Source organism: Otolemur garnettii, unplaced genomic scaffold (genome assembly GCF_000181295.1).
Source record: "Otolemur garnettii isolate 467f Iridium unplaced genomic scaffold, OtoGar3 scaffold00004, whole genome shotgun sequence".
Taxonomy (NCBI): Eukaryota; Metazoa; Chordata; class Mammalia; order Primates; family Galagidae; genus Otolemur; species Otolemur garnettii.
Genome location: NW_003852399.1, coordinates 6,655,483 through 6,799,661, shown reverse-complemented (window position 1 = coordinate 6,799,661; position 144,179 = coordinate 6,655,483). Strand labels below are relative to the sequence as shown.

General features: G+C 44.8%; 2 protein-coding genes across 3 annotated transcripts; both read right to left on the bottom strand.

The window, feature by feature from the left end:
- Positions 1 to 47,964: 47,964 nt before the first annotated feature.
- Positions 47,965 to 55,540, bottom strand: KLHL38 (kelch like family member 38). Its single transcript, XM_003782361.1, has 3 exons — positions 54,173 to 55,540; positions 49,199 to 49,304; positions 47,965 to 48,311 (listed from the first exon to the last, which is right to left on the bottom strand). Exons 1-3 carry the CDS (start codon positions 55,520 to 55,522, stop codon positions 48,022 to 48,024), a joined length of 1,746 nt encoding a protein of 581 aa, XP_003782409.1. The 5' UTR covers positions 55,523 to 55,540; the 3' UTR covers positions 47,965 to 48,021.
- A 20,876-nt stretch (positions 55,541 to 76,416) lies between these two features.
- Positions 76,417 to 128,439, bottom strand: ANXA13 (annexin A13). Of its 2 annotated transcripts, XM_003782359.3 has the most exons (12): positions 128,337 to 128,439; positions 127,067 to 127,189; positions 106,863 to 106,938; positions 97,630 to 97,724; positions 93,795 to 93,965; positions 91,351 to 91,384; positions 91,169 to 91,248; positions 89,570 to 89,638; positions 89,071 to 89,172; positions 84,405 to 84,480; positions 80,062 to 80,174; positions 76,417 to 77,006 (listed from the first exon to the last, which is right to left on the bottom strand). In XM_003782359.3, exons 1-12 carry the CDS (start codon positions 128,349 to 128,351, stop codon positions 76,887 to 76,889), a joined length of 1,074 nt encoding a protein of 357 aa, XP_003782407.1. In that variant the 5' UTR covers positions 128,352 to 128,439; the 3' UTR covers positions 76,417 to 76,886. The 2 variants fall into 2 exon arrangements, with proteins under 2 accessions (XP_003782407.1, XP_003782408.1); XM_003782360.2 differs by lacking the exon at positions 127,067 to 127,189.
- Between the last annotated feature and the right edge of the window lie 15,740 nt (positions 128,440 to 144,179).

Genomic DNA, 144,179 nt, shown 5'->3' with positions numbered 1-144,179 from the left:
AATTATGTTACATGATGATCATGATCATAATGAGGTTTCTCTTTTTACTGAGAAACCGCCAGGCGCCAGCCACCATGCCAAGCATTTTCTGTGCCTTTACTCACACGTTCAGATCCCTCCTTTGCTTCATGGGCAGTGGTGAAACCTGGTTCTCAGTCAGGGTAAGTGTTCCCACTGAAGCAAAGCAGAATAGCCAGGACACACCTACAGTGACGTTAACACAACATGTGAGGCATATCGGCTATGGGGCTGACTAAGAAGGCAAACATGGGGTCGTACTGGAAAATTTCTGAGAAATATTTTGTGAGTCATTGGGGCTGAGGGTCCCTCATTCGCTGATTCTTCTGGGATTATTTGTACAGGAGGACTTTATGGAAAATAATAGAGAGGCTGACTTCACTGTGTATGCTCTAGCTAAAGTGATGCCCTTTGCAAGCCCCTTTTAGTTTTCAGAGATGTGGTTCACTGCTTTAAGTCATGGAAAGAGCAGTGATGGGAGCTTGGAGTGAATGATAACAATAGATGATACCATCAAATCAGTTGGTCAGAAAATATGATTAATATGGGTGGTACCCGTGGCTCAAAGGAGCGGGGTGCCAGCTCCATATACCAGAGTTGGTGGGTTCAAACCCAGCCCCGGCCAAAAACTGCCAAAAAAAAAAATATGATTAATAATATGATTAATAGGGGCTTATATACTCAAGTATTTATTATCTCACGTAAGAACTCTTAGGTAGGCCCTCTGAGGTTGGTTTATCAGCTCTAGAGTCCCATCAAGTATCCAGAGTCATTCTGCATTTTTGTTTCTCTCTCCGTAGTTTTTGAATATTGCCTCCATGGTTATTGCTTCATGGTCACAAGATGGCTACCATAGCTCCAGGCATTGTGTGATTGTGTGTATAGGAGGATGGGGAGGGGGGAGGGGCACTTATGTGTATTATCTCATGCCTGTCCTTTTTATCGGTAAGCAAAAAAATTTCCCTGAAGCCTCTCACCTCTCATTGGCCAGAATAAGGTCGAATGGACATTCCTAGACATAAGGGAGGCTGGGAAAGAGTATCTTGGTGGAGAGAAATATGATTCTCACAATCATATATCAATTTCAATTCATAGTCTGGGGGCAGGTACAGTGCTTTCCTGAACAAAATTGAAGTTCTGTTAACAGGAAAGAAGGATGTCTATGTGTAGGTATCTTCTTTAATAATAGCTAGCATCAGCTTGGTGCCTGTAGCTCAGCCCCTAGGACGCTAGCCACATACACCAGAGCTGGAGGGTTCAAACCTAGCCTGGGCCTGCCAAACAGACAATGACAACTACAACTGAAAAATAGCAGGATGTTGTGGTGGGTGCCTATAGTCCCAGCTACTTGGGAGCCTAAGGCAAGAGAATTGCTTAAGCCCAAGAGCTGAGGCTGCTGTGAGCTGTGACGCCATAGCACTCTACCCAGGGCGACATAGTGAGACTCTGTCTCAAAAATAAAAAGTATACCTAATATCATTTCACTTAATCCTTACAATAATCTTTGCATTGGCGGTTACACCTATTACTATCTGCATTTCACACTGAGAAATCTGAGCGTTAAGATGGTGAAGTGATTTGTCTGATGTCCCCATGGTTATTGGGATGTTTTTATGGGTGTCTTTATGCCCTTAAAGACCAGGCCTCATACTTCTTTTGCATTCCCCTGGATGCCTATGTAGCTTGGAGAAGACTAAAAACTTGCTGGTTGAATGAAAAAATGGTGGTCCATCCTTTTAAGGCAGAGAGAGGGTCATGTATCAGAATCCTATACTGGGAATATAGGATCCACAGACCCTGGCACTGGGTAGAGAAGTTGCTTCCCAGGGCTTTATGGAAGTAACGTTAGATAAAAGATTTCTCTTGGGAAGGGGCTTCTGGCAGAAGTAGAGGCTCCGAGAGGAGGTCATTAATCCTGGGGCCATGTTGTGTTTGCTGCTGACTTTCCCAATGTCCTAGCCAGGTGAGGGGATGGTCTCCTGCGGTGATCAACAATTCCAGAGAGTTTACTGCTTGATTTGGAGGAGAACTGTCACATAGAAGAGATGACTTCCTCTGGGTCTTTCCTGAGAACAAAACTAGAATAAATGATCACATTTATCAGGAAGAAGTATGTTTCACTGGACAAAATGCACAGACTCTGACAGAAGAAAGATCTGGCTGTGACTCCTGCTGTTGTGAAGATTAAGTGAAATGACATGTTAGGTGCTCAGAGTAGCGCTGAGAACATAAATGCTTCCTGTCCCAAAGGAGATAAAGGTTGTCCAGCTATAGAATAGAATGCCAGTGAGATAGAGGCTTCGTTATCATTTAGGTGTTCAAGCATTGAACTCCTTATTAAGGGTTAAATAACTCAACAGCAACAGAACTACCACTAACACTCTCCCCCTACAAAAGTACTTACCCAAATGGACTGTAATTATTTTTTATTGAATATTTATTATGTGTCTGGTACCCTGGAAAGCATTTTATGTGAATTTTCTCATTTAATTCTGATGGCCATTCTAGGAGGTAGATGCTGTGGTTATCCCCACTGTACATATGGTAAGACTAAGATTAAAAGAGGCTGAGAACCATGGCCAAAGTCAGCTGGTGATAGAGGTGGGGTTAGAGACCAGATGTGGACTTTGGTTGCATTCATATCTCCAGTTCCACTGATCCCCCTACAGTCTAGACTAACTACTCAGTACCCCAACTAGGAAGTCTGAAAACCTTGCCAGATCCCAAGTGGAACTCCTGATACTACCCCACCCCTCTCTCCCACACTCCTGTGTTTCCTATTTTGGTAATGGCATTACTATTCAGGCTGAAAACACAAGATTTGTTCTTGTCATTGCTCTTTCTCTTACACTCAACATTAACCCCATAAACAAATCCTATTGAGTTTAAATTCAACATATTAAATATATATCCAGAATTCAGCCATGCTCACCACTCCCACTGCCACCATGGTCCAAGCCACTACCACTGCTTACCTGTAGGGGCCTCCCACCTGGTTTCCTGGCTTGTACTCTTGCCCTCCTGCCATCTATTTCCACAGCAGGCCCAGCGATCTTTTAAAAGCAGAAGTCCATTTATGTTACATCACACTCAAAACCCTCTAACAACTTCCTATTTTGCTCAGGATAAAATCTGAGGTCTTTGCATGGCCTTCCAGGTCTTGCCTCATCTGGCCCTCTGTTATGTCTCTGATTTTGTCTCCTACAGCTGTCTTCCTACATCAAAGTACCACCTGTGTAACTTCCCTTGAGCACCCTGTTTGTGAACATGTCAACCTCAGGCCCTTTGAACTGGCTGTTCCTTTACCTGGAATGCTTCCCCAGAGACATCTGTATGGCTCATTCTTTTCATTCATGTCTCTGATCAAATGCTACCTTCTCAGAGATTCTTTCCTGACCACCCCAGCTAATAGGACCTCTTGCACATCTCTTGCTTCACAGCATAACCTGAAATGATTTTTTTTATTGTCTGCCTCTTGTGCAGGAAGTTGGGGTCTTTGTCCAATTTCTTCATCATTATCTCTGCAAGGCCTAGCCTGACATCTGGCACACATAGACATTTAACAAGTATGTGTTGACTGAATGGATAAATAAATGAACTACTTGTAAATTACATAAAATACATTTCAAGAATAATGCTAGTGTAACAGACTAGGGGTTGGAAGCTTGATTCTGGAGGCAGATAGACCTAGGTTTGAATCTGTCTTTCTGCTTTCTTAACTGTTACACAAATTATTTAACTTCTGGCACTTGAGGTGGTTGTACTACATTAGATACATGTCTGCAGAGTGTAGCTTGGTGTCTGGCTTATACTAAACACATAATCAATAACCTTGATTGAGCATGCTATCAGGTTAGGTTGGCAGGTGTGATGCGGGTAGACTTGGGGGGTGAGGAAGAGTAAAATCTTGTGCTGGAAACCTGCTTAGACCACAGAAGTGAGGCCCTCGGGAAAAATGGTACACTGTGGAGTTAGGGAGGTCAGGCTCCTAATTTTGACTCCATCGCTCCAGAATGACTTGTAAAAAAATCTTGATTAATATAAGGGTACACATGATTAGGTTACATTGTTTGCATTTGTTAGGTAAAGTCCAAGTTGTAGTTGAGCCCTTCACCAGGTAGGTGTGCCATACACCCCTGCATTGGATCTGTTAGGTCTGCTCCCCACTCCAGGGTTGGCTTTGAACAAATTATTTCAAATTTGTGAGCTTCCTTTTCCTCATTTGTAGGGTAATGAGATCTGCCTCATAGAGTTATTTTAACCAAGAGAAATAATTGCATTTTATTTGATTGCAAAACAGTGCAATTTCTAAAGCGTCAAATAAAAGGAAATTTGCCTTTTTTTTTTTTTTTGAGACAGAATCTTACTCTGTTACCCCAGGCTAGAGTCTGGTGGCATCAACCTTGCTCACAGCAGCCTCAAACTTGGACACAATGCCCAGCTGCTTTTTCTTTTTCTGTTTTTTTTTTTTTTTTGTCCATTGTTGGGCATTTATTAAGGGTACAAAGAACCAGGTTACACTAATTGCATTTGTTAGGTAAAGTCCCTGTTATAATGATGACCCATCCCCAAGAGGTATGTCACTCCCTGTGACCCCCCCCACCCCCTCCCTCCTTCCCTCTCCCTGCATCCCCCTTCCCCCGCTCCCCACCGTGTACTGGGTCATTAATTGTCCTCATATCAGAATTGAGTATATAGGATTCTTGCTTCTCCATTCTTGTGATGCTTTACTAAGAATAATGTGTTCCACTTCCATCCAGTTTAATACAGAAGATATAAAGTCTCCATCTTTTTAGTGGCTGAATAGTATTCCATGGTGTACATATACCACAGCTTGTCTATCTGTTCCTGGGTTGGTGGGCATTTAGGCTGTTTCCACATTTTGGTGATTGTAAATTGAGCTGTGATAAACAGTCTAGTGCAAATGTTCTTATGATAAAAGGCTTTTTTTTCTTCTGGTTAGTTGCCCAGTGATGGGATTGCAGGATCAAATGGGAGGTCTAGTTTGAGTTCTTTGAGGGTTCTCCATACTTCCTTCCAAAAGGTTGTATTAGTTTGCAGTCCCACCAGCAATGTGGACGTGTTCCCTTCTTTCCACATCCACGTCAGCATCTGCAGCTTTGAGAATGCAGGGACATTCTCACTGGAGTTAGGTGATATGTTAGAGTGGGTTTGATTTGCATTTCTCTAATAATTAGGGACAAGAGCATTTTTTCATATGTTTGTTAGCCATTCCTCTATCTTCTTTAGAGAAGGTTCTATTCATTTCTCTTGGCTATCGATATAAGAGATTGTTGGCTCTTTTTATGTTGATCAGTTTGAATTCTTTGTAGATCCTACTTATCAAGCTTTTGTCTGATTCATAATATGCAAATATCCTTTCCCATTGTGTAGATGTCTATTTGCTTTGGTTGTTGTCTCCTTAGCTGTACAGAAGCTATTGAGTTTAAGTCCCATTTGTTTGTTTTTGTTGTTGCAATTGCCAAGGAAGCCTTCTTTATGAAGTCTTTCCCTAGGCCAATACCTTCAAGTGCTTTCCCCACACTTTGAAAAATTTTATTGTTTCATGCCTTAGATTTAGATCTTTTGTCCAACTTGAATCAGTTTTTGTGAGTGGAGAAAGGTGCGGGTCCAGTTTCAGTCTTTTACATGTGGATATCCAGTTCTCCCAGCACCATTTACTGAACAGAGATTCTTTCCCCCAGTGTATGTTCTTGTTTGGTTTATCAAAGATTAGGTGGTTGTAAGATGTTAGTTTCATTTCCTGGTTTTCTATTGGGTTCCAGATGTCTGTGTCTCTATCTTTGTGCCAGTACCATGCTGTTTTGACCACTATGGCCTTGTAGTATAGTCTGAAGTCTATAGGTTGATGCCCCCACTTTGTTTTTATTGCTAAGAATTACCTTAGCTATATGGGTTTTTTTCTGGCTCGTATTTTTAGTAGAGACAGGGTATTACTGTTTCTCAGGCTGATCTCAAGCTCCTGAGCTCAAGCAATCCACCCACCTTGGCACCCCAGAGTGATAGGATTACGGGTGTGAGCCACTGCACCCAGCCAATAAAAGGAGATTTGTATAAAGGTAGTGCTAAGGAGCTTCCGGGTACTGTGTGAACTGCTTTCCCCCTGCTTTAGCCCAGGGCAGCTGAAGAGAAATGTGCTCTTACCATCTCCATTCTACAGAGAAGGAAACTAAAACTCAGAGACCAGAGCCAGGGTTTGAATCCAAGTGGTTTGACTCCAAAATCTGTGGAATGTTACCTGTTACAATTTGCTTCCTTTCTAATTCTGTGGAAATGTCATCTATTAGTACTGAGCAGACCAAAGGGAAAGAAAATAGCCAGGAGATGGGTGGAATGATCCACCCTGAGGAACAAAGCATATTTCCCCAAGACTGCACAGAGGATAACACGGAGACATTTTAAAAGCACACATACTGAGTGTATGTGAGTCCTCCCAGGAGGGTACTGGTAGGGCCTTGAGGAGACAATTGCAGTGTCTGAGAGAGTGATTTTTACAGCACATGCTATGCTTAGGTGGGGACTACTTAGGGATCGACTTAGGAAACCCTTGGCCTTTCTCAAATCGCACCCTTGGTTGTGGTTGTGGTGGGGTGGCCTCCTGTACCTTTCATTTGGTTAAGTCTGGGAGAGCCAGAGTAAGGGAATGGCCTATTTTATTTCAAAAAGAACTGGCTTTAAAAGTCTACAGTAAGGGCAGTGCCTGTGGCTCAGTGGGTAGGGTGCTGGCCCCATATACCGAGGGTGGCAGGTTCAAACCCAGCCCCGGCCAAAAGTCCACATTTACATATGTTTTATCTCCCTTAATCATCTATGGATGGTGGTGATGTCTGATTAGAATGTGCTTCCTGGTGACTCATTCCTGGAGGGGGTGGAGGTACGTTTGCTGCAGACAAGGTCACATCCAGCCAAATAAGATGTGTTTGTTTCTTTCTAAACTCACAAAGGGAAACAAAGAGCTAAGCATAATTATTTTGGGAGATTCAGTCTCTGAACTCTAGAAGAGAAAGTTTTTTTTTTTTTTTTAATTAAGGAATGGATGGTTCCCAGGTATTTTCCACATTTTTGAAGCTTCCTGAATAATTTCTCTGCCACTTACAGCCACCCTGTCATTTCAGCTTTCACCCCTACACTTGATAGATTCAGAACTGATCTCCCGTAGGAGAGCTTTTTTCCTTGCTCTCTAATTAGTGGCATCTGTTTACAATTCATCCCTGTGGACCCCAGATCACCTGCACTCTGGGACTCTGTCCTGCCTAGGCAGGAAATTTGACAGGGTCTCAGATCAAGTCCTATCTTCACTTTGTCCATGTTGTTCCTTGCCTGGAATGCCTTTGCCCTTCTGATTGGGGGTGTTGCCCTTCATGGGTACCTCAAGGCACTTGGGCAGAGGGTGAGCAGAACCTGAAGTCCAGCCTGTGTATCTGCTCAGGGGAAGGAGCATTTTTCTAATTTTTCCAAATGCATCTCTAGCCAGGGGTGTCCAATCTGCAGCCCATGGGCCACATGCAGATTGCTTGAGGACTGTTTGGCTTATCTCTGGTGTTGGATGGATATTTGTGAACAGTATGCACAGATCTGTTCTCTTTTGTTCATCAGTTTTCATTAGTGTTTGTGTATTTAACGTGTAGTCCGAAACAACTCTTATTCTCCCACTGCATAGCAGAAGAGGAAAAAAGGTTGGACACCCCTGCTAAACTGAGACCCTGTATCTTCACCTCCAGTGTGGTCAGTTCCCTGAGACTTCCTGGACCCTCTTGGGGGTGGGTGTATCCTTCACTCTGGGCTTGAGTTTGCTCACTCTTCCACCTGAGCCTCGGCAAGCTGCATGCCTGGTCTGTCTGACTGGGCCCACCTTCTTCATCTCTGCACATCCAGCTCCTAACATGTGGTCTGGGCACTAAATGTCTGTTCAGTGTTTGAAGACAATTGGCCACCATCACTAATCACTGGTGCTGCTGGGACTCTCAAATGGTGACTCCCCAAATTCCTGTCTTGTTCACCTTGGCCTTAGTCTGGGTCCCCACCTTCTCCTCAGCCCTGTGGTCTGTTTCAGTTCCAGGGAGACTGCCTGTGTGAACTCATGTCAGCCTGAGGACTTGCGTTCATTCAGACCAGCTCCCTAGCTAAGACACTTGGGTTGTAGGATGGGTGTGAGCTGGGAATCATAATGCAGATAAATGATGCCAGAGGCTTTCCCTGACTTCCCTTGCCGTTCCCCGAATCTGGATCAGACGTTCTTCTGGGCTCCACAGCCCCTGTGCTTGTCCTATCATGATATTTTACCATTATTATGTGTATATATTGTAATATTCAAGTCACATTTGACTTCTGCAGTTATAAGAGATACAATATACAGGATACCATGTTTCCCGGAAAATAAGACTACCCCCCAAAATAAGCCCTAGCAGGATTTCTATGCATTTGTTAAATATAAACCCTACCCTGATAATAAGACCTAGTGATGGGCGTGGCTATGCAGCCTATCTGCATGGCCACGCCATGCATTTTGGTGTGGAGAGGAAGGCATCCCCTGAAAAATAAGCCCTAGTGTGTCTTCTTGAGAAAAATAACTATACGACAGTGCCTTATTTTGGGGGAAACACGGTAACAAATATTATTTGTATATATTGAAAATTACAATATTAATACAGTTTTTTCCTTTTTAAAAAATGTGTATACATTTTTTGGCACCCTGTGTTTGTGTATATATGCAGAGAGGGAAGAAAGATCGTTGGCCTTTCTGTCCCCTAAGGGGTCACTTGAGTATTCTTGTATTTATGTAAGGCTAGTGGACACCAGTGGTCCAAAGATCAGAGTGTAGTGGGGGATCTTCAGCAAAAACACCCTTCTCCTCAGCACACACTGCTCTGGGAGAAGTGGCGGAGAAAATCCGAGAGAAATGAGCCAGGGCCTGTAGGGAGGGTCGGGGCTGCTACCCTAACTCTGCAGTCGTGGAACTGGAAGTCAGGAAGCTCTTTCAGGCTCGTGGCAGGAAGGAGGCAACAGGGTCCATAAGGTAGGGTTGTCTCAGGAAATGGGAGTCCAGAGTGTAGGCCAGGCCTTGGGCTTCACCTAAGGGTCTGAGAGTTGGTGGGAGAGGGAGAGGCCAGTGCTAAATGTGGTTGATGCTACAAGTTTCTCTAGTTCAAGGAAGCTGGGTGCAGGACTTGGGCTTTGGAGCACTCTGACCTAGCACAGGGGTGGAAACCACAAAGACACCTGCTCAGAGGGCAGAACTGGACTGTGTACACAGGCTGCAGCAGGAGATAAGCCCTACCAGTTTGGCTGTGCCAGCCTTGTGGGCCATAGCAACACCAGAGGGACAGGAGTGGGGAGGGATGATTGGGTTCATCTCTCTGCTTGTGGACAGACCCTGCCAATGAGCCCTGCCCCATCCCACCTCTCTGGACTAAGTTGCTGGGTTTCTGGCCTGAGGAAGGCAGAGGTGCCCCAAAGGAGGAGATATGAGTCTTTCTGCCAACACTGGTCAAATGAGTGCATTTGACCCTAAGTTGATGAAGCAGGTTATACTGAATATAGGTACATGTTTATAATTATCTCCTTTTTTCCACCAGACTGAGGGATTTGGAAGGCTGGTATCCTGCCATTTACACTGCAGAACCCTCAGTGCCCAGTGTAGTGCCTGCTCCTTAATGGGCACTCAGCTGATGTTTGTAGGCCCAAAATGAATTCACAAGTGAGTAGTTTGATTCTTACAGATTCAAAGTCAGGGCATATCCAGGCTTGGGATGATAATGTTGGAGCATACCAGCTATGTCCGGGTGTATGTGTGGAGAATACAAAGCTCTGCTTCTTGTCCTGAAGGAGCTGATGGTCCATGGAGCAAAAAGCCACAGACTATCCCGACTGGACCATGATAAGATCTATGTCAAATGTCAAGTTAAACATTGTAAAATGCAGAAGGAGCCATTCATTTCAATGTGGCACTTAAGGAAGGCTTTGGAGTTATTTTGAGCAGAGTTAAAAAAAATGAAACTAGCTACATTAGTTAGTAGTTTATTAGTATGTTGAAGGATGTTTCAGGCTGAGGAAATGGGCAAAGATATGAAGATATTATTCAGAGCATGGAAAGATAAAGAAGAGTGAAAAGCAGGGGGCAGAAGGCTACCATGGGTTCATTGATACACCGGTTGGGAGGAAGACTAGAATACCTGTCAAGAAAAGAGGATGTATCCATCGAGGTAGGCTAAGTTCTGCTGCAGTAACAAACAGCCCCAAGACACAGGGCTGTCCAACCTGTTTTTCTCTGCTGCAATTTGAATAAGAAGAATTGTCTTGGGCTACACATTAAATAAACAAACACTAACAGAAGCCAATTAGTGCCAAAAAAAAGATTCATGCATACTTTCCATGGTATCCAGCATCACAGAGGAGCAAAAAATGTCCTCACAAAATCAGCATGTGGCCTGCAGGCTGCAGATTGGACACCCCTGTCTTAGAGGTTTATAATTACAAAGGCTTATGTCTCACCTATGTCACACATTTTTTGTGGGTCTTCTGAATGCTCGGCTCCATGTATCCTCTCTCTAAAACTCAGGGTGACAGTGCAGCCACCAATTTGAATGTAAGTAATCACAGAGGCCTCAGAGGTAAGGTAAACTCTGGAAGCCTCATCTTGGAATTGAATGCCGTGCTGAAACTTCTGGTCACAACGGGTCAGGCAGAACTGCTCCCATGACCCTACTGCCCACAAGGGGCCCAGGAATTACATTCCTACCATATAATGGGTGTCTATATGGGCAAGATTGAGCCCACTTGAGAGGGATAGGCAGGGCCATGGTCCTGCAATTAATTCCTGGTAGTGGTGGTAGAGGTGTGTGTAGGGAGGCTGTGTGCAGTGTACAACTGGGGAAGAGGGGCCTGCCTCCTATTTTATTCATAAAGGTGTTATAGTTCTTTATTATGTAATATTTTTTTCTGGCAATAGTACCCGATATCCCTGAGTAGGCATGGTCTTTCCTCATCTGAACCCCACAGAAAGATGATGTGTTTCCTTTCCCCTTCTTTTCCTCCTCCCCTCTTTCCCTTCCTTCTTTCCTTGTTTCTCTTTCTTTCTCAAATAAATTTTCTATTTTGAAATAATTTTAGGTTTATAGCAAAGGTACAGAGGTGGCTTAGAGAATTCCTATATATCCCTCACCTGGTTTCAGTTTCCTCTCGTTATCGCCTCGTGTTTCTGTGGCCCTTCTTTTGTTTGTTTGTTTGGTTTTTTTTTGCAGTTTTTGGCCAGGGCTGGGTTTGAACCCACCACCTCTGGCATATGGGGCCGGCACCTTACTCCTTTGAGCCACAGGTGCCGCCCCTCCTTTGGGTTTTAGTTAGTAAACCCTGTGAGGGCTGCGTCCTCTTGAACGTTCTCTACTTCCCTGGTATTCTCAGAGAACCATGAGTGGTAGTGGTCCAAGCTCAAAGGCTTAAAATCTATGTTTTCTATTGGTTATGGATGTGTCCGGGCTTGTCCAGAGGCCAGTAAGGCCAGCCTTCTAGGGACTGTGAGCAGGAGGGACAGAGGGGCCCTTAGCAGAGTGAGAGAGGGTAGAGAGGGAAGAGCCCAGACAGCTGGTACAGAGGGCACGGGCTGGTGCTGGAAGGAAGGAGATTTGAGTCCAGCAGGAAGTGTGTGACTTAGGAATGCACGTGAGTTTTCTCCCACTCTCCCTTTTTCTCTGTCCTCTGACCTGGGAGGAAGAGGGTGGTTACGTGTCAGAGTGAGCATTAAACTCTGTGAAGGACATTGAGCACAAAGGCTGTCATCCTCTGTGATGCAGCAGTCAGTGGAGAGCAGGCTAAGTAGTGGGGACATTATGCATCTGAGGTGCAGCTGGCCGAGAACACTGGCCTGAGCTAGGGGCCAGACCAACCAGTTTCTGGCTGGAATAGGAGGCCCAGGGCTGTTGCTATGGCAAGAGACAGACTCCATACAAGAGCCTGGAAGACATTCTCCAGCACACACCAGCATCTTTTGGGGAACCCTCCAAGAAAGAGCGGGGTGGAAGGGGAAGTGTTTGTTTGGAGACGTAGAGATGGGAAGGTGTGATACTTTCCTCACCCATCATAAGGGTCACACAGGCACTCTATAATAAAAGCCAGGTGAACAAGAGGACAGCAAATAACAAACTTATTTGATCAAAGGTTCCACGTGACCCAGGCACCTTCAGAAACAAAAGTTCAAACAACAGAGAATATATTATCTGCTTTTCTGTTTAGGGTTGATAAAGAATGGATAGCTGTGTAGAAATGCGATCGAGCAAAGGGCTATGATTAATGGTAATGGACTGAGGGGGAAACCCAGCCAGGCCCGTCTGTGCAGATTCTCTGTGGCCTCTCTGTGACGCTTTCCTTCTTCCTGGCAGGGGGCAGGGCCCTCTGGAACAAGGTTCCAGAAAGAAGGGAGAGAGTGGCTTTCCTAGGTTTCATGGCTTGCTTTGGGGGAAAGGGGTTTTAACTTTCTGTGACCTGCCTTGGGGAAGAGAATTCTCATTTCTGTATTACTCACTTAAGGGGAGGAAAGGAGGTAGGAGAATGCTAAAGAGACCTTGGTTCAAAAGCCCTCCCCATGCACTCTTTTTTTTTTTTTTTGAGACAGAGTCTCACTATGTCACCCTAGGTAGAGTGCCGTGGTGTCTCAGCTCACAGCAACCTCAAACTCCTGGGCCCAAGAGATTCTCTTGCCTCAGCCTCCCAAGTAGCTGGGACCACAGGTGCTCACCACAACGCCCAGCTACTTCTTGGTTGTAGTTGTCATTGTTGTTTGGCAGGCCCGGGATGGATTCGAACTCACCAGCTCCAGTGCATGTGGCCAGCACCCTAGCCGCTGAGCTACAGGCGCCGAGCCCTTCCCATGCACTTTTGTTCAAAGTGCTCAGCATGCCCAAGTGCCATACATAGTTGGGTCATGTTCTCAGCCCCAACAGAAGTCACAAGTTCTCCCCAAATTCTGTGTCATTTCTGTCTTTGGGACTCTATTGTACCCTCACGGCAAAGATGGCTGGGCAAATGTGAGTGACCGAAGTTGGGCTCTGGACTGTTGTTGGTAAACATAATTGACTGACTGCCTGCCACCCTCCCTCCCAAATGTAGGAAAGTTCCCGGGGGACAGGGCCCAATGAGATGAGTGTTCCTTTGGCCTGGGCTCCCAAAGATGCAAGTAACCCACTGGAGACCACCACGCTCCTGAGGGGCCCTTAGCAGACACCACAGGTCTGACCCCAAGGCTCTCTGGTGAGAAGTGGGGACTCATGCAGGGAGGGGACTGTAAGTCCCTTCTGAAGAAGGCGCTCTGGAGGTGGCGAGGTTTGGTGAGCACCCCTTTCAGGAATGAAAACAGAGACAAGAGCTTAAAGGGCCCTGCAGGGACTTCCCCAGAGAGGAGCCAGCCTCAGGAGCACAAGGACTTTGTGGCATTCCGCATATTTTGGAAGACTGTGTTGTCACCTATTGCTGAGTACTCTTGTGGGTTTATCTTTGGTGCTAGCAAAGGATTGGGACACCACACCATTCTCAGGAGAAGGAGAACCTGTAAGATTAGCCATGAGGCAGCAGCATGAAAGAAAGGGAGTCGGCCGGCCTGGGAGGGAAATGCTTGTTCAGGCAGAGAACTTGCCCTAGGGATTCTCTTCCCTGGTAGGTAAAAGAGCTGTGTTGGTCAGCAGCAAGTCTGTTAGGCTCGAAGCTCCTACATCTGCTCTCAGCCTACTCATTCCAGTTTTTTTTTGCCATCTTGGCCATGGCATCACCATCTCTTGGTATCCCAGGCTAGAAAGCCAAGTCACTTTTGTGATGTGCCCTTCAGTCCATAATGATAAAGTTGTACGGAAGGCCAATACACTCTGCACTGTATCGGCTGCTCTCCAGATAGTTTACAGATATTTTTGTATTTAATCCTCATAATAATGTTGTGAGATGGGTTACTCTTGTTTTATAAATGATGGTGCTAATGCTGAGATGAAATAACTGATCGAAACTTTTTTTTTTTTACAGGATGTACATCTTTATTTTATTTTGAGACAGAGTCTCATTATGTTGCCCTCCGTAGAGTGCTGTGGCATCATAGTTCACAGCAACCTCAAACTCTTGGGCTTAAGCAATTCTCTTGCCCCAGCCTCCCAAGTAGTTGGAACTACAGGCACCCACCACAACATCTGGCGATTTTTTTGCTGTTGTTACAGTTGTCATTGTTGTTTAGCTGGCCCAGGCAGGGTTTGAACCTGCCGCCTTCGGTGTATGTGACTGGCGCCGTAACCACTGTGTTACAGGCACCAAGCCATACATCTTTATTTTGTTATTATTTTTTACTTATTTTGGACAATAAGAAGGTACATATGATTAGGTCATATGGTTTGTATCTGTTAAGTAAAGTCAGAGTTTCAGTTGTGACCTTCACCCAGGAAGTGTGGCATTTACCTGTACATCATACCTGTTAGGTGGGAACTTACCCCCCTTGCATGTAACTGGGTTTTTCTCTCATATGTGTACATTATTGTTAATCTACAAATTTCAACTTAGTGCTGCTGCTTGATTTTCCATTCTTGTGATACTTAGGAGAGTATTCTGCAAATCCAACCAAGTTGTGACAAAAGATATGAAATCCCCATCCTTTTTATGGCTGAACAGTATTCCATGGAATACACATATCGCAATTTATTAATCCATTCATGTGTGGAAGGGTTGAAGGGCATTTGGGTTGTTTCCATATCTTTGTGATTGTAAATTGCACTACTATAAACATTCTAGGGCAAATGTCCTTATGGTAAAATGACTTTTTTTTTTTTCTTTTGAGGAGATATCTAGTAATGGGACTACAGGATCAAATGGAAGGTCTACTTTTAGTTCTTTGAGGACTCTCCATACTTCTTTCTATAATGGCCCTACTCATTAGCAGTGTCACCAACAGTATAGAAGTGTTCCCTTCTCTTGGCCCCTGAACCAAGCTTATGTCTGATGTCAGTATCCACATTCTTTTCACAATCCCAGGCTGCTTCTTAGAGTTGTCTGTGTTAATCACCCTATAAGGTCAATGTCTCCCCAGGAATTATACCATAGGTAAGTGAATTGAAATCTCCTGGACTGTTCCTTAGGAAGAATCAAGAACTGATTCCAGATCCACAGAATCAGAGTCTCTGGTGGGTGAGCCCACCTTTGCCTTTGTGGTAAGCTCTACAGGTGATCCTGGTGTCGTTCATACTCAGGACTCTCTTGTGTGATCAATGGACATCTCTAAGACTTTGGAGAATACAAAGTCTCCAGAGACTAGAGATTTGGTTTGATTTGTAGAATTGATCTCAATATTCTCGGCTTCCTTCTCTGCATCCTGTTGTAAGGGAAGATGAAACAAACTGAGCCACGATTCGTGACTAACTCCTTTAAAGTGAAAATAATCTGAATTGAATGAAGGGTCACCCAGACAGGATACTGGAACCCCAGCAGAAGAGCACAGAATGGGGCTTTGTACCAGCTGGAGACTATTTTCATTAACCATTGTCATTGTTTAGAAAAGGTGATATATGTGCTCAAGTTGAACTTTGGGGGTCAATTCAGAGCAAGCTTTGATCTTGAAAACAGCTGCCCTTTTGATAATGTTTATTATCCATCAGGCACTTTGAAGTTGCAAAGTATTTTGCATGTATTTTCTCACAACTTTGTGAGTTGAATATTAATATTTCCATTTGGTTGATACAGAAACTGAGGCTTAGAGAAAAAGTTTTGAATCATTTACTTAAAGTCTCATAGCTCATAGGTGTTGGAGGCAGGATTTGAATCCAGCCCATGGTACTTGATATTCAGTATCTGTCTGAGTCCACCCTAGCTAGGAGGGCAAGTCTTGGGCTTAGCATGTCTGTTTTTTGAAAGTTTTGCCTGAATAGATGAACCAACTCTTTAGCCAATTAGCACTTATATTTCATTGAGCCATAGGCTCTGCTAGATTTTTCTAGAGTCTCCACAGACTAAGAGGCAATACCTGTTCCCCAAATGAATAGACAGAAAATGACTGATAAGCAAGAAACTGTAATGACACAAATGGGCTTGTTGGAAATTTTGCTCTGTGGGTCTGTGTGTGCATATGTGTGAGTGTGTGTGTGTGTGTGTGTGTGTGTGTGTGTAAAGGGGAAAGTATGTGAGAAAAGAAGGAGCTAAAGGGATGGGGTAGGGAAGTGATGTGGCTACAGACCTGGCTCGCAAGGCTAGGGAGCTGAGTGTCCTGCCTGGCTGGTGAGATAAGTCAAGCTGGCAACACATTAGACTGTCTGGAGAGCTTTAAAAAATACCAATACCCAGCCCCTACCTAAAGATACTAATTTAATTGGGCCACACTGGGGATTGGAAATAGACAAGTAGTTTTCAGAAGGCCCCTGTGTGATCCTAATGAATGCTCAGACTGAGAACATGGCAAATGAATGCTTTTTCAGTGTCTCCATAGCCTTCCTGTTTTGAATCCTAGCCACAGATCTTTCAACAGACTCCTTGGTGCTGGGTCTCCTTGTTCTCTCTTTCGTGTGACCGAAAGGCCAGATGACCACATATATGCCTGAGAGGAGAGGCCACCACCTGTTGCTGTAAATCTGGTGCAATTTCATCATCTCCTTGCCCCATGTATTTTCAGTATCTTATAACTACATCTGGATGACCTGTTGTTTTTTGCTTTGTAGCAACTTGTGCAGTCACAAGGGGATGTGTGCAGTGATGCAACGGGGTTTTTGCCCTGTAAATATAGACTGGGTGAGTTTATTTGTTGCAAGGATTACCTTTGATTGTTTTTAGACCAGAGACAGCTTTCTCATGGCTCATCTTTCTTTAATTTGTTGTTGAAAAAGAATTTCAAATAAATCACTTGGTTAAGACCAAGTGAATCTTAACCACTTCAGGGAAATTGCCTCTGTGTGGGGGCTTCAGTGAGGTTAAACCTGGAGGAAGTGATCAGGAATTTCTCTAAAGTGATCAGAGTAACATATGCTTTATCACTCCCTCCCTTTACCTCTCTCTCTTTGTTGTTGTACAAAGTCTGACAATTAAGTTTGCAAACTTGCTGCTGTGAGCTTATGTTGGCAGCACTATACAAACAACTGGGTAAGATTTCATAACCTTGGTATATCAGTGTTTCACAGCTGTGCTTGTGTGGACATGTGGCCTTGTCTTACTGAGGGGCATTCATTACTGCATATTTTTGTGTGCCATATGAGAACAGCTCCGATGGTTATTCCAGGAAAAAAGGTATTGGTGCATAGCTTCCCTAGGGGAGTACTTTGAAAGCGATGGTGGTGATATTCAGCCATGAGGTATGTAGCACCTCCTCTAGGATGAGTTTGTTAACCTAATTGTTAGTCCCTTTGTATTTTTCCTGAACCATTTGAAGTTTTCAGGCAGACATTCTGCCCCTTTATCCCTAAATACTTTAGAGTGTAATTTCTACAAACTATGTGCAGAGACTGTACTTCGAATCTTGGTTGCACACATTAGAATCAAATTCCCCATAAGAATCTTCTGAGGAGCTTCAAAACAAAAGCTTTTAAAACAAACCAAATCCCAGGCTGTGCTTTGGAACAATTGAATAAGAGTGTTTGGGGCACTGGACCCAGTATCAGTATTTTTTAAAGCTTCTCAGATGATTCCAATGTGCATCCAAGGTTAAGAACCACTGCGTTAAGGGATAAGAATGGCTTAAAAAAGAAGAGGCTGCCCTAATATGTTATAAGGAAGAAAGAAGAGTCAGAAGGCAAGGTTAGGGAATAGTTATATACAACAGCTTTGGAATGTAATAGTTAAGTCCAGCTAGTTCCAAGAACTCAGCTTAGCCTTAAGAAACTGATGGCCAATCTCCAAACATCCTCGCAATCCACAGTTCATGAGCCATTCACATCACGCGGCCCAGGGTACATGTGAGAGCTGATGATGAGAGCAGCACCCTGATTCTGTGCTCTTTGGGCTAGAGAGAAAGGAAGACGGGACTTCAAGATCACCTTGATTCTTGGTGCAGTCAATGATCCAAATGGATAACTGCCAAGGAGTTAGGAAAGCTGTGAGGGTGGGGAGGGCACAATCGTTTTTCAGGGGACTGGCTGAGAGAGCCTGTCGTCTTGCCTTGGTGGTTCTGCAAAGGGGAACAGATAAAGTGAAGTAGACAAGACTCAAATCCATCATCCAATGCCCTAGGTGAGCATGTGTGGGCTGCTTGGTCAGGATGTAAGCAATCAGCTCGAGATGCTTTAAGAAACTTTTTATTTTGAAGTAACTTCAAACTTTGGAAAGAATTGCAAGAATAGCATAAAGAATTCTCATGTCTTTTACCCAGAGTCACTGTTAACTGGTTATTGCATTTGCTTTTATGACTCCTTTCCTCCCCCCGCCCCCGCCCCATACATATACACACACATACATACATAGAGGGTGCCAAGAAAATGTATATACATTTTAAGAAGGGAAAACACTCTATTAAAATTATAATACTCAATATATACTGATAATAAAAGATGAATACAAGTCCCATTTGAGCACCCCTGGTAATTGCAGAGGTCAAATGTCACTCTGAGTATTACAATTTTAAGTCAGTTTTTTCCTTTCTTAAAATGTGTATACATGTTTTTCATACCCTTTGCATGTACATTTCAGAAGAATTTGAGGACTAAGGGCAGGCCCTTTCCCACTAAACATGTCAGCGTATGTTCCTGTGAACAAGGGCATTCTCCTCTATAGCCACAGTGCTGTGGAAATAAATAAGACCAAACACATGAGAAAAGCAAATGCTATTTACTCAGAGCTGCCACGGCAAGGGGCCAGCCACCAGCACTTGACTTTTTGCAGGGATAAAGCAGGCAGAGGAGACACAGGAGTGGGAAAGCTTACAGAATGGGGGAAAAAAGGGAAAGCTTCAGGTGTGGCCTGGCTGGAGGCTGTTGGCGTGGGGAAGTGGGAGGTGTCCAATACAACTGGGGTGTCCTGTGTGATTGGTCAGGGGCACACGGTTGGCATTCTCTAGATGGTCGTAAATTGGAAGTGGAAACAAAAATTAGGGCAGCTGTCAATTACTAATGAAGTCCTGGTCATTTGGGGCTGATTGTTATAGAAGTGAATGTTTAAATTCTTCAATTGTCGCAAGAGATAGCCACCTGGCTTCCTGTGAATCTGGTATGTAGTAGGCTTCCTGAGCAGGTTGACACCGGTTTTGGGTTAGAGTTCTACTTTTATAGATCTGGCCACTGACCATTTGTATATTCAGTCTTTCAGTACAATGATCAAGTTCAGATTTAATTTTGGTATAATGCTGTTATCAAATACATATATCTAGACTCAAAATTTGCAATTATCCCACTCATGTATTTTATGGCAATTTCTTCCCCATCTCCAGCCCAAAATGGGATCAAGAATCATGCTTCAATTTGGTGGTCATGTCTCTTTAATCTCCCTTCACCTGGGACAGATCCTCAGCCATTGCCTGTCTTCCATGACGCTGACATTTTTGAAGCATACAGGCCTTTTGCTTATGGTGGGGACACCTTTGCAGACACACACACATGTCTGAGCTGTCTGTGAAAACGCATCCCCAAAGAGTACCCCTGTAGGCCTTGCTCCTTAAATCTTGGCCTGGAGACTCTGGGAATTGTTTGGGTTTATGCAGCCCAGGTAACCAGATAATCAGCCCTTCATTGAGGACACAGAAAGTCACGTCTGCATGTAGGGCAGAAGGGAAGTTTGTAAACAGAGTGGTACCCACGGTCAAGTCTGTTAGCAGCTAATCCTTCTCAAGGCCAAGAGAGTTTGTGAAATATGTTTTGGTTCCAATTTTGGAACTATGTTCTTTCATTAGCTCAGCCTCCGCCTGCATTTCACATAAGAGGACATTGGGTTTTTCCCTTCCTTTCCTCTCCTCCCTGCTCTGGTTTCCCATCTCTGCAGAGATGTAAGAGACATTTTCTAGAGGGTCAGGGTGTGACTCCTTTGAGATGGAATACAACAGCAGCCACATGACCCAGGATGATTGAAGTTGGCCTGTGTATTTTAAGAGCATCAGGATTCAGAGAAAGTTTTGTTTTGAGACTGAATGTCTTTGGGGCAGGCCTGTCTGTCACTCTGAAAACATTCACCTCTTAATAACTCTAAGCTGCTGTCAAAGGCTGCTTTCTGAGTCTGTCAACAGCCTGGATCATAGTTAAAATCTCTTATATTTTGATCCCTCTTAAGACTGAGCAATCTTTATTTATGAAAGATTGAACTAAAATAAGTTTGCCATGTGCAGTGGCTATCAGATAGTCTGGCTTAAGTCTTTGCTATCCAACCATGTGTCTCTATGCAAATTGCTTCATCTCAGGTTCCTCAGCAGTGAAATAAGGACAATACTAGCTGTTTTGTAGGGTCAGAGGAGAGATTAGATGTCATGATAAATGATGGCATTTAGCACAGTGGTTGGTAAATAATAAGCTCTCATTGAATGTTAATCAACTCATTTGCTAAAATTCTTTATTTAGTGGCCATCATGGAAAGGATATGAGTTTTGTGTTACCAAGATGCAGATTTAAGTCCTAACTGTGCTTGTCACTGGCTGGGTGACATTGGGTAGATAAACTTCTTCTGGGCAATGTCCCCATCTGTAGAATGGGGATGGTGATATCTTGCAAATTTGTCAAGAAAATCCAAGAAGAGAATCCATATAGTGCACCCAGCACAGTATCTGGGGCAGAGTGAATGGTGAACACCAAATAAAGGCACCTGCTAGTGATTTTCTTCTTTTCTTTCTCAACTGACTGCTCTTGGCCCCATATCAGTGAGTCTCGTCTTTTTAAACAGGAAAGAGAGTACTGTTTTGAGTTGGGTTGGGCCAGTCAAAGGACCAGGATTCTTTAGGATCATTACTGCTGTAGTCATTTACCAATTAGTAAGTATCCGTGAAGGCCTAAAAGCCTAAGACAGGCTTATTGCAATTTTTCTTTAGGCTCGGCCAAGGAAAAAGGGTGCAATGAGAAGACTTAGTTCATTCTCCCTGCTTTTTTTTTTTTTTTTTTTTTGATGCTTCCAAAATGGAGGTCCAGAACAGGGTCCCCCACCAGATCTCTGTCCTCCCTTCAAAGACCCCATCTTCTAGATATTTCCCCTCTCAGCACCCTATTTAAAGGTCTGGTCTTTTCTTATGGAGAGATGGGCAGGGTAAGCTGGAGGTTCATTTGAGCCAAAGAGTAATGCGTAATAGTCAATTCGTATGTCAGTCCTTTCAGGGAATTTGTATTTTAAACAGAGATCTTCCCTCTTAGAATCCTAGCTTTTTTAGGGTGAAGAGAATTTCCAAGGTTTGCATTCCTCATTTTCCTGTTAGGGGTTAGATGCCCTAGTTAGCAGCAGATCCTGGATTAAAAGTTGGGTTTTCAGACTTTCAGTTCAGATTTCCTGCAGTCTCAGGTAAGCTGGGAAAACAGCTTTGGTCAGATGGACTCATTTAGTGCTGCTTTCTCCTCTACCCTGAGCCAGGGCCAAGGGCTAGGATCCGCCTTGAGTGTAAACTACCTTCCCAAATGTGCCAGTAACAGCTTATGGGGATCAGTTTCAGGTTTCCATTTATTTATTTATTTTTGAGACATCATCTCACTTAGGCTGAGATATCATCTCACTCACCCAGGCTGGAGTGCCATGGTGTCATCATAGCTCACAGCAACTTCAAAACTCTTGGGCTCAAATGATCCTCCTGTCTTAGCCTCCTGAGTGGCTGGACTGTAGGTGCACACCACCATGCCTGGCAATTTTTCTGTTTTTTGTAGAGACAGAGATGGAGTCTTGATCTTGCGCAGGCTGGTCTTGAACTCCTAAGCTTACATGATCCTCCTGCCTCAGCTTTCCAGAGTGCTAGGATTACAGGTGTGAGCCGCTAGCCTCAGGTTTCCATTTTTTTCATTGGATTTTTGGGATGATTCTATTTTCTAGATTACAAAAGGAAGCTTTATTAATTTACACAGGGAAGAATAAAGAGATACTAAGTTATAGGAAAGGCCATTTTAATTCCCAAATCGAGATATATTCAATTACAGCCATGTTGAGAATCAACTCTCCTTTGCTTAGTACCTAAGTTCTTTCCATGTACCCAAGATAGCACCTGCAACTCCTCTGAGCCTCTCTGCCTGCCTGGTAGAAAGAGGAGGGTGTGAGTGGCTTTCACCTTTCCTTTTCACTGCCAGCATGAATGAGTTACCCTGAGGGATTACTTCCATGAGGCCCCTATTAAATTACAAAAATGAAACCTGAAGGATAATAATAAAATTATCACTTACCTATTATCACGTAGGTATTATCACTTACCTATTCTGTGGAAAGAGTGAGTCACCAGAAGTCCAGAGGGAATAGAAAGGTATGTTTTGATCCAAGGGTGGTTGATTAAAGGAGATTGAGGAAAGAGGAGAAAATACTCCTGAGCCTAATTTTCTTCCTGAGTAAGCCACTTCTACGTGGGGAACCTTAATTTGGAGAACAACTGGGGAACAGAAGGGCAATATGATGCTAAAGAGTAAAGTAAGAGGAGAAACATTGCTAAAAATAGAGCTGGGAGAAGGTTGCTGAAGTCCATTTCACCTCCTTGCCTTGACTCTGTACTTGAACTCCAGGTTTGTCACTAGGAGACCAATCAAATGCCCACTGAAATAGCATTGGCCTCTTTGGATTGACTGTGGAAAGGGGTGACTAGTCCACCAGTTAACTCTCAGAAACCTTTTTTTTTCTTTTTCTTGTTCCCAAATAAACCTTTAAAGCAGGAAAGAACACACAGACCTTGACCCAGTTCACATCTAACTAAGAGCAGGACTGTGGGAGTCCAGGGCCTGTAAATCAAGTTTCTTATCTGAACTCCTCAAAGAAAATTTTCCTCTAAGTTGATCAGCCTTAGCCAGAGTTCACACACACTGATCAGCCCTTTGAAATTCTACAGATAAGGGCAGTCACAGGTGGCCTGTCTTACTAGAGAATCCTGTTTGTCTGTGATAAAACCCAGGAGGGTGCCCAAGGTGTCTGATGAGATTTGCCTTTTGGAGGAAAACATATAACAAAGATTATAACATGTTCCATGTTGTATTTTAAACAGACACATTTAATTGTGCAATCCTAGAAACTTTAGGATTCTAAAATTAAGAAGATAATTAAGTGTTCAAGTTCAATTTAGATTGAACTCCTGGTTAATGGGGATTAAAGCACCACTATCTCCTCTGCTGATTTTTTTTAAATTTACATGGACTTTTCTTAACCTTGTGGTCCACCCAGACTTGAGGTTGCAAATAGCCAGCACTGGATTGTCAAGGAGAGGCTCACATCAAAGCCAGTTTGGGATACAGAGTGAGGAAAGTCTGAGTGTATGTGAGTTGGTTCTCCAAGTTGAATGCTCAAATCATAGTTTTAGCGCATGATATCAGAATCATATGGGATGCTTGTTTAAAATGTTTGCTTAAAATATTCCTGGACTCTATCCCAATCCTACTAGATCAGAGATTGGGTAGGGGGTGGCCTAGAGATTTGCATTGTACATTTTCTCTGTGTGGCTTTAATCTACTCCAAGGGTTGCTTTTAATAAGGCTCAGGTCCTAAAATCTCTAATATTTGTTTATCTCCATCCCACATTTCAAATTCTTGAGAGAGAAAGACTGATTTGCTTCATGTTCCTGGTATCTCCTTCTTGGTAACAAATTACCCCCAAACTCAGTGTTTTAAAACAACAATTTGATTTTATTTTATGATTTATAGATCAGACGTTCGGGCAGGGCTTGGGTGGGTGGCTCATCCTTGCTCCATGAAGCATCGGCTGGGGCTGCTGAACTGGGGCTGAGGATCCACTTCCAAGGTGGCACATTCACATCACTAGCAGGTCAGTACTGACGGTCAGCTGGGGGGGGGAGGGTTGAACTGGACCACTAGTGGGGAAACTTCATTTCCTCAGCATCTCAGTCTCGCTATGGGGTGGCTAGGGTTTCTTTACACACAGCATCTAGGTTCCAAGAACAGATGTTCTGAGAGCCTAAAATGGAAGCTTCAAAGCCTCTGACCTTGCCTCAGAAGTCAGACAGCATTACTTCTGCTGCAGGAAAAAGACCAGCTCACCTTCAAGCATAGGCACAGTGGAACTCTTGATATAAGTAGCAGATGCACAGAAGGGGTGAAGGAATTGATGGTGGTCATCTTGTAGACGTCATACTGTATCCTACTTGGGTAAGTTGTTGACCCCTGAGTCCATCAGTCATGGAAAGGTAGATGGAAATATAGATGTAGCCACTGGGGACTTAACCTGGCATGATGAGGAGGGCACTCATGGGAGGGGGAATTGTTACAAATCTTGAAGAATACCCCAAGAGATGTTCAATGAGTTCAGAATTTTATAGATCTTCTAGATAGAGCTCTTGCTCCAATTCAGACCTACCCTTGGGAATTGATCATTCATTCTTTGCTGAAGCTCTTCTGACATTTTCATGAGGCAGCCGATTCCATTTTGAGATAGTTACTGCCATTCAAATCCGATTCTGGTTCTCTGTAACACCTACCTATCACCCACTAGATTAACACTCAACTCCAGATTGTTTTTCTAGATTCTAAGTTTTGCCACCAGTTTTAAACTCTTTAAGGCATGGGCCTGTGTATTTTGTGTATGGAGATTTAGTCACTGGCACACAGTAGGTGCTCAGCACATGTATGTTGAGTGTTCTTGGGTGAAAAGCGCATTTACCCTTCTCTGTCTACATGGACAGAGAAAATGACTTAGATATGGATATTGATTCCCTATCAAATGGTTCATTATTGTCATATTTTCTCCAAGCCAAAAGCAGCTGCTGTTGTTTATGGTTAAAATGAAAGTGCTAAGTGAATACTGAATACTGTCCTAAATATTGGCAACTGAGGGGAAATTCTTAAAAATCGTGTGAGAAATTTCACCATTTGGAGCCAGGATTGAAATAACCACAAATTAAAGCATTATGTATTGGGTTGTTGTTTGCTTTAGAGTAGAAGGTGGTAAACTCTGGCCACCAGGTCAAATCTTGCCTGTCACCTAATTTTTTTTTTTGTTCTTTCCCACTATTTTATTTTTTACAACTTACAAACACTTTTTTTTTCTTTCTTTCTTTCTTTCTTTTTTTTGCAGTTTTGGTCAGGCTGGGTTCGAACCCGCCACCCCCAGTATATGGGGCCGACGCCCTATTCCTTGAGTCACAGGCGCCACCCTGTCATCTGATTTTTAAGTAAAGTCTTGTTGGAATATAGTAATCCCCATTTGTTTCTTATCATCTAACTATGGCTTCTTTGGTGCTACAACAGCAGAGTTGAGTAGTTGAGGCAGAGACTGTATTACCCTGAAAACCCTAAAATATTTACTATTTGTCTCTTTATAGAAAAAGTTTGCCAACCCCTGGTCAAAGGCTTTCCTTGATCCCTTTGTTCTTATTTATTGAATTTGGGAAAATTAAAGGGATCTTATCTCCATATTTCAACATTTCTGGACTGTTCTCACAACCAAAGAGGCTCTTCCTCAGCTTATCCATGGTGGAGACTCCAATGATGCTGAACTTCCTGATAAAAACTAGGTCTTTTATTTGACCTACTAATAGGAATAGACAAAGAAACAGCATAATGAGCCGAGAACTTTTAACTCAATGAAAGAGCATGGATTTGGGAATCCTCAGAAATTAAACCCTGTAGCAGACATTTATTGTTCTTTAGCTGTCTGGGATCCAGTCCTCCTTAGTAATGGTAATTTATATACTTCTCCCCCAGCTAGTGCTATCTTGGTTGAATCAAAGCACCTTGCCTTGTCCTGCTATATCCAAGGTTAGACCTGTGGCCTAAGCTAAGGCTCTTGACCTGAAGATGCTTATAATGTTAAATGGATTCATCCCAGTGATGGTGACATGTAAGAGCATCACACATTCCCTCCTGTTTCCTAGAGCCATGGCCCCTTTTCACATCAGGTTTTTCCAACCTTCACTTTAATTCCCTGAGCTACATGGTATTTTTTTTTTTTAATTTTGAAGGTAAGGGAGTAAAATCTTTTTAAACTTCAGGTTAATGTGGTACAAACACTCAGGTCACAATATTTGTATTTGTTATGTAGAGTCCATCTTGTAGTTATATCCTGCACTGAAAAGGTATGTCATACACCCTTATATTATGCCAATTAAGTAGGAACACACAAATGCTCTCCTTCTCTCCTTTTTCTGCTTTCTTCATTCCTTCTCCCCCCAACTTAAATTAAATTGAGTTTTCTCCTATGTGGGTGTGTATTAGATCACCTACTAGATTTATATTAGTATTGAATACATCAGACACTTGCTTTTCCATTCTTGTGAAACTTTACTAAGAAGAATATGTTTCAGCTCCATTCAAGTTAATACAAAAGATGTGAAGTCACCATCTTTTTATGGTTTAGTAGTATTCCATGGTATACATATACCACAGAGTATTCTTTTAATATTTCCTTTTCTAATTAAAACTAGCCAACTAAATTCTACTATTTATGACCAAAGACCCTGAATGATGCAGATAAATACTAATAAGCAAATGAAGAAATGTTCTAAGACATACAAATCAAAACAAATGTTTTTAGTGTACAAAACTAAGAGAGATTTAAATTATGATGACATTCAATTGTGTTAAAGATGCCGTGAGGCAGAACATTCACTGAGGCTGTTGGTGTTTCCTTTCTGGAAATTATTTTTTGCAGTATATGTCAAGAACATTAAAAATATTCATACCTTTTGAAGGAGGAAGGAAGATGGCTGACTAGAGGCAGCTTTCGCCAGAGGCTCCTGTCCAGGGGGAGAGATACTGGATAGAAGTGGACTCAGTGAAGCCAAATGTGGGAAGCTGAGCTAAAAAAGGAGATAGACAAGTGCACATCATCTCTGCTGAGTCAAGCTGCAACTCCAAGAAAGAGGATCTGAGAAAACAAATTCCAGGTACAAAGCCCTTTGCCAAGAGGATGAGAGACCCCTCCCCAAGGAGGAGGTTTGCTGTGGGCTCTCTGCAATGAGTGGGGAATAAAAGACCTCTCATTGTACCCCATGAGAGAGAGCCACTGCTAAATACTGGGCCTCCTTCTCCAGGAAGGTCCCACTTGTGAGCCTAGGCAAAATCCTGCCTGGAAAAAAAATTGAACAGATATTTTCCCCACAGTTCTAAATTCCCAGTCTACTCTTCCCCCCTCGCCTGGTGGTCTGAAAGTCTGCCCCCTTCAGAGCTCAAAGTGCTTGGCAATTCCCTGAGGGGCCTGGGCATTGTGTGGGTCACTGGACAGCAACGCAGAAACAGTGACTGGAGTGGAAGCGGGGGTGGAGTGGGCACACAGGAGAAAGAGATGAGCTGCAACGGTGTGCAATGGGTGATCTTTTCTTACTTGGTGGGTCACCAGAGGGGTCCGGGTTCCATTTCCTTGGGTTTGCAGTAAGGAACTGCCTGTGGATTTGTACTATTGGGCCACTAGAGATCTTTTGAACTCTCCCTGTTGAGTAGTGATTGTATAGCCTGGGACAGTCTGATTAGAACTCTCGACCTTGGCTGTCCACCCGGGGACTATCTGAGTTTGAATGGTAGTTTTTTTTGTAGCAGAAAAGGACTGAGGGTCTTCTTTTAGCTGTTGCTGCTGGGGGGCAGGGCACTGCAGTTGCTTGTATCTTCCCTCAGCTGAGATTTCAGCCTAATACTATGACTTGTTTGGATTGGGTAGAGGCTGGCTGACTTTAAGACAGAGCCAGCTTATGCTATCTTACTAAGTAGGTCCTCAGAGTCTCTGGCTGCAGCTCTGAAAGGGACCTTTGTAAGGCTATAGGGGAAAAGCCACAATCACAAGCCCCAGTTTATTGGTAGAAGGGTGGTTAACTCCACTTGCTGAGGCCTTTAATCCAATCTCACCCTACCAATTTTAATTGTCAAACTGCAGAAAATACTCAAGGGGTAGAAAGTGGAAGAACTCTGGCAACATGAATAATCAGAGTAGATCAATTCTCACAAGGAATGACAAAGGAGAGACAACAGAAGATGCCATTCATAGACAAATGGCTGAATTGTCAGAAATAGAATTCAGAATATGGATGGCAAATAAGATGAATAGAATGGAGGAAAACATGGAAATAGAAATCCAAAGAGTAGTTCAAAAGTTGTCTCAAGAACTTAATGAATTCAAAGACAAAGTCACCAAGGATATGGACATAATGAGAAAAGATATAGCAGAGCTCAAGGAAGTGAAAAAATTATTGGAGGATCTTTGAAATACAGTTGAATTCCTCAGTAATAGAGTTGGGCAGGCAGAAGAAAGGAAATTTAAGACAAGGCTTTTGAACAATCCTAAGCATTCAAAGAGGTAGAATAATAGAAAACAAGAACAGAAAATTCCCTGAGTTGTGAGATTATTTTAAAAGATCAAACATCTGACTTATAGGAAATCCTGAAGGAGAAGAGAATGGTCCTAAAGCACAGATGTTCTACTTCAAGATATTATGGAGGAGAATTTCCCAACCATTGCAAGAGATACAGAAATTCATATAGTAGATAGTTTCAGAACCCCCAAAAGACTCAATCCAATAAAGTATCTCTTAGACACATTATAAATAACTTTGCCAAAGTTAATATGAAGGATAAAAATCCTGCAAGCAGCCAGACATAAGAAAGCATTACCTACAAAGAGAGAAATATTAGAATGACTGCAGATCTTTCAGCTAAAACTTTTCATGCCAGGAGAGGATGACCATCAACCTTCAATCTTCTAAAACAAAACAACTTTCAGCCCAGGGTCCTGTATCCAGCTAAACAAAGTTTCATTTGTAATGGAGAAATCAAATACATTATGGACATACACACGTTGAGGAAATTTGCCATAACTAAACCAGCTCTTCAGGAAATACTCAGATACATTTTTGTAATGAACAGCACAATGGTCCACCACCAAAGTAGGCTCACCTAGAATTTATAGAACAAAACTTAACTTCCACAGTGGTGAAAGGATTATAAATATGTACTGGACCTCTGAAAAATATGATGGCCAAAACATAACCATATCTAACAATTCTCTGAATTAATGTGAATGGCTTAAATTGTCCTCTAAAGAAGCACAGGTTGGCTGACTGTACACAAAAACTCAGGCCAGGTATCTGTTGCTTACAAGAGACTCATCTTAAAGGATTAAAAAAAGACTAATGGTGAAGGGATGGGCATCCATAATACAGGCAGATGTAAATCAGAAAAAAGCAGGGGTTGCAATTTTATTTGCAGATACAATAGTATTTAAACAAACAAAGATAAAGAAAGTCAAGGATGGACCACTACATAGTTGTCAAGGGAAACATTCATCAAGAAGAGATTTCAATAATTAATAATTTATGTGCCCTACCTGAATGTTCCTCAATTTATAAAGCAAACCCTATTGGATATGAACAACTTGATATCTTTGGGCACTATAATAGTTGGAGATTTTAACACCCATTTGTCAGTTCTGGATAGATCCTCCAAGAAGAAACTAAACAAAGAAATAATGGACTTAACCTTGACCCTATAAAAAATGGACTTAACTGACATCTACAGAAGATTTCATCCTAATAAAACTGAATACACATTCTTCTCATCAGCCCTTGGATCGTCCTCCAAAATTGATCATAACTTATGAAACAAGTCTAACCTCAACAAATTTAAAAGAATAGAAGTTATTCCTTATATTTTCTCAGATCATCGTGGAATAAAAGTTGAACTCAATAGCAATAGGAATCTTCATACTCAAAATCATGGAAACTAAATAACCTTAGGCTGAATGATAGCTGGGTCAAAGACAAGATTAAAAAGGAAATCATCAAATTTTTGGAACAAAACAATAATGAAAACACAAATGATCAAAACCTATGGGATACTGCAAAGATAGTACAAAGAGGGAAATTTATAGCACCAGAAGCCTACATCAAGGAACTAGAAAGAGAGAAAGTCAACAATCTAATGGGTCATTTCAAGCAACTGGAAAAGGAAAAGTAATTTAACCTCAAATTCAGCAGAAGAAAAGAAATAACCAAAATTAGAGCAGAATTAAATGAAATTGAAAACAGAATAATCATTCAGAAGATCAATGGAACAAAAAGTTGGTTCTTTGAAAATATTAATAAAATTATAAACCTTTGATTAGCCTAACCAGAAAACTAAAATCTCCAATAATGTCAATCAGAAATGATAAAGGATTACAAAATAACAACAGATACCACAGAAATTCAAAAAAATCCTCAATGATTACTACAAAAATTCTATTCTCAGAAATTTGAAAATCTGAAGAAAACGGACCAATACCTAGAAGCATGCCACCTTCCTAGACTCAACCAGAAAGAATTAGAAATTTTGAATAGGACTGAAATAGTATCAACTATACAAAATCTCCCAAAAAAGAAAAGTTCAGGACTAGATTGCTTCACATCAGAATTCTACCAAACCTTCAAAGAGGAATTAGTACCTATATTACATAACCTTTTCCAAAACATAGAAAAAGAAGGAATTTTCCCCAACTTCTTCTATCAAGTAAATATCCCCAAACCAAGAAAGGTCCCAACAAAGAAGGAAAACTATAGACCAATATTATTAATGAATATCGAAGCAAAAGTATTCAATATGATCCCAACAAACAGAATTCAATGACACATCAAAAAAATTATACACCATGATCAAGTTGATTTTATCCCAGGGTTACAAGGTTAGTTCAACATACCTAAAACTATATAGTATACCACATAAATAAAATAAAAAACATAGACCATATGATTCTATCAATTGATGCAGAAAAAGCTTTTGATAATATCTAGTATCCTTTCATTATTAGAACATGTAGAACACTAAGCCTAAGAAAATAGGCTTACATAGGACATTTCTTTCTCTCTTTTTAAGAGACAGAGTCTCACTTTATCACCCTCAGTAGAGTACTGTGGTGTCACAGTTCACAGCAACCTCTAGCTCCTGGGCTTAGGTGATTCTCTCGCCTCAGCCTCCCAAGTAGCTGGAACTATAGGCACCTGCCACAATGCCTAGCTATTTTTTTGTTGCAGTTTGGCTAGGGCTGGGTTTGAACCCACCACCCTTGGTGTATGGGGCTGGTGCCCTACTCACTGAGCCATAGGCACCACCCAGATGGGACATTTCTTAACTTGATAGAGGCCACTTACAGCAAACCCATAGCCAATATCATATTGAATGGAATAAAATTGAAAACATTTCCACTTAGATCTGGAACTAGACAAGGGTGCCCTTTGTCACCACTGCCATTCAACATAGTAATGGAAGTCCTATCCATCACAATCAGACAAAAGAAGGGGATCAAGGGTATTCGAATGGCATCAGAGGAGGTCAAACTATCACTGTTTGTGGATGATATGATTTAATACCTAGAACCCCCCAGGGACTCAAGTACAAAGCTCTTAGAAGTGATCAATGAGTATAGCAGTGTCCAGGATACAAAATCAATACTTACAAATCAGTAGCTTTTATATATACCAACAATAGTCAAGCTGAATATATAGTCAAGGGCTCTTGACTTTTACAGTTGTGCCAAAGAAGATGAAATACCTGGAAATTTATCTAACAAAGGACATGAAAGGTATCTATAATGAGAATTATGAAACACTGAGGAAAGAAATAGCTGAAGATGTTAACAAATGGAAAAACATGTCATGCCTATGGCTGGGAAGAATCAACATTGTTAAAATGTCCATACTACTCAAAGCAATCTACAGGTTTAATGCAATCTCTATCAAAGAATCAATGTCATACTTTAAAGAACTTTAAAAAATAGTGCTTCATTTTATATAGAATCAGAGAAAACCTCAAATAGCTAATACATTACTTAGAAATAAAAACAATTCAGGAGGCATCAGGTTAACAGACTTCAGGTTATACTGCAAATCTATAGTGATCAAAACAGCATGGTACTGGTATAAAAATAGAGATTTAGAGATATGGAACAGAATAGAGAATCTAGAGATGAACCCAGACACATACTGTCATTTGATCTTTAATAAGCCTAACAAAAACATACATTGGGGAAAAGATTCCCTGTTTAACAAATGGTGCTGGGAGAACTGGCTAGTGACTTGTAGAAAACTGAAACTGTACCCTCACCTTTCACCGCTAAAAAAAATTGATTCTCACTGGATAAAAGATTTAAACTTAAGACATGAAACTATAAAAATACTAGAAGAGAGAACAGGAAAAACACTTGAAGATATTGGCCTGGGAAAATATTTTATGAGCAGGACCTCCCTGGCAATTGAAGCAATACCAAAAATATATTATTGGGATCTGATCAAGCTAAAAAGCTTCTGCACAGCCAAGGGTACTGCAAGTAAAGCAAACAGACAACCTTCAGAATGGGAGAAGATTTTTTCAGGTTATGATTCCGACAAAGGTCTGATAACTAGAATCTACAGAGAACTCAATAAGAAAAGAACAAATAATCCTACTTCTTTGTGGGCAAGAGATTTGAACAGAAACTTCTCTGAAGATGACAGGCGAATGGCCTATAAGCACATGAAAAAATGCTTATCTTTAATCATCAGAGAAATGCAAATCAAAACCACTTTGAGATATCATCTAACCCCAGTAAGATTAGCTCACGTCACAAAATCCCCAAACTGCAGATGTTGGCGTGGATGTGGAGAGAAGGGAACACTTCTACACTGCTGGCGGGATTGCAAACTAATACAGCCTTTTTGGAAAGAAGTAGGGAGAATTCTCAAGGAACTAAAGGTTGATCCACCATTTGATCCTGTAATTCCATTACTAGGTATTTACCCAGATGAACAAAAATCATTTTACAACAAAGACATTTGCACCAGAATGTTTATTGCAGCCCAATTCATAATTGGCAAGTCACGGAAGTAGCCCAAATGCCCATCAACTCATGAATGGATTAACAAATTGTGGTATATGTATAATCATGGAATACTATGCAGCCATAAAAAGATGGAGACTTTACATCTTTTATGTTATCCTACTAAATGTTCATGTTGTAAGTCTTCCTTCCAATTAAGAATGAATTTGGTTTTAAACAATGAGTTTTATAAACAGAGATTCACATGTAGTTTCTTACAAAAATTTTTCTTCTTTACAGATGGAATGGTGCCACTCTTCCATTTTCCCTTCTTCTTGCTGCCTTGAATAAGGATATGATAGCTAGATTTGTTGAAGCTATATTGTGATCACATGAAAAAAGTAATATATTTCAGAATCCTTGGCCATGACAGTGTACAACTGCTGAACCCATGCTAGCAATTGCCTTCCTCTATGACTTATGATAAACTCAGAAAAGATCTTTCTACTTGTTTCAACTATCCTGTCAAGTTTTTGTTATAATCAGTCAATTCTAACTAGTTTAATTGTAAATAAATGTGAAGGGCTCATTTGCAGAAAAGAAAATATTCATGCCTTTTGACTTAGCAATTCTGTTTCAAGGCATTTTCCCTAAGGACATAACAGGAGATGGAGACATAGATTTATGAAGGAAGTGTTCACTACTGTATTATTTATAATAGGAAGAAATTGGAATTTACTTAAATATTTAACCTTAGTAGAATGATCAAGCCAATTAAGAAGGTGGTGTTATGTTATAGTTAAAAGTACAGGCCCTGAAGTTGGTCAGCCTAGCCAATCAGCTGTGTAGTTTTGGGCCAATTATTCAGACTTTTCATCTGTAAAATGCAAACAAACTGTTATTAACCAACTATGGTAGCCAGCCTTCATAGATGGCCCTCCGGGATACTCACTTTCTGATTTTCAAGTCCTTATGTGTTCCAATCCATATGGGAGAGGCTGACTTGTGTAGCCCCTAGGATGTTGTTAAAATGATGGAATCTAACTTCTGATCCTGGTTATAAAAGACGTTGTGGCTTCCATTTTGCTCTCTTTTGGATTACTTGTTCTGAAGGACTCCAGCTGGGATGTTGGGAAGATACTCAAGTAGCCTGTGCAATGGTTCATGTTGTGAGGATCTGAGGCTCCTTGCCTTGTGAGAGAGCCTTCTTGGAAGTAGATCCTCCAGCCTCAGCCAAGCCTTCAGATAAAACACACTGGATGACTCTTGGCTGCAGCCTCATAGGAAACCTGGTACCAGAACCATTCCGCTAGGCCCCTCTCAGAACCCTGGCCTATAGAGACTGTGCAAAGGGATCAATGTCTATTATTTTAAGCCACTAAATTTTGAAATAATTTGTTATGCAGCACTGGATAACTAATACATCAACTTATAAGTTGGTCATAAGGATTTGATAATGTAACACAGAATGCTTTGCAAATGTCTCTTCAGTAATAGGTACTTTATATGTTAACTGTTATTATTAACATTATTTCATAAACCCACATGATGAAATATGATAGAAGCAATAAAATGTAAAGAAGTAAACCAGCATGTTAAGCGTCCATATCTCTGGGATTTTTTTTACTGCATTGTTTGATAATTTCCAAATTCTCAACAATAACTATTTTGCTCTATATTTATTGAATAATTATGTATACTCTCAAAATAGTTTCAAAATCAGCCACTCCAAACACTAGTTATGCTTCACCTAGGTTTGTAGACTGTGGACTGAGAGTCTACAAGATTGCTTTCAAGTGGGAGGGAGATGCACAAACTTTGGGTATCCCAAGAACACAGACCCCTAAACTGATGCAGATTTTAGTCAGCTTTGGTGTTAAAATCCATGGCCAGCTGGGCAGTGCCTGTGGCTCAAGGAGTAGGGTGCCGGCCCCATATATCAGAGGTGGGGGGTTCAAACCTGGTCCTGGCCAAAAACCTGTCAAAAAAAATCCATGGCCAGCCACGTTTTTAGGTCTCAGCATTGTTTCTAGGGCCAAGAAGTGCCCACGCATAAATGCATACAGATATGAGGATAAGCTACCAGCCTTCACATCTGAGTGGAAGGTCAACTTGAATGTGAAAAAGCAATTGGGAAAAAGACAGTAATTTGCTGTATGGGGTTGGGGAGACGGTGTATAGAGAGGAACAGAGGGAGGTAGGAGGCTATTAGTTGGGAATATGAATGATTAGGTGCTGGGCACTTTGCATAATTTATCTTTAATGTATATAGTAACTCTGAAATGTATGATTATTTTAGGTAACCATATCCCATTGTAAACACTATACATATGCATATATTTCATATCTGTCTAATCTATCTAATGCACATATGTGTGTGTGTGTAATAATCCTTTCCCCCACTGGATAGAAGAAAGAGTAGAGGCCTAGGATCCAGAGGCCTAGTATCTCAGTCAGGAATCTTTGAAAGCAAAAGAAACCACTTCTGATCAGCGCATATAAAAAAGGACTTTGTTAGAAGGTCCTGGGCTTACCTTAGACTTTAAGGGCAAACTGTGGAGTCAGGCCTTGGAAAGCCCAGGGTGGCATCACCACCAGCTTCTTCAGGGACCATTGAACTCTAACTCTCATTGGTTCTTGAATAACTCCTCTGTGGATCCAGTCTGGAAGGAGAGTGAGCATCTGCTTGGCTTAGTTTGGGGTATGTGCCCTTCCCTTGCTAGGAGGAAGTGGGACACACCAAGCTTGCAGGCAATAGGTCAGTGGTTAGTAGTTTTTAGAGTAAAGCTGAGGTGCTGCTACACAAAGACAGGAGTATGGAAGGCCAGCAGGAAAATGATGGATGTTTATAAGGCCAGCAGGAGAACAATTGATGTCCATTCTAACTGGGTCCTAGTTCCAGACAAACATGGCTTCCTTTACTCTTGGGAAACCCATAGAGTGATCCTTTGAAGTAGTGGAAAAGCCAGAGTTCCAATTAGAGGATCTCTCCCCTCAGAATATAGTTCTCATTTTTGGATCAGCACCTGATAGTCATGACCCCAGAGGAGACCAGTGAATCATCCAGTCATGAGGTTTGGAGATGATTCAGCAAGTTGGAAGTGGTGTCAGGAGTGCTTTTGGCTGAAGTTCTCCAAGGTACTGATTACACATCTAATTATGCAACTGGCCCCAAGGCCCGCATTGTGGTACAACCTGATTCTCACCCAAACTAAGCATGTGAGACAGGGCCCTCACCTGGTACAGCATGATCTCCTGGTAGGTCTCAGGCCTTTGGAGCCCAGGGAAACTGTTCCTGCCAAGATGGTTCTCTTTCTTCATAGGATGGGAGATGGACTTAGGAGTCACCTCTGTCCACATTTCCCTCCCAACATTGTCCTTTTCCTCTGAACCAACGTCAGGGATGATTTGGGGGACACAAAAATGATTCCCATCTCATACTCTCTTGATGTGTTTTCAGGCTTTATGGCATAAGGGGGGAATTTTCCAAACTGAACCAATTCCTAATGCCCAACATTCAATAATTAGAGACTCATTTATGTGGAATAAGACTTTGTCTCGTGTTCTTTTAAGCAGCATAGTGTACCAAGACTGAGATCATGAGCTTGGGTTCAAACCCCATTTCTACTTCTGACCACGAACTTGGCCAGATAAATCTACCTTTCTGAGCTTCATTTTTAACAACTGAGTGGGGGGAAGGTGGAGAGAGGGGGTTCCACTAGCTTTAGTATTTCACAATTATTTTTACTTTCCTTTTACTCTCCACTTACTCAACAAGTATTTCCTGAGTATTTAACTGTGTTCACTGGTTTAGCCCTTGAAGATACACAGTCTCTGCTCTTAGCTTACATTCCAGTGTGATATGACAGAAAACAAATCTTAAGAGGAAAGGGGAAGTGCTAGTAGATGTTACAAGGGGCCATGACTACAGTAGGTGGCAGTCAGGGAAGGATCCTTGGAGAGAGGTGACATGTGAGAAGACCACATATTTGCAAAGGAAACAGCAAATGTAAAGATCCCAAACTGGGAATGACCTTGGCATATTTGCACAGCATAAAGAAGGCAGCGGGGGTGAAGCACAGGGAGAAGGCAGTGCTTGGAGAGAAAGTCAGAGGTGCCCAGGGCCTTGTTAAGGAGTTGGATTTTATTCTGAGTGTGAGGGGAAACCAATGGCAGAGTTACAAAGTCTGATTTACACCTTAACAACATCACTCTGCAATGTGGTATCACTTCCTACCCACCAAAATGGCTGAAATCAAAAAGGCAGACAATGCCAAGCGTTGTTGAGGATGTGGCGCAACTGGAACAGTCACATGCTGCTGGTGGGAGCAGGGGTCAGTACAACAAGTTTGGGAAATACCCGACTGGCTGTATCTGTAAAGCTGAATATAGGTACGTGCATCCTATGACTCAGCAACGTCATCCTGGGTATATACTCAACAATACACACACACATATATATGTTCACCAAAAAATGTGCACAAGAATGTTTATAATAACCTCAAATTGGGAACTACACAAATGCTCATTGAATCAGACATGCACGTGATTTATGACGTAGTCATATAGTTCAATACTATATGGAACAATGAACAAATAAGTACACTTCACAACATGGGTGAGTTTTACAAACTTGATGTTAAGCAGAAGAATTCAGTCTGAAGAGTTCAAACTATCTAGTTCCATTATATGAAGTTCAAAAACCAGGCAGAGTTAGAGCTGGACACTGTGGCTCATGCCTGTAATCCTAGCACTATGGGAGGCTGAGGCAGGTGGATTGCCTAAGTTCACAGGTTTGAGACCAGCCTGAGGCAGAGCGAGACCCTTCTCTAAAAATAGCTGGGCCTTATGGCAGCTGCCTATAGTCTCAGTTACTTGGGAGGCTGAGGCAATCACTTGAGCCCAAGAGTTTGAGGTTGCTGTGAGCTATAATGCCATGGCACCCTACTGAGGGTGACAAAGTGAGACTCTGTCTCAAAACAACAATAACAGCAATAAAAACAGGCACAGTTAACTCAAGGTGTTAGATGCCAAGCTAGTGGTTACCTTTGCAAAGTCTAATGATGGGGGGAGGGGCGCGAAGGAGCTGTCTGGGATTCTTTAATGTCCTGTGTGTTGATCTGGATGCTGGTGATGTGAGCATGTTCAGGGCTCTCTCTCATCAACCCTCTATTCCTGTTTCCCCAGGCCAAATGGGCCTGGAGCCTGGAAAGACAGAGTGAAGAACGTGAAAGAATATTAACAGTTGGCCATTGTAGACAGCCGACTGCCTTCACATGGACAAGCACACAGTTTTTCCTCAAGAGTTTTAGGCAGGTGAGATCCATCTATTTTATAGGTGAGGATATCTTAACTTAGTGACCTGCCGGAGGTCCCATGCTTTGTACAGGGAGAGTTGGACCACAAGCCCAGGTCCCTGGGTGATCCTTATAAGGGCTGCTGGTGTTTCTGTCTTCACGTTCCTCTTCTGACTGGACCGACTGATCTCCAGGCCTCCATTTAGCTCCATGACTCGGAAATACCCCATTTGCATTAGAGAGTTTGAATCTTGAAATAATCCAAGAAGCCCCAATGTTTTCTCCTTTCTCTTGGTTTATACAGCTTGATCTCCAATTACTTTTCTTTTTTTAAGCAATGTTTTTGGTGGAGGTGGTAAAAATATTTGTAAGTTAAAAACTGCGCCGGTTGAAGACCCATTAAACTCTGGGGAGCAAAAGGTGGTTTTTGTCGTCAAGTTTCCTCAGCTCCTTTGGCGTATGGAATTGTGTGACACATTTTTGCTCTAACCACAGAATTTCATGAATTTTCAGCTGCTGAATGATGAAATAAATCATAAATAATCACTGCAGGCAATAAGAAGGGGGCAATTTTGAGGGTAAAAGTATTTCCTTGAAAACTTATTGAGGAACTAAGGCCTTGGCCACTTTCACAGGGACTGGGGCATTTTGGGATAAATGTCTTGTGCCTTATCCTTGGAGGAGAAGGTCACTGTGTCCCCGCAGGATGAGGAGAAGGTGGCCAAAAACCCAAGATCTACTTAGTCTGTTTCTCTATGTCTATAGCTCTAGGGAGTAGCGGGGTGTAGTTTGTTAGGAGGCCAATCTCAGAGTTCCCTTTTTGGCCTGTTAAAGAGCACAGGAGTGTGAGGGCACAAGAAAAACTGCCTTCCCATGGAGCGCCTGTTGGGGGGCCCTCCGCCTTCATTTGTTTGTTATCTAATCAAGTGGAGGCTGTTTCTTCTTCTACACATAAAGGAACTCACAGATTTGGCAGTAGAGTCAGAATTCCTTAAGGTGGGAAACCACTGAAGGGATTTAAGCAAGGTTGGGATCTGGCCCGGTTTATCTTTTAGAAAGATAAGTGGGTTTATCCCTTCCTGACCCCTGTGGGGATTGCCCCTTCAATCTCTATTCCCAATGGCGGAGGGAGAGTGAGGAGAAGAGGAGAGGACAGAGCCGGGGAGGGCAGTTGGGGGGTGTTGTATAGTTGAGGTAAGAGGTCAGTGCGGCTCCATCCAACATAGCCATGAAGCATTGCCACCTCCTCCTGCCCCTCCTTTCTGCTTTCGTCGTCATACTTTTTACTGCTATATATGTCATTGCTAATATCTTCTGTAGTTACTGTTTTTGCTCTAAACATTTATGTGGTTGTTGTAAGTACTTCCTCTTCCTCAAGACTTAAGAAGGAGAATATTACAATTCCTAAAAGGTAATTTGGGTAGCCATGTCCTTGTGGGGTTGAATGACTTGCCTGGAGTCAAGTTTTCTGTCAGGTGGGAAGCCCTGGGGAGGGACTGCCCAGGATTAGGTGGTCATGTCCTCTCGTGCCGTGCACTCACTCACTCGTGCATCCACGCATTCAGCATGCACGTGCTGATCGCCTGCTCTGTGTCAGGACCAAGGAAGCAGATGTGGACAAGGAGCAAGGCATGGAGAGGGACATCAGCTATATAAATGCAGGAAAGTAAATAAAGAGCAAGTAATGATGGAAAAGTTATAAAGGAAAGAACAGGGATGGGGTAGGGGCTGCTTTAGATAGGGTGGGCAAGGAAGGGGGTTGGAAGTTTCTCGTGATGACTGAGTGAGGCAAGGTAGGAAAGAAAGCCCTTAGCAGTGAGAATGGGCCATAAATGGCAGCCATCCTCGCTCACTGGTTCCTTCTTCAGCAAATGTTTTTTGAGGGCTAACTGTTGCGCTCATGTGTGTAAATATCAGTGATCTCAGTCCCAGGTGGAGAATGATCTGATCTGGGCTCCCTCAAACCCATTAGCATTCTTAGTTTTGCCCTTCAGATAAGTAAGCAAAATAAAGTGATATCCAAAGTGGGAATAAATTCTGTTTTCTTCTCCAACATTCCATGGAAGATAACCGTCTCAGAGGCCCCGCTAATGAATTCCACTGCTTCTCCCCTCAGTCTTATCTTTGGCATAGATGTCACCGCTGCGCTTCTCTGACACCCCCTTTCAGAAGGTTTTGATTTGCAGTTGTCCTGAGGTGGCTCTCTTGTCTCTGAATGTGGGTAGGGTTGACAGGGCACTGGGGGAGACCTCACAGAAAGCCTCCAGTTTTGAACAGGTGCCCGCGTCTTCCTAACTTACAAATGCCTCAAGTCCTTGAATCCCTGTCTGTCTTCAAAGCACCATTTTCTGGACCACTGGCTTATTATGGGAGGGTTACTGGGGCATTCTGGATCACAGGCCCTGGCATTCTAATTAAGTCAAATAAATGAAATGAAGAGAAAAAGACTCATGGATATCTTTAGGAAAAACAAAAACCAAATTCTTCACATGAAGAGAATGACGTGGTATTTGAACAGGAGCCTAGAATTCCTATAAGATTGCGTGAGAGCTGACATTTCAGAAACCACCTCCCTGCCCCCCAGCATCCTCTGTTTTGGATTCTGCTTTAATAAGCAGCCTCTCTCTACAAAACCCAAAGGCGTATGTGGGCAGGACTGAGAACAGGACATTGCGAGTGACACTGAGCTAACAAGATTAGTTTCCTTAGATAATTGCTTATGTCTAGCCATGGGCTTCTCCTCCTGGACTCTAATTCCGTCTTGATTGGTATTTGGTGAATGTTGCTCCTCTTGGACTTTTGGGAAGCTGCTCAGAATCTATGTCTTGTATACATTAGCCCTAGTCTTTGGAGTCCATTAAAAAATTGCTAGTCCCTGTGAAATGGTTCAGTTTAGTTCAATAGGCATTTACCTAGTATTGCCTCAGTGCCAGGCCCCATGCTAGGAGTGGGGGATACAGGGATGAAAGACAGAGTCCCCACCCTCAAGACGCCTCTGATGAAAGGGACGAGATGGGGTTGAGTCTTTGTCATGGTGGCTCAGGCTGGGGCCGAGCATTGGGAGCAGGTTGAATTCTTCCAAACTCACGTCTACTTGGAACCTCAGAAGGTGACATTATTTATGGAGCCTTTCCAGATGTACTAAAGAATCGAGGTGAGACCCTATTAGACTAGGGTGGGCCTTAAGTCTGATAAGGATGTCTTCACAGAGCAAATGACGCATACAGAGAAGGCTGTGTGAGGACTGAGGCAGAGACAGAGGGGATGGAGGTGCAAATTAAGGGACGCCAAGGGTTGCTAGGGACCACCGGAGACTAGGAAGAGGCAAGAATGGCTCCTTCCCTGGAGACGTCAGAGGCAGCACTTCCCTGCTGATGCCTTGAATTTGAACCTCTAGACTCTAGAGCCATGAGAGGATAAATCGCCATTGTTTTAAGCCACCCGGTTTGTGATACTTGATAAAAGGAGCTCCAGGGAAAGAGTCCAGTATCTCAGCATCTGAGACTGCCCTGAAGGACAGCTGCTGGTCTTGCCATTGCTTTCCTGTGCCGTTTCTGTTGACGCACATCAAGCTGGGAGACCTCAGTAGCTCTGTGAGTACCATGACCACAGGAGTCTCATTCTCTTCCTGTTTACTCCACGACCCCCACATTTAGTGCCATGCCTGGCACATAGGTGTTTCTGGTCAGTATTTGTTGAGTGAATGAATAACTGTGTCTGAATGAATGAACAGAGGAGCAGTGCTGTCAGGGGAAGACCAGCCAGTAAACTGCAGGAAGTGGGTCCTCTGGTGGGAAAAGGCACAGCAGCCGGAGTGGAAGGGACCGTCCTGAATTGCTGATCCTTGGTAAAGTGCATATTTAGGGAAGTTTTCCTTGGGGACATGCAGTCCAGCCTGTAAAAAGGACAGAGAGAAGGGTCAAACAGGAAGGAGAAGAGAACTGAGCTGTGTCTACTGCCCACTCCATGGTAGACACAGTACCAAGCCCATTAATGCCCACTGTCTTTCTTGTCATCCTTGAAACAGTTTGTTGGGGAGGTGAGAATTCCCTCATCCTCCAGATGTGGGAGCAGAGGCAGAGAGGCAAAGTGACTGTCAGAGCCTTTACTGCCCGCAAGGGGTGGGACTCAGATCTCTTACCCACGTTTGTGTTCTCTGCAGTATAAGCTGCTCCCGTCACTAAACAGTTGCTGGGAAGGGAAGGTAGCTGGAGTCCCTGAGGCTGAAGAAGGCTTTAACACCTTCAAGGCCAGGTGACTGGAGCAAAGGATTCCTTGAGAAATGCAGAAGATGGCACATGGACAGAGTTCCGGGGCCGCAGAGCCCCTGAGGCCACCCGCAGCTGCTCCTGGGGAAAAGTCCGTGTCATTTTCTTTCCTACCACATTTCATAGTATTCTAGGCTGCATTTTTCATTGTCCTTAGACACATCTGCAATGTTTTTTGGTTGTTGCAGTTGTCATCATTGTTTAGCTGGCCCGGGCCGGGTTTGAACCAGTCAGGCTTGGTGTGGCACCATAACCACTGTGCTATGGGTACCAAGCCATGCAATAATTTTTATAGGTTAGACACCATCTGGGTTCCTACCAGATTAAACCCCAGTCTATCTAATAATTAAGCCCTTATTTTCACCTAGAGCAGACTAGACACTCCAAAGGCATTTGGAGCCCATTTGCTCAGGTGTCCAATCATTCAGTCCACAAGCACATGAGCATTGTCTGGTTGACAAGTACTGATTGAGCCTGGCCTGGGAGTTTAACAAGACTCTGTCCTTGACCCCTTGAAGAGCTCCCATCCCAGATTGAATCAGCACATCCCTGTGCTGCTACAGTGGGATGGGTGCTGGGATCAGGGAAGGAGGCTAGGTAGAAGAGTTGGAGAAGGCTCCACAGAAGAGATGAGGGTTGAATAAGAGTTCACTGAGTAGGGCAGGGAAAGGCATGATGGCAGAGGGACTAGCATGTGCAAAGGCACAGAGGCATGACATACATGGCATGTTGAGGTTGGGGGAAGGATAATGTGTTTGAGTAAAACCAGTTACAGTGTTTGTCCTCCGGGACATTACAGATTTTTTTTTTTAATAGATAGAGAAGTTAAATTCAGCCTATGTTGGGACTTTGTACATGTCCATGTTGTTCACCAAGGACAGCAGATGCTGAAGAGGATGAGGCAGGAGGGGACCATCCCGAGGGAGAGTGGATTTCCCAGCCAGGAAGGTTCACCCTCAGAACCAGGTTCAGGAAGGGTCTGAACAGGGAGGGAGGGTGCGGACTTCCACCAACTCTGTCCTGCTGGTGACATGTCACTCTGCCAGGGCTCGCTGCCTCATGCAGTATCTGGCTGGCCATATTCTGCCAGTGAATGGTCCAATGGTGGCCTCAGGACCCCCAGGCCTTCTTTCAAGATTCTCGAGATCAGCCACCTTCTCTGGGCTCTGGCCCCACCCCATCTCCCTGCGGGCTCCTTCTGCCACTGTTTGACTCTGGGGCAGGGTATTTGATCTTTTTCTTAGTGTTTTCTTGCTTAGCTCTTGTTCCACTTCCAACTTGCTCTTTTCCCACCTTCCCTGCTGAGATGATTAGTTAGTCCATTTGACTTCTTTTTTTTTTTTTTTTTTTTTTTTTACTTAAAGTGTTTCAGTTTAACTGCTGCCAGCTGAATATGTTTTTTTTTTAAAATTTATTATTTATTTATTTTTTGGCCGGGGCTGGGTTTGAACCCCCACCTCTGGTATATGGGGCTGGCGCCCTACTCCTTTGAGCTACTGGCACTGCCCCAGCTGAATGTGTTTTGACCTCCGTATGGAGTATGATCCTGTACTCAGCCAAAGAGGCCAAGGAAGCTTTGTGCCAAAACCAGTTCTCTCTTTCTTTTTGGGCTGAGGTTGTCCTCAGCAGACTAGAAAGAATTCCTCCTATTCTGAGGGTTGTTTTGCAAAATCCCTTTCACGTAGTGAGTTTGGCTGGTGGGAGGCCCAAGTGTGTGGACCTGTCTGCCACCAGGCATCTTCTCTGACACACAGAGCTGGCAATGTGTTTGGCCCCAATGCCATCTTTCTTTATGAATCCTGCGAGGCAATTTACATAGTTCTTTTGTATCTCAGGGAGACTTGGACAAGCTTTGAGCAGTCCCAGACTCTGGCAGCTTACTAAATATTGGACTGAGAGGAAAGGAAGAGAAAGTCAAGGCATTAGCAAGTCTCTGACAAGGATTTCTGGAGGTCACAGAAGGTGTTTATGGATGGGAAGACTCCCACTTCCAGGCAGATTGGTCATGCTAGAGAAAGCCCTCCACCCTCAGGCTTACCCAGGTGAGCTGGGCCGCTTCATACCCCATGCAGATTTGCCAGACTCTGTTCAAGATGGGGGAGGGGGAGGAAAGGGCAAAGGACAGAATGACCCCTCACTTCACACATTTACCTCCGAGTATAAGCTGGAGCTCCCAGAGATGATGTACATTCAGCCTCCTCATTCACTTTCTCTTCTTTAATTCATTCATCATGTATTTGCTGAGGATCTGTAATGTTTGTGGCATACACACTGAGGCCAGCGCTGGGAATGCAGAGGAGAACAGGACAGATGCAGGCATCTAGAGGGGAAGACAGTGATCAGAAAATTATAAATAGAATGAGAGTCTCAAAGGGGGAAGATTGGGGGCCATGAGTTATTTATTAAGAGAGCTGACCCAAGCTGGGTTGAGGGTACACAGAAGGCCTCCTTGATGCAGTGACTTTTAATCTGGTGTATAAGATGTAAGTTGAAACCCTGTCAGGTGAAGTGGTCAGAACATCAGGTTGGGCAACTGCATGTGCAAAGGCCCTGAGGCAGGAGAAAGGAGGATGTAGCATAACAAAGCATGGCTGGAGCAGAGAAGGATGAGGCAGAGAGTCACGTAGGCGCTGGTCATAGACAGCCCTAGGGGCTACCTTAAAGATGAAGGGCTTGGTGCAGAGGCCTCTGGGAAGCCACGGATCATCTTAAGTGGGGAGTAACATAATCAGGTCTGTGTTTTAATAAGGTTACTCTGATAGTTGTTCTAGGAGGGATCATGGGGCAGGAGTGGAAGCCAGCAGCCCCTGGAGACTGGCCAGGGCGCAAGGACGGCTCTGGCTTATGGAAGTGGCAGTGGAGACAGAGGGCTGGAGGGTATGTCAGACAGGACCTGTGGGTGGACCAGGTGGAAGGTAGTCAGGGAAGGCGTCTTCCTGGGGTAGGGGGAGAAGGAAGAGGGTGCGATGTGTAGGCCAGCTATTTTCAGGTGGCATGGAAACAGAAAGCAGGGCTTGCTCAGAACGTGGGAGCCAGGAGGGTCGCACAGCTGCTGCTGAGTGAGCGGGATGTGGTAAGGGACATTAGAGATGAGAGCAGAGAGGCCGCAGGGGGGCAGGGCATCTCGCAGGCTCCCAGGCTCAGCTGAGAGAGCTGGGAAGGCTTTGGTAGGTTTTAAACAGGGAAATAGCCTATTTGACTTATGTTTTTAAAAGATCATATGGCCTGCTGGTTTGAGAAGAGATTCAGAAGGCCAAGGTAAAAGCCAAAAGCCCAGTGATGACACCATCATAACAGCTCAGATGAGAAAAGGTGGTGGCCGGACTTGAGTCAGTGCCGGGGATGGCAGGATGTGGTTGGGCTCTGATGTGTGTGGAGCAGACAGAGTGGAGTGTGGGGGAGAGAGGAATCAGGAGCAGCCTGCAGCTTTGGGCTGAGAAACTGAAGGAAAGGTGTTGTCCCCTCCCTGGGTGGGGAAGCCTTGGGAGGAGTGGGTTTGGTGAGGTAAGAGTGGTCTGGAACATGCTGAGTTTGAAGCATCTATTTAATATCACAGCAAGGGATGGAGTAAGCAGTGAAGTCTGGAATTAGAGAAAACTGAACTCTGGTGTGTGTCTACATTTATTTGTCTGAAAAATGAGGAGAAAAGAATAAATCCTGGCTGGGGGTGGTCCAAGGGGAAGCAGGAGCAAGTAATGTCCCAGAGGGGGGTGAGGAAGGGGTTTCAGGAAGGAAGGTCAGCACTGTCCTTTGCTACTGACCAGTCAAGTAGGGAAGGAAAATGGGCTCCCACTTTGGGCTGCCAATGGTCACTGGTTGTCTTTCCAAGGTCACCTTCAGGGAAAGCAGGACTAGAGACTGAATAGAGGTGTTCAAAGAGAAGAGGTTGGAGTACAATGACAGCCCGTAGCTCAGAGGACAGTGTCCAGGCTGAGCAGCAGGGCTGACAACCCAGGCAGGATGTCTGGACCACAGCCAAGTGGTCTGGGAAGCAGGCTGGACCTTCAGACCCCAGCAGGAGGACGTAAAGTGCCAAATATACGAACTAGGAAGGAAGGAAGGAAAAGTCCAGAACATGGACCCAGAGAGCAGGTGGGGAGGAAGGCTACAGCTTGGGTGGGGATACTCAGGCTCAGGGCAGCAAGACTCATTTCAGATGCTTCCATTGATGGGCAGAGAACTTGGCCTATGTGGCTTGGCTTGGGCGGGCTGGTCGGGACAGGATGGGAATGGAGCCAGCCATAATCTTTGGTGCCCACAGCTAAGCGGAACAGTGGTTCTCAACCCCGTCTGCACATTACAACCATCTGGGAAACTTTCCAAAAAATACAGAGTTCTGGGCCCCACCTTTAAGAATCTCTCTGTCCATCTTGAATGGGGCTCAGTCCAGTTTTAAAAATCTTCCTGAGTGATTGTAAAGTACAGGTGGCTCTAAGAACCACTGCTCTGCCTTTAGGCTTATCCCTGAGCCGGGGCTGAGCTGGCATGGGGGTGCCCTGAGATGAAGGCTGTGTAGGGGCCGTGAGCCCTGGCACCCACGGGTGGCGATGCCTGTGAGCTCTGAAGGAATTTGCTGGCTTTCCCCAGAAGAGCAATTCTCATAACATTTACCAAAATGAAAATCCCGATTAATTCTGCAGTTTTATAGCTCCTCGGAGGCTGGAGAAAAACATCACTTGGCACCAGAAACAAACTTTATTCTGGCGGTGCAGGATAATTTTACAAACACCAGATACTGGATTGCACATACTTCCCTGGAATTTCAATGTTCGGCATCCACAAATGCAGAGAAACCCAGTCATGGCAAATTTCTCACGCTGCCACCTGGGCCATGTGCTTCCAGGGACCCTGCTGGATCCCTCAGGCCTCCCATTCCAGATTTCAGTGGTGTCCCAGGCACATATGGTTTGTGTTTTTAGCCCTGAATTTCTTTTTTTGGGGAACTGCTGCTATCTGGTTACCTGAGCCATAGGTCAGAATAGTTAACCCCACCTCTGCTCATGCGGACATGATCCAGGACGAGCCAGCGATAGCAGCACAGTCTCTGGCAACAGTGACCAGCTAGAGAGGGAGGGATGAAGTTCCAAAAGGGCCGTCAGCATTGCTTTTCAATTTAACATAGAGATAAAGTTCTCTCCTGAGATTCAAAGCTAGAGAATGTGAGCCTGAATTTATTGGTTGTCATTGTCCTCACGCTGTGAGGATGAAGAAGCTTGTTTGTAGAATGAAGCTTAAGAGAAATGAGGTAGAGAGGGAGAAATATGGAGAGAAGGAGGGGGGAGGAGAGCTGGGGGTAGAGGATAAAGAGGGAAAGAAAGAGCAGGTAGAGAGATGGGGGAAGAGAGAGGAGGAGATGGGGGCAGAGAGAGAGAAAAGAAGAGAGAGTGATGGAGAGAGAAGAGAGATGAGTTTAGGGGAGGGAGAAGAGAGAGACAGAGAATAGACAGAGAGATGGTGGCGGTGGGGAGAGAGAGAGTTAGTTCTGGGAATACTACACCTGGTTCCAGGCCTTCAGGCTCTGGTACCCCCGTCCTGTGAGCACTCCCTGTGAAGAGCTCAGGGTTAAGCTCTTTGCAGTTGGGTTTCCAGCCCTTGCAGCAGAAGGCGTCCTGACAGAAGGTTTCTTGCAACCTCATGGAAGGGTGGACACATGGGGGATACACTGGAGCGTGAGGCAGGCATGGTCGAAAAGTGTGTGAGGCAGCTGTCCCTGAGATGTCCAGGTGTCTGTCTCAGGGTCGTAGCAATCAAAGGAGGCTGAGTCCTCGATGTTACAGTCCGTGGTTAGCCGCCGCCCTCCCGTCACATACAGCTTGTTCCCCATCACCGTGGCCCCGTGGTGCATCCTCCGGTCCTTCATGTCCGCACATTTGACAAATTTGTTGGACTGAGGGTCATAGGCGAGAATCCTCCTCGTGTAACCTGAGAACCAAATGACATGTGGGCAAGCTACTCAGTGCCGGTCATCTGAGACAGGAGGTCAACAGTCCTGGGCGGCCTCTGATCCCTGCCACGCCTAGTGTGGAGGCTGGGGCTCTGGGCTAGAGGGTGCAGTGTTGCGGTAACCTGCCAAGGCCTGGCATGTGGTGGAGAGGGTATTGGCACCCAGCTCTGTCTGACTGTGGTCTGGAATCCTTTACCCTGAGTTGAGGCAGCATATAAGCCATTGTTAGATTGGGAGCAGCCTGCAGTCCCAGTAACTTTTTCCATCTGTTGGCATTTTCCTCTCCCATGTACCCATCCAAGAGCTATGACAATCCCAAGAGAGAGCCTTTGGAAACTCAGAAACGAGTCCTCACAACAACCCTATCTGGTAAGTACTTTTAGGATCCCCATTTTACTAATGGGTACACTGAGGCACAGAAAGATTCTATACCTTGCTTAGGAGCACAGGTATATAGCCGGTTAATGGCAGCATCAGGATTTGAATGCAGGTCTAACCCCCAAACTAGTGTTCTTACCATGACACCATAGCCATTATCAATATGAATTATTATCAATAATAACGAACCATTACTATTAACACTAGGAAGCACTTTTTTTTAAATTACCAGGTGTCTGGGATAGTATAAAGTACTTTAGATACTAGAGCACATTTATTACCACAACAGCTCTGTGAATTACATATTATTTCATCTCTTGTTTACAGACAAAGACAGAGACAAACTTCTGGATGAGGAAAGAGTATTGTCAGATGGTCCCTGCTTCCCTGGTGGGGTGGATGCTTGAAGGACTATCTTAGAGAATGACATCTGGCTGGCTGTGCCTTTTGTTGCCATGGGAGGTGCCGCATTTCTGTTCAAACTCACCTCCTACAATGACAATCCGCTCCCCAAGCACCACCGCAGGGGCACACACATTCTTGATCATTCTCGTTTCCATTTTGAACCATGTGTTTCTGGAAATGTGATAAACCTGAGGGAGAAATAGAATCATGCCATTGCATCTTAAATATTCCTTTTAAGACAGAAGTAGTAATAATTAACAAGATGAGCGAGGAGTGAGATATTTTTTCTTTCTACTTTTCTCCAGTTTAAAAACATACCCACATTACTATTAATAAACAAAATATTAAACACCAGATAAAAGAATATTATTAACAATTGGGCTTGTTGTAACCCCATGAGATCAGCAGCGGGATGTCTGTACAGTGGACTGTGAGTGCTGCATCGTAGTGTATGTTTCATTTACCTTGCTTGAAATGTTTTTTTTTTTTCTTTTAATGAGGAAGGGAGCAATTCAGGTATTTGGAAAACCGACTTTTTAAAATCATTTTTCTTTCTAGCCCGTGTTTACATTTCCAAATGTTCTAAATGTATCTAAGAGGGTCATAGAGCAGAGAATCAATTTGGAGCTAAGTGAGGAAAGCTTTTGAACAGTTCATGCCTGAAAGTCATTAGAATCTTAGAAAAAATGAAGCATGAAGGAGGGACAAAAAGACCAGACAGGAGAGGGCGGGCTCTGAAGCAGTGGGTCAAATCATCATTCCCCAAATGTGTTCTCTGATTAATGTCCCCAGTTTGAAACCCAAATAGCTAATGTGAATTAGTTCATTATGAGCAAAATTTAGTACAAGAGATATAAGATGGGCTTTACATAAGAAAAGAAGGAACACAAGCGTTTATTTACAGAGGAAAATGGTACAGCAGTCTTTGCTGGAAATTCTTTACATACAAAATATGTGTTAACATTATGAAGGACTTTATTTTTGTTAGTTTATCAGATTTTACCTTTAGAACCATCTTATGAGGCACGTACTACATGGATTACGTCCCCCCTCCACCCCCTAGCTTCTAGATTAGACCATTGTCCAGCGAGGTTAAGTGACATGCTAAGGTCATACAGCTACAGTGTATGGGAGAACTGGTTTGGCTGGAGCCTAGACTTCAGGCTGTTAACCTCCATGCCTCTAGCTCTGCCTGGGGCTATAAAAATATAGCCTTTCTGATAAAGGCTTTTGAGACTGGGGACCTCTTTAGGTCTCTGCCAGTCAGTGAGGTCTGGAAGTGGCCACGTGCTAGTGACAGGGGTAGTCATAATGGCTATGAAACCTGATTTCATCTGAAAATATGCAGGCGACAATCCCTCTGGAAAGTGGGATCTTTGGAAGAAAAGCAAACACTGGTTGCATTTCAGTGGAGTGAGTAATTGCCTCCTGACCTTCTGTTCTCTATCAGCTTTCGGTATGGTTTCAAAAATAGATTAAAACATTTGCTCCTAATCTTCATAATTCCCCAGAGAGGCTGGGGCAAGGATAACAAAGGATGATCCTTGACCAGTGGAGGAAGTGATACTTTGTTATGGTAAAGAACTTGCCTAATGGCATCCAGAGACAGGTAGAAAGGAGGGCAGGTGGAAAGGTCCATGCCCACGTGTAATTTGCAGAGTAACCCTATTGTAGTGTAGTTCTTAAAAGAACACGTGTGGCTGATGAGCCATGCTGTGAACAAAACTCCCAATTAGTGCCTGAAAATCCAACCTGCTCTGTCAAGCAACTCCAAGCATTTCTTTTAAACAATATTTGAATAAGATTTACATTTCTAAGATAGTGCTAAGTAGATAAGAAAAGCACCAAAATTAATACTTGGCCCTTCTCTCTTCCCATAGCTGCAGTGTAAAAGGCTCACTGGTTGCATTTTACTCTTAGGAAGTGGGTGATAATTTTGCAATGTGAAATCTAGCATAGTTGTTGACTCTATTTTGAAAAATAGTCAAAAAAGAGAGAGGGGCTCTAGTTTTACGTGGAAGCACTTTGCTATATTTGTGTTACATGGTGAGAGCTTGGACGGGATATCAATCCTAGCTCAAGCAAAGGAGTAGGGTTTGGAACAGTAATTCTGGAAAGACTAAGAATCTACTTTCATGGTCAGGGAAGAGCTGAAAATACGGGTTGGAAAAGTGAAGGCAAGAAAAAAGTCTCCACTTGCACCAACCAAGTGTCACCATCCTTGCCTGGAACTCTAGAAGAGACTCTCAGTTCTCCTCTTTTCCTCCTTTGTACCACCCTCCAATCCCTTTTCTACAGATTGTCCAGGGGGAACTCCTAAAACTACAGATTTGTTTGCATCACCCACCCTACCTGAAGCCCTCTGATGATATCCACGTACTCTCAGGCTAATCCCAATTCCTTGACAAGGCCCAGAAGCACTGCCACATCAGCCACATCTCCACAAATACCCATCCCTCAAGAATGTTCCAGAATTTTTATAGGAGGGATTCAGGGGTGACAGTCTGGTAGCTTGGGAAGGGGCTGACATGAGGACTAATATCCCCAACCCAGCTACCCCTTGGCACACTGCCGCTTCTTGCTCTGGGCTGTTACAGACTGTCATGCTTTCTGTCCCTCCAGGCAGGGGTCCGTGCCTTTCTGTGCCTCAGGGCCTTTAGACAGGCCCTTACCCAGGACCACTCCCTGTCCTCATTCAATAGACAACTCGGATTCCTGCTTCAGGTGAAGCAGGAAGAAGCTTCCTTACCTCTGCCCATGTGGGAACTCTGCCACCTGCTTTGTTAGCCCCTACCCCACCTTCTTCCTCCTCTTTTGTCTTCATCCTCACCTGCTCTCTCTCCTCTGCTGCCTCTCAGCTCAAATCAGCTTCAGCCACCTCACGGGCCCCCTCCAGTGTAGTGGGTGATAATTTTGTAATGTGAAATCCAGCATAGTTGTTGACTCTAATTTTGAAAAATAGTCAAAAAAATGCTCTCTCTGATTCCCTATAGAGCGGTTTAGAGCCCCCCATCCTCTTAGAGCACCCTTCTTTTCTGTATCTGAATTGCAGTTATCTCATCAGCTCCTTGAGCTTTAAGTGTAACTGGCTGTTCCCTCCCTGTCCCCAGGGCCTTCACAGTGGTTGGTGCTCAGCTTAACTCTTTTTGTTGTTGTTGGGGATTCATTGAGGGTGTAAGAAACCAGATTACACTGATTGCATTTCTTAGGTAAAGTCCCTCTTACAATCATAAGGTGTGGCATACACCAAGGTGTGGCATACACCAAGGCCCCACCCCTCTCAGCTTAACTTTTACGAATGAACAAAGCACATCTCCTGGGGTCTTCTCCACGATCCGTAATGATAAGCTCATTACTCCAGATTTTCATATCATTAGATGAACTGCAGAGATTACTAGAAACTTGCATAGAGTTAACATTGTGAAATGTGGCCCTTAATTGCATGTCTCAGAGAACTTGTTAGTGAAATTAATATCTATCTATCATTTAAGGGAGGGGCTCCCCATTTGGGATGCACCTTAGAATCTCCTGGAGACTTTTGTAAAGGATAAATTTTAGGATCCCGCACAGGAGATTTTGAGTCAGTGGACCTAAGGTCAGATTCGGGGCATTTGGTCACAGAGGTGTGGACCAAGATTTGGAATATTTGGAAATCTTTTATGGATTTAGGTTATAAACATATGCCATAGGCTGGGTGCGGTGGCTCACACCTATAATCCTAGCACACTGGGAGGCCAAGTGGGGAAGCTTGCCTGAGCTCACGGGTTTGAGAGAAGCCTGAGCTAGAGAGAGACCACCTGCTTTGTGGTGAGTGCCTGTAGTCCCAGCTACTCTGGAGGCTGAGGTAAGAGAGTCACTTGAGCCTAAGAGTTTGAGGTTACTGTGAGCTATAATGCCATGGTACTCTACCAAGGGTGACAAAGAATTTGAGGTTGCTGTGAGCTATGGCGCCATAGCGCTCTACCAGAAGCTGAGGCAAGAGAATAACTGGAGCCCGAGAGTTTGAGGTTGCTGTGAGCTATGACGCCCATTGCACTTTACTGGGAGCTGAGGCAAGAGAATCACTTGATCCCAATAGTTTGAGCTTGATGTGAGCTATGACGCCACAGCACTCTACTGAGTGTGACAAAGTGAGACTCTGTCTCAAAAAAAAAAAAAAAAAGAGCCAGGTTCCTAGAGGACTATCTGACATTCAATGTGGTCTAGCTTGAATTTTTAGATGCAGTTTTTCTCCTTAAATGAAGGCAAACTCTTTGTGGGTAGGGATTATATTTGATAAACCTTTGTATGTATTCCCCTTGTAAAAAAGAATTCATAAATTAAAAAATAACTTGCTGAAAATTTCTCGCTTCTTCCCTCCTTTCTTTCCTTTTTCTCCTTCCCTTCCTCCTTTCTTTGCAAATGACAAATGTGTACGTGTATATTGCATGCATGTACGCATATGTGCTTGTGTACATGTGTGTATGCATGCCTGGATAGGTGTGTGTACATATACATGAATGTATGTGTGTAAATATGTAGGTGTGCACCTTGGAGGTATGTGAAAGTACATACATGTATTCATATGTGCTATGTACATGTGTGTATGTGTGCATGCATATTTAGGTATATGTGTGTGTATGTAGGTGTGCATGTTAGGGGTATGTGAAAGTGTGTACATGCATGCATATGTGTTTGTGTATGTTTATGTGTGTCCATGCTTGTATAGGTATATGTGCATATACATATGCACGTGTGTATGTGTGTAAGTATGCAGGTATGTGTGCTGGGGTGTGTACGTGTGTACATGCATGCATGTATATGTGTTTGTCATGCATGCATGTGTGCACATATAGGTGTATGTGTGTGCACATGTGCACATGTGTATATGTGTAAGTATGCAGGTATGTGTGCTGGTGTGTGTGTGTACATGATGCATATGTGTTTGTGTACATGTGTGTATGTATGCATATGTGTAAATATGTAGGTGTGGGTGGACATCTGTTTTGTGTGTGTGTATGTACATGCACGTACACACACTCACGTGCTTATCCGACGGGAAGAACTGCCCATTTACCTGGATGAGACGCACAGGGTTCTGCATGATGTCCTCTCCCCCAAAGAGGTAGAGTCTTTGGTCTTTCACAGCAACGGCAGGATGGAGAACTCCCACTGGCATGCTGGCCATCCTCTCCCAGATGTTGAAGACGCTGTCGTACCTCTCCACAGAGCCCATGAGCTCCTGCCCTTCCCCGAGTCCCCCGATGGAGAAGATGAAGTTCTTATGGGCAGTGCTTCTGTGAGAGTAGCGGGCCACCAGCATGGGCTCTCCCAGCCTCCACTGGTTGAGTTTCAGGGAGAAAATGTAGACGCTGTGGCTGACCAGGCTCCTTCCTGAGCTCACAGCCATGCCCCCCAGCACGTAGACACTGCGGTGCAAGGTGATGGCCGAGGGCTTGTACAGCCTGGCTGGGAGTTGGGGGAGGCTCTGCCACTGGTCGGTCAGTCTGTTGTAGAGCAGGACGTCCCTGGTGGTCTGCTGGCTGTCCTTCCTTCCACCCAGGAGGATGAGAAAGTCTTGGTAGGAGTTTCTCGGAGGGATGTGCAACAGGGGTTTGCAGTCTGGGGCGCAGGTGCCATACAAAGAGAACACCTGCCTCCTGGCCATCTCCAAGATGGTCCGGCATGCGGGTGAGGATTGGAGGAGGGTGTCATTGGCGATAAAGTGGTGGAAGAAGGCGGGGTGGATGTATTGAAGCCGGACCTGCTTGAACAGCTCCTGCACGTATTGTTTCCGGGCCTGGAGGTCATGCTTGATCCAAGCCATGAGGGCCTCAAACACCTTTTCCTCCTCCCCACAGAGCCCATCATCGCTGAGGTAGTCTCTCAACTCCAAGGCACAGAGCTCCTTCAGGTCTGCAGATGCTGCCACCTCCGGGAAATGTGTCAGGGCCACCTCCCTTGCTTTCTTCTTGAGGGTCTGGCAGCTTAAGATTTCCGAGAGCCTGAGCATGCCCAGGCAGTTGCTGGGGGCCAGCTGTCCCTGCAAGTACGAGGAGCAGGCCTCAAACAGCTTGGGGTACTGCAGCATGGACGCCGCCTCCATCAGCGGGAGGACATTTTCGCTGGCGATGTACACCTCCCCTGTGTACACATAGCAGACGATCTGCTCCAGAGTTGGGGCGTTGATGCCTTTCAGCTGGACTTTGGCCTCTCTGTTCTCCCGGAAGCTGCCGCAGAACATGGCCTGGAAGTAGGGGCTGCTGGAGGCCAGCACATTGCGGTGGCAGGGGACCTCCTGGGCGCCAGTGCAGATGCTCACGTCTGTCAGGATCCGGCTTTGTCTCAAGGCATTGAGCTGCCGCAACAAGTCAGAGGAGAAGCCGTGGTCTTTGAAGAGCAGCCCATCTGGCGACCCCTCATCCATCCTGCAGAGCGGGGAGGGAGCCCCAGGAGGGAGCATCAGTCAATCCTTTCCCAGTGGCATGTGCTGGAGGGTCCGAGGCATCTATGTCCCTTCACTAAGATGTTTGTGAGGGTTGCCAGGAATATCGCAGACACCCCAGACCTCAGAGCTGACACGTCTCTTTTTGGTTATGATTATTCTCAAAGGTAATAAGCAAATAGCATTTTCACCTGATCTGAAAAACAACAACAACAAAATGCAGAGTTTCTGGAAGTTACTTGACTACCAGGGACTGTAATGTTATCTAAGCAAGATAACAGCCCATGCATTTGACCAGCAGAAGTGCTTGAGACTATTTAACAAAGTCACCTGAACATCTCTTTCTGGGTGTTAGTCACTCCCAGGGGATGAGGTCTGGGGGTGTGGCCCTCTGGTAGCCAGACAGAAATGAGGGATGAAAACAGACCTTTGCCATATACATATATTTTTAAAAACATGACTTCATAGAGTCTTTTTGGTTTTGTTTTAAAGGTGGAATGGATAGAAAGCAGAGACCAAACAGCATCCTGGTTTATCGGTGATATCTAACAGTCTACCTGCAGAAGTAGTAAGCATTAGAGGTATTTACCTTGTCTTCCTGTAGTGACAGCCACCGATGCCTAGTTCCACTCGTCCCCCCAGAGAGTTTCCACCTCTGGCTCGGAGCGAAACCATAAACCCCAGGCCTTTTCTTTAGTTGGCAAGTGATTTGTCCTGGGAGAGTTCTGGATTTGTTTATGCTGAAGGCACTTTCACAGTTTTCTAGAGCTTTGTGCAAGGCCTGCTGGGCAGGGAGACAGTGTATACATTCCAGGGCTAAGAATAGTTGCATATGTACTTTCCACTGTTATGACATGTGACTTTCCAGTTGCCTTGTGCAGCAACCAAGGGCCTGCAGGGCCGCGCATGCCCACACGCCTTGTTGCCTTGGCAAGTGTTTACATGGGCAAAAATAGACCGGGAGGAACAGCTTCTCTTAGATGGGACTTTGCTGCCCACTTGGAACCACCTGAGTCCCTTGTCCTAAAAGTGCCTGGGAATTCTAGATGTCTGTAAACAGGTTACTGTGACCGGTGGAGAGTTGCTGAAGATTCTGCTGGGCCACGTCGAAGGTGGCAGGTGGTCACAGGAGAAGCCAGGACGTGGGCTCGAGGGAGCTAAGCAGTGGATCTTTATTCCCCACCATCTGCCTGGTGGCATCACTGGAGAGGGCTGAGACTGCCTCCTCCAGGCTTTAAGATGACAGAATCGTGACATAAGTTGTTGTTTTTTTTTTTTTTTTTTGAGCACCCTGGAGTTTCCAGACTCGTGAAAGACCAAACCTTTGTTGGGCCTCCTTACCCCGGGAGCTCCCACTAAAAGTGGTGGGGCTCGGCTCCTCCTGTGGCGTCTGCCTCTCCCAGACACGTGCTAGTTGCTATTTGACTAGTTCTTTTTTATAGTTCAGGCTTCCTTTTCTGTTTTCCTTTTCCATTTTCTCTTGTCTGGCAGGCTTGAGCTAGAAGCAGGCGGCAAGGCACGTAGCTCCAGGGAGAGAGAGAAAGAGGAGGGGGAGGAAGTGGAGAAGGATGAGGAGGGCGGTGGGGTAGGAGGCAGCCTGCAGTGATAAGAATCAGAGCCAGGATGGAGGCTTGAGAACCAGCAGGGAGAGTGAAAGGGGCCCAGGTCTGTCCTGCCCTGTCTTCAAGGAGGTCCATGATTGCACTGGCCCTGAGGGGCAGGGAAGCCCGACTACCTTTCCTTTTCAAGTCTTGTTCAGACTGTTGCAACAGCCTCTCAGGCCACATTTGTTCTTTGTGGCTAGTGCTTCTCCCTCCACAAAGCCATCCTGTCCTCACTGGGGAGGCGCCTGGGGAGGCAGGTCAGAATTTGCCGTTTGCCTACATCATGCTCCTCCATCGCTTCCGTGTCTGCAGGACTCTTCAGCTGGAATTGGGTTGGTCTCCTGCCTGCTTCCAGAGCTATGTTTTCTCCCACTTATATTTCATAGTCTTGTTCCATCAGACAACTGACAGATCCTTGCATGCGGCTGGTCCCTGTTGGGGAGGCTGGGCTGGCCTCCAGGGTAACACAGGGCCAGGTGGAAGGAAGGAGTTGCAGATCATGAGTGGATCCTGCCCCAAAGAGTCCAGAAAGTCAGTATCAGGAAAGTGTATCCAGAGCATGTTATTTGGGCTGGGGGACCTGGAGGCTAGAATTAGGAGCAGAGGCTTGAGCCAAGGGACTCAGGGACCTATAGAGGTATGAGTAGGACAAAGGAGCTATCCCTACAGGTGTTGGACCTGGTGACCATTCCTGGGCTTCTGAGCCACACTGGTGGCATACCATGCGAGTAGCCAACTCCCTTAAGCAGCCAGGGGGCCATCTGGTTTGTGTTCTGGGCGGCTGCACGAGCTCTTCCCCGTGCTATATCTTATCGTTGTCATTGCTTCCATGACAATCGTTCAGCCCCTAAAGCTTAGTGTCTCTGGAAGTCCTCCTTGGCCTCTCGGACCCTCTGTACTGTTCCCTTTCCTCCTACGCTGCTAATGCCACGTGCCTTACACCGTGTCGCACTTATGTTTACTGTCTGTGTCTCTCTTGTGACGGTGGAAGGCTCCAGCCTGAAGGAACCCTGGCTACCTCTCTCTGGCCCCAGCACCCAGCACTGTGCCTGGCACACAGTGGGAGGATTATACATAGTTCTTGAATCGAGCTGTACCAGAGTGGAGAATGGAGGGATCGAGGGAGGCCCGATGGGGGGACTTCACGCCCCACCTGCCGTGTGGCTCAGCAGGGCTGCCCCAGACAGTGTGGTGTGTAGATTGCGAGGCCAGTGGTGCTTTGGGGCAGCCCTGGATGGCCTTTATTTGAATCAAATCCAATAATGTGAGGAAGCAAAAAGTAAAGAACCGCTTCACACTGCAGAGCATGAGTTCATTTCAGGTTGAAAACCAAAGCGAGGCCCTCCCACTTCCAAAGCCAGTGCTTTCTTCCTCGTTGAAAAAAACGATTTCTTTCTTGCTCTGAAATGCCTGGATCGTTCCTCTTCTGGCTAGCGAAGGAGCCATGGGTTTGTGTGAGGGTAACAGGTAGGGGTTTGGGGGAATGAATTAACATAGCACTGGCAGGGAGTTTGGATTTCCCAACACTTCCTACATAATTTGACCTTCTGGAATAGATCCCTGCCCAGGGTTCAGATGAGCCTTGGTGTGCAATGTCCATGTCTGACCAATTTTACTAAATATTTTGGTTTCTGATGTTTAAAGTGGGCCTCGTTTTGTTGGCCTGGCCTACTAGGAGAATTCTGGCCTTGCACTAAGTGTGAGGAAAAACCACAAAGAGAGCCGTGGTGTTTGCCCCGTAGCCCACACTCATAGAACCCCAAGCCCAGTCTAGCAAGAGCCTCTACCACCCACATGTAACCCCAATCAGCCTACTCATGCATCTAGTTCTCTCAGAGAGGTTTATACATTTTGTATTAACTTACTCTAGAAGGTGTCTTGGTCTAGGGTCTGAACATATGGCAACCGAAAATAAATGAGGACATTCACCTTCTTGTCCCTTCTTTTAATGAAAGCCAGTGTCATAACAAACCAATGCCCAGACTTTGGGGGCAGAAGGGCTGGGAATAATCTTGGCACTTCCCCTCAGTATCTGTATGGTTTTAGAGAAGTTACTTACATTCTCCTGGCCTCAATTTCCCCATCCATAAAATGGGAAAAGCCATTTTTGTCACAGAGAAATAATATCCGTGAAGCACCTGGTAAAGCTCCTGGGACAGGTAGATTCGTGGTAAATTGTAGTTCGTATTATATTATTACTCTGAAAGGAATCCCATTAAATCCCAGGAGGTCATGTGCCTGGCTTTCCAAGTTCCATTTGGTCTATGCATTCTAGCTGTTTCCCTGAGCGATTGCTGTGTTCCCCATGATCCGATCAGACCCCAGGAGGCCTGATTTCAGGGCAGGCTCTGCCATCCACTGGCTGTGTGTCTTTAAATGAGTGGCTTAACCTCTCTGCACTTGCTTCCTTACCTGACCCTCCCAGAGCACCCTCCTGTGACTTGTGCCCTGAGATGTCCTCCATGAGCTGTGGTCTGGAGGGGGCCGTGAGAGGCTGAGCTGCGGGGTGAGGCTGCCTCAGAGCTTCCATAGGTCTCTGGCCCTGGAGCTACCAGCCTGTCTTCTGTATTATTTTGTCCTTTTAAGTCAGCTCAGAGAGCCTTCCCTCTCCTCACAGAGTTTCTGGACAACATTCCAGCACTCTGTGACTCAGGAGGCCTCAGTCTCCTGCCTGCCTGGGTGCACTGGCTCCCTGTGGAGAGGGAAGACTGGTTCAGGTTTGACAACTATAGCCGCGAAGCCCCCAAGCATGCTCCATCCCACCCCACCCAGCCTCCCAACCCCTCTGAGGCTGTGCTCCCTTCTAGCCCCTTCCACAAGCAGTTCCCTCACACCAAGTGGGGACCCACAACTGCGGCAGCTCTCCTGTTTCAAGGATGGACAAACACACACATAGAGGCCCTTGTGGCGGCTGCCCTCTCACTGGGAGGCTGTTCCCCAGGGGTGTCAGAGCATCTGCTGTTCCCACGGTCGGCAGGTGGAGGAGAAACTTGAGGAGCAGACAACTTAGGTTTCAGTTAGCTGGATCAGGGGAGGCTGTAGTAGGAACCTGCCTCCTGATATGTGGTTTAACATTTTTCTATACGTGTAAGAGCCTATCTGCCTGTGACTGTGTCTTCCAGCTGGATGTGTTTTGTGACTGGCCTGTGGAAAACTGAACAAGGACTTTGTACTCCAGACAGAGGCCAAATGGGGGGCTGCTCCTTCAGCCCCTTCAGCCCAGGAGTTGCCATGATGACCATTCTCCAGGAGTGAAGATCTTAATGCTACTTTTACTAGGCCAGTAGTGCAGATGACTGCATTCCCAACTCTTCCTCTGCCCTACCCCACCAGCAGAAAATGTCTTCGTATTTTTTCCCCCAGGGAGGGTAAGGAAAAAAAAAGGCCAACAGAGATGACGTCAGGACTGCTAGCGGGTTGTTGATATAACCCGGCTGTCTGGCCCCCCTTCTTTCTACAAACTCAAGTCTGACCTCATCCATCATTTATGCCACAGATCAGCTTTCTGGGCTCTTAATCAAACTGAGAAGAAAGAATAGGACCAGGATGCTTTCTTACACTCCTGTTTTAGCACTGTGAGTCACGAAGAATAATACACTGCCTTGGCCTCTGTTTCCCACAACCAGGTGCTCCCTGATGGTAAGACAGGTATTTAGGCAGAGGTGCCACCTCTCCTGGGCCACCAAGGAATGGTTTGGCAATTGGCTGCTGTGAGATAGAAGGCAGAGTTTATAGAGGGCAGACTGACTGGGAGGGTGAACTTTACTACCTTAGAAGTGGGGATAGTTAGAATCCATGGGGAAAATGGAAATCGAGTAAGGAAGGATCTGATTAACTAAGGATCATTTATCCATCTATCCATCATCCATCCATCCATTCATACATCCATCCAACCATCCATCATCTATCCATTTTCCATCTATCTATCAATCCATCCATTAACCATCATCCTTCCATCCATCACTCATCAAACTATCCATCAATCTATCCATTACCCATCCATCATCCATCCATGATTCATTTGTCCATCCATCATTCATCCATTACCCATCCATCTATCCACCCATGCATAAACCATCTAATCATCCATCCATCCATCCTTTATCCATCCAGAATCCATCATCAGACCATTCAGAAAGACACTAGGGAAGAAGACAAAGGCTCTGTGCATGCCTATAATATGGTAGGGAAGACAGACATAAAAATTTAATTGTTCAAAGTGCTCTGAAGGAACTCCTTCTCCAGCCTCCCTCCTGACCACTTCACCCTGCTGCCACCATGAATTCTGGGTCCCCATAGAAGGAGAACTTTATATATACATCTTTAAAAGCTCTCATATCAGGCTAAATTGAATCATATGTTTCCATCTCTCTCCTAAATCAGCTTGTAGCCCCTTGAGGGCAGAATTAAATCTGATCCTTCTATCCCTTATTAGTAAAGTGAAAAAGACATATAGTGGGATTTCACAGCAGAGCCCGCCACGGGGTGCCTCTTTGCTTACATTTCCCCTTTTCAGCTTGTTTATATTTTTATAGTACCTCTCTACTAGGTTTTTCCAAAAATATTTTTTTAATTTATGTTTTTCTAATGGTCAGAAATAAAAGTAAAAGAATATTTTTTGACTCTTTGCCAGGTGAGAGAAGGAATCTAGGCCATTTCCACATCTTCCCATTTTCTGGCTTTTGTAAACATAGTCTGGGGTTTAAGGCTCAGATTATCATCAAATTATTTTATGTACTGTATCATTTAAAGATTACTTTGCTCTTTGTTTTTGAACATACGGCTCTATATTTGGCTGATGCACATTCTAACTGTGCTTTTATGTCGCAGCTTTCTCATTCTTAAATGCTTCATTCTGACGTGCCTTTTGATGAACTGGAGTTCATTGACTTGCAATATTTTTTTTAAGGAGAATGTGGGAGAGGTGCATTTTCCAAATCCTTCAGAGGTTTCTCTTTCTGTTTCCTACCACCAACGAACAACAACTTGGCTAGGTACAATAGTCCAGGGTCAAAATTTTTTTCTTCACATTTTTCTGGAAACCACATATTTTATTCCACAAAAGCTGAAGTATTGCAGTGGCGATTTATGCACTGAGTGATTTCTATCTTTTTCTGTTTATTTTCATGCTGACTGTCCTCCACCTTTCAGGATGCAAAGAGTCCTTGGCATGGATTTTCTCCACTGTGTTCCCCATCTGGCCCCCTGAAAGGCTACAGAGAGATTTTTGTGCAGGGTGTGTGTGTGTCTGTGTAGGTAACATGTACTCTGGCTGCCTCAAAAGATGTCACCTGAATAGTAGAGGATAGACGACCACTTTTAAGATTGGTTTATTCTCTGGGTCTCTAAGTCAGGGAGCGGAAGTGTGGGAGAAATGAACCCCTTTCTTAGTGACTTGCAGGGAATTGGATCTTCTCCCTTCCATGAGGCCAAGTGTGAATAGGCCATTCCCGACCTCTCTGGCCACCTGCACCTGCCTTGTCTCTCAGATTCAAATAGGGTTTTTATCAGGCCTCATTTTCTGGGGTATAGTGAGTGTTCACCATTTTTTTGTGAATAATTTTTGGTGAGAAGTAGATGCTATTAGAGACACCAGTTTGATTAGAGCAATAGTTTTCCACATTATTCTTGAAGTTTCGTACTCAGACCTTGCCAGGATTCAGGAGCCCCTTGGATAGATGACGGCTTCCCTTGTCATCTCTTTACTTTCTCTGACACCTGAATAATCAACAGGTAGAGATAGAGCGGGCAAAGGTAAACACGGTTGACTAACCTCCATTCCTGGGAAAGCTTGCCAAAGTCCCCAGGGTTGTGGGTAAGGAAGTAGGGAGTATCTTCATGTGTTTTCCATTCCAACGGGCCGGCCAGTACAGGCCCTGGAGTTGCAGACATGAGCCGGAGTTGGGAAGTCTGATATTTAAACTCTTCGTCACACCTAGTGCATTGTCAGTTGCCCAGAGGCATTGCACAATAAGTGGTAGTAATAATAGCAACCAGGAACCTGCCTTCCCCCCGGGAGATGTGCACATTATTATCATTATCTCTAGAATTTTCTTCAACACAAGTGCCTGAGGGGAACTTTCTCTGTTTGCGGATCCTCAAACCAGAATATTACACAATGGAGGGGGCAGGCAGGGGCACAATGATGACATTACTGAGTTTTCCAGTCATCAGTGGATGTTCCCCCAATAGTGATTGTAGAAGAATGGTAATAAGGATGATTTTTTGAAGTTGGGAGAGCCATCAGGTCATATTAATTGATCGTTTGATTCCAACACTAAAGTATTGACCTTGTCCTACACACCTACTGTATTTGTTGCCCGTGGAGGGTATTTGGAGAGACAGGCCATTTCCACCAGGCCATACCCTGACCTGATCAGAGCAGGTAATGAGTTAGACAAGAGTGGAGGAAAGTGCAGGACAGACGGGGAAGAGATTGTTCTACACAGTGTTATTGAAATAAGAGTTATCCATGGAGAGGACGCTCCAGTCCTGAGATCTGTTTGTCAGAGGAGCTGGTTGGGGTTGATCAGAAGGTGTGCCTGGGACAGGTGAGCAGATCAGTGGAGAAGCTGGTTTGGAGGTGAGTGTGAAGGGAGTGCTTCCCCTTGAACAATGTCTCTGAGGCTTTGGTGGAGGGAAGGGCAGGGAAGGTGGTCACACGAAGTATTACCATGGAGTGGGTGGGGACAAACTTGTCTGCTTTGCAGGTGTGCTTGGGGTTATCTGAGGACCTTTGGGAAACATCTCCCTCCTCCCAGGTGCTCAGACATTCTGATTTAGGCAGAACAGACCTTTCCACCCTGACACATCCCCATGAACTCACTCCACGTGTACCCTCCCTAGGCCCCGTTCCCCTCTTCTTACCTTCCACCCTCTTCCATCCTGCCCTAACTTCCCATCTCATTCTCTCCACTTGCTCAGCCAAGTCATTTTTATTTGCAAAAGCCACCATCCTGTTACCTCTTCCATTATTCCTCCTCATGAGGAACTGACTTTCCGGGACCCAACTGGCTTGGCCGCCTGGCTCTACCCTGAACCCCTTCTTTCCTACTTCCTGTTCCCCAAGGGGGTAGCTGTGTGGAAGGGGCCACTTCTCTAGTTACAGTTTCTCCATGGAAGCTGCCTCTGGCCAAGGTGAATCATCTCAGAGGAGAACTGATGGACTGTCCAGGCTAGGAAAAATTCCCTGGGGGCAAAGAGAGCGCAGAGCCCCACCCTCCACACTGAGGGAGCCCTGTTTTCTTGAGGTAAATTTGCTTATTAAGCCATGAGTCAGCATTCCGTGATGGCCAATTTTCTAGTCTGTATGAGGATCTGGAATTATCCATGTCCAACTGTGCTATAAATGAAGAATAGTAGTGTTTGAGGAAACCTGGGTTCAACCAAGCGCTGCCACCACTTGTCAGGAATATATGTGTGCTTGACAGTCTCTGTGGGGTTTAATCCTCATGACCGTCCGTGGGGTAGTTTCCATCAAACTAGGGTGTTTAGTATCAGTGTGTCCCACAGATTGCACTGTATATATTTATACTAAAATTTTTCTTATCTAAAATTCAAGTTTAAGTGTACGTCCTGTATTTCTATTTGCCAAATCTGGCAGCCCTCCATGAAGCCTGTCCTACCAATCAGGCCAGGCGACTTGCTCAGGATGCCTGATACATGTTAGCTTCTTGCTCTGTCCTTCCTGGACTCCAACCTTCAAATGGCCAAGAAAGAGAAAGGAAAAAAAGGTCCTTACTTAGGTGAAATGCATAAGCTGTGGCCTTCTGCCCACCTGCTCTTTCATTCCACATTTGCCTATGGTCAGGAACTCCCTGGCAGCACTTGGAATCAGCAGAGGGCACAGTGATGACTGGATCCTTTGACTGAATTCTGACCAGAATGTTGACCTTTCTGAAAAGGATATGGCATAACAGAGAACCAGAGGCCTTGGCACTCAGCCATGCATCCTGGTCCAAGCTTTGATACCGACTCAATCCATGAGCCAAGCCACCTGTTCTAATTCTTTTATGAGTTATAGTTTCTTTATGGAAAAATCGAGGATGGGAACACCGACCTCATAGGGCTGTGTCGTGCTGGGTGGTTGCAGCATCTCATTTAAACCCGGGCAGACTTGGGTTTAAATCCGAGCTCCATCATTCACCAGATGTGTGACCTTGGGCAAAGGTCATCTGATTTAAACCTGGGCAGACTTGGGTTTAAATCCGAGCTCCATCATTCACCAGATGTGTGACCTTGGGCAAGATCCCTAATCTCTCTTTCTTGCCTTGGTTTCCTCAACTCTAAAGCCAAGATAATGATAGTGCAAAATAGAATGAAGGCTGTGTGGTTTGGGGACAAGTCTTACTAATTAATTCTCTCAGTCAAACAAACACTTATTGACAACCTAGGTGACTCCTCCTATAACCAGTTCTGTCCAGGGGCTGTGGATGAATACCTCGCTCTGTTCCAGGAGAAACCAGGGATACCAGAAAGGAACAGAAAACCTGATCTGTGCCCTGAAGGACCAACAATCCTATGGGAGGAGACTGGTTTTAGCCAGGTGAAACAACAAGACAATCAAATCAAGGGTGTGATGATTCAGTGTGAAGTCAGGTAAGAGGCGAAGGAGGCAGGAACAGTAGTGATCATGGCTTACGCTTGTATGCCGTTTACCAAGGTCATTACCCCCCTGACACTGGAGGTGAAGTACAGAGTGGTCAGAATGAGGCAGGGCTGGACATGGAGGGCTTCTCGAAAGAGGGGGTTCTTGAAGAAGCAATAATTTGGATTGGAAGAGGGTACCCCTGGTGGAGCAAATCCAAAGAACCAGCCCCCAGCATGGCAGCAGAGGAGTCGAGGGGGGCCTCAGGGAGGCTGACATTGAGACCTTTGCTGTTCCCTCTGCCAGGGTGCTTTTCCCTGTGATATTCACATGGCTGGTACCTCATGTTCAGAACTCAGCTCAGACATTATTTCATCAAACAGACCTTCCCTGAGCACCTACTGAGCACCGCCCCCCACTTGTCTCCTTATGTCACATTACCCTGTTTTTATCTGTTTTATTCACTTTTCAAGTTTTGAAATGATTCTATGGGTAGCATCTCATTGTTATTCTCTGTCTCCTGAGTGAAAGCTCCATGAGAACAAGAGCGTTGGGCCCGTGATAAATGCTCAGTGGACATCTGTTGGATGAATATATGAACAGGTGGGATGGGGTCCTCAGAAAGCTAGCCTAAAGAATTAGGGCTTTATAGGAAATTATGAAGGCCTCAGTAAAACCTACATAGAAGGATATTGTGTTTTTCGGAAGGACTTTCTAGTGACGGGAGTTGGTGGATGGTCCCTTTCTTTCCTTTCTGCTTTAGAATGAGTCTGGAGGGTAATGGGAGTGGCTGGGCTGTGGGTGAGAATGGAACCTGGGGTCAGAGCTTCCTCCACCTGAGGCTGGGTTCTCACTCTGGCTTTGCACGAAACTCTCTGGGGAGATTTAAAAATTCCCAATTCCCAGACTGTACCCCAATTCAAGTCCAATAAAAAGGGACTCTCTGGGATGGGGGGGGGGGCAGGCATCAGAATTCTCTGAGCCTCCCAGGAGGTGGCACTGTGCAGCCAAGGCTGGGGGCTGCTGAGCTGGGTGCCGCGTGGCTCTCAGGGGATAGAGGCACCATGCACCCGCGTCTCTCACAGGGAAACGGGAGCAGCGCAGAGTGACTTTTCTTCTTGTCTTCTTCATGGAGACCCTACCCAATGGGGAAATACCATCAGCTGAGGTCTCGGTCCATTTCTAGACTTGAGAACCCATTTGGGATCAGCTTTTTCTGTCCACTGGAACTGTTCCAGCTGGGCCTCTCATGCCATCCCTGTGAGACCACACTTTGAGGGGCTGGATGCCGGCAGCCTGAGATGGCTTCTGTTCTGCTGACCTCATGGGTGGGCTCAGTCCTGGTCTCCCCCTTTTCTGCTCTGGTGGTCACAGCATCACCCAACTTCTATTCATCACATCTGTGGCAATGCGGCAGACACAGGGTGATTAAGTGCGGATGGTGTTATTTACATGTCTGATTCCACCAGCAGATCCCACTTTCCCACTCTCAAGTGGGCACTGATGGCCATAAAGAAGGCAGGTGGCCTGAGGGCTCCCTCCTGGAACGGGCTGTGGAAACGCCTTTACTCTGCCTGGAATTTGCACTAGAAACCTGTTTGGCTGCCCATCATTATCGATGCTCATCTTCTTGGATGGCACATATAATGTGACCTCTGATGAAATCAAACATCTGGGCAATTATCTATAGGCCTGTTTCTAATTGAACTAGCTGGAATAGAGTTAGCAGAGATGCAGAGAGACCTAGTGCTCCTGACTGGGCTCTCAATGCCAAACAGAAGAAACTGGAAGTCATTAATTTGGTGGGGGGTGCTCTGGAGCTCTTCGGAATACAATTTCCTCATTAGCTGAATCTCTCCTTGCCCTCCTCCTCTTCGAACATTTGTTTGAGAATGTGATTTTCATAAATCATGTCCCCGTGTCTTGTTTTGGAAAACATGAGTAACAGCTATAAACATAGCATTGAATCTCCTGCTCTTTGGGCACCCTGAGATTTATAGTGCTCAGTGGTGGCCAATCACTTAATTAGTCCTTTGTTTAACAAACACATTGAATGAGTCATTGGCAAACAAAGCTTTTCTGACCTACTGTGTCTCAGCCTCTGTTCTAGGCACTGGGGATTCTGAGCTGGAGGCAGAACAAATCAATCAATCAACAGAGACAGATGTGATTGGAGATCAGTGCTGTAAAGGCTGTGATGGAGAAGGGGTGGGAGGGGATGACTCGCTCAGATCTGGTGTTCAGGGAGGTGAGCAGATAAGAGATACAGAGAATTCCCGTGTGTATTGTGGTTGGAAGTGTGAGTAAGACGGGGTCTTCGGCCTCATAGAGCTCTGGGTCTAGTTGGAAATATGGATGAAGAGAATGACAAGGAATAGTCTTGTAAGCATCCCGATGGAATTGTGTAGAAGGGCGCGTGTGGAGGGAGTGACTCCCTGCGTGAGAGTGGGGCCAGGCGAGTCCACTGTCGGGCGTGCACCTGTGTAATCCTATTTTATTGAGCATCTGTTCTGTGCCCGCCTTGTTGTAGGTGCTGCCATGTCACTGGTGAGCTCACCTTCTAGTGGAGGAGCAGGGTGGGGTAGATACCACGTAAGTAAACGTGTGCGATAATTTGGGAAGGTGACAAATGCTGTGCAGACAGTACTGGGTAGGGGCGGGGGAGCTGGGTGCTAAGGGCAGTGGCAGGACAGGACTGGATAGGTCAGCCTGGGAAGGTCTCAGCAGGGACATGTAAGCTGGGATTGGCTAATGGGGCTGTCAGAGAGGAAGGGAGTTCCAGGCCGGAGGAACTACAAGTGCATTCTTCCTGAGGCAAGAATAATCATGACAAGTTTGAGGATCAGGAGAAAGCCAGGTGGCTGGTGCCCAGAGAGCGGGCATCAGACTGACTCCTGAAGGAGTGGGAGACAAAGCAGCAGGGGGCAGGGAGCCCAGGAACGCAGGGGCCAGGTGAGGAAGGGTGGAGGCTCAGCCTGGGGTGGTGGCCGGCTGAGGGAGAGGTGAGACAAACTGACAGGACTTTAAATATACAGGGTCCCTGATGACTGAGGGTGGGAGGCATCAAAGATGACTGCTAAGCACGTGCCTAGAACAGCTGGGCAGGTGGGCGTGGTTACTGCAGCAGGGAAGCCTGGGAAGGGCACTGGTTGTGATGGGGAAACAGGATGTTTGCTTTGGTGCTAACTGGCCATCCCAGCAGAGAGGGAGCAGCCTCTCTGGAGGTTTGACATGGAGCAGGTGCCTGGCGACAGTGTGGGGAGGGCTGCAGATAGGAAAGGCAGTGCTGGCCCGGGGACGGCAAGTAGCCCGGGGGTCCCTGGTCAGACCACCCTGTTCTGTTCCATTAGTCCAGAAGCCATCTGGCATCTGCACCCAGCAAGGGGGTTGGGGAGAGTTGGCTACACAGCTAGACAGCCAACATGCAGGGAGCTCCCCGGCATGGGGCCATGTCTGCGCTAAGGGCGTCTGATGCTTTATCTTATTTAATCCACACCAAGACCCTACAAGGTGGGCTCAGCTCCTCCACTCAGGCACAAATGCAGTTGTTCCTGCTGTTGGCAAGCTCAAAATGACACTAAATAAGTGACTTCAAAAAAACATCTCTTGTTAGCAGGCAGAATTGCCCTATTCTGGAAGGAGTTTTGTTCTCACTTATAAAGATTCTGTTGCTAATTGATCCTTAAGAAGGGGGAGCTTCTGAACTGCTATCACCCCCATTTTACAGATGAGGAAGCCGAGTCTTGGAAGGACAAGGTGGTTTCCCAAAGTGACAAAGCCTGCGAGTGGAGCTCCTGGCCTTGGTCCCTGCGTGGAGGGTTAGGTGTAGGGAAATGGTGGCAGGAACACACAGGGCTGGTGTGATTCATGATCAGACACCTACTAGTGTTTCAGAAGGAAGGAAAGATGAGTATACAATAGAAACACCCTGAGCTGACACATTTCAGAGGGACAGTTGGGCATTTAAACCCCAAAGCAGAAAGTCATTAAAATAAAACATGATTTTCTTTTCTTTCTTTCTTTTTTTTTTTTTTTTTTTGCAGTTTTTGGCTGAATCCCCGGCTTGAACCTGCCACCTCCCCCTGCTTATGGGCCGCCCCTACTCCTTGAGCCACAGGTGCTGCCCTATTTTTCATATGAAACATTCAAATTAGCATGGTTTTACAGAGATGTTTTCTAAAAGAGCAAGTCACAGATGAGCATTCATCATCTTTTCTTCTCTTCCTTCTTTCCCTCTCTCTCTCTCTCTCTCTTTATTGATTTATTTTTTTGTTGTTGATGCAACCCAGTTTTATCTGGTCTTTCCATAGCATTCAATTTAGCTTTCACAGAAAGAAGTCTTTTCTTTTTGCATTTAACAATTGATCATGGCAGCGCCTGTGGCTCAGTGAGTAGGGTGCCGACCCCCTATGCCGAGAGTGGCGGGTTCGAACCCTGCCCCAGCCAAACTGCAAGAAAAAATAGCCAGGCATTGTGGCAAGCACCTGTAGACCCAGCTACTCAGGAAGCTGAGGCAAGAGAATAGCCTAAGCCCAAGAGCTGGAGGTTGCTGTGAACTGTGACGCCATTGTACTCTACTGAGGGTGACAAAGTGAAACTCTGTCTCTAAAAAAGCAAAAAAAAAAAAAAAAAACCAATTGATGAACATATTTAATATTTAATTAAATTATGCAAATGCAATAGCGAGTACAACTGATAGAAACAGGTTTGGAACAAATACAACCCTCTCTTCCAAAGTGCACGGTCCGCCAGAAGAGAGGGGCTCCTACCCAGCCTCTGCCAGTTGCCAGTCATCTGAGCACTCAGGGCATCTACCAACAGGCTTTGCAGAGGGAATGGGGAGTATTGATTAGTCTAGTAAATAGGTTAAGTCAGATTAGCCCCTTTGAAATAGATTAATAGAAATACGTACAGTAGAACCTTCATAGTTGACCACTTCCCTCCATAGGCCACCTCCTTAAGTTGACCTAATTTTCATAGACCAGACATGCACCACATGTATGTGTCCGTACAGTACAGTCGACCACCTCCATATGTTGACCAGTTTGTTATAGCTCCTCGCGTGGTCAACTTATAGTGGTTCTACTGTGAATATTTGTGTTTGCCAGACACTCGAAGTAAATACAGTACTTGTGTGGAAATGATTTTGCCTTTCTAGTTATTACTTTTTTTTTTTCAGGATCATCCTTTTCCAAAGACTGGTTCTAATTTGAACTGGTTCAGTAGGATTTTAAAAACAACTTTGATTTCGTTTTTGGTACGGTAAAAAAGTTGATACTTGGGTCGGGTTGAGAGTTCAGAAAATTCATGTAGTCCATTTTGGTTCGTGAGTCATATTACCCTGGTCCACATTACTCACAGTGAGGAATGATTCAAAACTAGTGCTTTTTTCTTCTAGCTCAGAGTCTAAAAATGCCTTGGGTCTATTTTGTCCTGAGCCATGCTTATTCTAAGCAAACCTGAAGTGACACTTACGGTGGATCAAAAATCATTGATGGGAGGAGACTGATCTAAAACCCCAGCGTTTCTCAAATCTGATGTTAAAGACGGTCATCACACTACTGAGTATAAATCACTAACTCCTCTCACTGAAATGCTCACGAAACAGTCCTTCCCAGCTGCGGGCCTGTTTGCTAAGTAGGGGCCTAATCCCATCACGACAGCTTTGCATACTCTCAGGGACTGAGCACCCTCCAGCTTCCTGGGTGTCCCTATTTGTACTCATAGTTCCCTATTTCCTCTTCCCTGCCCTTGCGCAGTATCAGTGTTGGCTGTGCACATTTTGAACTCACTGCAGGTTGCTTAAGTTAGGAGCGTTCTCTTCAAAGCCTCAGGACAGCACCAGGTAGTGGAGTCCCGGGAGCTCAGCTGTAGCTTGCCCTTTCTCCCCGGTCCCTGGGCACGAATCCTGCCGTCCAGAGTGGAAGCAGGCTCAGTGGCACATGCGGGGCCCTTCGTGGCTTGCTTTCCCTCTTCTCATGGCCCCTTGGTATTGGGACATCCCTCCCACTACCTTGTCTCCTTGTACAGCTTTCAAGATGTCAACACCCCTCTCCTAGCATGAACCAGGAGGTGTTGAATGAAAGTAGAGGACATTGTATGGACTCATGTTTAGTTGTATATAGACACAGATGGGCCCAGATCTCCATCTATGTCTGTGGCTATGTCATCTGCCTGCACATACGGGGAAGTATTTATAGATACATGTGTGTGCATGGGTTAGTACGCACACTTACCATTCCTGCTTGTCACTGTGTTGGCCCAGAAGCAATGATACCCCAGCAGTGAACATACCCAGGACCCAGATCTTTTTTTTTTGAATCTCACCATGTCAGCATGTCACCCTCAGTAGAGTGCTGTGGCATCACAGTTCACAGCAACCTCAAACTCTTGGGCTTAAGTGATTCTCTTGCCTCGGCCTCTCAAGTAGCTGGGACTACAGGCACCTGCCACAATGCCTGGCTATTTTTGTTGTTGTTGTTGTAGTGTCATTGTTGTTTAGCTGGACTGGGTCAGGTTTGAATCCATGAGCCCTGGTGTGTGGCAGGTGCCCTAACCACTGAGCTATGGCCACTGAGCTGTTCACCCAGATCTTGATATCTCATCCAGTAAGAAAAACCAGGTTTTTTTGAGAAATGGTTTATTCTGGGATTGGAGAAAGGAATATGCAAGACGAGCCCGGATCCTCTCATAGTGCCAGAAATTAAAGAAGTACTCAACAGGCCGTAAGAGGAGGTAGGGTAATGGGACACAGGAGCCATTTTAAGAGCTCCCAACAGACAGAACTGTTGGAAAAATTTGAGCAACAAAATAAATGATGTAGCATTGGATTATAACCCAAAGTATAAAATAAATATTCATTATCCTCATGTAAATGAATTATTGAATGCACAAATTAAATTGGAGAGAATAGATAAACCTCCTGTTTAGAAGAATCCCACATAATTTATGTAGATACCCCCCCCCCCAAGGAGACAAGGCATAATCCCGGTCTCTTAAGTGGGGGCTGCACATGGGACTTTCTTTAAATGAGTTCGGCATAGAATGGGGAACAAAAAGAGCAGCTAAAATGGAGAGACCTGACAGCACAACCTGGGCCAGGTGACCAAAGTCAACCTCAACAGTAAGTCACGTGGTAGCGCTGATAACGTGGTGTGGTGTGGTGAGAAGGGCACCTCGCCTCTGTGGCAGTCGTCTCCCAAACCCATGACCCTGTTGTCTGGGAAACATCAGACAAACCCAAGTTGAAAGAGATTCAACTAGCACTCTTTAAATGGTCGTAAGTAACAAGCGGTCTGAGGAATTGTCACCATCAAGAAAACCTGAGAGACTAGATGACCAAATGCCACACGGTGTCCTGGATGGAGCCTGGGACAGAGAAACAGCCACAGGTGGGAAGAAAGCCTGGTCTCACTCAGTTACCATGTGTCAGTACTAACTTAGAAGTTACGGAAAATGTGTCATGTTTACCTTAGTAAGATGGGAAACTGGGAGTGGGGTCCATGGGGACTGTCTGTTACGACGTTTCTGTAAATCTAAAATTTATAGAAATAAAATAAAAGTTTAAGTAATGCACCCCCTTGCCACACTGCTGAGGCACATCTCTCTCTCTCCTGACCCTGTGTCTCCTGACACGCTGCACCCGACACCCCAGACGTGAGAAATTGCCTTGACACAGACAGGCTTACTCGACGTCTCTCTGCGTTAAATGTGGGGGCTCTTACTCACTGGCATGGGGAGCTGAATACCATTTCTGGCTTTCTGGCACCCGTATTTCTCAGCTTATCTCGTTGCCGAGGCATTTTTATTGGCTGTAATGTGCTCTGAGACACAGTTTGTTTGCAGTCTGGAGGAGTTCTGTGTGTTTTTCTCTTGCTGTGGAAGGAGCCAGACTGCGTGTGCCTGGGCCAGGGGCATGTTGCCCTCTGGGCGAGGATGGTGGCTGTTCTAGACACTGCCCTGTCTGACTCTGATGGGACTGAGGTCTCCCTGATGGCTGCTGTGTGTCCGTCATCACCGTCTGCTTTCCTGCGCTTCTTCACCCTCTATCTCCTTATGTGGTAAAGCTTCTGTCTCATCTGGACTATCACTCTCATCTCCTTTCCCCTCTTAATCTTCACTTTCAGTGGTTTGCTAAGGATAGGTTTATGCGGGTTGATTATATGGTTATGTGGGTGCCTAGAGAGTCAGAACTTAAAATGTTTAGAATAAGAAACTGGGAATAAAGGGCTGAGTGCAGTGGCTCACGCCTGTGATCCCAACACTCTGGGAGGCGAGGTGGGTGGATTGACTGAGCTCAGGAGTTCAAGACCAGCCTGAGCAAGAGTGAGACCCTATCTCTAAAAATAGTCAGGCATTGCGGTAGGCACCTGTACCCCCAGCTGCTCAGGAGACTAAGGCAAGAGGATCACTTAAGCCTGGGAGTTTGAGTTTGCTGTGAGCTATGACACCATGGCACTCAACCCCAGAGTAAGACTCTGGAGAGAGAGAGAGAGAGAGAGAGAGAGAGAGTCTTGTGAATAGCCCCTTCTAGGTCATCAGATCGGAGCACGTCTGCGTAGGTTACCAGAAAGAGACTCCTCTCCACAGCTGGGGTCCTGCAAGCGGTCTTGGGGAGAACCAGGGAATAGAACTTCATGGAGAAATGTAAGCTGAGTTACACATGCACCTGTGCAGCCCTGGAGCTGGGCTTTGGACCCCTCCCCCTCCATCTGACACCGGGGTGGCAGAAGCTGGTGTTTCTGCAGTGGCCCTGGAGGAAGGAGATGGTGTGGGGACAAGGCTGTGTGGCAGGGGATGACAAGGCAGTGTTGCTGTCCTCTCTCTCCTCTCTCCATCTTTGTCCTCTTCTTCCCCCCTCCCCAAAGGTTGGCCCCACCCTCTGAGGCTGGGGGCCTGGGGAGAGGAGAGAAGGGCCCAGGCAGGGTGGGGCAGGGATGCATGGAATGGAAAAGGAAGACATTCCTGAGCTGCCCTCCTGGGAGCAGGCAGGGTGGGCCATTGCTGGGCAGAGGAGACCCCAACCAAGTAAGCAGGTACCAGCTCCTGCCTGCAGGGGGCGAGCAATATTCAGTAGTTCCGGGGGAGTGGGGTGGGGGGAGGTGCCTTTGACTCGCTCCGCCACATTTTGGACAAAAATATTCCCGGACTATGAGCTGACTGGCAGAGCTTCCCACGGGCGACCTTGAGCAAGTCACTTTGCATCTCTGTCTTATCCAGCCTCAGTTTCTCCACCGTGAAATACCTTTTCATTCTTCCCCTTGTGAATTATGGTTCTGTTTTTAACACATCTCTTTTCATGGCATCAGTTTGTTTTTCTGCCCTTATCAAGAGCTTGGATCCCAAGAACAGGTGGTTTTGTTTCTGGTTGTAAAAGCAAAGACCAGCTTGGGCAACAAGTAAATAAACACAAATATGTTTTGCTGCTGAGTCTGGCTCTAGAAAATGACATTTTATGTGTTAAATCTCATGATGATGACAATAACTATTAGGTAGATAAGCCAGGATGTTGAAGACACCAATTTTAAGACAATATTTTCATTTGTCAATCACTATTTTATAGCCACTAAAATGATACACAGTGACTTCTGTCCCAAGCACTATTCACAGACTGAGTGTTTGGGCTATTTGCTGTATATGGATCAGAAAACCAAAGTGATTTCCCAAGGCCCGAATCTGGTCATGTTCCTCACTCAAACATCTCCAATGACTGCCAAACCCATGCTTGGCAGGCAAAACCATCCTTGATGTGATCTGAACCTATTTCCAGCAGCCTCGCTGCCTGCCTCCCCAGCCCGCTCCTTCCTCTCACCACATCTATGGCCCAGGAGAGGGGATTTCAGCTCTTCCGGAGCACACGCTGCCCACTCACACTTCTGAGCCCCTGCCTCTGCCCTTCCTCCTTTATTTCTCTGCATTCTCCAAACCCCAGCACAAATGCATCTCTGCAAAGTGTTTTCCAGCTTATAGCCCTACAGCCCAGCCCACTGGCAAACAGGGAATTAAGCAGGTGATGGAATATAGACCCGTTTCCAAGCACTTCAAGTTATTTTTCCAAGAAAGGTGATTACTAGCATGATTTCTGGAGTCAGCCAGTCCTGGATTCAGATCCTAATACTATTGCTTGCAAATGAATTTAGCCAGGTTACTTAATACCTTGGTTTCCTCAAGTGATACACTAGAGTAGTATTAATTTCATAGATCTGTGGGAAGGATTAAGGATGAAATTATGCCCCATAGGAGTACAGGTATAAATAATCATCCAGTGAATGATAACTATGGTTATTGGACCAAGGGTCCAGGTTCTCTTGACTGCTCCTTTACCTCTAGCAACATGGCTATGAGACCAACACCTTGGAACAAAGATTCCACTGGTGCAGAACCAATGCCCTTGAGAGGTAGATCTTTGACCTTGATCCCATTGGCACTTTGCTCAGCCTAATCACATTTAAAGACCAGGAGGAAGACCAAATGTCTTGAGAAGTGAGAAAACCCAGTTAATCAGGTAGCAGATGAATGGATTTTTACCCCTAGTTACATTTCACATAGCAAGTGAATTGTTTCCTTGCCCTTAGAGATAATTAATAAATGTAATTGTTCCCAAATATGTCTGAATTTCCCAAGCCATACATTTTTAGGAAAACAGCCCAAATTTATCAAGCCAGTCTTTAGAAAAGCAGCTTATGGAGACATAATCAACAACTTTAATTAATACCAAGGCTTATAAATTCAACACACAGAAGGAAAATTAGCAGATTGTTTAATTTGTCTCTCTTGTACCTTAACCATCCAGAATACACACACTCCTGTGTGATACATAGTCTTCTAAATGTGCTAGTACAAATGCATAGCTTTTTCATCAACTGCTGATTTTATTTGTGCTTAGAAAGCATTCAGTTACCATGCTAAAGGAAAGTTAAGAGGCAGTCCAGATACTTGCTCAGCTAAGCCAGCATTCAAGGTGACCTGCCCAAGCATCTTGACGTGGCTGCCCTTGACTTAAACAGCTCAGCCTGGCTGTACTGCTTAAACTGGCAAGGAAATAACCCTGGACACTTGAGGGTTCTTCATGCTAGAGTCTCATTTGCAAGTTTGATTTGGAATGTGCTCCCGACAGAGGTGATTTCTCCCTGTGTTCCTAATGCTCTGGCTTGGCTCAGTGCAAGACGGCCACTAGCAGTTTCTGGAAGTCCCCAGAGGTATCTGAGCGAACCATGTCAGAGAGAGACTTCTGATACTTTTCTTGGAACTTTGCTTTGATCCCTGGAAGGTCCACCTATAAGAAAGACAACAGCAATGGGGACAAGAACATTTACAGGGTGTTCACCATAAATGGCAGTTCTGGGCACACCGGACTGCACTCCTCTGCTCATTTGTGCTGAAACACAGAGCTATTATCATTATTTGCTTTCTGTGGATGAGAAATGGAGAGCTGAATTCAGCTTCCCAGAGGCTGCAGAGGGGTCTGCATGTGGGTATGTTCCACCAAAACTTGATTATGGAAAATTAAAACTTGAATTTCAAATGGGTTTTGTGTATTACAGTGTATTTTTCTTTTTATAATTATTTGAAATGAATTTCCTTAGGTAGCAGGACTATACAAAAATAGGCAGTGGGTCTGATTTTCCCTGCAGGTCATAGTTTGCTGATCTCTGCTGATAAAGGGAAGAAAATTGTCAACATAGAGATTTGAAATTAAGCATTTTCCCCCCTTATATCCTGATCATGATGATCTTTGTGCTAGTCAACAATGTCAATGTATAGGACTTATTTTGAATCTAATTCTTTGAAAGTTTGGGGAAAAACCCCCAAAACTAGGTCCTGAAAGTGGGGATGGGATCCAGAGAAAATCAAATAGATGGCTTTGCCAAAAGACTCTTCTACCCTGCTAAGGGTGGTGATACTTGTACTAGAAAAGATTTAATTCCAGATGGAATATTATGAGTCTCGTGAAAGAAGCAAAGAGCTCTCTTTAACCAGGAGCATATCTGTTCTTTGTAGGTTTAGACCCCACCTTGTACCTGGCCCTAGAAAGTAAGGCTCAGGTGTCTTTCTTCTCCCGCCCCTATTACAGAGAAAGGAGAGGACAGGGGGCGTAGGGGGTGGCTTGAAGTGAATGCTGAGCAGGGGGGAGAGAAAGGACACAGGTGGTGAGGGAGTCTGTCCCCTTCTCTCCAGGGCTGGGTGCCCTCTGCTTGGGTGCTTACAATTAAATAGTACTGTGTGGCTTTGGGAATCAGGAGATCCAGCCAAACTTCTGTATCAAGCTGGGCCTGAAGGCCTCCGAGAAAACTGTCCACAGGATGAAATGACATAGGACCTGGGGTCTATTCTGAGGTAGGACAGAGCATGTTGGCATAATACCCTCCACAGTCGCTTGGTGCCCATAGCTCACTGGTTAGGGTGCCGGCCACATATACTGGGGCTTGTGGGTTTGAACCCAGCCTGAGCCTGCTAAACAACAATGACAAGTACAACCAAAAAAATAGCTGGGCGTTCTGGGGGATGTCTGTAGTCCCAGCTACCTGGGAGGCTGAGGCAAGAGAATCACTTAAGCCCAAGAGTTTGAGGTTGCTGTGAGCTGTGATGCCAAGGCACTCTACCCAGGGTGACACATAGTGAGACTCTTTCTAAAACAAACAAACAAACAAACAAACAAACAAAACCCCCCAAACCCTCCATGGTCCACGTGGGAGTGAGCGTGGAATCCTGACTAGCCCTCTGGGTGGGTCAAATCTCTCTGGGGATGGGGATCTTTCCAAATCCTGGGTCTCTCTTGTTGCCAAGAGAGACCCTCCCTTTGGGACCCTCAGGACCTCCCTGAATTTGGCTGGGGGCGGGGGGGGGGGGGGGGTGAGGAAATGCTAAGAGGCGGAGGGACAGAGAAGGCTGACACCTGGAGAGATAAGGGTCAGAAGCAGAGAGACTGGCAAAGGCGACAGAGGGAGAAAGGGACTTTAACAGAAAAAGATGAGTAGTGGAGGAGGAGGAGAAACTCCAAGAATAGAAATAAAAATGAGTGAACTGTCGGGTTTCAAAGTAATATTTAAAAGCAGTGTCAGATGTTAAATATTATTTGTTCAGTAGCTGAGGATCAGATTTTGGGTTGGTACCTCTTCCCCTTCACTGAACATTTTTTGGGGGGAAGATGTCTGTGGTTTTCTTTCTTTCTTTCTTTTTTATTGTTGGGGATTCATTGAGGGGATGTCTATGTTTTCAAGCACTTAGTTCCGCTTCATTCTCCAAGGCTTCTCCTACTGCAGTCAAAGCGCCACATCCCCTTAATTTTGTGTCCTTTCCTATCTGTGGCCCTCTGTCCCAAAGCTTCAGCTGAGAACTTTGACAGCTGCTCCCAAGCTGGGGGCCCCTCACCCACCCCTGCCCTTCCTTATACATGTGTAATCTCCAGAGGGGGCGGGAATTAGTTCTTAGGGGGTAAAAGTAAACCTTAGCTCTTTAATGTTTGAATCATTGATATTCTCACGGTACATAAACAGATATATAATATCTGCACTGTTAAAATTTCTCAGCGGGGAGTGGCAATTAGGAAAAACTGTCTACAAAGGCTCTTTAGGGGGTGATAATTAAGAAAAAAAATGGTCGAGACACATTGTCTTATGCTGATGGGCTTCTTGTGCAAAATCGCCTGTGAGGTGAGTTCAAGTAACTAAGGGCCTGGCTCAGGAATGAGGAAATCATTTGCTTGTTGTCTCTGCAGTGGGGTGACCTCCTGCGAGGGTCTCTGTTTCACCTTCCTTAACATGGGGACGTGCATAGCTGTACTCCCTCAGAACGGCTAGGCAGGGTCCCCTCTGCTCCCTGCCACAAGCTCTGCAGAGCCACAGAGGGCAAAAATAGAAGCAACGGCTTGGCGCCTATAGCTCAACTGGCTAAGGTGCCAGCCACGTACACCTAAGGTTGGGAGGTTCGAATCCCCAGCCCGGACCCGCCAAACAACAATGACGGCTGCAACCAAAAAATAGCCGGGCGTTGTGGCAGGCGCCTGTGGTCCCAGCTACTTGGGAGGCGGAGCCCAGGAGTTGGAGGTTGCTGTGAGCTGTAATGCCACAGCACTCTGCCCAGGGGGACAGCTTGAGGCTCTGTCTCAAAAAAAAATAAAGAAAAAATAGAAGCAACGATCACTGTTGTATTTTCATAAAAAGAAACAGATTGAAGCAGAGCACAATGTCTTCTACAAGTTCCGGGAAGGCAAGGGACGTCTCTGTTTTACTTTTTCTGTAAATAAGCCCTTCATAGAAAGTATTTGTCGATAACATCAGCGGCAGAGAAAAGAGATGTTGCAGCCGCCTCTTTGGAGTTGAGCATCTTACCTCGGCCCTGGTCACAATGATGCGAATCAATGTCTCCTCATCTGTCCCCGCACCCTTCATGGACTTGTACAGACGGTCAGCAAAATAGCCCTCGCAGTCCCGGGCACATCTCACTGGGTAGGAGAGGGGAGGAGAATATGAGACTTGTCACATTTTGTCGAATGACATGGAGACACTCTTTAGTATCACCTGGCTGCCCTGGAGCCAGTGGAATGGTGCAGAGGTCGGAAGGGAGCTGGCTTCACAGTGTTGTGGAATGAGATTTGGAAGCTTCCCTGGTCAGGGCACTGAGGATCTTTAAGCAGAGCCAGATCAAAGCCCCTTCAGATGACTAAGATCCCCTTCCGCTCCCTGAAGCCCCTCCAGAGGAGGGGAGCTGTGGTGTCCATGGCCCTCCCTGCAAAGTCTGTGACTCTCGCCAGCAGAAATAACTTAGCCTATCTAAGTGAAATCTCTGGTGCTGGAGGGGGCTCTGAGGGGAAATGCAGATTGGCCAGGAACTGCCTGTAATAAAACTTCATAATCTCGAAAATTTATTCCGTTGGACCTCGGCCTGCTTGCCTGCGCTCAGCAACCCCCCTGCCCTTTGTTTTTCCTCACTGGGTTTGTTTTGCGAGCCTCATCTCTGAATCTTTTCCAGGTTCCCCGTGATCTTAGCTTGCCATCTGGGAGGTGCTCACGATATATTTGCTCCTTTCTATAGATCGTCTTCCCATCCTGCCACTACGCACCCTTTCCTGCCTCCTGTGCCCACCAGCTGGGATGTGCCCACAGCTTAGTGGAAGCATGGTTTCTACTCATCTGCCGGACCAGGATGCATCTCTGCTCCTGGGAACGGATTATTATTCCTCTCCCCTCCTCTGGGGCTCATGCGGATCCATCACGACTAACACATTATGGGAAAGAGCCATTTACTCTTTAGGTTGTTACCATTTCTTAGAACACTAAGAGTTTTTTGATGTTCGTGACTAATAATCATAAATTTAGCATGAATGTGGAATGTGCGTGCTTACTGCGTCCTGTAACCGGGCTCCCACTTTCTAGGTGACTGCCTGTGTGAGTGATGGTGAGGAGCAGGGTTAGGAAGCAGAGCCCGGGGGCGGTCAGTCTCCTTTTATAGGCCACATGGCAGCCACCAGAGTTTCAGTGGAAAAGCAAAGCCCACACCCAGATGTCTGGTCTCTCTTTCCTGAGAACAAGTCCAAAAGCTGCAGGGTTGGTGGTGGTGGTGGTGGTGGTGGGAGCCTGTGCGCTACTTTGGGAAGTAGCATATTTGAGACTCACTGTGGTCCCCAGACAGTTTGAGCTAGTGTCCCCCATAGAGGTCTCCTGAAGACTCTCCCGAGTAGCAGTACTTGGTGCTGAAGTCACAGCCTTCCTAAAGCCAGCGTGTCCCACACCTACATGGGGGTCTCCTCTTGTGATGCTCCTTTTTCCTGATGTTTTGGGAAGCAAATTCTTCACATTTCTACGTATATAATCTGTGCCCGGGAAACAGCCTCTGTTAGCAGCAGAATCCCCTCAAAAGGCTGGGCAAGGATGTCTGGGGAGGCTGTGAGAACTGTACATGGCCAGGGGAAGGAAGGGCAGCCAGCCGGGTGCTCTGTCACGCACCTGCTTGCCGTCAGAGCAGGGCTCCTTGAACTTCAGTGAGCACCAGATGATCACCTGGGTGGCTTGTGAAAGTGTAGGCTCTGGGGCCCCATTCCTGGGGGCTCTCAGTGAGTACCCAGGAGCAGGGCATAGGAGGAGTATTGTACCAGGTGGCTCTGATGCAGGTGGGCCATGGACCTCACCCTGAGAACTGCTGCTCTGGGCACGGGAGGGTGTGGGAGTCACGTGGCCTCAGCCCCTCCTCCTAGATGTCATTATGAGAGTCAGGTGGGAGTAGGGTGGAAAATGCCTAGAAAATGTAGTCATCATGAAGTCAGGTCCTGTTCTTTGTGTGGCTTGTTCTCAAGGATTTTTTTTTTTTAATTTTGAGACAGAGTCTTACTCTGTCACCCTGGGTAGAGTGCCATGGCATCCTCATAGCGCACATCAGCCTTGAACTCTCAGGCTCAAGCGATCTTTCTGCTCAGTTTTTCTATTTTTAGTAGAGATGGGGTCTTGCTCTTGCTCAGGCTGGTCTCAAACTCCAGAGCTCAAGCAATCCACCTGCCTCAGCCTCCCAGAGTATTAGGAGGCATGAGCCATTGCACCCGGACCTTATTATTATTTTTTTGAGACAGGATGGGGTGCAGTGGCATGATCATAGGTTACTGTAGCTTTGAAATTCTGGGCTCAAAGAAACCTCCTGCCTTGCCCTCCCAAGTGGCTAGGACAAGCTGCATGCACTATCACATCTGCTAATTTTTAATTTTTTTTTGAGAGGTGGGGATGTTGCATAGGCTGGTCTCAGACTATTGGCCTCAAGTGATCCTCCAGCCTTGGCTTCTCAAAGTGCTGGGATTATAGGCATGAACCCCTGCACCCTGCCATCAAGGCCCTTTCTAATCCTTTAACTTTTGGAGCACACCCAGCTCCTGATTCAAGGTCCCAACCCCAGCAATGTACCTGCCTTCTTCTGTATCCTCCTTGCCCTGGTTTTTATCATTCACTTTGGCTGGATCTGTTGATTTATGTATATCCAACACGACTTTATGCTCTTTAAGAGTAAGAACTAGGCCTTATGTACCTCTGATCCCCACACCTACTACAACTTCTGAGCCCAGGCAGGTGCTTAGAAAAATGTTAAATTGATGAATGGCTGTATTACCATCTGACTACATTCTGGTGTTTTCATGACCATCTGTACTCCAGGTGCAGTATAGTAAGGGTTTGGAGCCTCAGAACCAGGCCAGGCATGGATCCCTCCATCTATGTAAGAGACTCTTCCTTGAAGTCATAAGGACAATCATCCCACACTAGGGCTTGTGTGTGTATCTTTCTGCTCAGTTTTTCTATTTTTAGTAGAGATGAGGTCTTGCTCTTGCTCAGGCTGGTCTCAAACTCCTGAGTTCGAGCAATCCACTTGTAGGGTGTCCCACAAGTAACGCTAGGGACATTTGGGGCCCCATTTATCACAGTAGAGGTCCAGCTAATTTGAATGCAAAATGAGGATGGATTTAAAAAAATCATTGCTGACATTGTTCCAATAAATGCCCCTGAAAACCAGACAAAGGAGTTTGGCAACTGGGGTTCATTTTTCAGCTTCCAGTGCTGCTTGTTTGGCTCTTCTTCTTCTGAGGATGTGACTCTCTTTCTTGTGCCATTTGGGATGATGCCCTGGACTCCTTACCCAGGAGTGTGGACAATGAACAAAGCCTTCATTCCAGGGCTTGCAGAAAGAAAAAGGGAACCTGCCAGGCACAACCCCATGCCCATCTCTCTGCTATTTCCTGCCTTTGGGCAGCACTTGGAGAGGAGGTCCTGGGGTTTGCTTGGGCACAGCCAAGGTCTCGTCTCCCTCTGCTCTTTCTAAACAGACCTTGTTTTTTTGCAAACATTGAAGGGAACCAAATGAAAAAGGAAATGAGTGAGTCATCAGGCTACCTTCAACTAGATAATGGTCCTAGGCTGTTGACCGATGCTCTCAGGCTGCAATCCCTGACCCCTGGGATGTGGGCTGCTATTGGTCTATGGCCTGTTAGGAACCACTGGGAACCAGGCTGGACAGCAGGAGGTGAGTATCCTGAGCTTTGCCTCCTGTCAGGTAAGAGGTGGCATCATATTTTCATAGGAACACAAACCCACTGTAAACTACGCCCATGAGGGCTACAGGTAATGTGTTCCTTATGAGACTCTAATACCCATGGATCTGATTGAGGCAGAGATGTAATGCGCTTGAATCATCCTGAAACCCATCCCCTACCCCCCTGTAGTCCATGGAAAAATTGTTTTCCATGAAACTGGTCCCTGGAGCCAAAAAGGTTGGGGACCATTGTTCTTAGGGACCCATGATCTTAGTGGAACTGTAATGGACACTGTGGTTTGCCACTAGACGTTCTCTTCAGGATGGAGCCACTCTTTTAAGGGTTGCCTGCTCCTGTTCACAGCCAAGTCTTTCCCTAGGGATCTCCCTTCAAGGGAGAGACCTGGCTCACCCAAAGTTGCAATTACTGGTTGATGTGGGGAGCAAGCACCTGGCCCCCTTGCTCCACTTTGGGCACCCTGTCTTCAGAGCCACGCTGTGGGCCTGGTGAGCCCCAGTTGCAACTACATTACGCTCTCCCCCTTGCCCAAGGCTGCTTACTGGTGTTGCCCCGAACTCTTCCCTCACATCTTCTTCCCTGCAAACCTCTGTCTGAGTCTGGTTCCGGGGAGCCCATCCTAAGACAGAGACTCCCTTAACTCCACCTTACCGAGAGTTAAATAGGCCTTCTGCAAATCTCCTGAAGTCTCTTCTTCAATGGCTTCTTCCATGTCTTTGCCGATGAGCTGGAGAAAAAAATCGAAGGCCAGCTGTTATTCCAGATTTGCTTTTGGCCTTGCCACACTTGGGGCTGTTCCCTTACAAAAAGCTCTAAACTTTCTCAGATGTAGGCCTGAGCATTGCCTTTCAGAATTGGAGTGATTGCCACCATCCCAGAGGGGGCGCTCACTGTTGAGTTAGTCCAGATTTGACCCCTAATGGATCTGACCTCAGTTTCCTCATCTGTAAAACCAGGGAGGAGAAGAAAAATTAATATATACAGTCACAATAATTCTGTACATTGACATGGTACTTTAGTTTCTAGTGTGTACTCCATTCTTTCCAGTTTTGACGTCCCAGGAGGCTGTGGTTATAATAATCTGACTTGTACCTCTTGTCTTGGGACTGGGGACTCTCAGTTACTTACGCTTTGGGTGGAATCTGTAGGGCCCGAGAACTTCACAATGAGGACTTGATGTAAAGTTCCTGAGAGGGTGGGTCTGCAGGGGCCGGCAGCTGGGGGCTGCCCACCTCCCAGTGCCACTTTCCTTCACTCCGGGGTGACCCCAAATGCTACTGTATTCACACCGGCTCACATGTCTCTCTGCAAAGCATTACACATTAGGGTTCCTTTCCAATATTTACAGAAGCTGAATTTCGAAGTAAATTGTGACTATCCTTAACACAAATACTGCCTGGGCCAGGCTCAGGGCAGGCAAATAGAAAGGAGAGTTTTGCCAGGGTTGAGGAAATGCAGTAAAGCATTAGAAATACTGAAACTTCTTTCTTAGAAACTGTCTTTTGACAATATGACACAATTGATTCCATAAATAACTGGGGACTTAGAGAACATACCAGTGGAGTTTATGTAGTTTGTTTTGAAAACACAGGTAAATCAAATATTTGTGTGATGCCGGCAGAATGTATGCGGGGGGAGGAGGGTTCAGATTTAAGGAAGCCCTGGTGGTTGATCACCTTGGCATTGCTTCCGTGTCTAGAGGCCTCGGTGTGTGGCAGGGGGAAGCAGATTAGAAGGAAGTGGGGTGGGGTTCAATCCTGTCCCTTCTGTCACTGCCCCCACCTTTCTTGGGTTTGATGTGGAGCTGGTATCTTGGAGTGACTGGTATCACTTTCCCAGAAATGGGCTTCTTATTCTGTAAGCTGAGATTGCATTTCAAGACATTTTGTTCACACGGGTCTTGTTTATTTTAAAAAAGTCCTCACATTAAACCATTTTCTATTTCTATGTTAACACCAGGCTAGAAAAGGGTTTTTCAATTTTCTGGAGCGTCTCAGCCTACAAAGCAGATAGAAGTAGAAAAACAGAGCCACCTGGCTGAAGACAGGCAGCAGGCTCCTTACCCGGCCCAGGCCCCACTGCCGTGCTTCTGCCTCTCAGGTCTCCCCCTTGCACCACTGCAGAGGGCGCTGTTCCCATGATCCGACAAGGTAGGATTGGCCCCTCTTCTCTTCCTGCCCCACCCCACTCCTGGCAGCTACCGGGGCACCTCATGGCTCCATGAAACAGTCTGAAAACAATTGACTTGCCCAAGCTGTGGAGACTCTGCTTTGCAAGCCTTTTACTTCAGTTACTGGAACACTTAATTCTCAAAGAGCTCTTTGGACAGAACCAGGCTTTCTGATCTCAGTACAAAAGCACATTATGAGGGCAGATTCCAAACAAGTCTCTAAAACTCTAGTTAAACAGGTAGCGATGTCTGCGGGGAGTTTATTAGAAGAACAGAGGAGACATTTCTCTCGTTTACAAGCAATTCCCTCAAATGGACAGCACACCAGCCCCCGTGCCCTGCTCCCTCTGCTTTGACAGCAGCTGTTAAAGAGCTGAGGAGTGCTCACAGGGGAGGGGACAAGGGAGGAGGACATGACAGGGAGGCAGCAAGGCCAACTGTAAGTGTGTGTACCCACCGCTGGTGCCGAGCCCTGTTTGGAGAACTTTACTTTGGCCATAGAAATAACTGCATAAGTCTTTTATATCTGGTAAAATCGGGGACTGTTCTAATCCTGAACTGTGCATGCAGGGAAGCTCTGTTGGTTGGCCTGAAATTGCTGAGAGTATCTGAAGTTAAGACAGACTTAGAGGGCAAATGACGGGCAAAAGCCCAAGTTTTTATGCCAAATATTAAAATGTAACTCCACCCCAGGACAACCTGGGCCTGGTAGCGCACTCTAGTAATCTCACACTAGCATCTCTGCTTTTGGTCAGAGACCATCAGAAACCTGGGGCCTAGTGGCAGGGCGAACTAAATAAAATCAGCAGTGTGGATCAAGGGAAAGATGCTTGTGTCTAGCTCTTGGAATAGATGTAGAGATAGCATTTTAGAGCTGGTTTCATGTAAAGAATCATCAAACCCATACTTAGTGCACGCTGAGCTTTAGCTCGGATTTTTGGCAGTATTGGTTCACACAGGGAGAATCCTCACACTTGCTAATGTTTATTTAGCACCTACTGCATGCCAGGTACTGTCTAACCACTTACTTCCATTAATTCATTTAATCCTCACTAGCCCTGTGAAGTAGGAACTAGCATCCTCATTTTATAGTTGGGGAAACCGAGGCACAGAAGCTGTAGTAACTTTTTTTTTTTTGTAGTTTTTGGCCGGGGCCAGGTTTGAACCCACCATCTTCAGTATATGAGGCCAGTGCCCTACTCCTTGAGCCATAGGCACCGTCCAAGCTATAGTAACTTGCCAAGGTCATGTAGCTAGTAGCTCTAGAGCTGACCTCTCAAAGCATAACATGCGTCAGAATCAGCTGGAAGGCCTCTTAAGACACAGATGGCAAGACTCCAAGCTGAGGGAATCTGATGAATCTGATCCAGTAGGCCTGGGTAGGCAAGGAGAATGTTTTCTTTTTCTTTTTTTCTTTTCTTTTCTTTTTTTTTTTTTTTTTATACAGAGTCTCACTCTGTTACTCAGGCTAGAGTGCTATGGTATCAGCCTAGCTTACAGCAACCTCAGACTCCTGGGTTCAAGTAATCCTCCTGCCTCAGCCTCCCAACGACCTGGGACTATGGGCACCATAATGCCTGGTTAATATTTTCTATTTTTAGTAGAGATGAGATCTTACTTTTCCTAGGCTGGTCTCAAACTCCTGAGCTCAAGCTCCTGACTCAGACACCCAGAGTGCTAGAATTACAGGCACGAGCCACCATGTGAGCCTTGAGGACTCTCACTTTTAACAGGTACTCAAGTCATATGACGGACACTGCTATTTGAGATATTGGCCCATGGATTGTGTCCCCTGCAGGTAGTCCGTGGTACACACACACTCTCGTAAGTACTCAGAAACTCCACCTGAGGCCCCCAAAACGTAGGAAGAGGATCTTGGTTACAGAGATTTCCCCTACCTTGGAGGCTACTTGGCTGCAGGCACAGAGACCAGGGCAGTCCAGGCTTAGCTGCCTTTGATCATGACTCTGGGCATGATATGAAAGCAGCAGGCCCTAAAGGCTTATGTACGGTAATGATAAAATTCCAGAGCTTTATTGTCTTTTTATCCGCTGGCAACACATAGGAAATTCTGTTTTGAGTGAGGAGCAGCCAGCTCCAGCTGAGGTAGGAGCTCCGGCTGGGGAATCTTGGAGTTCTCATCCACTTTCTGCTACCGACTTGCTGTGTGGTCCTGATGAGTTGCAGATGGTCACTTACTCAACAGGCCTTCCTCGTCCAGCACTTGTGGGCCACAATAGCCATTCGGCATACATTACGAACACTGTGAATGGCTATTGTGAAATTGAAATGAGATATGAGGGATAGAGATGCTTTGAATAGGGAAAAGCACTCTGTGCATAGGAGGCCCCCCAAATCTGATACTCCACTAACTGCTTTTTGTAATTAAAGACTGTGTTTCAGGGAAGGACTTAACTGCTCAGTGCCTTGTAATAGCTAACTCACCTGGTTGGCTTAAAATTATCATGGGATTAAAGAATAAATTATACACATCTTTTCAGGAGTATATCTTGGAGGTATATCACATCTGTCTTGAGAGTGGTAGGCTACAGTAGGTTAGTCCTGCGGTAAACTGGGATAATTGTAAGCGAACATTTGTATGCTTACCACATGCCCGAGATTGTTCTGTGCCTCTATCTCACTTAACTTTTTAACTCTATGGGGGTGTGAGGAAGATTGTGTTCATGGTCCCTGGTTTTACAATAGAGGTTGGTGAGGTTTGGTCACTGGCCAGTGGTAGGACTGGGATCTGGATCCCCTGGATCCCTTGACTATGTAGCTTTGCCCCTGACATGACACCTGTCTGCTCCCCCAGCCTCTGCTGTGAAGCAGGTCTCCCAGTCTCAGCCATGCACTGGAGACTGGGTCACTACTATGGGCCTGTCCTATGAACTGTGGGTTTTGCTGTATCCTGGCCTCTGCCCAGTAGATGCTAGCAGCATGGCTTCCTCCACCACCCCCAGCTGTGACAACCCCAAATGTTTCCAGGCATCATCAGATATCTCTGGGGATGGGGTGAGTCACCCCCAGTTGAGGACTACTGTTGTAAAGAACACCCTAGTTCCATATCCTAGACCTTGGCTTCTTTTGGAAATAGCTCAAGACACCTCAACCTGAACCCATTTGCTCCAGTCCTCTTTTACTCACAATCTGATAGGCTTGAAAGGTGGCTCTTAGCTGCTTGTAGCTCCTCTTGGCCAGGACTTCATTGAAGGCAAGTTCATCAGTGCCCCAGCGGCCTTCCCCTGCCTTGAGGGTCAAGTGCAAACATTTTGAAAAAGGCATTTGCACAAACACTGTGACCAGGCTTCACTTGCAGGAAATTAGAATAGAAGTCAGATGGATTAGCTAAGCTCTTTAAGCTCCTATCCCATAAATATACTTCACATATTTATTTATATCATTTATACCCTTCCTTGGTCCAGAATGGATCTGATGTGGTTAACCCCAGGGTATAAGAATAGGAATCATTCATTTAGGCTTATGGAGACTGTTAATGTGATCTATAAAGATCTAAGGATATCTATATTTCTTAAAGGTTATACTTAATTTCTTATTTCCTTATTTGCATGAAATAAAGGAGTATTTGCTGCAAATATGCTAATTAGTTAAAAAAGAAAAGAGACTGGCACGTCTGCTCACTTACATCATACAGATCTTTGGCATCCTGACCAGCGAGGTCTTTATCCACATTATCTCCTTCATCACGATTAGCCTAGAAAAATCAACACATCGTTTTCTTGACTTCTTGCTTGACCACAGAAAGCAAAAAGAGAAAGTCCTAGACAGCAGGGTGACTTCAGAGGGGCAGCTTGAAGCTCAACTGGGCCGGGCAAGGCTGCAAGGTCTGCTCTTTGCTGCCATCTTTTGGGCACAGTGGATAAACAGAGTAGCTTCTGTGGCAACACTTTTTTTTGTAGAAACCAGTCGCTCACAAATCCCATTAACTTTTGAGCAGGATAACAGCAACCTGTGGTGTCCCCTACAGTGAGTTCATTGGAAAGCAGGCAGTCTTTGTTTCAAAATATCCCATTTCATCACTCAGGGTCCCAATGATAAAGAAGCCAAGAGTTGGTCTTGGATCTCTAACTTAGGCCCTTTGTGGTAGACAGAATTCTAGGATGGCCCAATGACCCACATCCTTGCATAATCCCCTTCCCACAAGTGTAGGTGAAACCTATGAATGTGATGAGATGTAATGCCTGTGATCACATCATATTCTGTGGCAAAGGGGATTTGTTCAGATGTAATTCAGGATCCTAATCAGTTGAGTCCATCCAAAGGGAAATGATCCTGGGTGGGCCTGACCTAACTGGGTGAGCTCTTAAAAGGTCAGAGATGGAAGAAGTCAGAGAGCTGAGCTCCGGCTGACCTAGAAGAAACCAAACCGCCATGCTGTGAATTGTCCATGGTGGGGGGCCACTTGGCAGGGAGCTGTGGGTGGTGGTGGTTGACAGCAAGAAAACAGGGACAACAGGCATATGCCTAATTTTACCCACCACATAGAGAATATTTTGTAAATACTTTGTGAAATTCTGTAATGAATATCTTATAAGTAAAGGTACAGTTAGTTACAATTTCCCATTTTCCCTTTATATGTAGACATTAGGAGCAACTTTTGGGACACCCTGCACAATAGATCTATGTTGTTTCAAGCTGCTAAGAGTGTGGAAATTTGTCATGCAGCAAGCCAAAGGCTATTCTGCTCTCTGCTGTCAGTCTAACCACATGGGGAGAAGCACAGCAGAGGAAATGCACAAAGCTCATTACGATGAGTGTGATGCTGTCTGTCTGGGCCCTGGGAGACTATGTCCTAGCAGGGCCAATTCTGAAAGTCCTGATTTCCTGGCCAAGTTCCTTGCAGTAGTTCTTACAGGCCTAGACCTGGGGTGAATCCTGGAAGTAAAGAAAGTTGGGCTGTGTCTTATTGATTGTGTGAATGTGGGCAGGTTACCCTCCCTCTTGAGGCCTAAGTTTCCTCATTGGCAAAATAAAGAGGTGATGCCCAATGAGCTAATTCATTAACAAAAAGGGATTGTAAGCTGCAAATGACTAGGTATATTGTTATGATGGGACAAATCCCAGTGGAACAATTTCACAATAGCTGAGCTAATAAAGCTGGGCCAATAGGACATTTTGAATAAAAGAAGGAAATGTTTGTTTACACTGCCTTGTCATCGTGGTCCCACACTGCCCAGGATTATGTCCAAAAATCATACAGCGGGTGAGACCTCTTCACTCTTACCTGTAGCAGAGACACCAGAATTTTTTTAAGGTTTCCACTTGTGTCATCTTTAACATCTGATTCAAGGCTCCTTTCAAATACTTTTGAGGAAGAAAACAGGAAGGAAGAAAGCAGGCTATTTAGTTTTCCACAGTTATTTTGAAAGGAATATACTTTATCCAGAGCCAGAATACATCACTTACGTCTTTGGTAGGCCTCCTTAATGGCGATGATTTCCTATGGAAGTTAATAAAAAAAAATTTAATAGTCCAAGGTGGGGTTTCAATAAACAACACAGAGACATACAGAGAAAAGAGGTGGGAGTCTGTGTCTCACACAGGATGCCTCTGTGACGTCCACTAGGGATGGTCATCCCTGTGGGTCAGGGCACAGGCCCAGAGGCATGGAGGAACCCTTTCTGTGCAAACATTGCTTACCCAAGCAGCCAGTGTTAGAAGTTCCATTTGTATCTTCCCAAGTATTTCCCAAGTATTTTTCTTTGCGTTTGTGTACTTACATATGTTCCAAGGAAAAGATACAGAATTGATCTGTGTATGTGTGTAGGAAGTGGAATACTATACCATTCCAGTGGATACTATATCATTCTTTGACTTATTTTTTTTCCTTCAATAATGGCATCCTGGAGATCCAGCTATGCTTGTGCAGAGAAAGTCACCTGCTGTTTTGTAAAGGGACAAACAATGTTCCATCCTACAATGGGCCACAGTTTACTTAGCCAGCCTCTGACTGATGGATGCTCAGGTTGCTTTCAGTGTTTCTCTCCAAACAAGGCTTCATTCAGTGAGATCATTTGCTGCATGCAAGAGTGTGGGTTTCTCCCTGGGGTACGGACTCAGAGAAACTGCTTTATATCTTGACGTCTTTCACCAAGTGGACCACCCCAGGAACTGCCTCAGTTTACACTCGAACCAGCAGCATATGAGAGCAGGCTTTTTCTGGGGTGCAGTGGATCATGGTTATAACTCCAGCATTTTCAGATGCTGAGAGTGGGGGGCTCACTTGAGCCCTGCTGTTTGAGACCAGCCTGGGCAACATAGCAAGACTTTGTCTCTACAAAAATTAAAAAAGAAAATTAGCTGGGCATGGTGGCTCACTGTCTGTAGTCCCAGCTACTCAGGAAGCAGAGGTAAGAGGATCACTTAAGCCCAGGAGTTAGAGGTTACAGTGATCTGTACTCCTGCCTGGGTGACAGAGGAGACCCTGTCTTTAAAGACAGGCTTTTCCTCACAGCATAGCCTGCCTGCAAACTGGTTAAAATGGCATTCAGCAGCTGGCAAGAGGGAAAAGGTAGCCGAGAACAGGAGATGAGGAGTCTGGTGCTGTGCTCTGATGGCTGGAGGGTGAGGAAGGCCAGGTGGCGGGTGGCAGACCACCCATGTTTGTGCAGCTCCCTCCCCTTCCTCTTTTCCACCCACCACCGGGATCTGCTTGAACCTGGCACCTGTTCCTTGCTGGCTCTCCTTCTCTGATCTATTTGATTAAAAGAAAGGTCTTGCTTGTTGGTTGAAGTTAGGATCTTAAAGTGGGCTAAGGCCAAGAAAAGCTAGTTAAGTAAGATTACCAAAAAAATAGTGAAATTAACCTATTCTCAAAGGCAGGTGCTGACTGCACTGACATTTGCCTCCTCACTCCCCACTGGGTGGGTCAGTTGATGCTGAGCGTGGAAGGTGTGTGATCCTTTTATTATCTCATGGGAAAAAAGAAGTCCAGGGATGCTCAGCAAAAGGATTGTAGCTGTGGCTCGGATCCAGGCAGCGCTTCAAGAGAAATGGCCAAGTAGAGTGAGCTAGGCGGCCGGCATGCAGGGCTTCCTGTGCCGTTTTGGTGTCAGAGCTGTTTCAATTTTGGCTTGCTGTCTACTCCAGCCACTGTTCCTCTTTCTACCAGGAGGGCTCAAGGAGGTTGGGTTTTTCTGGTAGGTTCCTCACCGGGCTTCCCCACTCTACCAGGGAGAGGGTCTTTTCTGAATGATTTGTGGACCCTCTTTACTCTTGATGAATTCCTTGGCCCTCTTGGCTCCTGGAACTGAATTGGCTCCCACTGGGGCCCTACTAAGTGCTCTTCTCAGCTCAGGCAGTGGGGGCAAGTTCCCGAGGGGTAGGGGAGATGTCTGCTCAAAGGACACAGGATCCTCCAGGGCAGTGCTAGCAGCCACCAGGGGGTTCACCAAGATCCCCAGCACCAACCACCTCCCTGCTTTCTTATGGTCTTTTTTGGTGCTTTATGCTGGATGACAGGCATGGCCACGGAGTGACACAAACATTCTTGGATGACTTATTGCATTATTCATGCCAGAAGAACCACAAAGTCAGGCTGGGGGTCAGAGAGCAGGTAAAGTGGAATCATGCCTCCTGCACATAAAACTGTGCTTTGGTTTAGAAGAACAGAAGCTGGGATGACAGCTCTTCTGGAAGGATCCATTCTGTCTAGCCAGGGGCAGCAACACTGACACTGACCTCCAGAGGACTGGAAAAGATGTACCTCCCCCAGGGACCAAGCAGACACATTTCTGCCCAGATGCTTGTTCACCCTACAGGTAGGCTGGTGGGAAGCAGTCTCCCTTCTGGGGGCTGTGACCATCTCTGATTGTGTGTAGATGCTCCCTGGGGGCTTGGCTAGGACTGACCTTGTTGGTTCTTGTGCACAGGACCTCAATGAGCACAGACTCATCTGTGCCCAAACCCTTCATAGCTTTCTGCAGTTGCCGGGCAGCATACTCGCTGGGGCGGTCCAGAAGGGCCAAGGCTGTCTTCTCAAAGTTTCCACTAAGCTCACTCTTCAACACCTCCTCCAGGTCCTGTAGGAAGACAGTGAGAGCTGTGACTGGGAATGGCCCGGGCCAGGAGAGGGACAAGCTCTATTCACACTACTGCAATGGCTCAGAGTCAGCAGTAGAGCTGCCGTGGACACACAGGGAGTGAGCCAGGCACCTGCTCCTGGCTGCCCACCCATTCCCACCCAAAGCTGGCAGAGAGGCAGAGAAGAGCTCCCCTGCTTAGGGCTGGAGACCACAAAGATGAATCACAGTAACAGCATCTGCAGAACAGTTTAGGGTTCAGAGAGAGCTTTCTCAGATAGCCTTCAAGATAGATGCCTCTGTAAAGCTTCCAGGACAGGTGTGGCCATTATTCCCATTTCCTAACCATCAGAGATGGAAGGTTTACCTTCAAACATTTGGCTAAAATGCAGGATTTTTATCTCTTAGGGGACCAGATAATTAGTCATCCAAATCGAGATGCTTTTGAGAGTAAAAGGAGGTACTGTTAATAAGTACAGGGGGACAGCAGGAATAAGCCAGGATTGTCCTAGGAAAACTGGCCACTTACATAGTCACTTTAATTATCTTGTTAAATCCTCGAAGAAACACAGGTGAGAAAGAGCTCAGGCAGGTGGAAGGGCAAATAGATGACCTTCTCTCTGGTACCTCATTTTGACAAGTGCCTGCTTTCATCTTTTGAGTGCTCTCTTATCACAAGTGAGCTGACTGCCCTCTCCCACCCGTCTCCTCTGATGAGATGGTTCAACAGGGAAGGTATCAGGGCATCAGTCTAACTAGAGGTGTCAATGCCCTCGCCTAAATGAAGACCTTCATGCACCAGCCGGCACAGGGTGGGCCTGGCTTCTTAACAATGTGGCATGGTGGCTAAGAACATGGCCACAGTAGTTTTGTGACCCTGGAAATGAAGGTGATTTTACTAACTGTCAGTTTCCTGGAAATGAAGGTGATTTTACTGTCAGTTTCCTTCTCTAAAGACTAGAAATAACACTAAGACTTATCTCACAGGGTTGTTGGGAGAATTAAACAGGACAATCCATGTGAACACGGAGTGTCGAGCCAGACACGCTTAAATATTCAATAAAGGCTGATTATTATAACCCGGTCTGAAAGGAATTTTGTGAGAGGAGGCCAATCAGCTTCTCAAATGAGCCTCTGAGGTCTGGCCTGGGAGAAAACCCAGAAGCGTTTTTTGTCTGAGGCCCTGGGATCTGCCGTCCCAAAAGGGAGCTGTAACATTACGCTTCCCCTGAAGGCAGCTGTTGTGTCTATCGCTGCACCTGCGAAGGCAGCCTGTGGTCAGCGCGCTGGGGTGTGGATCTATCCCCAAATTGGAAATGGCTTTTCAGGCCAGGTGGGCCTATACAGAACTGCAGAGAAGAGAAATCCCAGCTGTCTATCTTGCGGCATACAAGCCACAGGCATGACAACAAATCCTGGTGCGTTTACGCTCGGTTTGGGCAGAGGAGTTAGCTCAGGATATCTCGGCTCTGTTCCCGGTTTTCCTGCTAACTTGCTCTGTTACCATGAGATAGTTGTTCTCTTTGGAGCTCAGCTGACATGGGGACTTAGATGTGATAATCTTTAACATCTTCTAGCTTTCTGATGTTGGGATCATCTCTTTGGCAGTCTCAGCTCTGTGCGGTACAGCTGAGAACCAGAAAGTAAGCGAATGATTGGCAGGCAAAGGTATCTCAAAGCTTTGTGCTGGAACACGCCCACTTTATTTTTAGCAGATCCCTTAGGCCCTCGCTTCAAACTCATTTACTCTTATTTTAGACAAAAGATTAAGAAGCTTTGAGTCTGACTTTCCCCGTTGGCAGGGTGGAGGTAGACATATGACTTGGGAGGTTGCTAGAATCAGGCATGTTGACAGGGATGGAAATTCAACTTCATTTCATTCGGGTGAATGCAGTTGAACTGAAGATTCACTTATTTTCATCAAAATGGCGTTGACAAGCCCGATAATGAGGAGAGAAGCAGAAAACCTAGAAAAGCACACCCATCTGTGCCATTTAGTGTGTAAGGGAGTAGCCCCCCTCTCGGCACTGGGTCCTCCAGGAATGGACACACTGGCCTTGAAGACCAGAAGATGTGACATGAATCCTGGTTCTCTCTCTCTTTTTTTTCCTTGCTTAAATCACATTCTGTATTCTGGTTCTCTCATTTAAATTAAGTACATGATTTTACATAAGTCATTTAGACACATGAACTTTACTTTTCCTGTTGGTAAAATGGAAATAATCATAGCTATCACGGATTTCCTTTATTGGTATGTGCTGCCACTATCTTGTTTGATCCTTCCTGCAACATGAGGAGGGAGGTAAGAGAACATCTTTGTTCTATATGTGAGGAGAGCAAGGCCTAAGAAAATTGTTCCCTGCCCAGTGGAAAAATTTCTCGCTCTATCTGCACATATAATGATTGAAGCAGTAAAAGTTTTATAAATATGGATGAATACAGAAAAATAATTGACATTCATTTTGTATAATGATAATTCTAATGACATTAAGAAAAGGTTAAGTTGTATTCATTATATATATACATATATATATATTTTTTTTTTTTTGAGACAGAGCCTCAAGCTGCCACCCTGAGTAGAGTGCTGTGGCATCACAGCTCACAGCAACCTCCAACTCCTGGGCTCAAGTGATTCTCCTGCCTCCGCCTCCCAAGTAGCTGAGACAACAGGTGACTGCCACAGCACCAGGCTATTTTTTGGTTGCAGCCGTCATTGTTGTTTGGCGGGCCTGGGCTGGATTTGAATCCGCCAACTCAGGTGTATGTGGTTGGTGCCTTAGCTGCTTGAGCCACAGGCGCTGAGCCTCATTATATATTAATAAAGAAACAGGGTTGGGCCCATTGGCTCATGCCTATAATCACGGTACTTTGGGAGGCTAAGGGGGGAAAATCATTTGAGACCAGGAATTCAAAACAAAGCTGGGCAAAAGAGTGGGACTGTATCTTTACAAATAATACAAATGGTAGTACATAGTCCCAGTTACTCTGGAGGCTGAGGCAGGAGGGTCACTTGAGCCTCAGAGTCCCAGGTTACAGTGAGCTGTGATTGTGCCACTGCGTTCCAGTCTGGGCAACAGAGCAAACCCTGTCTCAAGGAAGAAAAGAAGGAGGAAGAGGTGGAGGAGGAGAAGAGCCTAACTCATACTTGAAGCATTTAATACATTACGGTGTCATCAACAAAAATAGAAAAGAAAAAACCTAAAGGAGAAAAGGTGTTGATGCTTGATGAAGTAGAGGGTTCATTTCTTAGTTTTCTGGAATAATCTCTTAAGAGGAATCTATCATTCTTGAAGGTGGATAAATAAATGAAAGATTCTTCTGTAAAGACCCGCCTGTGGAAACTGATTTTCAAATCACTGGCCTATCTGTTATATGTGGAATTAGTATAATTTGAGTGGAAAAAAAATGACTAAGGGCTTAAGAGGAAAATGAAGTCAATTAAAAAAATAATGAGTTAAGACTACTAATGTTATGAGCTATTAAGTTAACAAAACAATTTCGGTTTTTCTGAAGTCAATGAAAGTTTTCAAGCGGTTGTTTCAGTTTTCCTCCTGGCTGATTCAATAAAGCTTTACAGATATTCTTGCCGCCTTGGGAACACAGAGGAAGCAGAGAAGATCAAAGCCAGGGCTGTGTGCACAGTTGCCGGGACCCCTGGAATCACCTTGCCATATGTCGCCTTGTACTTTTGCTTTATTTGTTGCCTTTCATCGGATGTCCTGCTTGATAAGATTTCAATGATGGTTGCTTCATCAGTTCCTGAAGTGCAGGAGAAAGAAACAAAGCCAAAGTGAACATGAGACAAGATGGAGGCAAAGAAAGGAACTTTTATACACCGTCGGAGGGACTGCAAACTAGTGCGACCTCTATGGAAAACTGTATGGCGATACCTCAAAGAACTTACAGTAGACCTGCCATTTGATCCAGCAATCCAACTGCTGGGTTTCTATGCAAAGGAAAAAAGGCTATTTTATAAAAAAGACACTCACACTGGAATGTTTATAGCAGCAAAATTCACAATTGCAAAGATGTGAAAACAACCCAAGCACTCCCCAATACATGAATGGATTAATACAATGTGGTGTATGCAAACTATGGAGTAGTACTTAGCAGTAAAAATATATGGCGATCTAGTATCTTTTGGGACAACCAGGAGGGAACTGAAAACCGTTCTTCTAAGTGAACCATCACAAGGGTGGAGAAATTGTATTGTGTACAATACCAAATTAGAATGAATTGATCAACACTTAAGTGCATATATGGAAGTAAATCTCAGTGGAAACCCAGCTGGGAGGAGGATGGAGATGGGGATGGGTGAATTCACAGCTCCTGGGTGGAGTGTACTCTAGCTGGGTGAGGGGCATACTTAATGTGTATAAATTTAATTCAATCTGCACCAAAGCAAAGTATGTAAACAAGCGACCCCATAATATTCTGAAATTTAAAAAAAAATGCTTCAAAAGGGGAAAAAAAAAAGAAGGAAACAAGATGGAGGTTTATGTTAGTCAAATCTGAGGAAGGCAAAACTCACAGCTCAAAGGTGGTCAGAGGTTTCCCCAGAACAAAATAGAGCCTTGTGCTAAAAACTGTATTCTTTTCACTCGCTCAGATAAACGTCCCCGAGGTCTCACGGGGCACAGAGCACAGTGCCAGGCATGGTGATAGAAAGAGGAAGGAGGGGATGGCCTGTTCTTTAACAGAGAAACGAAAACATACATCCACACAGAACTTGCACACGAATGTGTGTTAGCAGCGTTATTCCTGATAGTCCAAAAGTGGAAACAACCCGATTGTCCATCAGCAGATGAGTGGTTAAGGAAAATGTGGGGTATCCACACAATGGAATGTTTTTTGGCCAGAAAAAGAGAAAGAAAATACTGATAAGTGCTATAATATAGAGAAATCATGAACAGTGAGAACCAGTCATGGCAGGCTACATGTATGATTCTGTTCCTATGAAAGTTCAGGATGAAGGCACCAATAGAGTTAGAAAGTAGACTTGTGGCTGGGGTGTGTGGGGTGCCTAATGGAATGACAGCTAAGGGACAGTAAAGGACACTTTGTTTTTGGAGGTGATGAAAATGTTCTAAAACTAACTGTGGTGACGGTTGTACCTATCTGTGAATATACTAAAATCCATTGAGAATTGCCCACTTTACATGAATGAATTATATGACGTATGGTTTCTATCTCAATAAAACTGTTTTAAAACACTAAAAGTAGGCCCGGCCCATAGCACAGTGGTTACAGCACCAGCCACATGCACTGAAGGTGGCGGGTTCAAACCCAGCCCCGGCCAGCAAACCAACAATGACAACTGCAAGAAAAAATAGCCAGGCATTGTGGCGGGCGCCTGTAGTCCTAGCTACTCAGGAGGCTGAGGCAAGAGGATCGCTTAAGCCCAAGAGTTTGAGGTTGCTGTGAGCTGTGATGCCACAGCACTCTACCCAGGGTGACAGCTTGAGACTCTGTCTCAAAAACAAATAAAAATACTAAAAGTAAAAGGATGGCCTATTTGTTGGCATCCAGGTACTTATGATTGAGCGGATGAGATTATAATACAGGCCCAATAGCTACAATATCAGTCCCACCTAAATTTGTAAATCTCAGGAGAAAAGTCCTAATTGGGACCAGGAAGACTGGTTGCCCCTTTAAAGCCTGATTATGCTTGTGAGTAATGCCCCTTGTAAAAAGAGTTTTTTTCCTGTTGCTCAAAGGGTTCCATGCTGATTGCAATTTGACCAGTACTGAAACCTATAATGAATAAGAAAGGAAGGGGTATCTTGGTTTGGACATGGTAACAGGATGATAAAGATGACCTAAGTTTTGCCAGTGTAGGAATGAGAAAAAGACCATTTAACCATCAAACCCTAAATTAGATTTCTTCAGACCAGACTCCAACCATGGCTCTGCCCTGCACAGAGTGCACAATGCTGGGCAAGTTATTTCCCTTTAAAGCTCCGGTCTTCCCACTGCAAGATGAGAGTAATATTATACGAGCTATTGTGAGGCTGAGGTAGGAGGATCCAGGTAGGGGTCCGTGGTGGCTCTGAGAGTGCACGCGGGAGACTGGACACTGGGGATTTAACGTCTGTGCACCCTCGCTGCCTCACATCCACACGGGCCCTTGCCGAGGCCACCCTTCCACAGTCTGCTCACCCAGGGATGCAGCGTGCTGGGATCTGAGCAAAGCTCTCAGCAACTGTGGGAGCTGCAGGGAACCTCAGAGGCCACCTTGTCCAAACTCTCCTTTTCAGATGGGAGATGGAGGCACACGTTGGCACCTCCTCCCAGTTCCTGCGTGTGCCCGGCTGTTCTGCAGCCTTTGCATTTGTTGGGTGTTCTCTGTGTGAGATGCCTGTCTTTACCGCTCTCCACCTGTTCTGGGCCTTCCTCCCAGCATCCTGCACTGGCCCTTTCTTTCACCCACCTGTAAACTCCATTTCAGTTCTCCATCCTAGTTGCTGTCACTCCACCTCCAGATGACCATGGAATGGTAACGAACTCAGATCAGCACTTCCAGCCCTAATCTTTCCTTTGAATTCAGATCTTGTTTCCAGCTTCCTGGAGCTTGGGATCTCCGCAGGCATCTCCACGTCCAGTGTAGCTAAAACTGAACTCATTTTATGTATCCGTAAATCCACTCGCAGCCTGTTCCTGTAGCTCAGGGCCTGGCATCACCCAAACTGGGAAATCTGAAGCTACAGTGGAGGGCCCACCTCTGTCTCCTTTACTTCCCAATGCTACCAAGTCCATGTGTCTCGCTACAGGTGACTCTTTCACCTGTCCCTCCTCATTCCTATTGCTGCTGCTCAATAGGCCCTGAGTGTGCTTAGTCTTCCCGAAGCTCAGCTGTGAGCTCCACAGTCCACCTCGGAAGCCCGCGTGCCCTCATGTCACGCTGTCATTTAAATGTCTTCAGTGATTCCTCCTGACTCTTGGAATCAGCTCAGAATCCCGTACAGTGGTGTTGAGACTTCCTGAGTTTGGGTTCAGGCTGCTCTCCGCACACACTGACGCAGGCTCCCTCACTTTGTCTCAGCCACATGTGTGAGTAGGCCAGGGGCTTTCGCAAACTTTGGAAGGCTTGAGTTTCTGCTGCCTCTGATCTTCCGTAGCAGGCTGTGTGTGTGTATGTGTGGGATCTCTGCAGTGACCACATCACACTGCAGGATGGACCCCCCGAGCCTGGTGCCTGGGGAGTGCTCTCTAAAGGGGAGTGTGTGTTGTTACAGTGCCACTCGCTGCTGCCTGGCCCTGGTCAGCAGGTGGGTGACCCCAGAATGTGGCAGCTACCCAGCTGAGAGGGCAAGATCCTGAAGGAACAGCGGATGTGGCCGCTGCCTTTGGATTGATATTGAAGGGAAGATTGGGAGGAGGAAAGATCCAAGCCATGGGGGTGGGACAGAGATGAGGGGACCTCGCTGGAGATGGGGAAAGAAGAAAGAGGAACTGGTCAAAATGTGAGGTGTTTTGCCCTTGCCTTGACTCGGGCACCAGCCCTCAGAGCCATCTTTGCAAAGGCAGAATGGCAACATAGAAAGAGGCCTGAGCAGGGGGTGGAGAGCTGCCTTTTGGTCCTGGCATGGCCACGAGCTTCATGTCCTTGAACTGTTCAGATAATCTCAAGGAGTATTTCCACCTCTGTCATCCTGGGAAGATTTAGCTGTTTGATTCCAGTAGAAAATTCGAGGCTAGCTCACTTATGCAAGCAGCAGGAGTTAAGTGCCTGCCTCATTCTGGTTTGGTTCCAACACCATTATTTACGCTGCCCCTCATCACGTCCCACCTGAAGCGTCCCCTCTGTCATATGTATCCAATTACTTACTCCGTGATGTTATTATGATGTATTTTTTAAGCTTCTGAGTTCCAGAAATCTCATCTCAAAGAGATTTCTGTTTCTTGTAACTATCTCTTGCACCTGCTCCTTCTTTTCACTTGGGCTGCCCCTGTCCCCATGGAGGGCCTCAGCATCCCAGGCCCGGGTCCTGGCAGGTGGCAGGAGGAGCTCCTACTTGCCTTATTAATTCTTGTCCTGCCTACCAATCCTTTCCAAGGCCCCTTTCACCTACTCTATAAATACTTTGTGGCTCCAGGAGCAAACACCACTTTCTCTCTCACTGCTGGGTCTTTGCTGTTCCCTCACTGGAGCATCTTTGTCTCCAGTCCTCACCTTCACTCCCTCTTCTTCTTCAGGACTCAGCTCACCAGACTGTTCTGGACAGGGCAGCCCCTTCCCTGTGTCCCTCACGTGGCCTGTTCTTCCCTTCTCTGCCATGACGCACGCACGGCAAGTTCCAGTAGGTGCGGAGTGTTTTGTTCGCTGTTACATTTATCAGATGATTTGCTGAATGTACAGATGCTTAACTGCATGCATCTGTGAATGAATGAATGGAGGAGAACTTTGTCTCTACACTGGTGAAGTGCATGTGATCCTCAGATGGGCTGTATATAGCAAGGACTGGTAAAAAACATCCTTTCTACTCCGACGCCATGTGCAACCCTCTAGATAACCAGGAAGACAGAGTTAGTATTTAAAAGATAACGTTTTCGAGGTTATCCTTCCCCAAATGCTTTAGACAAAGAGAGAGACCAGAGAGCAAAGCAGCCAAGGGATGGCCCAGCAACAGCCGGGAGGTGGGAGGAGGGCATGGAAATGAAACTAGATTCCCCTCCACGGCCTCTGAGTCTAGGTCTCAGGACGATCTGGGAGCCGTTTCCACTCCTGACCACGCTGAACAGTGACCTCACTCTGCATTTCACAATACGTGTGTGGTATCAGCAGTCAGCACTGCTAAACGATTGCCTGTAAACATTTACAATGGTTGGAGGCTCTGGGGCCAGTCCCCAGTGCTTCTGGGAAAGACTGAAAAAATGAGAAAAGAAGGAACCTCGAGCCTGACTGTGGCTTGGACACTGTAATTACACAGCAGAGGTCAGAACCAGGTGACAGTCAGCCTTGGGAAATGCCTGCCACCCCCCTTGGTTTGCTTTCCCAGCAACTTTCTGGGAAGATACTGAGCCATGTTTCAGCAGGATGGAAGCCACAGGGTTTGGTGGCCCCCCAAGCCTGTGTGACTGACAAGTGATCCAGGCCTGTGCCAGACTCAACCTTCCCAGCATCAGCCTGCCTCTCACAGAACCCTGGAGGCTGCAGCCCCAGCTCTGGTGACACCGCCCTCTTCTGCTGACACCACTGGGCCACCCTGTCACCCCTAGATGAAGGAATAAATGCGGGACATCCTGCCTGCATCATTATTTGTCCCTCGTCCTATGTCTTAACTCCCTAAGGTGGGTGTATCAATTACCACAATCCCGGTGGCTTAAAACAAAGCAATCCATTCCCTGACAATTCTGGAGCTGAGGGTCTGAAGTGACATGTCTGCGGGGCCACACTCCTCCCCAGAGGCTCTGGGGCAGAATCTATCCCTTGCCTCTTCCAGTCTCAGTGAGTTGCCAGTGACCCTGCCCTTGCCTTGTGAGGCTTTGATCTGCTCCATCTCCATGTGGTCTCCTCTGTGTTTCATCTTCCCCATTTCTCCTGAGGACACTTATCATTGGATTTTGGGCCCACCCAGGTAATCCAGGGTGATTGCTTCTCAGGACCCTTAATTAAATTACACCTGCAAAGACCTTTCCAAATCAGTTCACATTCAGATTCTGGGTGAATATATCTCCTGGAGGCCCCCACCGTTCAACTCAGTGGCCTGAGCGATAGAGGACAGGGTGCGCCTATGCAGTGTTCAGCTGATCTAACTGGTTGTGCAGGAATGGTGGATATTGTTGAGCAGGAGGAGATCAGCATATAACAAGGGCCTCTAGGTCCTGGGCTCAGTGTCACCTCCGTGCAAGGAGACATTATTAGTCTCATCCCATTTTGCAGATGAGAACACTAAGGTCATGGCACCATTAAGGGGCAGAGCAAGGGCTGAAGTTCATGCCCATGCCTGGGCCGACAGTCATGATCTGAGTTCTAGGTCTGGTCCTCCCTTTCTGTGGCTTATACACTGTTGCTTAACCTCCATTTGTCTCAGATGGCCCTGATCTTGCCCTTAAAGGGTGGTCCGGGGACCTACATCAGCATTACCTGGAAGCCTATTGGAAATGCAAAATCTCAGCCCCTCCCCCACATGTTAATTCCTAATCTGCCTGCTAACAAGATCTTCTTATCCCCTGATGACCGGAAGCTGTGGACCACCAGGTAATCTTTTACCTCTAAGAGCCAGTGACAGGAGGGAGAATGGCAAACATTCTTTTATATTTTAGAGAACAAAATAGACATTGGGGTACATACACACTCAGGATTGGGGCTTTCTCTCCAGTAGGACCCTGCTAGAACAATCCAATAAGAAGCAGGTGGGGCCCAGTCTGGTGGTGCAGTGCCTGGGAGCCAGGTGGGGACAGCAGAGGGGACAGAGCCCTTCTTGGAAGGGCTGACACTTCATGGCAAGGAAGAGGGGTGGCTGTTCTGGGTTGCTCAAGGTCTTAGGTCACCAAGAATTCGTGGGCGCCCCACACAAAAGAAACTAAAAATACCCCCAAATGAAGAAATCTGCAAGTTTTGTGTCGTTTTACGGTGTGGCATTATATTTTCACTTGTGTAGGTGATGAGTGGGTGGGGAGTATATAGATCAAAATATTTTATAATATCTCATTAGTGGTTTTTATGTTGATTACCTGATGAGGTAATATTCTGATGCAAAATTGAGTTGACTAAAACACATTATTAAAATCATAAATTTTACCTATTTATTCTTCTTTTAAAATTTGGCTTCTGGCTCGGCGCCTATAGCTCAACCGGCTAAGGCGCCAGCCACGTACACCTAAGGTGGCGGGTTCGAATCCCCAGCCCGGACCCGCCAAACAACAATGACGGCTGCAACCAAAAAATAGCCGGGCGTTGTGGCGGGCGCCTGTGGTCCCAGCTACTTGGGAGGCGGAGGCAAGAGACTCGCTTGAGCCCAGGAGTTGGAGGTTGCTGTGAGCTGTGGTGCCATGGCACTCTACCCAGGGGGACAGCTTGAGGCTCTGTCTCAAAAAAAAAAAAAAAAAAAAAAATAAAATAAAATTTGGCTTCTAAAACATTTAACATCATCTGTGTGGCTCGCCTTTATGGCTCTGGGATGGTGTGGCCCTGAACATTTAAATCCACCCTGGCGAGGCTGGCACATCAGTGAGACGGGAGCATGTTCTTGCAGACAAACTTTTCCAACAGTGCAATTGTGGTTCAGCTTGTGGTTATTAATAGAGGGTGGGACCCTAGACCTCAATCAAATGAGAGTTCTCTAAGGCAGTCCTAATTTCCAGTTGCCCCACCCTCATTTCATAATACTATAAACTTGGGCAAGATAGTTAACCTCTGCATTTTCATCTGCATTTTCTCAGCATTTTCATCTGTTAAGCCAATATAATAACTCAACTTTGCAGTGTTGTTGGGAAGATTTAACACAATGATGTATGTGCGATGTCCAGCTTAGCACTTGGCACAGGGAAGGTGATCCACACAGTCACCAGGTCTACGTTGCTGCCATGCTGTGGGCACATCCCATAGGGGGCAAGAATGCTGTGCGATTTTGGCATTCAGTAGGTGCTGAACTTGTACGGTGGCTACAAACATGGGATTCATCACTAGCCACAGATGAATCATTCCCATACCCACCTGGGCTCCTATCTCCATCCCACGCCCAGGTGTCAGGACCTCACGTGAGAGCTGCAGGACGCCGCACCTGGGAGGCTGGTTCAGCCATAACATCCTGCCAGTTTCGTGCACGGCCTGTACCTGCCTCCTGGCAGTGTCATCTGAGTGTGAAATTAGCCCAGTCGGGATGTGAACAGGCCCTCCGATGCCTCCAAATAGGCACCTGTTTGTCCTCTTTCCCCTCTACCTCCTCCTCTTCCCCTCCCACTTCTCTCTCTCCTCCCTTCTCTTTCCTCTCTCTCTCCCTCCCTCTCTGTCTCTCTCTCTGATTTATTCAAGAATACTTACTATGTAGAAATTCCATCTGCCACTTCCCCACCAACTCTCTCCCCATCCCTGGGACTTCTCAACAATTCTCGGGCTAGGCAGCTATTCTAGGGTTAGATAAGTTTCTTATATTAAAACAAACTATGTCTCCTTAGAGCTTCCACCATGGATCCGAGATGTTTCCTCTAGAGCAGTGGTTCTCAACCTGTGGGTTGAGACCCACAGGAACTGTATTAAAGGGCTGCGGCATTAGGAAGGTTGAGAACGGCTGCTCTAGAGTCACACAAAGAACTTATGGCCGTATTTTATCATGACACCCATTTCCAGGAAAGTAAATCTCCTCTAATTTACTTCCAAGTAAAAAAAATCTATGACTTGTTTTAATCAAACATTATGCCACGTAAAAGAAGCCACAAAAGATGCAAAAGTCCAAATATCATATGGTTCTGTTTATATGAAAGGTCCAGAATGGGCCTAACCTGGGAGATTGCTGGGGGCTGAAGGGCGAGAGGGGCTCCTAATGGACACAGGGTTTTTTGGGCAAGATAAAAACTTCTGGAATTAGTGAAGATGGTTGCACAACCCTCTATATACTAAAACTCTGACCTGTACACTGAAGAGGAGTGAATTTTATGGTATGTGAATTGGATCACAAAAAGCAAAAGAATAATTTAATAAAACATCCCATCTCAAATGGTCAAGTTAAATGTCACTGTACCCAGCTTCTAACCATTATATAGAATCCCCAAAATAGGGTCTGATTATAATTTCTGGAACTTTAATAAAGAGATGGTTAGAAGTGATTGACTTGAGTTAGCTTGGAATACACAAGATAAGTGGGGGGTTGTCTCCCCAGCACCATGGGGAAGCTGGACATGAGATCAAGTCTAATCTGCTCAATGGTAAATTAGCAAACAGCATATGTTTCATACCCATTCCTTTGCAGGCTTTGTTCAGCTTTTTGGTGTCTCGATCCACATCAAAACCCTGATGACTTCTTGCTTTGGCCTAAAGAAAATAATCAAAGAAGTGAGATGACAGAATAGGCTTTCTTAAATTATTTCTAGCTAAAATTGGTAGCTCATTGGAAGACCAAGTAGTCTTCCAAACAGGGGGACCTGCTGACAGTTTACATGTGGGTACACTCAGAAACCAGCTGGGGAGACTCTCGCCTTAGAGAGGGGGCTGGTACTCCTTGGGGCCAGCTGGCCTTAGATGGTCACAGGAGAATGGTACCTTCTGTTTTTCATTCTGACTAACTGTGCTTTGAGGAATTTTCATATCAACCCTACCTTTGTGTGTCTGTCTTTGAAACAAAGAATAATACTCTGTACTCATGTCCTGAAGTGTTGGTTCTCCCCCTTCTGCCACAGAACATAGCTTTGTAAAGAATAGGCTTTGCTGGCCAGAAGCTGAGGGTTCTAGCATCTGACTACAGATTTGTTTGGGGACCTGAATTTTGCCAAGGGGAGGCATATGCTTGTCGGAGATACTATATGAAGCAGCATGAGCACAGTGTTTGGCTTTTGAGTGCTCTCTGGGGAGAAAAGTCCTGATTACGTACTGTGCTGAGCTTTTCATTCCTTGGCCTAATACATGCGCTAACTTCTCCACGGTTCCCTATGTGTATATTATTATTTGCTTATTATTTTTCTTTCTAGTGAGCTTTGTTTATACTTAAAGTTATTTTTTAAAGGAACTTTCGATGAACACCAAAATAGAAAACCAAGATTTCTTGCATAAACAGAAAGCAAACATGGAAATAAATACATCACTACAAAAAACTCAAAGCGGTGAGGTTGATTGCAGTTTTGCAGCCAGCAGCCTGGAAGATATCCTGAGTTTTCTCAACTGTTTGCCTCTCCTCCTGCAGCTTCTCCTGAGTGACAGGTGTTTGTATATTTCCCGTCCTTCAGTGGAGGCTGGTTTGGGTGCCAGCACCGCCCAACTCCTCTCTCCTACCTTTCATTTCCTTGGGTGCTAGTGGGAGCGAACAGTCAGCCACACAGCCGTGGTGGGCATGTTGTGTGTCTTTGTGGCCCTGGTTCCTGTGCGGGAGTTCCCCTTGACCCTCCCGTGTGGTCTCACTGGGCTGTCAGTCCATGCGGCTTCAGCCCATGGTCACCAACATGGTCATTATGCCAATAAGGACTGGCCCAGGAGAGGGGATAAAATTTAAGCAGGGTCACTTAGAGTCTTTCCCTTGGTTGATATTGAAAAGATACATATCTCTCTCTAGTGGGCTTGCTAGCCTGAGAGAGTGTGAGTCTAGGGCTGGTGGTGGCCATTTTGATTTTGTCCACTATGTAATGGGAACGAGAGAGAGAGAGAGAGAGAGAGATAATAACATTGTATAAATCCTCAGATACCCCAGTGCCTGTATCCCTGGACTTCCCAGTTAATTCACAGTTGCCTCCATTGTTTAAGATAAATGAATTGTGTTTCTGTCCTGGCCCAGTATCTATAGACAGGAGCAGGGTTGAGTTCTAGGCCTTGGTTAATGGAGAATCATAGACTCCTAGAGCAGAGAGATCATCAGGACTCCCTGGCACACCACTGCCTTGTGGGAGATGAGGGGATGGCCCATCTTGAGGGATTGGCTCCTGAGACAAGCAGGGAGGGGGACTGACATTTGTTGAACACCTACCACAGGCCAGACAATTAACCTTCACTGTTCACAGGGGAGAGTCGGCGTTAGTAGTCTGCCTTGCACATGAGGAACCTGGGCCCAGAGAGGTGAGGGAGCCCGTGTGCTGCCCAGTGCACTGTCTGCCTTGTGTTCTATGAGTAGGGCCTTCATGTTACAGCAGAGGGGTGATACACCCCTATTTCCTCGTCTAATCTTTTGTGGGGTATAAGAAAGCATTCCCTTGTTTTTTTTTTCTTTTTTTTTTTTTATTGAATGGTAACTATGTACATTAATGCACTTCTGGGGTACAGTGTGGGGTTTTCACATGCAATCCGAAATACTTTCATCAAACTGTATTCCATGCTTTCAAAGGCAACCAGTGACATCATTTGTGGGACTCAGTACAGATAAAGGTGGAGGGCTCCTTGTTCAAACACTATTAGAATTTCAACATGGTGACGTCAGAGCATTTGAGCAAACACAGGGCACTGCACACTTGTGAAGCCCACCTGCTTTATTTTTTTGAGACAGAGTCTCAAGCTTGTTGCCCTGGATAAAGTGCTGTGGCATCATAGCTCATAGCACCCTCCAACTCTTGGGCTAAAGTGATCCTCTTGCCTTTGTTTTGCTATTTTAGTAGAGTCAGGGTCTTGCTTTTGCTCAAGCTGGTCTTGAACTCATGAGCTCAAGCTATCCACCTGCCTGGGCTTCCCAGAGTGCTAGGATGACGGGCGTGACCCACTCATCCGTGCCACTCATTACGCGCTGGGCCCCATCTACTTTTTGATCAAATTCTGAAGAAGATTGTTCTGTGGGTGTAGCAATCTTAGAAGAGTAAATGGCATCTTTGCTTTTCATTGGAAGTATTACGGAGGGCTTGGGAATGAGGTAGAATGGAACCCAGGTGGCAGAAACCACCTAACAGGCTAATTCACAAGCCGTTCTGCATGGCATTTTAGCCTCATCCGTGCAGAGAATCTGGTGGGGACGTTTCTTGTCTGTCCCACTTCACAATGGTCACATTGAAACGGAGACAGAGTTCTGGGGGTGGCTGGGCAGTTTGTGCCCTACCTGAGGGCCCTGGCAGGGTCCTAGGTGGACTCCAGGTGGGGGGCACTTGCCAAGCCAAGTGCTGGTGGGGCTCCTTCCTGCCAAGAGGCACCTTTTCCTAAGAAGCTTCCAGGGATTGCAGAGGCCATGTGGAGACTTGCCAAGGGATGGCCAGGCAATGTCTGAGTGGGTGTCAGAGCTAGACCCAGGACTTTCTGACTCTGGCAGATATAAAATGACATTCCAGCCCCTCATCCCCTTCCTGTTTTAATGAGGTCATTTCATGATACAAATATCATAGAGTTACAGGAGCTGAGGGATGGGACAAAAGAATCCTCTGAACATGTCCAGTTTGCTTATCCAGGAACAAAAAGTAAAAATTAATAAACCACTGTCATTTGATCCAAAAGAACTCTGGTCTCTGGGGTGCAGTGGGGGAGCGTTAAAATGTGTTAGGAATGGAGATGACAAGGGGGCTTATTTTTTGTCTTTTTTGCTGAACAAATAATATGTGACCAGGGTCTACGTCAGAGGCACAGCCATCATCAGGGCGGGGGGAAGTCACAGCCCCTGGCCCCTTGTAGGACCCCTGGTTAGCCATGTGGGTTAAACTTCCTACTCTGCTTGAGAAGAGAATCCAGTCTCCTTCCTTGTAACAGCAGGATATCTGATGTCGAGTGGAGGAATCAGGCGACGGAATTTTTAAGAAAAGAGCAAGATAAAACAGTCTGTTTGGCACTTGACTTTCCCCAGAGTGTGCACAGAACCGACATTGCACATCCATTGTTCATTGTTAGCGGGAAAGGCAGCTGACCTCAGGGCCTCAGGCCTGCTTGCCAATCAAAAGACTGGGTTTTTGAAACCTGAGGCCTCTGAGCAGACCTGCCACACAAAGTGGGTATGTGAGTCAGGTACAGGATGGGCCCACGGGGCCCCAGGATGGGGTCAGATGCGCTCCACAGGCTCCAGGGGAAAACACGGCTTTCCACTTTCTCTAAAACATCGCTTATTTTGTGTTCTTTTGATTCATTTTTTATCAGCACTTGCACTCAAGAAACAGGTAAAGACGGCACAAGATGTTAAATGTCAATAAAAATGATTCAGACGGCTAGGCTTGGAGCCCACAGGAATCGTGGTTTAAATGTGGTTGTGTCCCTTAGCAGCCATAGGAACTTGGGCCATTAACCTCTAAGCTACCCTTTCATCATCTGTGCAGTGGAGACAGTCCCTACCTTGCCAGGTTGGAGGCTTACAGGAAATAATTTTCTAGGTGCCGGTTATATGGGGAGCTCCACAAATGTTTGCCCTTCCCCTGCCACTTTGGGCCCTCTCTTGGTTTTTATCTTATAGTAGTATTTATAAATATAAAATTTTGTAAAGTGACATTTATGCAGATTTCAATTTTTGTTTAAATTTAACAAGTTTGAAAGATACAAATATATACGAAGATACTATGTGTGTATATATGTATTATATGTAATACAGAGGCTTTTAATTCTGCGTATTTTGATTCTGTCAAAAAAATGTATATACATCTTAAGCGATCTTGTTGGAAGTAAAATAAATCATTCCCCCAAAGTGTATGGATTGCAGGGGAAAATGGATGTGTGTAGCATGTCTAGATACATGTGACCAGTAATGGTAACTCCAGTTCAACTTCTAAAAGAAACACAAAGATAACATCACTTCAAATGCGCATACTTTTGGTACCCTCTGTATAACTCACAATGCCCCAAACAACTTAATATTTGTAATAGTTGTCCACTGAAGTGATAATATTCACATTTAAGAACATAGCTGGATTTGCATTCCAGCACCCCTGCTTATTAGCTCTGCTACCTTGGGCAAGTTACAGAACCTCTCTGTGCTGTGGTGTCTTTATGGTAAATGGGGATAGTGCCTACCTTGTAAGGCCCTTGGAAGAATTCAGTGATGCCTAGCAGGGAGCAGGGGCTCAGTAAAGGTAAACATTATTTGTTGAAGGCAGATCAAAAATGAACTTTCCAGAATATATCAAAATCCTTTCCGGCTTCAGGAATTTTCACCTTGTAAATGGCTCTCTAAGGATCAATTTTTCATCTGTCATCGGCTGCTTGGATCTGGATTTCTAGATACATGTTTAATGCCAGCAGTCATGTAGTTGTTTAAAATTCAGATTGTGGAGTCCAGGTGGCCTGACACGATGGGCCAGCCACACACCTTGTTAACTCTTCTTAGACAAGCATGATAATTCACACCTCATGGGCTGTGAGGATCTCTTGGGATACAGCCCTTCTCAAGTGCTTGCCATCACGCCCCATACAGGGCACAGCCTGGTGCATGAATGAGGCAGCCCTGCTGCTGGGGGCTTTCCATCTGGGTTTTCCTTCCTTCTAGTATGCCTACATACCATTCTCTGTGTCTCTTGTGTTCCTTCCTTGATAACAAGGAGGTGAATGAGCCATTTCTCTAGAGGGAGGAGGCATAAAAAATAAACGGAGATGCTGTGATCCCAGGAAGCTGCGTCACCTGGGCAGAGGCATTTGAAATGACTCAGACATCTTCCTGTTTCAGCATGATGGTTGCCTACGAGGAAGGTCATCTCTCATAAACAGTTTCCGATAACCCCAGCCAGAAGGACCAGAATGGAAAGACAGACTCCTGGTCAGGCACCTTCTGTCCCAGTCCAATTCAAGGAAATCTTAACTCTTATTACATTATAGAAATGGAACATTCTAGGAAAATGTTCTTTCGGGTTGGCTGTGGCAAACTCTGGGGATGGAGTTTGTGAAGTAGATTGCCGAGGTGCATGGTTTGCAACCATAACCGGCTATTATATAGTAACCAGGATTTTCCAGAACACAGACATAAAGACACTCAGACTTCAGTACCACCGTACCTATCAGCCCTCATGATCCCACTTTCTATTTGAATATCTTCAAGACTGGACAGTAAGAAGAGACTGTCCCATGGGACAGGTGTGAGTTAATTAAAAGGAAATATGTCTCAGGCAAATTAGACTCTCCTCTGAATAGTTCCTCCCTCTCTCCCTCCTTCCTCTTTATTCTCTTTTTCCTCCTCTTTCCTTCTTCCTTTCCTCCCTTCCTTTCCTTCAACAGCATCTTGAAGGTCTATTGCATGCTAAGCACTACCAGGTGAGGGGACACCATGATCTATGAAGCACAGTCCTTGGCCCCAGAGGAATAAACATGTAAATAGGCACCTCACAATTGTATTATGATACAGAAAGCACTTTGGGTACAAGTAGTTGAAAGAAGAAAGAAGAATCTTGACACTTATGCTCATTCTAGAAAGATGAATGGGAGCTAGCCAAGTAGTGCAACAGACAGGAGGGGTGGAGTGGGGGGAGGGCAAGCCAGGCAGAGACCTCAGCACCAGGCAGAGACCACAGCACGATGCTTTCAGGGTCTGGGTAATTGTATCCCTGATGGCATCGTAGAAGTCCACCCACTGCGTTCAGTTACTGCTTTGCCCTTTGCTGGTCATACTCCCTTGGGCAAGTTAATCCATCTCACTGAGGCTTAGTTGTCTAGTCTTCAAAGTGGACACACCTGCTCGTGGGGTTGTGCGAGGTTTAGATGCAGGCGTGTCCATGATGCAGTAGCACAAGGCAGGATTACAGTGAGCACACGGTTGGTGGCACGTAGGAGGTGGGATGCTGGTGACACAAGGATGTAAGGGTCACTTGTAAACTCTGAAAGTATTATCAAAATGCAATGGGAGTGGCATCCTGCTTGTTTTATATTTCCAGCGCAGCTCCTCAGAGACTCTGCCTCGCCGTACTCTGCTCAGTAAATATTTGAAAGTGGTTGCTTGGTATTCAGGCTGTGGGCCAGGAGGGCCCTCAGGAAGTGCTGGGGAGCAGAGGGCAGAGGGCTCGCAGCATACCGAGCCAACAGAGCTGCTGTTTGAGCTGGCATGAAATAAGGAGGAGGCTGAGGAAAGCAAAAACAAGGGCCAGGATTAGATCCAGGTAGTGGCCTGGCTTTAGGGGTGGGAGCAAAATGGAGGCAGGGGAGAGCCTCGGATACACCCGAATCCTCCTTGGTGTAAGCAACGACCATTACCACTGACCTGGGAAGCCAAGAACCCCTGCATAGCTGTGCAATCAATAAATGTTCTTGACGATGAGAAAATAGAAAATTAAATGAAAATGAACAATGAAGTCCAGTTGCCACTGTTTATAAGACAAAATCGGCAGCCATCTCCCCTTAGGCGAAGTGTGTGTGAAGGAGAGGCACTGTTCAGATTCTCCCAATGTTCCTTCTGGTTCAAATGGAACCAGGTTATCTGCTTCTCGCTTGTAAACTGGGACTAATACTTGCCTGGCCAGGCAGAAACTCAGAATAAAACCACATGAGAGTGCTGGGCAGGGAGGCTTCTTTGTCATGATCCAGGGACAGGAAGAGGCCTTTCTGCCCTTCTGAGGCTGTCAAGGTTCTTCCTCCTCCTCTCCTCATCTCACACAACCTTCCGGTTCCCCATTTTCTAAAACATCATTCCCTTAGAGTCAAGGGGGGACCATAAAGACAACAGGCTGCTACAGGGTTGGGTTTTATCAGAAGTATTTTGAAAAGGCAGGAAGCCAGTGGCATGGCCAAGTCACTCTCATTATACTTAGAGTGACTGCCTGATAATTGTCAAATATTTTCATCAGCAAAATGTGACTTCTCCGTGTCCGACAGAATCTATGCTAATTGACAGCTGATGTGTCTTATTCCCAAGGGGCCCATGGGTGTGAGTTAAGGGAGGACTTGGGGGTGACACTGCAAGTATATTCTTCACTGTAACTTCCAAAGTCCTCTGAGGACCAATGACAACCTAGGGACCCACTGTGTTTTAAATACTTGGTGGCTACTGATTCCATTGGCAACAGTGGAAAGGTATCTACTTACAAAAACACACTGAAGCCTCACTTTTCTGGAACCATTCCTGACCCTCTTGGGAAGAACTGAGGACCTGAGGATTTTCTTCCAGTGATGTGAAGCTAAGGTGACCAGCTTTTTAACTGCCCAGGACTGAGGGCTTTCCTGGGATGTGAGTCATTCAGTGCTAAAATTTGGATAATTACAGGTAAACCAGAGTGGTTGCTCACCTTAGCTGGGGCTGACTTGGCAAGCTTGTGAGAGCCAACCGTGTGCATGTTTTTCCAACTCTATGTTAAGAGAGGTCTTGTTGGTAACTGAAATCAGCCATCGGTGGAAGTATTTACACTATGGAAATTGGCAAACACCACACATTAGATTCTTGTTTTTCCCTGGAGAGCCATTTGTGAGATATTTGCTAGCACATCACTGACTTTCTCTGTTACACTTATACTTGCTGTCTAGAGGCTTCTATCAGAGTCCCTTAAAGATATATTATGCTTATTTACTTTTCTGTTTCTTTCCCTAGATTGTAAGCTTTGTGGAGGGGAGGTCTATGTCATTTTCATAGCACAATGCCTGGCACGCTACAGGAACTTGGTAATTGTTTATATATCAATGCAATTTCAGACGAATGGATGGAGTAAGTCTTCTCTGCAGGCATGAGGCAGAGAGGAGGAGGAATCTTCTTCCTTTGTATGTTACAGAATATACTAAATGCCTTTCCCTTTGCATCCCGGCCTGGCTTCAGTTTGTGTTAATGTTAGGGGTCAGTGCAGTAGTGGGGACAGAGGAAGGGAAGAGAAAACTTAACTAGCTAGAGAATGCACTGAGAATGATGTCAAGCCTTCTAGCAAGATGAAGCAGAAAGATTGAAAAGCTGAACAGTAAATGTAACCCAGGTATCTGGGACGGCTCAATCAGAACTTACCTGTAGAAATATTAGAAATCACAAATAAAAGTGAAGTCCCAAGACTTCAGGTGTGAGATAGTTTGAGGTAGATAGAGTTTGGGGCTCTTATAACTAATACCAAATGGAGGAAATAATGGATTCTGAGGAAGATGCAGCCAAGATATAGATTAGCAGCTTTTCAACCCTGATGCTCATCAGAATCATTTGGGATGCTTTAAAATATACACATCTGAGTCCTGGCCTGGTCCTACTAAATCAGAATCTCTGAAGTATAGGTATATACCAGGTATAAGTATGTTTATAACTCCCCAGATAATTCTAATGTACAGCTAGGGTTGAGAAGATTAGTCTGAGAAAAATGAGAAAATTTCCCTATTGGGAAGGTAACTTAAAAACGCATCATAGATTTAGACAGGTAACAAATCCTAGACATTATCCAAGATGCCAAAGATAAAGGGAAAGGGTGTATCACAAAATCTTAGAGTGCAAATTAGACCTAGGTTTTCCCAAGGTAACATGGAGCACTGGAGGCATTAAAGCCCATTGGACCCCCAAGTGGAAAGGAATTATTTTTTAAGTTCCTTCTCAGGTCTTCTGATTAAGTCTTTGCTTGGTGATAGTGTGTCTTTCATATGTATCTAACCCAGCGAGTGGTAAATTACAGACTATGGGCCATATCCAATCCATCACCTGTTTTTGTCAATAAAGTTTTATTGGAACGTAGCCAACCCATTCATTTACATATATGTTTGGTTGATGGCTGCTTTCCTGCCATGGTGGCAGGGTTATATACTTGTACCACAGGCTATGTTGCCCACAGAGCCTCAAGTATTTATTTTATGAACTCCTGGTCTATTCCATGCAAATGGGTCTTTTTCTTAGTCAAACAACAGTTGACAAGATATGCTGGAAACATCAAAATAGTTAGAACTTCATGCATTCTTTTTGCTTCCATTTAGTCACCTGCATTTATGTCAACTGATATTAATGTGCCATTTATGGTACAAATATAAAATTTCCTTTTAAGATAAATTGATTTATATTTTTAAAAGTGAGTGGATTTAAGGAAAATAATTCATAGAACTATTAGAAGTGATGGCACATGTGTTTGGTAACAATCACAAGGCTCATCTATAGTACTTAAGTCTGAAGTCTAGAACACATGGAATATATCCAATCCTCTCATTTTACAAATAAGGAAACCAAGGCCTGGTTGTTAAGTCACCTGCCCAGCATCACTTACTTGCTTATGGAAAAACCCAGACTCCTGTATCTCTCAGGGCAATGTTCTTTTACTTCTAACTGGGTATGCATTTGTATTAATAGTTTGAAGTCAATTAGTATGGATGCAAACTATTGAACTATGAAATTTTATGAATTTAGAGCCAGAAATACCGTGATGACATTTCCACAGACATGTTAGTAGAGATTGATGAGTAAGTTGAGACAGAATAATGGGGCCATTCGCATCTTAAATCTTGCATGATTAGTGACGTATTGGTGTCATTAAGTTGATGATTTCTTGGGCACGGTTTTCTTAGACAATAAATTAGATAGCAAGTCTTGCTTTTTTAAAAAAAATAGAACCCCACTTAAATGCTTGTCAGCACAAAAAGTAAAGCTACTAAATAAAAAAAATTTTTTTTCCAGTATACTTTGTGGGGTACATTTAAGCACAGTTGACTTTTGTACGAATATTTAGTATTTCATTGTGTAGTTATTGTTCTATTTTCATTAGAAGTCTCCCCGATCAGTCCATGAAGCAAAGCTGACTTAGATCCTCTTCGCACTTCAACCCTGTTATTGAAGTTTATTAATTGTGGGGGTAGATCAGAGAGCTGGGAAAGTATATTAGGAATCCTGAGCTCTGCCCACCTCGGTAGGGTGCTGGGAATGGTATAGAGCTGTTCATTGCTGTTGAAATCTCCTTTCAGAGATGCAGCTTTGCAGTGATGTATGTGACTATTAAGTGTCTGGCCATCACTCTAAATGGGTGGGAATATTTGTATCGTTTCACAAACAAAGCCAAGAGTAGAAAAACGCCCATTTGGATCAAAGCTCAACACGATTTACTGTGTGCTCTCAAGAAAATGAATGAAACCTTTTAGATTAAAAAAATGGCCTTTCTCCTATATTTGAAATTACTTCTACATTGAGGTTTCAGCACCTTTTAATGAAGATTATTTTCCAGAAAGGCAAGCTTTCTTAGGCTCTGCTGTCTGGATTATACATGTTGATGTGATATTTACCCATCAAAGGTGATTGTAGAGTTGGGTAGGAGCAAAGGCAACTGACTTAAGGCTCTCCAACATTTAGTGCCTTAACATGGTGGGCATCACTGCTCCTGAAGGTACTCAGGCCTTAGTCAGAAGGATCAGCGGTGTAACTGGCCTGCCATGCGCTGAGCTCTGGTAGGAGGAGTCTGCATGGGGAAGCCTTTAGGGGTGCTGCACCCACAGAGGAGAGGTGAGAAAACCAACTCTTGATTCCTCCAGCCAGCATCTTTCTGCCAAGCACTGCTCACTGGGGCTAGAAGACCAGCAGCCTTCAAACCAAGTGCTTCTAAAGTGAAAGTTTCTACCCTGGCTTTCAGAAGTTACATACAGGTGAACAGTTTGTAGAAAGACTGCTGTCTCTCAGCTGTTGCTGTCATCAATAGGAGGGCAAAGGTCAGTCTTTAAGAGGAGCTGACCTAACCCTGTGATGAGAGAGGGAGTCAGTGTGGCAGTGTCTGGGCCCAAGGACAGGAAGGGCGGTTATTGCCAGAGATCCAGAGAGACACAAATTAGGGGTGTCTTCTGCCCCTGGTCTCGCTTTCCCATCTAAGCTGTGGTTTTCAATCAACCAAGAATGATTTTGTCTCTCAGGAGACACTGTCAGTTGTCACAGATAGGGGAATGCTAATGGAATGTCTGTTGATAGAGGCCAGGATGCTGCTGAACATCCTGCAGAGTAGACAACCCCCCACCTCCCAAGTAAAGAATTATCTGGGTCCAGCTGTCAACAGGGCCAAGCTTTAATGTGCCAAGGGTCTATACCCTCAGCCTAATTATTGTTGAGAAGGCTAAGCTTCTGGTGGCAAGTGGCACACAGGTACTGACTAAAGCAAGGTCTCCAGTCACTAAGAGCAAGTCGCTCTGTTTACATAAAAGGGAAGATTATAAGTGGATCATGGTGTCTTTCTTGAATATATTTAATTAAAGAAATTTTTTGGATGGGGCAAGGTAACCCAGATGACAGATCTGAAAGATGGATGCTAGAATGAGGCAACTAGGAGGAAAAAGGGTTTGAGTTGCGATCAATTCAAAGTGAGCAGCCTGTTGCCTCCCCCGCTCCCTGTCCGCATCATGACCACCCTGGGCACCATAGCCCACACCAGCAGGGTGAAATGGCTATGTGACATCTCTCCGTTGACTCATTCTGAGGGGCCCTTTAGTGCTGTGTTGGATTGGAGAACTTGGAGTTTCTACTAGAGGCAGAATAACATTCATTATCTGGAAACAAGATTTTGTGTCCTGGGGAACATGACTGTCTGCTTTGAGGTTGTCCACAGATTGTTCTAGGAGTTAGAAACCTCTCCAGAGTACTAAACTTCCAGAAATCCAATTACTGCTGTACTGCAGCAACGAAAGTGAACTTGGGGGATGAGGTGGTTTTGGAGAGATGATGGCTATTTCTCAACTGTGAAAGGAACCATGCCTCTAGGAGTTATCAAAAAATGAAGCATGTTTCTCATTAGAAAAGAATTATCCATTTCCTTTTTACATTGCCAAAGGCTGTCTTTTGCCAACTCAAGGAAAGTATAAACTTGGGATTTGTTACATGTGTGGATAAAAGGAGGCCAGTGTATTCTGGAATTCTCAAGAATCAATGATAAGTGGGCAGACGGGATAGAAAAGAGAAAACATCGGGGCTGAGCTGGGCATCGTGGCATCACAAGTGCTGTGTGGCAGGATATAACCAACAGTGTGTGGACAAGTTCTGATTTGCTGAAAAGGAAACAAGGTGAAATGGCTAAATTTGCTTAGAGCAAATTTCTGTCTCAATCTGAACAATGAATGTTATTCTTTACCCTGGTAAGAGAGTTTAAGTATGCCTTGGAATCCAGATCTATTAATCCTTTCTTTAAAATTCTCTTTAACACTTTCATCTTCTTTTTCATTCCTACTACAACCATCCAAACCCCCATTATTTGGAAAGGTGAGTTATTTTTCTGCCTTTCTGTCTAAACTTCAAGTCTTCATTCTCTTTCTATTTTAGTCTACCTGATGGTGTTTTTAGTAGTAGTAGTAATATTTAAAAAATAATATTTATAAGAAAGCAGTGATGGTGATGCAATATGTCCCATGTCTAAGGGTAGATAAAGTCAACCTGGGCGTGGTAATCGTCCACAGAATAGGTACATGACTCAAGCCAGCCTGGAGCTATGTGGGGCCTTGGAACTCTCTGTGAAGCTTGAACCATCTGTGGCCACCCTTTCCTACCCCTGCTGCTTCCACACCATTGAGAAAAAAAGGCTCGTTTTTAGCAAGAAAGAATGAGGCCAACACAAAGAAAGGAGATAGAGAGAGAAGGAGCGCACAGAGAGCTGAGAAGATGATTTTCTCAGTGCCGGGCATGAATCTTCTTTTCTTTGCTAGTCTAGGGCTGGGCTTGTGACCAGTGAGATAGAAGGCGTGCTCTGCTTGGAGCTTTTCAGTAATCTGTTCCTCACAGATAGGGGAGTGGTACACGAGGAGATGGGCACTCTTTCTCTTTCCCCTTCCTTCTTGATTGAGGCTTTATGGTATGAGATCAACGTGAACACATGACCATTATGGGACAGTCACGAGAGGAGACATTGCCAGGACAGGATGGAAAGGAAGAAATCGCTTGGGCTCTTCACTATGGTACTGAACAGCTGAACCAACACAGAAACCATCTCCTTTCAGAATTCCTGCTGGGGTTGATGATTAAATGTCTTTGTTATTTAAGCAGCTGTGAGTCCTATGCTGTGCTACTCGAAATGAAACACACCATCACTTGTTCAAAAACAAACAAAAACAATTGTGAATTTGTATTCCCTCAATTACCTCAAGCCCAAACTCTTCCTTGCCTTTCAGATCCAGGTACCTACTAGGCGTTACACCCAGGTGTACACAGATGTCTTAAACTCAGCAGACCCCCAAACCGAATTAACTTAATCTCTCACTTTGCCTCACCACCCTGGGACGCACCTCCCCCCACCCAGGGACACCTCAGACACCCGGGAGTCTCTGTACTCTTCCTCCCCCCTCTCCTCCCACATCCAATAAGTCAGCAGCAAGTTGTGTTGATTTGACCCTCCAATCTGTCCTCTTCTCCCAATTCCATTGTAACTATTTTACTTAGGGGATAGGGACAGGAGGGTCTTCCTTTCTCTCCAGGGCCACTGCCTCCCCAGGGCGTAACTTGCCTCTGGTTACGTTTCTTTCCAGCCCTGATATCACTGCTTTGTCTGAGATTAGTTGGGGCTTCCCTACACCTAAGGGAATGGTTCTCAAAGGGTGGTCCCTGGACCAGCAGCAGCACGGTCACCAGGGGATTTGTGAGGAATGAACATTCTCAGACTGCTCCTTGCAGTGTCTCCTGAGTCGACCCAGGAGAAGGTCGCAGCTGTTTGTTTAAATAGACCCTTGAAGATGATCTGATGTGCGAAAGTTTAAAACCACCAAAAGCCTAAGGTAGTAAAACCCAATTTTCCTGGTGTCGTGGGTTAAATAGTATGCGCCCCCTCCCCCATTCATGTGCAGTTTTTGGAAATGGTGTTTTGCAGAGGTAATTAGTTATGGATCTCAGAATTACATCATCCTAGATTTAGAGTGGTTCCTAAATCCAATGACTGGTCCCCTTATAAGGAAAGAGAGAACCTAGAGACCCCTGCAGAGGAGAAGGGCCATGTGAAGACTGAGGCAGAGGCTGGGGTTGTGTGGCCACAAGCTGAGGAGCCGCCAGAAGCTGGAAGAAGCAAGAAAGGCTCCTCCCTGGAGCCTCTAGAGAGCGCGCGGCCCTGCTGACAGTTGATTTCTAACTCTTAGACTTCAGAACCTGAGAGAATACATTTCTGTTGCTTTAAGCTACTCAGTTAGTGGTGTTTTGCACGGCAGCCCTAGGAAGTCAATACACGTGCACTGCACACATGGGCCGTGGGTCTCACCCGTGAGCACCTGTCCCCTACGTCAGCTCCTGTTGAGTGGAGAGTTCATCAGTATCTCTACCAAAAATATTTCTGAAGTGCCTGTTATGTGTCAAGTGCAAGGTAGGCAGCAATGTCTAAGACGCAGTGTCTGCCCTACAGACGCCTGCAGCCTACGGGGAGGGGATGGCAGCTCCATAGGGAATTGCTGCACAATGTCCTGAGTGCTTGTCAGGCTAAAGCTGCCCATAGCACAGCACTCAGCTCACAGCTCTGTGAACAGACTGCTTCTCTGCTCTCTTTGCACCTGTTCCTGCTCTGTGAAGGACACCCTTCTCACTTCAGGATCTGTTTCTACCGATTCAGGGGCAGAATCGGTCTGTCTATTGTCCAGCTTCTGCACTGTGTTATGATGGCCACATTTCTATTAGTGTCCATCACATGTCATTATCATTACCTCTGTGTTTCCCTCCCTCTCGGGACCATGAGCTATTTGGAGGGCCTGGACTGTGGTCTTTTGTCTTATTCCTCTTTAATCTGCAGAGTCTCAAGCAGCACCTGGCTGGTGGTGGATTCTCTAAAAGAATTTGTTGACCTGAACTGGAATTGGAAAGTGGATGGCAAGAATGGAAACTGGTGTCCTTCCTCTGTTCTATGAGAAAGACTTTTCTCAGCTGCCTTCTCCGGCACAGCCCTAGGATGAGAGATGGGAAAGAGGGCAGCCACGGTGGGCAGAGAGGGAGCAGACTGGGGCAGTTCCCTGGGTTGCATTCAGGGTGAGAGGAAGGTGCAGAGAGAAGTGGGCTTCCGATGCCATTATCTGGGCATCCCTGCAGGTTGAGTGGTGGGAGTGGTCCATCATCAAAGCTGGTGCATAGCTCTAGTGTGGGCCTGTGAGAAGCTTATGCTTCAGCTGTGGTTCTCAAATTTGTATATCAGAGGGCTTGTTCAGATGCAGGTGGCTGGACCCCATCCTCAGAGTGTCTGATTCAATAGATCTGGGGTAAGGCCTCAGAATTTGCACTCCTAACAAGATCCTAGGTTATACCAATGATGCTATTCTGGAGAGCACATTTGGAAACCACTGCACTAAAAGAACACCCGGCTCTCAACTTTGGATACCTTAGAATCACGTGGGGAGTTTTCCAAATACCAAGGCCAGGGCCACTCCCATGAATTGCTGTAGGAGTGCGATTGCTTGTAGGGATTTGAACTGTAGCCGAACAAAACACTGATTGGTTAAGGCTTATTTAGAAAATGTAATGAATTGAGGAATTCATCCAACTTTTACTAAGCATTTGCTGTGCAGCAAGTATGTATTGGTGATGGGGGTATAAAGACAAGACTCAGTCCTACTCTCAGGACACCATCCGTCCAATGTACAGCAGGTATAAAAACAGATGGTTCTAAAACCACGTGGGAGCGGAGGAATAGAGTCTACACAGAGCACAGTGGAAGCCCTCAGGAAAAGCATCTAATCCAGTTTAGATGGATTAGGGGAGGAGAAAGGGAGGGTCAGGGAAGAGGGTAAAGAGGAAATGGTAAGGTGATGATCTGGTTCAATAGCCTTACAACTGCAAAAGCTTAGCTTCTATTTGGCATAATAGAAAGTTTTATTGAACCCAAAGCATAGAGTTAAAAATTTGTGTCCAAATACCATGCTTTACCTCTTAGTAGATGTCCAACCTTGGGCAAAGTACCCAAGGTACTTTGGTACTTGGGTGCTTCTCCTAGCACCACTTTCCCCATATTTAAAAGCAGAATAACAATAATAATAGTAACTGTCTCTTGGGGTTGTTGTGAGGACTAAATGATGAAATGTATGAGAAGTGCTTAGTGGGTGTAGAACTTAATCCTCCAGGACCGTGGATTATGTCCTCAAAACATCTCAAAGTCTACTAAACACTTGCAAAATGTCAGTTTTTATCATAGGCATTCCAGAAGGTTTCATTGAAAGCCCCAGTTAAGCCGTCATCCCTGGGAGTTTTAGTTTTGGTTCCTGTTGCTGTGCCCAGAGACTCAGGCCTGTGCCTCTGTGTGCCCGGGATTCATCACGATGCTAAGTGGCCCCAGGCACCAACGACTTTAGGATTCTTGCGTAGGTGTTGAGTTTGCAGGTTCTCCCTTCTGCCAGAGTCTGTCCTGGCAGACTTCTTATCCCTTCTTTAAAATGGCTTCTATTTATCTACCATAGACAGGAAATTCAAAAGGCAAGATCATCTAATTGTGTCTAAAACGTTAGCTAGACTTTAGTGAGAGACTTGTCTTTAGCAGAAGAAGGTGCACTTTTGCCGCATGTCCTGTTTGGACATCAGAGGCCCTTTTTGTTTCCTCCTATACTCATGGAGGTGTCCTGACTGACTAGCTCTCCAGGAGGAAAGATTTACTGATTACGGAGGAATAATTGTGTGGTCTATGCTGGTTCCTGTTCTCGGTGGCTTATGTTGGGTTTGAGATCACAGTTAAATGCACACTCTGGGTTAAGAGTATGTTTACTTTTTTTTTTTTTTTTTGAGACAGTCTCACTATGTTGCCCTCCGTAGAGTGCTTTGGTGTTACAGCTCATAGCAACCTCCAGCTCTTGGGCTTAAGTGATTCTCTTGCCTCAGCCTCCTGACTAGCTGGGACTACAGGTGCCCACCACAATGCCTGGCTATTTTCTTGTTGCAGTTGTCACTAGTGTTTAGCTGGCATAGGGTGGGCTTGAACCCGCCAGTCTTGGAGCATTTGGCTGGCGCCGTAACCACTATGCTATGGCCACTGCGCCAACATTATGTTACTCTGATTCCAAATTCCCAGCCACATTCCAACCTGCGTTCAGAGCCTCCCTTCTTTTTTCAGGAATCTGAACCTATTTCCCACCTGTCATACCCGTCCCAGGAATCCTTGGTCCACCTTCATCTGAGCTCTCCCGGTGTCCACCTGCCATAAATCCCCAACTAGTCTCCATTTGAGACAATATTTATGTTGGCTAAATATTGGCAAAAACACTTGATAAGCTTGGCATATTCACAGATGCCGTGGCAGGCTGCTGAACAGATGTTCCAACATTTACACATGGGTTTTTACTTTGGGGCATGTGCAGTGACACCTGCTTTCATCAGCAGTGCGCGGAGCTCTTCTCGCAGGGTTGGTTATGTGCTCTAACTCAGTGTTTCTCAGACTCGGTTGCACATTAGAGCCACCTGGGAGCATTTATAACTCCTGATGCCCGGACAGCCACCAGACCAACTATGAATAATTCAGACTGGCGAGGGACCCAGGGGCCGGTGGCTTTGAGAACTCTTCCAGTCACTTCAACGTGTAGGCAAGTTAGAGAACTTGTTCCCTTGCTCAGGGCTTTTCAGGTTTTAATGTGCAACAGGATTGAGGATTTTGTGAAAATGCAGATCATGATTCCATAGGTCTGGGAGGACCCCAGATCCTGCATTTCTTTTCTTTCAGCCAACTACATTCTGAGTTCAGTATTTAAATCTTTTGTTTTAATTAGGATTAATGTCAGGACACCAATGATTAGGTTGCATTTTTGTGTGTTTCTAAGGTCAAGTTGTAGTTGAGGCAGGTGAGCCCTTCATCCGGGAGTGTATAGTGCACCCTCACAATGTGTCCACCAGGTGAGAGTTCACACACCTCCCTCCATCCTCTCCTTTCCCCTTTCCCTCGGATTCTGCATTTCTAACAAGTGCCAGGCAATGTGGAGGCCGCTACTAGTCCAAGGACTGCACTTTGAGTAGCAAGGCTGTATTGAGAATAGTTCCATCTAGAGCCTGTTCATTAGCCTTGAAAATGACTTCCCAGAAATCCTTAGTTCTTTTGGGTTTGTGACGATTCCACATTTATCAATGGCCCCCGTCCGTCTTGCTCCCTTCCTGTTGCTCTGCCTGTAATCCTACAGCCACAGGCCTACAGAGCAGTGATCTCAATACTGATCTCAATTCCCCTTTGCCTCTCTGATGATGATTCCCTCAAAAACAACCCACAAAATAGGATAGAAGAGTCAGCTGGCTAAACCTAAGTGGATTTCTCTGTGGTTCTTATTTTTCTGTTTATACCCACTATCTACTAAGCTCCCTGAGCCCAAAGCCAGGCTAAGCAAATTCTTGGAACACTGTGTGAATTAGCAGAGGATAGTAACCCACTTTCTTCATTATTGCTGCTCCAAATAGATTAGTCACAAACAATAGATCTTCAGTTAAAGAAATCATTAATGATGGTGGTGGAAAATTAGGGAAAGCACAGAGGAAAAGTAATTTTCAGTTTCAGGGCTTGGCTATGATTCCACATCAGTATACTTTAGAAAATGTAATTTCCTGGCCAGTATTCTAATGGCTTTTTAGCATTATCTGTCAGTTATCTACAGACCCTGGTCTGTGGACATATTCTTGGGGAATCAAAACTTTTCTAGGAGACTTTTAAAGTACTGTATTTAATGTTGATAATCACAAAAATTAATATATCGCAACATGGACTTTAACCTTACAAAAGCAATTTATGCAGCCTGAGTATATTAATGTGCCCTCACATTCACCCCAAATAAAAGAAATATATAAAGCATACAAATGAGTAGAATGAGCAAGTGCTGGCATATGATTTCAATACCAGCATCTGTGTTTTTATTTATGACGGTTTCTATGCCAAGTAGCTAGACTTTAATTGTTGCAGGCTAATGATAAAAGAATAGAGACCAGAGGAGGCTTGATAGAAAATCACATGTTTGAGCCAAGAAGGGGTCCAATGGCATTACAAAGAGTCTTACAAACAAAAGTTTCTCAGTAGGTCAAATGGAGAAATATGACAGAAGAACTAATAAGTCACCCACCACGTCAAATTTTAGACTTGCTAAGATTCAAAAAGTCAAATCAAATCAACACAAAATGAAACAAAACCCTCAGCATTAGAGCAAGCAGGACCATTTCATATCAATATTAATCTCAATGCTTAATCTCAATAAAATAACATTGTCTGTTACACTAAATTGACAACATACACTTAAATATCATTGACTTCTCTTAGTATTTAGTTTGCAAGTTTGTTTTGGTTGTATAGTTGTTTCAAAACCACCAGCATTCTACTTTTAAGTTCGCACATATTCAAATAACTTTCTAAAGCAAATAATTTAAGCATTATTGGGATCATTTTTTGTCCTTTAAAAAGGTTTCTCATCTACATTCTAAGCAGGTGTTCATTCCTTGTGCCCTTGTTAAATTCCCTTCCTATTTTCTGAAATGTCCTAGGGGTTAGAGAGTAGCCTCATGCACTTGATTCTGGGGGGATGGGTATTAATGAGACACTGCTGAGAACATACACTGAGCCCTTACAAGATGACATTTGTACATTAGCTGCAAACATTGTGACACAGATTTTCCAGGGAAAAATTTCCCTGCTTGGAAGTCATGCCTCGATGATAAAAATTCCAGATTGGTGGCTGGTGGTGGGTCCAACACGATGGGTCATTGGTGACTAACACTGGACCCTTGAGAGAGCAGGGTCATACCTATGATTTGGAGGAAAAATAAAGTGCTTACTGGCTGTGAGACCTCTGGCTCTCCGTTCCCTGACGGGTGGCTGAGAGGCTGCAGGACTGCTGAGGGTGGGGTGTCCCTTTTGGGCAACTGCTGACTGCCTTCTGAGAGGGAGTAAGACTGGCTCTGAGAATTCAAAACAGAAATACGTAAAAACGCTGGCCCACTCTCCCTGGCCACCTGCCTCAGGGGGTTGACTTTCAAAGGACAAAATTGTCCTCCTAAGCTGCTCATGCAGGGCCCAATTATACCAGAGGTCCTCTACATCTTTCCCATGTATTTAGAAAACAGGTTTCAGTTTCTCTGAAGGATAAACGGAATGGATGGCTCATAATCTTGGCTGGCATGAAAATGCTATTTACAGACCATTTTCAAAGTAATGACTCACCTCAGAAAATAGTTGTAGGTTTGTAAATATCTGAGTGCAGGCTGAATATATAGTAAAGGAAAAACCTTATAGACAAACTAACAGTTTACAGAAAATTCTGGACTTTTATTTTCTTTGCTGCTGGTGTTACCTGCAATATATCATTTTTGTCATGGGAAGCTATAGTACAAAACTTTTTAAAAATTCTTATTGGAATAGCTTTGATATGCACTTTTCAATATTAAAACAAATGAAGATTCAGCTCCCCTCTCTCTTGAGTGTAGTTGGTTCCCATTGGTAAAGTTTTAGTTGGTTTTTTAATGAATAACAATTTATAGACACACTATTACACCATTCACCATCCTAAACATGTCAAAAGGACTAATTATTTAAGTCTATTTTATGAATATCTACAAATCTCTGAATGCTTATGATGCAATTTAAAAATAATACTGGAATATTTTCCCCTTTCAGTCCAAGCTGCATGGCATTATAGGAGAGTTTCCCCCTTGGTTTACTGATCCTTGCCGCATGAACCTTTTCTTTCCACAAAACTCTGAATGAGTTGAATTGTCTATGAAGTTTTACACAACTTCGCTACAAACTAACAGCTTTAGTCATCCAATCTACAGTTATATATTAACCATTCGCTCTCTGCGAAGCATGTTTATTGCCTAATTTTAAACACTTCTTTCTCTTTAGCCCCTTTTAAGAGACTTTTGGCCAATAGGGGAAATATGACATCCCAAATCCATTTTAAGAGCATGGGATGCCGTTGCTAGAACCAATAAAAAAGGGCAATCATATCGATAAGGTAAAAAGTATCAGTCATGATTTCAGAGTTTAAATTCTTCCACATGCTAACCAAAAAAACCCCCCTGATTCCCAAAGGCCAGGAATACTTACATGACGATTGCCCATTTTCTCTCTGCTAAGATGGCTGTTCTGTACTTCATTAAGGGATCAGTCCTCCTACCGGCAAAGTTTATAATGGTTTCCCCAGGGAATACTATCTCTTGTGTTTAATAAGTAACTTTCGGCATTGAATTTGAATACATTGTCGGGGATGGGTAGGGAGTGGCCCTAGTGATAAATGAGTTTCGACTGCCCAAGTTGCCTGGGTAGGCCATCTTTTGAAAAAAAAATACTTATTAACAATTCAAGCTTAGGCTTTTTAAGTTAAAAAACTTATTCACGACTCGGCGCCTATAGCTCAACCGGCTAAGGCGCCAGCCACATACACCTAAGGTGGCGGGTTCGAATCCCCAGCCCGGACCCGCCAAACAACAATGACGGCTGCAACCAAAAAATAGCTGGGCGTTGTGGCGGGCACCTGTGGTCCCAGCTACTTGGGAGGCGGAGGCAGGAGACTCGCTTGAGCCCAGGAGTTGGAGGTTGCTGTGAGCTGTAATGCCACGGCACTCTACCCAGGGGGACAGCTTGAGGCTCTGTCTCAAAAAAAAAAAAAAAAAAAAAAAAACTTATTCACAATGAAAAGACTAAACCTACCTCACTTCTGATTGTTAAAAGTGTCAAGCTTTTATATTTTGGGTGTTCATTTGAATTTTTATACTTTTAGTAATAACAACATCAAATCGAAAAATCTTACTATTTTACTAACATCCCTATTATTATTATTAGAGATAATTTTTTGAAGGCTACGCTGAGCTACACTAGATCAGCTTTACAATTAAACTGGTTTTTAAACTTAACAAAAGTAATAGGTGCAGATAGTAAATTTTTTTCTGATAATACAAAAAAATAGTATGAAAAAAAGTAAGCCTACTGCGCTCTTCCCCTTGGGGTTTCTTGTGAGTCCTTCCAGAAATGGTCTACACATATACAGCCATATCTGGCTCTCTATTTACCTGTCTCTCTGTCTCTTTCTCTCTGACCTGTTTTTTTTTTAATTGTTGGGGATTCTTTGAGGGTACTAGAAACCAGGTTACACTGATTGCATTTGTTAGGTAAAGTCCCTCTTATAGTGGTGTCTTGCGCCCAGAAGTGTGTGTGTGTGTTTTTCCTGAACAAATAGGTTTGTACAAGGCATTCTGTTTCACGCCTTGTATGTTTCATATACTAAAGAAAGATAGAACCCCTTCCTTTCTCAGTGCCTGTGTGCTAATGCACCAGGGGCATGGCATGGACCACACTTTGTTTCATCAATCCACCACTGAAGATTGTTTTTGGTTTTTGCATGAACACCTTACACTCATCTTTCCATATGAAATCTCTGGCCAAATAGTATGTACATTTAAAATGCTGATAGATGTCTCCAAGTTGTCCACTACCCAGATATAAAATGCTGAACCACTCTCAAAGACCAGCTGACCCATGAGGCTTACTTTCAAAAGATGAAATTTACATCCTCCTATGATAATATATGCCAGTAATCATTTCTCGACATGTTGGTCTTACACTAAATATAGTCAAATGTTTTCTTTTCTACCAATTTCAAAAATAAACGGTGGCACTTCATGATTTAATTTATGTTTCTTTCATGTGATATCCTTAAAATTGTATCTCCCATTCCTTAAAAGCCATTTATGTAAGTTTTCTGTAATTCGCTTATTTGCGTCCTTTATCGGTTCTTTTGATTCATTAACTTTTTTCATATTATTTGTAAAACACTTTATAATGCATGCAAAGTCTAGGCCTCTGTCAAGTGTAAGAATTATTTTTCCTCAGTTTGTTGTCTGTCTTTGGTCTCTGCTTATGTTTTGAGTATGTATGTTTAAGTGAATAAAGCATCAGTTTTTATGTATTTAAATATATCAATCTTTTCTTTGTCGACTTAGAAAAACCTTTTCTGTATTAAGATGCTTAAATCTTCTTGTATATTTTCTTTAAGTTCTTTAAAAAGCTTCATTTTCTAAGGCTTACATCTTTGATCCATTTGGAATTGATTTTGATATGGATTAAGGAGGGAAGGGATTCAGCTTAGTCTGAGTTACTTAGACATCCTAGAGTGTTATTGAATAATTCATCTTTCCTCTGTTGGTCTAAGATACTACTTTTATTTATTTGGTGCTACATTTCCATATCATCTAGAATTAAAATTTTGTATAGGTTTATTAAATCCTGATTTTATATACTTATTCTTTTGTTCTTTTAACCTTTATCTACCAAGTTCCTTGGATGTGCTGATTACTGGAACTGCAACAATCAAAAAATGGATATGAATTTTCTCTTCCAAGAACTTACAGTCAAATTTCTGTATAAGAAATAAATACATGATTATAAGTTATCATACGGGCTATGAAGAAGATAAGCAGGGTGCTATACCAGAGAACTAACCTCTGTGTGTGTACCTTAAATGGAGATAGGGCTCTTCAAGGAGCTAACATTTCAGCTGTGGATTAAAGGATAAAAAGAGTCCTTCATTTGAAAAGAGAAAGTGTTTCAGATTTGATGTTCTTAACCATGTGCTAAGGCTCAAAATAAGAAGGAACTATGAACTGGCAGAAATGCAAGATGCCAGAGAGAGTGGAGACTATTGGGTGCCAGACAGGGTGCTGGGTGCTGGAGATACAGTGTGAACAAGACAAAATCTCTTTCCTCCTAATTTTGATAGTGGAGTGGGTGAGGAGACCAGAAGACATAGGTTAAGAACCAATGCTTTGACCACTCATGATTATTTTTCCTTAATGTTTAATTTTTGCTTTAGGGTCCCCTGCCTCCTTCTGCCAGACCCAGACTTTTTCTCAGGGCCAGATCCTCCCTGCCCCACCTCTTGTCATTGACTTCTCTCAGAACTCTCATCAGCGATGTCCCAGAGATTAGGAGGGGCACGGCAATTTGATGTGAGCCATTCGTTGTGGAGCTAAGTCCTGTTCAAGGGTGCTGAGTTACTGAGCACAGGAAATGCCTAGTGAAGAGATATAGTTTTATGAGTGTGTGGGTGTGGGGTGGTGAAAGGCAGAAAGCTGAGAGGCAGACATGCCTTTTTAATATTCTATATCGGCAGCCCTGGAGACACCTCTTGATCATTTAGATCTGCCCACATCTGCTTTGATTTGGTGACATAGACCTTTCCCTCGTGTCATCTTCTCCTGTTTTACATCCCAGGTGGACAGGTACTTAATAAGGTGGCAGGAATGAGTCTCAGAAATAGCAGCGTGGGGAAGGATGGGGCATTACTGCACCTTTGGGCCATTTCTGGGAGCATGTGATATTGGGGGCCTATATTGAGAAGAGAAAGAAAGAAACAATTTGAGAAAGAAGAGTTAGGAGACCCCATCACACAAAGAGTGATGACAGAGGTTTTCTCTTATATACTTATAAATATTTTCTGATTATAAAGTACAACAGGTGCTGTGCAATGGATTCTCCTTACTAGACTGGGCATATTTATTTACATTCTCTTGGATTGGGGTTCTCAAAGTGGCAATACTGTCCATGGATGGAGAGGGCAGTTGGCAACGTGGGCAGGACTACTTGGGTTGCCAGAATGACTCGCAGGGTGGGAACGTGCCTGGCCCAGGGATACATGGGACATGTATGGGACTCTATCACATAATAGAGAACCATCACCCCCAAGCCAACAGTGCCTGTGGAGAAACCCCTGCTGAGGTTCTCTCCTTCTCCCTCCTTCCTTCTATGTAGGGCTATAGCTGCAGACCAAGAGCTTGTGAACTTTTGTGGTGCTCCTTGGTCCTTAAGATCTATAAAATCTGACAGCTGCAATGTCATGAGCTTAACGGTGACACCAGCAAGGTATGGAAGATGGAGGATGAAAAATGGACAAGAAGGACTGGAAGAGACAAATCACTGGGACCAATGCCGCCTTTCTACAGACTGGAGAACTCAGGTCCTGGGGAGTTGGTAGAAAAACTGGGGGGATGAGAACATACGGTACAGATGTGTCTTGATTTACCGTGGGGTTATGTCTTGATAAGCTGATCATAGGTTGAAAATATTAGTAAGTCAAAAATGCATTGAATATACCTAAGCTGCTGAACATGACAGCTTAGCCTCACCTACCCTAAATGGGCTCAGAACACTTGCATCAGTGTGCCATTGGGCAAAATCATCTAACAAAAAGCCTATTTTATAACAAAATGTTGAATATCTCATGTAATTTATCAAATACGGCGCTAAAAGTGAAAAACAGAAGGACTGCAGGGGTATCCTTAGTAGAAGTGGAAAATGCCGTGTAAAGACCCAGATACACAGGCCATGTGGCAATAGAGGCGGGGATGGGAGTGTGGCTGCTGCAGGCTGAGGAATGTCAGGGAGTGCAGCAACCACAAGGAGGTAGGAAGAAGCAAGGAAGGATGCTCGCCTACAGCTTCAGAGGGAGAACGGCCTTCCCGGTATGTTGACTTTGGGCTTCTACCCCCCAGAATTGTGAGATAGTAAATGTGTGTTGATTTAAGCCATTCAGTTTGTGTTACATTGTCACAGTAGCCCTAGGAAACCAATACATAGAACCACCCCCCACAAAAAAATAACTCATCAGTTGCTATGAGAATCACAGCAAATACATTATGCTATATGTTTAATAAAATGTCCATTTTGAAATACATTGGGAGACGATAGCATAGTATGTGATGTACAACTATGAGTAGTTCATATTCTTGTATAGCTTTCCGGTATTAATTAAAATAACAAAAGTATAGATACTAATTTTCCGAATATGTGTATAACAGTCACCCTGAACACTTGCCCAATCTTTCTTTTGGCAGGGAGAATTAACAGTGTTTCATTTGTGTAGTGTAATTTCGGTAGAACCCTAAAATGATAGTGGGTTTTTAGACTGACATTTTCCTCCGCATAAACCAAAGCACAAATATTAGTATTTCTGTCATGTTTGTTTACACCACCCCCTTTCGTTAATAAGTGCTCAAGAGCAGGGACAAATCCCCACAGTGCCGCATACTATGGCTACTTCGTGAAAGTTGTTGATTGACTAAAACAAAAAGACTTAAAGCTGCAGGAAATTATTGTAGTTGTTGAAAGCAACTCTGTTTCTGTACTTTCATGGTTTGCCAGTAGGGAAAATCCTGAAAGTCACACATTTTCTCTTGCAGGCACAAAACCAAAAACCTCCCAGAGCAGAATGTCACCTTCAGCTCCTGGATGGGTTAACAACTACTTTATTGTCTATGGCCATGTGCAAGACTCTGTTGCTGGTTACAGGGCGTATGGAAAATATATGGGACACATACTTTCTACCGTCTCAGCTGCTCGTGTGCTAGTCGGGGAAATCAAACAGCCACATAAGAAAAACCGTATGTTAACTTAATGTCTTATTTTGTGGCAGAAAAACCACAGCCCCAGGAAAGCAAAACCCCAAGTTTAAGGTAGGTCTCTGCTACAGCTTTGGGGTGTGATGACATCAGAGTCGTTCTCTCTCTTGAGATCTCAGGTTTCTACTATGTAAGTATGAGATTTGGACTTCATCTCTACATTTACTTATAGACCTGAAATGTTATGAACAATCTGGGGTTAGGAAGCTGTATCAGGCAGGACTGTTTGGGTTTCAAGTGACTGAAAACCTGACCACTATGACATTTTTGCTCACCTAATTGGAAGTTTGCTAGCTTCAGGCATAGCTGGATCCAACTAGTCAAAATATATCCCCAGGACCCACTGTCTCTCTCCATTCCTCAGTGCCACTTTCTCCCCATCTCAAGGCGAAATATTTGCTGGTGAATCTTTGTTTTCATCTTCACAATTCCAAAATGAAGAGGAAACTAGAACTTTCCTTTCCCATGATACAAATCTACATCCTGGTCTGATTCTCTGGCCCCAAATGGGACTAATGCTCACTTCTGAACTGGCCACGCCTGGGGGGCCAACTCCATTCAAACCACATGGACTGAGAGTGGGGACCTCATCTCTGACTGGTCTTAGAGCTCTAAGAGGGGCCAACTTCATTCAAACCACATGGATTGAGAGTGGGGACCTCATCTTTGAACTGGTCTTAGAGGTACAAGAGGGGCCAACCTCATTCCAACCACATAGTCTGAGAGTGGGGGTGCTCATTTCTGAACTGGTCTCAGAGCTATAAGACAGACCAACGCCATTCCAACCACATGGACTGGGAGTGGGGGTGCTCATCTCTGAACAAGTCTTAGAGCTATAAGAGGGACCAACCCCATTCAAACCACTGAGAGTGGGGGCGCTCATCTCTGATCTTAGAGCTGTTCTGCTTGGTACTGCAGATTTGATGGTGACAAGACCAAGTCAGGGCCCTGTGGGGGTCATACTCTGTGGGAGGAAACAGAGAAGCACCCAAAGGCACAAACAACATAATCACAAATGGTGACAAGTGCGACGCTGTGGCCGATATAACAGGATGATATGAGGCCGAGCAACTGAGCAGGCCAATTGTAGTTGAGGCAGGAGAGGCTGTTTGTGCATGGTGGGAGGTGAGACCCAAGAACGAGAAAGGTGCAGTTGTTTGAAGAACTGGGGGATGACTTTGGGAGGAGGAAAAGGGGTGCTGAGGCAGAATGAGGAGCAGAGGTGTCAGTGTGGCCGCGGAGCCGGGAGCGCGGTATGGGGAACAGCAAGCTGGGACTCACAGGTGGGTTATGGGGAGGGTTTGGAGTTTATCTGTAGAGAATGACGAAGTCGTCAGAGCATTTCAGATGGGCAAGTGGCACGGTCTGAGCTGCGTTGATGCTGGGAAGATCGCTGCGGCTGGAGAGAGGTGATGGGTTTCATTGGGTAAAGAGGCATTTGCTGAAGACCAGCAGAGACTCAGGGGTGTGGACTGAAGAGGCGAGGCTTAGAGACAGGGCAGACCCCAAAGGGGATTGAGGGGATGCACTGATGGTTTGGGCTTGTGGACAGAGAATAAAGGAAAATCAAAAATGATTCTCCATATTTTGAAACCAAGCTCCTGTGCTATTAACTGAGATGAAGGAGACTTGGTATAGGGGAGCAGGGGAATAAAGATTTGGGCTTTGATCATGTTAAGTTTTTTTCTCTCTTTTTAAAAATGTCAGATTAGTATGAAAGTACAGAGATTAGGTTACTTTGCCTTTGTTAGGTAGAGTACAAGTTGTAGTTGTGCCCCTCAGCCAGGAGGTGTGCCATGTACCCTCACATGGTGCCTGTTAGGTGAGAACACACCGATCCTCATCTCTCCTCCCCCTCCTGCTCCCCCCAACTGGAGTTTGACTTTTACTCTTGTGTGGGTGTGCATTTGTTCATCTACCGGTTTCCTATTAGTATTGAGTGCATTGGATGTGTGCTTTTCCATTCTTGTGATATTTTAATAAGAAGAATGTGTTTCAGTTCCATCCAGGTAAATGCAAAAGATGTAAAGTCTCCCTCTTTCTTATGGCTGAATAGTATTCCACGGTATACATTCACCACAGTTTATTAATCTACTCATGCGTTGATGGGCACTTGGGTTGAGTCTACATCTTGGTGATTGTGAATCGAGCTGCAATAAACAATCTAGTGCATATGTCCTTACAGTCAAATGATTTTTTTTTTTTCTCCTGGGTAGATACCTAGTAATGGGATGGTGGGATCAAATGGAAGGTCTAGTTTGAGTTTCTTGTAGATTCTCCATACTTCTTTCCAAAGAGGTGCGTTGGTTTGCAATCTCACCAACAGTGCCAAGAGCATGGTATGTTCTTCCATTTGTTAATGTCTTCTGCTATTTCTTTTCTCAGGGTTTCATATTTCTCTTTGTAGGGATCCTTCACCTCCTTTGTTACATATATTCCCAGGTATTTCATTTTCCTTGAAGCTACTGTGAAGGGTATCGTGTCCTTGATTTGCTTCTCAACTCGGTTGTTATTGGAGTATACGAAGGCTACTGATTTGTGGAATTGATTTTATAACTTATGAGTTACTGTGTTTCTTGACCACTTCTAGGAGTCTGAGCATGTTAAGTTTGAGACGTTGGTTAGATACTCAGGTGGAGACATCAAACTGAGAGTTGGATGTGGATGATGCTTGGGGTGAGAATAGCATTTGGGCGGCACCAGCGTATATGTGAGTTATGAGCCAGGTTCAGATGACTCTGAAAATGAGAGCAGAGAGAAAGGAAGAAGCAGAGAGGACAGGAAGGGAGTGGGTAGAGCTTCCGGTGTGTGCCAACATTTACCTGTTTGATAGAGGAAGTAGAGGCAGAGAAGGCATAGTGAGTTAAAAGCAGAGGAAAATTAGAAGAATGTGGTGCCTAGAAAGGCAAGATAAGAGTGGTTCAAGAAGGAACATAATTACATATAGTGAATACTCCTGAGAGTACTTTGAAGAGAGCAAAGTGTCCAAAATGTATATTTTTAAAAGATAACCTCACAGATGTTTCAGGTATGTATATATCACAAGACCAGAAGCAAGTCTTTCCCTAGAGAATTTTATTCTTAATTAATATAAATAAAGTATTATTAAATTATTTTAATTTCAAAAATGGATTTAATTTGGGCAAAGAGATTTGATTAGAATCCGAATCAGCCTGATGAGGATGTGGGAGAGCAGGTGACTGCTGTGAGGCCACCCCAGGGGCCTCTAGGCCTCCCTGGCCACCTTGCCATGTGACCAACCATGTAATTAGCTGACTCTGAGTAAGTCCCTTCCTCTTTATGGGCTTCTGCTTTCACAGCTCTAGAAGGGAGGAGACCAGATAGCTTCTGCCTGGGGATGAGGACCATTTATCCAGCTCCTTCTTACTAAAATGTATTAACATCAATACAAAAATTTCTCTTCCTTCCAGAATTTTGCCTAAGGTTAGCACTGCTTGCATGAACGTACAAAAGATTACTTTTATTTCTGACTTTTTCTGATTCCAGGCAAAGCAGTGTCAGTAACAGGACACAAGATCTCTATTTTCAGACTCCTATTATTTTTATGGCATCTTAAAGCCTGTTCTGTTATAAATTACATTTTCCTTTATGAGGGTACACTGCGACCAAGAGGGCTAAGATAAGACCTCCTCGACTTTTGAAATTCCCCATATTTTGGCTCTTTGTTTCTGGCTGACTCCAAGTTCTGAACTTTATATAAAGAAGGTCAATGTTGAAAGTTATTGGTTGTGAGGCCATTTGCTCTACCAGGGACCTCAGCCTGTGTGGGCTGCACTCAGGAGTCTGAATAAGGTTTGATTACCTACACATGGCGAAAGGGAATGACCAAATCATACTGTTCATAAATTTTTTTTTTCCAGCCTGCTTCAGATCTCATGGATATTCTCCAACCATCTTTAGATAAAGGCTATAGGAAATTGTAGTTTAAGTCATGCATAGCGATAACAGATAAATGATTAATAGAACAGGAAGCTAATGAATTACCTTAGGAATACACCCTTAGGAAATGTATTTTCTACATGCAATTTCTACATTTCCTAAGGGTGAAGTGCTGAAGGCATCACTTTTTAGCTTTTTAACCTTTCCTGGCAATTTTAGGGATAGAATTCTTAAAATAGCCAATGGGATCAAGCATAAATGGAAATTTAATTAATTTAGATTTAGTTACTTATTTTATTTCCCAGAGTTTATTTTTTTTTAAGACAGACTCTCTCTTTGTTACCCTCGGTAAAGTGCTGTGGCATCACAGCTCACAGCAACCTCAAACTCTTGGGCTCCAGCAATCCTCCTGCCCCAGCCTCCCAAGTAGCTAGGACTATAGGCACCCGCCAATAGCCTGGCTGTGTTTTGTTGCATTTGTTATTGTTGTTTAGCTGGCCTAGGTTAGGTTCCAACCTGCCAGCCTCAGTGTATGTGGCTGGCGCCATAACCACTGTGCTACAGGCACTGAGCTAGAATTTTTGTTTTTAAATACTCCTTTTTAGCCACATTCTTATGCTCATTGGCCCCCTGACAGGAGCAAGTTAAACATTTTCTATCTTATTTTTGGGGTGCATGTTAAGTGGCTAGAAAACATGATGCCTTCTCCGTCACAGGGAGAAGGTCTAGGTGGGTGTGTGTGCCCAGTAGATGTTTAGCTGATGAGACAACAGACAGACAAAAAGTAATGACATGCCCGGCTGAGGTACAAAATGAACAGGGAAAAGACGCACAAAGGGACTCCCCCCTAATGCTTATAAACATTCCCATATGAACAGGGACTCTTCTTATTTATTAAAAAGTGTTGGCTCAGCGCCTATAGCTCAACCAGCTAAGGCGCCAGCCACGTACACCTAAGGTGGCAGGTTCGAATCCCCAGCCCGGACCGCCAAACAACAATGACAGCTGCAATCAAAAAAAAAAAAAATAGCCAGGCATTGTGGCGGGCGCCTGTGGTCCCAGCTACTTGGGAGGCAGAGGCAGGAGACTCGCTTGAGCCCAGGAGTTGGAGGTTGCTGTGAGCTGTAATGCCACGGCACTCTGCCCAGGGGAACAGCTTGAGGCTCTCTCAAAAAAAAAAAAAAAAAAAGTGTTTTTCATTGTCTATAAGAATGTACATAAGGCATACAGCATGTATACTACAGAATGTTTTGATATACACAATGAAATGATTACTATAGTCCACAAAATTAACAGATGATGATCTTCCATAGTTACTTGTGTGTGTGTATGTGAGAGAGAAATAAAAATCTACTCTTTTAGGTAATTTCTGGTACAAAAGGTCAGACAATTAAGTTCAAGAACTCATCCTAGAAAAAGTGCTGGATACCTCTCTGCTGAATATCACTCTGGTCACCAGATGGCCAAGGGTGGTACTTTGAAGGTGACTGCAGTGATATTCAGCAGTGGTTAGTTCAATAGACATTTCAACTCAATAGTACAGCTGTAAGGACGACTTTTTTCTAGGATGACTTCCCAAGTCTGCACACACAGAGGAATGTTACTCAGCCTTAAAAAGGAGGTCCTGCTATGTGTGACAGCATGGATGAGCCTTGGAGACTCCTTTTCTACACAAAGTTGTTCATTTATTGTTGATTCAGGTCATCAGGGGAATTCTGGGGCTCTGGGGAGAGACCTACTGAAGTAAGGTTTGTTTAAAATTCATTAGTACCCAAGAAATCTTTAAATGGGTTTTCTGTTTTTATTTGATTTTATTCGGATTTTCATTTGGTCAAAAAGATACGCAAAGACCTTGTTTACAAAAATCAACTGCATTGCATAGCTTGAGAATCTGACTCAACATCAACAGCATTAAAACCCACGCACCTGGTTGTCAACATCAAACACAAGGCTGCATTTTAATTTGGTGAAATTAAACAAGCACCCAAGGTGAGGTTGTTCTGTGGTGTATAATCCAGGTGCCTGGGCAGCCAGAGCGGGATTGGAATGGAAGTGAAGACCGGGACTCGGCAGGGTCTGTCTGGGATTGGCAGGGTTCCTTACAGCTGTACTATTGAGTTGAAAGCAGGCTTGGTATTTCAAGGTTATTGCTACCCACCTCTGCATTTCCTTTTCACTTGATGACCTCTGGCTGTTCCATAAATGTCTATTGAACTAAACCAAACTCACCTGCCTGCTCCCCTACTACGTAGGCACTATGCAGATGCTAAAGATACAAATAATAAAGACATTATTGACATCAGCGTTTGTCTCATTACTGAGAAAGAGGCGTGAGTGTCATTTCACGAGATGTGGAAGGAGCTATGATGTAGGCAATCCTGCTGTCAGGCCTTGTGCTCCAGGATTCTCATTCTGGTCTGGGGACTCACTATACCAATGACACATATTTTGAGGTTGAAGATGGGAAGGTGCCAACAGATAGATGCCCCCGCTTCTTCCCCTAAGTAATTGCTTTGAGGTGCAGCAGTTTCATACTTCTTGAGAGATGTCACATAGGAACAAGCAGCTGGCTTTTCTTGAGAAGTTACAACCCACTAATGACACAGTATTTGGTTAAAGTGTATTTGCTTTTTGTTCTTTCCTATCTTATATTGTTTACTCTCAATTTTCCTGCCCTGGGATTGTACTCCCTGTTACTGTATTACCATGTAAACTTTAGTCATCTGTTTTCTGAAGAATTTGGCCTAAGCTAATTTTTTTTTTAATGTTCGTAACATTATCCTGGATATTATGGGATATCTAACCTAAAGTGAAGGAGTTGAAAGGGGATTGAAATCACAAAAGGCTTCCAAAAGGAGGTGACCCTGGAATAGGGTTTATAAAGAAAAGTAAGATACTGTCAGGCAAAGTGGGGTCGATAAGAGGAGATGAACCAACAAAAGCAAAAGCACATGTATTATATTTGGGGAATAAAGTCCCTACTTGGAAAGCCAGCAGGAGACGTGGCAGTCTTGGAGTCTTACTATGCTATCACTGGGGCAGAGAGAAGGAGGCTCCATTCACTCCTTCGATCAACCTTCCCTAAGGAGGAGATAAGAAATGAGCAGATTTAGGAACACCCTGAAGTTCATGTGGGGGAGTTACTGCACCAATGGCTCAAATTTGGAGGTTGAAGACAGGAAGGTGCCAACAGATAGATGCCCCCACTTCTTTCCCCCAAGTAATTGTTTGGGAATGAACACTGAAACTGTCCTATAGGCATGTACCCATTAATGCTGCCCTATAATGTGGGGTTTTGCCTGTTTGCTTTTAAAAAACAATTGATTGCCTACCAATTTTATACAAAAATTAGAAATCTTGTTTCTCTTGAAAAATCAGACCTGGATTTTATTCCCACACAAAACAGGAGACTGAGGGTGCCCACTTTGGATGAGGCACGGTGCTCAAATTCACACAGTCCCTGCCCCTCTCTTCTGGCTCCTGTTACTCACTCAGGTACTTGACTTACTTTGTTCCTTTAGCACTTGAGTTTGCAGCTTTGAGATTGTATTTAATAAGAGTTATAAGAAATATGTCTACATGTCCTAAAGATATACCATGCAGAGGTGAGAGTGTTAATAACCACTGTACTCAGTTTACTTGGCCAATAAGGTGAGATGTTGTATACAATGAAAATTATGAAACATTGATGAACAAAATTGAAGAGGACATTAATAAATGGAAAGGTATTTCCTGTTCACAGATCAGAAGTAGTACTGTAAAAATGTCCATAGTACCCAAAGCAATCTACAATTGTAAACCCTATTGAATGACCAATGTGATTTTTCATAGAAATAGAAAAAAAAGATCCTAAAAATTTGTATGGAAACACAAAGACCCCCAAATAGTCTTCAGCAAAAAGAACAAAGCTGGAGACATCACATTTCCCGAGTTTAAAGTATACTACAAAGTAATAGTAACCAAAACGGGATGCTATAAAAATAGACACATAAACCAATGGAACAGAATAGAGAACCAAAGAGAGAAACAAATTCACACAAGAGAGATTGGTTAATGGGTAAAAAAATATAATTGGATAAAAGGAATAAGTTCTAGTGTTTTATAGCACAGAAAGGTAATAGTTAATAATTTGTTGCATATTTCAGTGTAGGTAGAAGGATGAGAAAATTTAGACTTTTCACAATGCAAAGAAATGACAAATGTTTGAGGTCATGGATATCTTAATCACCCTGATTTCATCCTTCTATTTTGTATGCATATATCAAAATATTACCTGTATCCCATAACCACAAAATAAAAAGAAAGAAATCAACACATTTAAGCCAACACACATGTTGCCAAGAACACAAATTGGAGAAAGCACAGTATTCAATAAACTATGCTGGAAAAACTGTATATCCACATGCAGAAGAATTAAACTATTCTCTCCATTTACAAAAATCAACTTAAAATGGATTAAAGAGTTCAATGTAACACAGGGGAAACACTTTATTACATTGGTCTGGGCAAGGATTTTTTGGATAAGACCTCAAAAGCACAGGTTACAAAAACAAAAGTAGATGAATGGGATTACATCAAACTAAAAAGCTTCTGCACAGCAAGGGAAACAATCAACAGAGCGAAGAGACAATCTACTGGATGGTTACTATCCAGAATATATAAGGAAAGCTATATAGCTAAAAGACCAATGTGGTTGAAAAATGGGCAACAGGTATATGAAGAATGCTCGACCTTTCTAATCATCAGGGAAATGGAAGAGATCATCAAACCCACTTAGAATGGCTGTTCCCAAAAAGAGAAAAAAGTGCTGGTGAGGATGTGAAGAAAGGGGAACATTTACTACCATACAATCCCAAAGTCCCATTACTGAGTATATATCCAGAGGAAATGAAATCATTATGTCAAAGGGAATCTGCACCCTTCATGCTCATTACCATACTATTCACAATAGCCAAGATCTAGAATCAACCTAAGTGTCCATCAACAGATGAATGGATTTCTAAAATGCTGTATACTGTGTTTCCCTGAAAATAAGACCTACCCCAACAATAAGCCCTAGCAGGATTTCTATGCCTTTGTTAAATATAAGCTCCACCCCTGATAATAAGACCTAGTGATAAGCCCTAGTAATGCAGATACACTGCATGGCCATGCCATGCATTTCGGTCATGGAGGGGTAAGGAATACTGGAATACCTTTTATCTGCCACAGCTCCTTTCTCTGAGCCATTAGCACTTGCATGTGTGCGTGTGTGCATGTGGTAACCACAGTCGCAGGCATCCTATTGCACAGGGGAAAGGAGTTCATGCATCACTAGTGCTAGCCCCACCAACAAGGTCGGCTTCCCCATCAGGTTCCAGAAGAAGATGACTTAACTGTATTTGAATAAATGTAGATTATTGTATTATACTTAATAAAAATAAGACATCCCCTAAAAATAAGCCCTAGTGTGTCTTCTTGAGAAAAAATAAATATAAGACAGTATCTTATTTTTGGGGAAACATGGTATATACACAATGCAATACAATTCAGCCTTAAAAAAGAATAAAGTCCTGTCATTTGCTACAACATGGATGAACCTAGAGTACATTATGTTAAATGAAATAAGCCAAGAACAGAAGGACAAATACTGCATCATCTCACTCGTATGTGGGATCTAAAACAGTCAACCTCACAGAAGTAGAGAGTAGAATGGTGGTTATCAGAGGCTGCAGAGGGTAGGGAGGAGGGGGAAAGGGCGAGAGGTTGGGAACAGGTACAAACTTCCAGTTAGATAGGAGGAATGCATCCTGGGGTCATATGGTCCAGTTAGATAGGAGGAATGCATCCTGGGGTCATATGGTCCAGTTAGATAGGAGGAATGCATCCTGGGGTCATATGGCACAGTATGGGGGCTACCAACTTTGTCAAGGTTTGACCTAAATTAGCCAGAAATACAGTATGTTGTGGTCAAAAAAGCATTAGTCTTGGTTCTAATTCTGATCCAGCTATGGCTGTGTTGTGCAGAACACAACTTCTGTGGGTCTCGATTTCCTCATTTGTAAAGTGAGAGTGTATCTGCCAGGGCTTTATTGCAGGGACTGATGCAGGTTGAATTAAGGATTAAAAATAAAGACTTACGAAGTAATAATGAATAACTCCCAGAATTTCTGAGAAGAGTAAAGAACCAAGTATGGAACCTCATTGTCAGGAACAACACCAAAAATCGTTCAGCAAAATCAGATCACCGAGAAAGCATTCAGCGAATGTCCATCGGAAAGGTGTTGGATATCTATGTTTCAGATCTGTACACCGGGAGTTTCCAATAACTGCTGTGTGTCTACCAATGGAACACATGAGTTGATTTTCAGAGGAATCCATAAAAAACTTTACTTTGATGGCATTGCATTATTTATGTGTATTTGGAAAATACAATTAAGATAATGAACTTGTGAATGGCACAAAAGGTTTATACAACGTGCAACAATTTGAAGAAGAGTCTTGATGATACTCAAGTTGTATTATTACTCACATGACAGGTTTGGGAAACTGGTCTAGATAAATATCAATCTTCACATTTCTTTTTGTGCCAAATAACAGCAATAGTGACGATGACAAT

Bases quoted from the DNA above. Each gene is read 5' to 3' on its own strand.
- KLHL38 (XM_003782361.1), bottom strand. From the start codon at position 55,522: ATGGATGAGGGGTCGCCAGATGGGCTGCTCTTCAAAGACCACGGCTTC. The intron at 49,305-54,172 runs GTAAATGGGCAG...TTTCTCCCTCAG, and splicing joins ACCCTGTGCGTCTCATCCAG to GTTTATCACATTTCCAGAAA. The intron at 48,312-49,198 runs GTGAGTTTGAAC...TTTGGTTCTCAG, and splicing joins GCGGATTGTCATTGTAGGAG to GTTACACGAGGAGGATTCTC.
- ANXA13 (XM_003782359.3), bottom strand. The intron at 91,385-93,794 runs GTCAGTCCTAGC...TAACTTCCATAG, and splicing joins TGTGCACAAGAACCAACAAG to GAAATCATCGCCATTAAGGA. The intron at 77,007-80,061 runs GTAAGATGCTCA...TCTTTCTTATAG, and splicing joins TCATTGTGACCAGGGCCGAG to GTGGACCTTCCAGGGATCAA.